This window comes from Eleutherodactylus coqui, chromosome 1, assembly GCF_035609145.1.
Source record: "Eleutherodactylus coqui strain aEleCoq1 chromosome 1, aEleCoq1.hap1, whole genome shotgun sequence".
In the NCBI taxonomy this organism is placed as follows: Eukaryota; Metazoa; Chordata; class Amphibia; order Anura; family Eleutherodactylidae; genus Eleutherodactylus; species Eleutherodactylus coqui.
Genome location: NC_089837.1, coordinates 471788587 through 471932765, shown reverse-complemented (window position 1 = coordinate 471932765; position 144179 = coordinate 471788587). Strand labels below are relative to the sequence as shown.

At 45.2% G+C, this 144179-nt stretch overlaps 1 protein-coding gene across 4 annotated transcripts; it reads left to right on the top strand.

Moving 5' to 3' along the window:
* The first annotated feature begins 62895 nt into the window (after positions 1–62895).
* On the top strand, positions 62896–142194 carry DTX3 (deltex E3 ubiquitin ligase 3). 4 transcript variants are annotated; one of them, XM_066584419.1, is made up of 6 exons: positions 91614–91677; positions 91758–91821; positions 92389–92468; positions 118896–119650; positions 136759–136976; positions 138004–142194. In XM_066584419.1, the coding sequence occupies exons 4-6, from the start codon at positions 118916–118918 to the stop codon at positions 138077–138079; spliced, it is 1029 nt and encodes a 342-aa protein (XP_066440516.1). In that variant the 5' UTR covers positions 91614–91677; positions 91758–91821; positions 92389–92468; positions 118896–118915; the 3' UTR covers positions 138080–142194. The 4 variants fall into 4 exon arrangements, with proteins under 4 accessions (XP_066440514.1, XP_066440515.1, XP_066440513.1 ...); XM_066584417.1 differs by lacking the exons at positions 91614–91677; positions 92389–92468 and adding an exon at positions 62896–62949; XM_066584418.1 differs by lacking the exons at positions 91614–91677; positions 92389–92468 and adding an exon at positions 91521–91539.
* Positions 142195–144179: the final 1985 nt, after the last annotated feature.

Genomic DNA, 144179 nt, shown 5'->3' with positions numbered 1-144179 from the left:
CTATTCTTCGTCAAAAAAATAAGTTGTACAATGTTCATGTCTGCCTCAAAATCATACAATTTAAACATACAACGCATCCTGAAGGGAAAAAAAAACACAAGCGTGGTGTGTAAAATTGTTATGGAAACTTTCACACAATCTGAAGGGGTTTTTTTTTTGTGGCTTTTTTTTTTTTTAAACTCTCCCTACATGGCTTGTACTGTAAATGCCTCTGAATTTTCACTGGGATACTATTAACAAAAATTCTGCAGCATTTTAAGCTCCTGTGCAAGTGGCCTAACTCACATGCCTAGCAGACAACCGGGGGGGGGGGGGGGTGGGGGGTGGGGGGGTAGAGCTGTTCACTTGTCTTGGTGGCTCTACTGTCTCCCACCCGGAGGGTAACCAGGGACACGTCCAAGGTGCGAGGGCAGACTGTTTTAATAGGAAAACCTACTGGTGGTTTACCTTAGCCCTTTTGTCACGGGTGACGCCACTGTTCCTTCCTCCACAGTGAATTCTAGATGATGAAATGAAGAGTCCACACATGCAGAGTTGAAGTTTAAAGGCATAACCGGGAACGGTCGGTAAAGAACGACTTGTAACAACTGACATCGACCGGCAATACCCTTAGTGTAAAAGAACGTGGTGTGACAGGGAGGAAACACGGGATGATAGAGGGACTATCACAGGCCAAGTTAGCTGTGGATCTCTGCTCCCAGACCCCTTTCACAAACACTCGACAACTCTACCGGTACACACGGAGCAGAAACATACACTTCAACGCTGCATCATGGGAACTCGCAATTACTTGCAGCTTCTCTCTCTCTCTCGTTATCCCCCAGGTAGGGAAGAAGAAGGGGTCCATAACACTCACAAGCTAGCCTCTACCATATGCATCCCCCACAGACTGAAGGTGTCTGTGTGTAGGCCAGCTCCTCTCCAAAGACTCCCAGGAAAAAGCCAACTCATGCACCTTGCAACCACATATATATATATATATATATATATATATATATATATATATATATATATATATATATATATAACAAGGTCACATGACATACAAATAGATACTTTTCCAGACCTAGCCCAGACAGTAACCCATTCAGTGCTGCAAAGATGCAATACACATCATATTCACTCACATGGAACATATTGGAAATACACATAAACACAAGACTGCATAGATCATTCAGAAACTTCCAGAACATATGCACATCAACTTCTGCACACTACAGAGGCGCATTCCAAGTCCTGGAGGCTGCAGATCGGGTGTTAGAGGTTGACAGAAGTGTGCAGTTGGGAATTTTTGGGAAAGACTTTTTCAGCCATGGATGGCAACAAGGATGTAAATTCTGGTCACCATTTGCAAATTCTAGGGCGCATTGACAATCTTTTTGGTCACTAAGGGTCCATTCACAGGTGTATGTGAATTGCCGGCATGATTTTCAGGTGCTATTCGCATTGGAAAAAATAAAGAGTTATGATTTCTTCAAGGTGGAGAGGAGAAACCAAAAATTGGAGAAAATAAAAAAGCCACAACCTAAGGGGTTAAAATGGGAAAAATCTGTTTCATAGGGGCACATCATCACTGAAATTACCAGCCCTACCGCCTGAGCCGCACCCGTGAGAGTCTGGGGACAAGACACGCTGTGCTGATTTCTGCAAGGTGCAATTACCCTGAAACAAAAGCTTGTATTGAGTTAAGACATTTGTGACGGTCGCCTGTTTGACTCTCTACATCATTCGGCGCAAAATACTGCTGCACGTGAATGCCAGGCATGAGCGGTGTAAGAAAACATCTAATATGCCTAGTCTGAACGATATGGCACAATTTTCCTGGCCTCCTAAATGAATGCAGAAGTGTGCTGCCTCGTGAAGGGCCTGCGGGGGGCAGTGCATGACCGGATCCTTTCTGGTGTTCTTCACATTTCTGTCATTCACTGCCTCCTCAGGCCCTTCACTAGGCAAAACTACTCATGTCAGGACGTGGTAGGAGACTGCAATCGCTGCGGCAAGAAAATAATGAGGTATCCTAAAGGGAACTATTTTGGAAATGTATTCATTTGACATGTTAGGCTTGTGTTGGCCTAATCCCTCAAAAGCCCTTTTACGTTCGACAGCTCAGAAAATCTGTTAACGATATCTACTTTTATTTCTTATTGGAATTATACACTGACATGCCAAAAGTCATGGGATAGCGATGGGTAACTATATTAGGTAATAGTGTTAGGGCAGATGGCGGCGAGAAGTTATACTGCGAGTGAGGTTGAACGCTGGCCAGCATCCTCATGGCAAGGTGACGTGAATTATCGGAGTTTGAATGAAGCATGATAGTGGATGTCAGATCGATGGGACATTACATTTCCGAAGTTCCATTTAACAATCCTTGATCCAGTGTTGTGTGTCCTGGGAATACATCATTGACGGCATTACCAGTAGAGATGAGCGAGCGTACTCGATAAGGCAAACTACTCGAGCGACTAGTGCCTTATTCAAGTACCTGCCCGCTCGTCTCTAAAGATTTGGCTGCCAGCGCGGGTGACAGGTGAGTTGCGGCGGTGAGCAGGGGGAGAGAAGGAGAGAGAGAGATCTCCTCTCTGTTCCTCCCTGCTCTCCCCTGCCGCTCCCCGCCGGCATCTGAATCTTTAGTGACGAGCGGGCAGGTGCTCGAATAAGGCACTAGTCGCTCGAGTAGTTTGCCTTATCGAGTATGCTCACTCATCTCTAATTACCAGCCATAGTGGACAGCACAGTGGCTGCCCTTGAGTGCCTAATAAATGCAACCAGCAGCATGTAGTAGAATTGGCCGTGTGAACAAATAAGCGACTGACAGAAATTGCATACACCTTCAAATCAGTAGGCCCCATATGCATATCCTGCAGGTCCATGCTGTGTTCTTTAGTTTCCATAGGATCTAAGAGAAGAAGACCCACCAGCGTGCCTCTGTTAATGCCACAAGACACATCTCACCCTGGCAGCATTGTGGCATGGTCCGATGAGTTACAATACCAATTGTTTAGGGCTGATGGTAGGGTTTATGTGTCCTACAGACCCCATGAAGCCACTGACCCTAGTGTCGTCAAGGAACTGAGCAGGCTGGTGGTGGTTCCATACGTGTGTAAGGTGTGTTCTCATGGTATGGATTGTATCCACTGGTCCACCTAAACATGTCATTAACTGGTGCCTACTATGCTTCACTGCTTAATGACCATTTGCAGTCCTTCATGTACCCTCACAATGATGGTATATTCCAGCAGGATAATGCACTGTGCCATCGGGCCCAAGTTGTCCAGAATTGGTTTGAGGAGCATTCTGGAGAGTTCTTACGAAAGGTATGGCCTGCTTGTTTGCTAGACGTGAGCCTAATCAAGCATTTATGGGATGTGCTGGAGAGGTCCTTTCACATCTGAAATTCTGCACCTACAAATAACATGGAGCTGTAAGTGGCTATCCAGATAGCATGGCTCAACTTCCATCCATGGATGGATTATGTGGTCTTTGGGGGAATCCTACACAATATTAGTTCCTGTCCCATGACTCGGCGTGTCAATGTGTGGTTGTACTTAAAGGGGTTGTCTCGCGGCAGCATGTGGGGTTATACACTTCTGTATGGCCATATTAATGCACTTTGTAATATACATCATGCATTAATTATGAGCCATACAGAAGTTATTCACTTACCTGCTCCGTTGCTAGCGTCCCCGTCGCCATGGCTCCGTCTAAATTCGCTGTCTTCTGGCGTTTTTAGACGCGCTTGCGCAGTCCGGTCTTCTCCCTGGTGAATGGGGCCGCTCGTGCCGGAGAGCTGGTCCCGCGTTGTCATCGTAGCTCCGCCCTGTCACGTGTGCCGATTCCAGCCAATCAGGAGGCTGGAATCGGCAATGGACCACACAGAGCCCACGGTGCACCATGGGAGAAGACCCGCAGTGCATCATGGGTGAAGATCCCGGCGGCCATCTTGGTGAAGGAAGAAGAAGGAAGACGTCGCAGAGCGGGGATTCGGGTAAGTAATGAAATTTTTTTTTTTTTTAACACATCCTTTGGGGTTGTCCTGCGCCGAACGAGGGGCCTATGGAAAAAAAAAACCTGTTTCGGCGCGAGACAACCCCTTTAATTTGTGGAAGTCATTAAGGGGTTTACCACCCATTCTCTTAAAGGCTTTGAACTTTCTAATAGAATGCTGGGATTGGCAAAGGGACTTGTCTACATGCTCTATCCATCATCGGATTCTTACAGTATTGTAAGTATAAACCTGAGGGCTAATTCACACGTCCGTATATTGGTCGGGTTTTCACGCCCGGCCGATATACGGTGTCTCGCTACACAAATCTTGCGCAATTTTCTCGGCTATGTGAAAATGACCATAGGGCTCTTTCACACGAGCGTATGCGTTTTTACACTCGCTTGTGCGCGCCGTTATTTCGCATGAATAGACAATTTTCCGTGATCAAGTCCTGAGTTTAATTAGCAGTTTCTTGTCCATTCACACAGCTGGGTGTGATGTATTAGCGAAAAAATACGCCACAGCTCGGAAATCCATCGCTCGGCATAAATCCTTGGAATTACTTTTTATACCTAAATTGAGGCATCTGTAAGCTTTTCGCAGCGTTGGACCCTGCTAAACTGCCCCCCCTGCCTATTTTTCCAGCTCCTGTAGGAGTCTATGGGAGCCGTCAGCGTACATTGGTCGAAAGATAGGACCAGAACTATCTTTTCCAGCCACACATAAAAGCGCCTGCCGGAATCTGCATACTATGTTCTATTTTTCCACGCTGGGCGATTGTTCGCAGCGCAAAATTTGCGCATGTGAACAAATGCATTGGAAACCAATGCCTCAGATGGTTGCGTTTTTCGGTCGGGCGTGAAAACGCACTTACATAGCTGCGTAAAAACGCTCTATGACATTCTAATGTTGAAAATGCATCACACAAAAATCACAAAGCACAACCTGTTTGTGCAGACTGTTTCCAATTGTTTTCAATGGGAAACCTCGCATTGCACGCAATTTCCTGTCCCATTGAAAACAATGGGCGATGTGTTCCAAGGAACGTGCAAAGATAGCGCGTGCTGTGATTTTTCCCGTATGATTCCATTAGAAAGAGTGGGGTCCATACTCATGCAAGATTTGTGCATCTCGTAACAGGCAAATCTCCCGCAATTTTCTCTACCGTGTGAAAGCGGCCTTATCAGTGAACGTAAATTGCTTTTTTCTACATCGTCCATGTTCATAGTGCAGCGCTGCTCTTGGATTACGTTACAAAATTCTGCTAATTGGTACCTTTAAGTCTCTTGCTGTGCAAATCCTTGGTCTATACTTTTTACCACTTTTTTAACTAGAAAACTGATGGAAGCGGTCTATTTAACTTTTACATTCTCCAGTAGGGCCTGTGTCCCTTACTGAATCTGGACATGAGGGATACAGGCTGCCAACTGGGGAAGGGATGAGGGAAGAGACTTGTTATTTGGGTACTGGTGTATCTTGTCTCCACCAGAAGTATGGGTGGAGACATAGTGGGTGTATCTGCCCTGTTAACACCCGAAGCTCCTGATTGGCTATGGTGGGGGTTTCCCTTAGGGTTATAGTTACAGGAGTAGCGGGACTGGCAGAGGTGGCCGAGAAGCACTGCTGCATCCATGGATCAGAGCGGGGCCATGGAGGATGAGAGTGCTGTTGTCGGCGGCAGCAGTGCCAGCTGGGGAAGGGAGCGCGGAGTCAGAACGCTGTTGTCAAGAAAGGGACTGACAGCCACTGGGGGACAGCTAGACAGAGAGCAGGGCTGCCCTCTGGGGTGTGGGGATGGCGGTAAGAGTGCCAACGGGGGACATTGCAAGGAACTCAGCAGTGACAGTCACAGTGGGGGATGGGAGTGGCCCAAGGCTTGCGGGGAGCTTACATGGCAGAAGGCTGACAGTGCCGCTAACAAGCACGCCGCTTGCAGCTGAGAAAGGAGGGCATCGGGGAGCTTATATGCCAGAAGGACGACAGTGGAGAAAGGAGTCCAGCCAGTCAGCAGCTATACCTCCCACAGCACAATCCCAGGTCTGCACCCATTGTTCTTGTAGAGACAAGATGCACCAGTGCCTGTTATTTGTATAGCGCCAAATTATTCTGCAGTGCTTTCAGGTAATTTTTCAAAATCTCATTCACAACCTGCGGAAATAACCTGCAGAAAACACATGCGGAAATTAGCTTACAGCGCGGAATTCACTTCTGCAGCATGTCAATTTTATCGCTATTCACCTCTTCTCAATGAGGGGGTGAATTCCGCACAGGAATTCGCAATAAAACTCACTTCAAAAGTTGCACCAAATGGTACGAGTGTGGAGGCAGGCTTTCTGCGGCTATACCGCAGTGGAATGCCCTCTGCGGACGTTGCACTGGAAATCAGCCCCACGTGGACGCAGACTTAAGGCTTCACATGTTGCAAAAAAATGCTGTTACAGTAGCCAATTCTACTGAAAATCAGCAGCATTTTACAGTACAGAAAATGTGGACGAGATCTCAAGACGTCATCCAGCCGCTGCAGGGAAAAGCTGCAGCATAAATTGACAGGCAGTGTGGATTTATGTTGGAAACATTTAGTGCAGATTTCACTTCTTCAAAATCCACATGTAAGAACATCAAGATCCTCCCTAAAATCTACTAAGGATATTCTGCATTGTGTGGAAGTATGTCTTAATAAAAAATAATTAGAGAGAAACTGAAAGGGAAATAATAAACTGAACCCAGTGATTTGTCACTTTAATAACTTCTAGTGTAAATAATAGTTTTCATCGGGGGTTAATTTATGGAGAAAAGCTAAATAATACAATAATCAGGGCCTCATTCTATTTCCTTATAGAGAGGTTTCAGGGAGGGGGATTTACCTACAACAGTCTAATTTGCTGACTTTATATTAAAGGAGATGTCTCGAGGCAGCAGTGAAATATTTTTTTTGCCCAGTCCCCCTTCTTCAGCATACATTACTAAGTACCAATGTAAATGGCTTTTAAAGCCGGTTCCTACTTACAGTTCTGGCGTTTCATGAACTTATAAAAAGTTTCCCAAAGATGGCCGCCGCTTCTTCTCCCTGCGCTTGCTTCAGCCCGACGTGCTCGCTCCCGAGACGCCGGTCACGCTTCGTATTAGCAGGGAGCTGTCCAGTGCTGATCCTTTCCCCCTGCACAAGTAACCCAGGCTTCGTAATAGCAGGGAGCTGTCCAGTGCTGAATTCTCAGCAGAAGGTACTGTAATGCCTCCCTGCAATTCACTTGCCACTGTTTTAGATGAAATAGTTTTTTCACCTAAATATTTATGTGTGTGTATATATGCGTGTACACATTTTATATATATATATATATATATCTATATATATAGATAGATATATATAGTATACATGTGTATGAGTATACGCATACGCGTATTCGTGAGTGTATATACACACACACATATATATATATATATATATATATATATACACACACACATACCCACACGTGTTTTTTTATATGCGTGTGTATATATGTATATGTGTATGTATATATATATATATATATATATAATGTGTGTGTGTATATATGCGTGTACACATCTTTTATATATATATCTCTATATATCTATATATAGATATATAGAGAGACATATATATAGTATACGTGTGTACGAGTATACGCATACGCGTATTCGTGAGTGTATATATACACACACATTATATATATATATATATACACATATATATATATATGTGTGTGTCTGTCTGTGTATATATATATATATATATATATATGTGTGTGTGTCTGTCTGTGTATATATATATATGTGTGTGTGTGTGTCTGTCTGTGTATATATATATATATATGTGTGTGTGTGTCTGTCTGTATATATATATATATGTGTGTGTGTGTGTCTGTCTGTGTATATATATATATATATATATATATGTGTGTGTGTGTGTGTCTGTCTGTGTATATATATATATATATATGTGTGTGTGTGTGTGTCTGTCTGTGTATATATATATATATATATATATGTGTGTGTGTGTGTGTCTGTCTGTGTGTATATATATATATATATATATATATATATATATGTGTGTGTGTGTGTCTGTCTGTGTGTATATATATATGTCTGTCTGTCTGTCTGTGTATATATATATATATATATATATATATATGTCTGTCTGTCTGTGTGTATATATATATATATATCTCTGTCTGTCTGTCTATATATATGTCTGTCTGTGTGTGTGTCCCGGCGGCGGGAGGCTCGGGCAGCACGGCGGCGGGCTCGGGCAGCACGACGGCGGCGGGCTCGGGGGCAGGCGGTGACCTTCGGGGGCAGGCGGTGACCTTCGGGGGCAGGCGGTGAGCTCCGGGGGCGGCAGGCTGGGGCAGCACGGCGGCGGGCTCGGGCAGCACGGCGGCGGGCTCGGGGGCAGGCGGTGACCTTCGGGGGCAGGCGGTGAGCTCCGGGGGCAGGCGGTGGGGCAGGCGGTGGGCTCCGGGGGCAGGCGGTGGGCTCCGGGGACAGGCGACTTACATGGGCGGCTTCTCGGCTGGGCTTCTCGTCTCCGCTCGGCTGGGCTGCTGAACTTTCTGCACCTTTCTGCTCCAGCGCGCTCCCGAGAGGTTACAGCTCGTCTGCGCATGCGCAGAAGAGCTGTAGCGTCTAACACACTGAAGCGGCTCGCGCTGAGCAGAAGACCGGACTGCGCAAGCGCGTCTAAAAAAGCAAGCTGCCAGCGAATTTAGACGGAACCATGGAGACGAGGACGCTAGCAACGGAGCAGGTAAGTGGAATAACTTCTGTATGGCTCATATTTAATGCACGATGTACATTACAAAGTGCATTAATATGGCCATACGGAAGTGTATAACCCCACTTGGTTTCGCGAGACCACCCCTTTAAGTCAAACCCTTTTTTTGAAGCTGCATGTTTAAAGGGATTGTCTCATTAGTGCGCTGCGTGTCCTTGTGCCGTTATCAATAACAGTTAATCATCCGTGTGTTCTCAGATCAGGTGATTGCCAGGCGGGCTTCAGTATTGCAAAAACCTGCATTTCTTGGACATTTTCCTAGCAGTGCCTCTATGCAAGACTGAGCAAACCGTGAAACTAGGAGAGCAGTCTGCAAAAGAGAAAAAAGCATGACATTAAAAAGGGCATTCGGGTGCGCCAAAACTAGCATAAACCCTGCAGAAATACGATAGCGTCTTATAGTATAAGCAATGCCGATAAAATTTCGAGGAATCTCAAACCCCAATCCCCCCCCTCCTCCATGCTGTAGAAAAAAATCACAATGTTAATTGTTGATCTTCCTTGTGGCTCTTAAATCCGCAGAAACTCAATTTATTCTACAGACTTCACCCTTTGCAATGTAAGGAATGAAATCTACACTAAATCGGCACCATTTGGAAAGGACGTCACTTTGTGCTGCAGAATCGGTGTTGGGTTAGCCACGTGTGCATTAGGCTGCATTCACACGAACGTATATCGGCTCGGTTTTCACGCCGAGCCGATATACGTCGTCCTCATCTGCAGGGGGGGGGGGGGATAGAAGAGCCAGGAGCAGGAACTGAGCTCCCGCCCCCTCTCCGCCCCTCTGCACTATTTGCAATAAAAGGAGGCGGGATGGGGGCAGGGCTAAGGTCCAAGAATTAGCCCCGCCCTGTTCTGCCTATCCCCATTGCAAATAGTGCAGGGGGCGGAGAGGAGGCAGAGAGGGGGCGGGAGCTCAGTTCCTACTCCTGGCTGTTCCATCCTCCCCCCCTGCAGATGAGGACGACGTATATTGGCTCGGCGTGAAAACCGAGCCGATATATGTTCGCGTGAATCCAGCCTCAAGGTGCGTTTAGACGGAATAGACGGAACGATTATCATTCAAACTAGTGAAAGCTACCGACTAAACAACGAATGAAAAGTGACTGATTCTCATTCAGTGTTCATTTTATACAGGCATAAAAGTCATTGTTGGCTCATTCGCTTATCGTTTTGGCGATCATTCAGTCCCTCTTATTCGCAAAACAAGGGACTGAACGATTCTCGCTTGAACGAGCCAACGATGCATTTGCCTGTCTAAGGGGGCTGCACGAGAGCGAACGAGTCAGCTATGATGTCACTCATTCCTTCAAACGAGAATCGGCTCATCTAAAAGGACTATTTCAGAGCTTATTTTGAAAAAAAAACAAAAACTTTGTAGCGTGTTTCATATTTCTCTAGTGACCTACAGCTAGCATCTGACTAGGGTGATTTTTAATTTTTTTTTGCAAAATCCGCAAAAAAAACTGTTTAACACCACCCTTGGGCTATAAATGCTGCAGTATCTCCAGTACAAGCCATGGAGAGATGTTACAAATCTACTTTCCATAATGAATCCATAGTATTTTTCAAAAACACTGCAGATTCTATAGAGACCACAGAGCTAAAAGGAAGTGAAGAGAAGGCATGGGCTGTGCTGTGGAGACCTGGGAAAATGAACGGAGACAGCTGTATCAGACTCTGTCTCACCCATGTGTGTGGCCGGCTGGTGCACGAGGCGGTGGTAAAGGCCGCGCCTACGCAGGGTTGAATTACCAAGCTTCAAGACTTCGTCTACGAAAGAAGTGCTGTTAGGCTAATTTCACACGGGCGAGTATGATATTGGCCCGTTAAACTTAGCCTGCTATTGCGCTTGCCAACGTGCGATGTCACCGCGGATGCAAGGCACTTCGATGTTAAAACTGCCTTGCATCACTGCAGGAAACTAGCGAGTGTTTCCTATTGTCTTCAATGGGTAAACATGGCATCACACAAAAAGTTGTGTTGAAGGATTATCTTTGTGATTGTTGAAATAGGAGGCCCTGAGGGCGTGTTGGGACCCTCCATAGATTCAGGCGATAGGAGGCTTTCAGCGGCTTGCCTTTTGTCTGAGGCCCTGGTGGATGCAGCTGGTGTCAGAAGAGCGCATCTTCGTTCCGTGGATTCCGGCACTCGAACTCGCAGCTCTGCTGCTGAGTGGTTAGTCTGATAGTGAGCACGGTTACAGCTCTGCAATAAGGCTGGCTTGTCGCAAAACATGACTTCAGTCCCTGATGCTTCTAACGGTTTATTGCGAAACTCTAGAAATAAATGGGCATCAGAATTCTTGGAGTTCCGGCACTCTAAAGCAAATAATGTCAGCAGAAGAACTAAATGTTCTCATACAATGATGGGGTGCGCTAAAACCCGATCGGCCGCAGGGACCTGCAGCCGAAAACGAAAGTATAATTGCCGCATTTTGCCTAGCACATGTGTGAGAGTGGCCTTACGTAGCTCCAGATTGAACCTGGTTGTAGCATCGGTCCTTAGAATAACAATACATCAATCCACCTTAGCTGGGACACCTGCCGTAACCGAAGTGCTTCAATCAGGATGCAGGGCGACCGTCCTGATAAGTACGCCGCAAACTATTTATTAACTAAAAAACAGGGCCACAGTATATTGTATATGTAATCGGATCAGAGGCGGTCACACTTGAACTGACTGTAGCAAACTTTATTTTGTTTTTAATACTTTGTTTTATACAGTTTTATGTTTTTACAAAACCGAGAACAGCCAGAACATTGAATCCTACTAGACAAGTTGAATCGAAATGGCCCCAAAGAGATTTTACATTTAGTAAAGGAAAAACAGAGCATGACCATTTTTGAAACTATCGTGCAGAGATCCAAACAAGCATCACAATTGTGGAGGCGCCAAAGTAAAACCAGAACAAAGAAAAAAGTACCTAATTTTTTGCAACAAAGCAAATATTTCAGAAGTCTGCAATTTCAGAAGTGACCACCGATAAATATAACTTATCCCCTTACGTAAAGAAGGAGTCAAAGAGGAAGGAAGAAGGGGAAAAGGGGGAGGAGAGGAAAGGGTGCTATAGAAATCTATTGATTGGTAGATGGAATTGCATCCTTATCATATTTGCTTTGCTATTAAAATGACCTTTAATGCAATAATCAGATAATCAAACACTTGGGGTCACAAAGATAATGATGTAGGGTTAACTAAAGCTTATTGTAGGTCACTAAACATTTACTAAAAATAAGGAAGCGTCTCACTAACAAAGGACATAAAACGTGAGATGGCAATAGAAATTGGGGAAATGAAGCTGCTAGTAAGATAAGTCTTGTGAGTGTGATATCATAGACGCCATTGTGCAAAAATAGAAACTTCTAACGCAAAGGGTATTTTCATGGATTATATATGTCTTTTAGCAGTCACTGTCACAATCTAGTGTTTTATTGTGATTTTTCAAGAAAGCACTAATTATGATAAATTATATGATTGGCTATTTGCAAATAAGTGTAAGGCATTAGACCAGTGCTCACGGGCAGGACGGATTCCATGAGTGTAATTCCCCCAAGGAATCTAGCCCTGCCCACGGCCAGTGAACCCTACATATCTGTATTTCCCCAGCAGTGGCATCCTCGCGAATCTCTTCACTTCCGGGTTCGCTGTACTGTGCACGGTCCTCGCGGCTCGCCGGTTTTCTTTTTTCAAACTCCTGCTTTCCCGCGGATCTGTGGCACATCTGCATTGTCAGCTGTGGGTCTGCCACAGATCGGACTGTTTCTATTGACCTCAATGGAAGCCGTCCGTGCAGGAGCTGCACATAAAAAGGAGCATGTTGCCATTTGTTTTCTGGACCAGAAGTTCCGCAAATCAAATCTGCATGATTTAATTAATTTGCGGATGCCCATGCATCCCTATGGGCGGCTTGATTTGCAGATCTCCTGCGCGGGTGCTAAGTGTGGATTCCGCAAATCAAATTTGCCCGAGAACATTGGGCCTAAGGGTTTCTGTCAGGACCATTATAAATAAACAGTGCCTCAATCAAATGATTGAGAGAAAGCATCTTAAAACTGCATGCAATTGTCTGCGTTGTGCTTTTCCCTCCCCAAGCGGTCGGCCTATATCATCTCTACACAGACAGATCAATTGATTTGGAAACCCACAGGCAATGTGAAGACCCACATTCGGGATCTTACAAAAATTCCTGTGTTAACCAGAGGTAACTAGTGGCCTTGGAAGGTAACGCTCCTGTCAAAGGTGGGAAAATAAGAAAGCACCAACCAGAAGCTGTAAATTTCTGCAAGCATGGAAAGCTAATCCATGGGGCCCAAGCCATAGACCCAAAATCTGATCTGCCAGGCAATGAGGCGGTTAGCTCTGTCATCCACTCAATGTCATTAACCAAATATATATCCAGTTGGTCAGGTAGGGTGGTGAGGTAGATTTCCTTTAGTATTGACTTACGTTAGAACTGTAGTGGAAGGTCAAAAGATGCAAGAGGAACATGACTGGAGTACTAGAGATATGTGGATCGAGAATTTTTGGAAATGGTTGTATGAACAGCATTCAAAAAACCTCTTATGCGTGCGAAATCGCAAAATATATGTAAAGAGTGCTCTCCCCCTTACCACAATGCCAACACATTAGGCAAGCAGAAGGATATATTTTATGTAGCTTAGATGGTAAATAGTACCAATGCTTGAGCAATTTATAGCCTGCTTCCTGGTATTCTCTGGCAATTGAGGTTTTGTGTGTAAACTCGAATATCCTATGCAACTGGCCCAGACAAAGCGAAATGTTAAACTTGCCTTCTTAATTGATCAAGAATTTGAGGTCTGAAATCTGTAGGGTAGTGAGATCAAGAGAGAATAAAATTCCAGCAAGGAGTGGCAGGTCATACCCGACCCCAGATGACTCCTTTTTGAGAGCTTATTGGTCTACAAAATCTTACAAGAGCTTAGAAAGTGGGATGTTTGCATGGATCGCCATCGGCCCAATGGGACAAGGTCCGAGACAGACATCAAATCCGCTCTTGAGAGCCAGCAGGATCTTGACAGAAAATGGGAGGCATGGCACCATCCTGCAGAGCGCCAAATTGGAAAAGGGCGTAAAGAGAGACCTGTGAAAAATTGTAGGCTGTCCAATATTGGAAAAAGTGGAAGAGGTTAGCACAGATAGCAGGTGTAGAACCGATACTTGGGTGAGACTTCAAAACCGGAGCAATAGTGGACGTTACCCAGGAAAATTGATGCAGGGCTGCTGGCTCAATGGAGCATTTTATAGAGACCCATTGTTTAACCCCTTAACTCTCCATGACATACAGTTACGTCATGGTGGTTCGGCCTTTGCATAGAGCGGGAGTCGGGAAAATCCATACAATGTGGATGTCGGGTATCTTTGACAGCCAACACTTGCCCACAACAGTCGCAATCAGTGCCCAAGCCCTTTCCCCCTTACCCGATGAGATCGGAGAGTGCCATTCGCTTGTCATGGTAGCCCGGGGGTCCTTCTGAAGGCCCCCAGGGGATGCCTGAGGCTTCATAGGCAGTGGCTTGATAGGCTGCCTGTCAGATCACAGGAGCGATCAAACAATTGCTAGTTCAAGTCTGCTATGGAGACTAAACAAAAGTGCAAAAATAAGTTAAGAAAAACAAACTTAATTAATTAATTTTTTTAAATAAAAGGTAAAACTTTTTCCATATTTATAATAAGAACATCTAAATGAAAAAAAAACAAACACAAATTTGGGATTGCTGCGACAGTAAAAGTCTGATCTATCAAGGTAATGCATTATTTATCTCGCACGCTATACGTCGTCAGAAGAAAAAAAATACAACATCTGAATTACACTTTTTTGCTGGTCACCCAAAGAAAAAAAAAAGTGATTAAAAAGTCGTATGCACTCAAAATTGGTAGCAATAAAAATATGGGACATTCCGCAAAAAACGAGGTCTCACACAACTATTTTGACAGAAAAATAAAGTTATGGCTGTCAGAAGATATTTTATTTTTTGGAAAGTAGTACAGCAAAAATGCTCGAGTCTCCCATTGTAGTCAATGGGGTTCGTTACTCGAGTAGAGCTCTCGAATTTTACGAAAAGCTCGACTCGAATAACGCGGACCCGAGCATTTGGGTGCTCGCTCATCTCTAATACTGACCCATAGAATAAAGTTATCATGTCAGTTAAGCTTGCACTGTGTACGCTGTAGAAACAAGACTCCCATCCCAGTAATTGCACGCGAAAAAAGATAGGACCTGCTCTATTTTTCTGAGTGCTACGACGAAAACTGCCATAGAAGTCTTATGACAGGTTAAAAAAAGTCAGGGGAATGGTGTGGCACTGCGTAAAATGCAGGGAGAAGACGACAGCTAGCCCTTATTAGGCTTTAAATCGCCATTGAATTCCACAGAAGGGGAGTATCACGTGTGCGTATGAACTGGCATGGCAAGCGCTAAAATTACAGTACTATGCACAGACACATGCATAACAGCCTGATTATTGCCATCCCCAAACCTTTTTCATGCAAAGCAAATTTGCGCATACGTTCGTCTGTTGAAACTTTCACTGTTTCCTGCTTTGTTATGATTGGGCGTGGTACATATATAGTTCTCCCACCCCTCCTCCATATACTAATGTGTGTGATGTCGTCCTACAAGTATTGGTTGTACTAAAAGTATTGGATTTATCTAATTTGGAAGTCTTTTCTTATATCTGCTCGTCTTTTTATATTTTAATTAAAGATTATTAAAAGTTAACTTTTAGATTCTCACAGTGATAGAGAGTATGTGGCTTAGCATAGTCTTACTAAAATATGCAAGGCCTTCCCTGAAAGATACATTGTCTGGATGGGAGTATAGTTGTTCTAACACCTCTATATACTGCTCAGCATTGATAGTGCCTTTCAAGATGTAGAAGCTGCCCATGCCATAGGCACTAATACAACCCCATACCATCAGAGATGCAGGATTTCGAGCTGTGCGCTGATAACAATCTGGATGGTCCTTCTCCTCTTGAGTCTGCAGGACACGGCGTCCATGGTTTCCAAAAAGAATTTCAAATTTTGTTTCATCTGACCACAGAACAGGTTTCCATTTTGCCTCATTTTAAATAAGCTTTGGCCCAGAGAAGATGCCGGCATTTCTGGATTGTGCTGATCTATGTACAGGTGCTCCCCGACTTGCGAACAGGTTCCGTTCCGGGAGCCCGTTCGCAAGTCTGTTTTGTTCGCAAGTCGAACAAATGGTAGTATGGAGGGGATCGCGGGTGGATCCCGCTCCATACAACGTCGGGTGCCGGCTGTTCTTACAGCGGGCACCCGGCGGCAGCAGTTCCGACGAGCCGCGCCGCTTGTCAGAACTGTTAACACTTTAAATACCGCTCTGACAGCGGTATTTAAAGTGTTAACAGTTCTGACGAGCGGCGCAGCTCGTCAGAACTGCTGCCGCCGGGTGCCCGCTGTAAGAAACAGCCTGCACCCGACGTTCAGGGGGCCCGTACAGCGTCCCACGATGAGATCGTGGGACGCTGTGTGGTTGCTAGGCAGCCGGGGACTCCTGAAAGGCCCCAGGGCTGCCTATGCAGAGTGACCATCAAGCGCACGGCTTGCTAGGCGCTCTGCATAGACAGCCCTGGGGCCTTTCAGAAGGCCCCCGGCTGCCCAGCAACCGCGATGTGACCGGACAGGCTTCTATCAGGCTTGATAGAAGCTTGTCCGGTCCCTGCACAGCATGATGTAATGCCATAGCATTACATCATACTGTGCTGTACAGATAGTTCGTATCTAGCGAAATTCGTAACTCGAATGTTCGCAAGTCGGGGACTATCTGTATATATATATGGCTTCTTCTTCACCTGATACAGATTTACGTTGCATTTGTGGATTGCTCGCCAAACTGTGTATCCAAACCATGATTTCTAAAAGTATATCTGGGTCCATGCATAATCCTTATTACAGAATCATCCCTGTTTTTAATGCAGTGCAGCCTGAGGACCCATAGATCTCAAAAATCTAGTATTGACCATCAGCCTTCTCCCTTGTGGACATGAATTTCTCTTGATTCTCTGAATCTTTTGATATTATGTACTGTAGATGCTGGGATATTCAGAATCATCAATTTTATGTCAAGGAACATTTTTATGAAATTGTTCCACAATTTTCAGATGCTGTTCTTCACAGATTGGTGAACTTCTAACCATCTTTGCTTCTGAGTGACTTTCTCTCGACAATGCTCTTTTTATACAGTCATGTGACTTTAAAAAAAAAGGGGTCAGGAGGGGTGTTGTCTCACGCCGAAACATTTTTTTTTTTTAATTCAATAGGCCCCCCGTTCGGCGCGAGACAAACCCAAAGGATGGGTTAAAAAAAAAAAAGTTTATTACTTACCCAAATCCCCGCGCTGCGGCGACTTCTTTCTTCCTTTACCAAGATGGCCGCCGGGATCTTCACCCACGATGCACCGCGGGTCTTCTCCCATGGTGCACCGTGGGCTCTGTGCGGTCCATTGCCGATTCCAGCCTCCTGATTGGCTGGAATCGGCACACGTGATGGGGCGGAGCTACGAGGACCAGCTCTCCGGCACGAGCGGCCCCATTCACCAGGGAGAAGACCGGACTGTGCAAGCGCGTCTAAAAACGCCAGAAGACAGCGAATTTAGACGGATCCATGGCGACGGGGACGCTAGCAACGGACCAGGTAAGTGAATAACTTCTGTATGGCTCATAATTAATGCACGATGTATATTACAAAGTGCATTAATATGGCCATACAGAAGTGCTGAACCCCACTTGATTTCACGAGACAACCCCTTTAAGGAGAGCAGCCAAAAAGTATGTGGAAGCACCTAGGGGCAAGTGGGTGGGGAAGGGGAAGGGGGGTGGAATCATCTCTTCCCAAAGAGAGCACCCAGAAGGGGTGTGAAAACAAACATGAGAGGTGCGTGAGGAGACTTTTATGGCCATGCACGTTTCTATGGGTAATTTATGCAAATAAGGAAGATGGAGCAATACCTCTGCCATATAAGTCTTCTCATTCACCTCTCAGGTGGCCATATAAGTTTCTCCAATCACCTCTCAGGTGCCTTTTCACACGCCTTCTGGGTGCTCTACTTGGGGAGAGACGATGACCCCCTCCTGACCCACTCGCCCCTAGGTGTTTCCACACACTGTTTGGGTGCTCTCCTTAAGGACACACCACACCCCTCCTGACCCACATCGCAGGCCTTTGGCTAGTTAAGCCAAAAACCTATTGCACACTGATGAGGGACAAACACCCTAAAATAGCTGTCTGTGTATGGTTTGCTGGCCCAGTTTCCTATTCACAATCATTGTTATAAAGACCTGTGTAAAGGTTCTGACATTGATTTAAAGGAATGCTGCCAATAGGTGGCGCTGCAGAGGTATTGTTCCATCTTCCTTATTTGCTTTAAAAAAATGACCCTTCTGCTGTATTTCATTACTGCCACTTACTTTTCCACTTAGGTTGTTTTGTGTTCATCTTTTTTCTCCAGTTCATTCCAAACAAGCTCAATTGGATTTAATTCTGGAGACTGTGCAGGCCATTCCATTCTTTTTGTCTTCTCAAGTAGTTCTGACATAACCTAGAAGAATGTTTTGGATCATTGTCTTGCAGTAATATGCACCCCTGACCAACTAGGCGTACACCTGATGGTATTGCATGGCTTATCAAAATGCTGTGGTAGCCCTTTTTATCCAATGCGCCAGTCACACTATGCAAGTTGCTAACTCTGAATCCAGCAAAAGAGCACCAGACCATCATACTCCTTCTTCCATGTTTGACAGTTAGTGTTGGACACCCAGGAACCATCCTTTCACCTACTTGATGGTGTACAAAAACCCTGTGTGATATACCAGAGATGTTGAATTTTGATTTATCAGTCCATAAGACCACCTTCCACTCTCTTTTTTCTTGCCATTCAGATAGCAATGTGCTCTGTCCTGAAGAGTAAAACTGTCCAAGTCCTGCCCTAGAGGGTTCTGTAATGTAGTCTGTTCCAACATTGGTTTTATAGAATAAGAAGGTTTGAAAGTAATCTACAAAAGTTGGGACACCTATAGGAATAGTTTGCATCCAATTTCAAACCATAATTTGCTTTCTGTGTTGCACCTTGATGTGTTCCCTGAAAAAAACATTTGGTTAAAATCATGAATTAAGACTATTGTTGATTTTCAAGTTAAATTTCATAATATTTTAATGTTTTTACCTGACTTTAGAACCTTTGAACCATTTCACATTATTTGTTGGACTTGAACTCTGGTAATGTCAAAAATAACTGGAAAAATTGAGGTGCTCTAAAACTTTAGGCTGGTAGTATAAACTGCGAGTTCATGGTCAATGGTGGATATATCATCTTAAGATGCCTGCATGGAACATGCAGCATTTGCCCTTGCTTACTGGCATGTCTTACTGGTGCAGTTTCTAATAAATGTGGCTCATTATATCCCCATCTTATCATAAACAATGATCTCATTCTCTTAAATGCTCACATCATTACATTTTTCACTTACACTTACAGCTTACCATAATAAAAATGAGCCGTTCAAGCAATAAAGCTTATTTATTGACAATATATGAAGAACAATCCCTTCAATAAACATTCTCTCCTGTGCACTTTTATAGGCCATATTTATTATAGCAAACAGGAACGCTTATTAATTGGGAAAAGAAACAACAATAGCAACCAGGACTAATGGATTCCTGGTACTTTGTTCCATTAACTGTATTCTGCAGGGAAAGTTGCTGATCTGTTTTTAGAGGTGCAAATCCCTATCTGGAGTTGTTATTGTATATAAAAAAAAGCCCCAGCTACTCCTTCACCGCCCCCCCAAAAACGTCAGCAGTAAAGCCCTTATCAATTTGTCAGATTGCTAATATTTCTCCACAGAAGGTTCTTGAAGAGGTTTAAAATCCCCGCCTACTGAAAGGGCTGTGTCTGATTGGCTGAACGTTCAGCCAATCACAGGCAGCACTCAGCCATTCATAATTTAATGAGCTTCAGAGCAGTGCAGGGGGATGAAGCGGCTAGACGCGCCTGAGCCCAAACACCAGCAGAGAGGTAAGTATATATATTTTTTCTTTTTTTTTTTTTTACACATGCTATAGGGATGACTTTCAGGGAAGGGCTTATATTTAAAGACCTTCCCCGAAAATCACTGTGGGGGGAGGCTGCAGCCTATTGAAAGCAATTGGCATGAAGCTTCGTTCACGCGTTTTTCTGCACATCCATGCAGTACTGCGTTTTGCGTAGCACTGATGCGTGCAAAACAGCCCCTCCAGAAAGCAAATGCTTTGATTGGCTAACTTAGTCTGGCGTTAGCCAATCACAGCCATTCAATGACGTCATGAATGGCTGGATTGGCTAATGCCAACTAAGTTAGCCAAACACAGCCTTAGCTTTCTGGAGGCGGGGCATTCAAGCCCCACTTGCAGAAAGCAATGCTCTGCCTGCGTGCACGGGGAAGCGAGAGGTGAGTATTCTTTTTTTTTTTTCCGGACACTGTATACCCAGTGTATAAGACGACCCCCGACTGCAGAGCAGATTTTTCGGGGTTAAAAGGTCGTCCTATACGCTGGAAGATACACTACATACCAGTGCTCTGCTGATTATACCGAGAGAGTTCCCAAAATTAAACCATAGAAACATTTTTTTTTTCATTTACTACTAGAGATGAGCGAACGTGTTCGTCCGAGCTTGATATTCGTGCGAATATTAGGGTGTTCGGGATGTTCGTTATTCGTAACGAACACCATGCAGTATTCGGGTTACTTTCACTTCCTTCCCTGAGACGTTAGCGCGCTTTTCTGGCCAATTGAAAGACAGGGAAGGCATTACAACTTCCCCCTGTGACGTTCAAGCCCTATACCACCCCCCTGCTGTGAGTGGCTGCGAAGATCAGATGTCACCCGAACATAAAAGTCGGCCCCTCCCGCGGCTCGCCTCAGATGCCTTGTGAGTTAGATGAGGGACAGTGCTGCTGGTACCGGAGCTGCTGTAGGGAGAGAAATAGCAGTTAGTGTAGGCTTCAAGAACCCCAAAGGTCCTTATTAGGGCCAGTAATACCTGTGTGTTGGCTGCTGTTAGCAGTGCCTTTTTTTTTTTTTTTCTCAAAATCGCCTCTGCAGAGCGTTGCACCCGGCATTAGGGACAGAAGTGTTGGATAGGCAGGGAGAGTGTTAGGAGTGAGTGTAGCCTTCAAGAACCTCAACGGTCCTTTCTAGGGCCATATTTAACCATGTGCAGTACTGTCCAGGCTGCTGTTAGCTGTGCTGCATATTTTTTTTTTCTCAAAATCGCCTCTGCAGAGCATTGCACCCTCCATTGATACTACAGGGAAAGAATTGTGTAGGCAGGGCCACAACACAGTTATTATTCATTGAATATACGCAGTGGGTCCTTTTGGTGTAAAAAAAGGGAACCGAAATCTATTTGTCCTGCCTCTGTCCGTCCTAAGGGCTGTGGACACGTGTGAGGTGCGTGTACAACGTTAAAAAATCAGACGCACCCAGCTACGGTTTACTGCTGGCTTCGCCATTTGCTTTCCTTAATTGGGAAAAAAATACCTGCTCTGCCAGAGTTAATAACTCTGCTACCCTCAAGTTCTGTGACACATTAGCAGGGACACAGCACAGTTATTAAACTTAGATTATTCATTGAATATACGCAGTGGGTCCTTTTGGTGTAAAAAAAGGGAACCGAAATCTATTTGTCCTGCCTCTGTCCGTCCTAAGGGCTGTGGACACGTGTGAGCTGCGTGTACAACGTTAAAAAATCAGACGCACCCAGCTACGGTTTACTACTGGCTTCGCCATTTGCTTTCCTTAATTGGGAAAAAAATACCTGCTCTGCCAGAGTTAATAACTCTGCTACCCTCAAGTTCTGTGACACATTAGCAGGGACACAGCACAGTTATTAAACTTAGATTATTCATAGAATATACGCAGTGGGTCCTTTTGGTGTAAAAAAAGGGAAAAAATTATATTTGGCCTGCAGTCTTGCGCCAATTTATTTCCTGCCTGTGAAATCAAATCACTGGTAATACAGCATGCTGAGGGGTAGGGGTAGGCCTAGAGGACGTGGACGCGGCCGAGGACGCGGAGGGCCAAGTCAGGGTGTGGGCACAGGCCGAGCTCCTGATCCAGGTGTGTCGCAGTCGACTGCTGCGCGATTAGGAGAGAGGCACGTTTCTGGCGTCCCCACATTCATCGCCCAATTAATGTGTCCACGCGGGAGACGGTTATTAGAAAATGAGCAGGTCCTGTCCTGGATGGCAGAAAGTGCTTCGAGCAACCTATCGTCCACCCGCAGTTCTGCGCCGTCCACTACTGCAAATCCGAATCCTCTGTCTGCTGCTCCTCCTTCCTCCCAGCCTCCTCACTCCACTACAATGACACCTGCTCAGGAGCGGGAACACTCCCAGGAACTGTTCTCGGGCCCCTGCTTAGATTGGGCAGGAGTGGTTCCTCTCCCACCAGAGGAGTTTATCGTCACTGATGCCCAACCATTCGAAAGTTCCCGGGGTCCGGGGGAAGAGGCTGGGGACTTCCGCCAACTGTCTCAAGAACTTTCTGTGTGTGAGGAGGACGATGACGATGAGACACAGTTGTCTTGCAGTGAGGTAGTAGTAAGGGCAGTAAGTCCGAGGGAGCAGCGCACAGAGGATTCGGAGGAAGAGCAGCAGGACGATGAGGTGACTGACCCCACCTGGTGTGCAACGCCTACACAGGACAGGTCTTCAGAGGGGGAGGCACGGGCAGCAGCAGGGCAGGTTGCAAGAGGCAGTGCGGTGGCCATGGGTAGAGGCAGGGCCAGACCGAATAATCCACCAACTGTTTCCCAAAGCGCACCCTCGCGCCATGCCACCCTGCAGAGGCCGAGGTGCTCTAAGGTCTGGCAGTTTTTCACAGAGACGCCTGACGACCGACGAACAGTGGTGTGCAACCTTTGTCGCGCAAAGCTCAGCCGGGGAGCCAACACCAACAGGCTCACCACCACCACCATGCGCAGACATATGATGGCCAAGCACCCCACAAGGTGGGACGAAGGCCGTTCACCGCCTCCGGTTTGCACCCCTGCCTCTCCCCCTGTGCCCCAACCTGCCACTGAGATGCAACCCCCCTCTCAGGACACAGGCACTACCGTCTCCTGGCCTGCACCCACACCCTCACCTCCGCTGTCCTCGGCCCCATCCACCAGTGTAGTTCAGCGCACCGTCCAGCCATCGCTTGCGCAACTGTTGGAGCGCAAGCGCAAGTACGCCGCCACGCACCCGCACGCTCAAACGCTAACCGTCCGCATAGCAAAATTCATCAGCCTTGAGATGCTGCCGTATAGGATTGTGGAAACGGAGTCCTTCAAAAGTATCATGGAGGCGGCGGCCCCGCGCTACTCAGTTCCCAGTCGCCACTACTTTTCCCGATGTGCCGTCCCAGCCCTGCACGACCACGTCTCCCGCAACATTGTACGCGCCCTCACCAACGCGGTTGCTGCCACGGTCCACTTAACAACGGACACGTGGACAAGCACAGGCGGGCAGGGCCACTACATCTCCCTGACGGCACATTGGGTGAATTTAGTGGAGGCTGGGACAGAGTCAGAGCCTGGGACCGCTCACGTCCTACCCACCCCCAGAATTGCGGGCCCCAGCTCGGTGGTGGTATCTGCGGAGGTGTATGCTTCCTCCACTAAAGCACCCTCCTCCTCCTCCGCAACCTCTGTCTCGCAATCAAGATGTGTTAGCAGCAGCATGTCGCCAGCAGTCGGTGTCGCGCGGTGTGGCAGCACAGCGGTGGGCAAGCGTCAGCAGGCCGTGCTGAAACTACTCAGCTTAGGAGATAAGAGGCACATGGCCCACGAACTGCTGCAGGGTCTGACACAGCAGACCGACCGCTGGCTTGCGCCGCTGAGCCTCCAACCGGGCATGGTCGTGTGTGACAACGGCCGTAACCTGGTGGCGGCTCTGCAGCTCGGCAGCCTCACGCACGTGCCATGCCTGGCCCACGTCTTTAATTTGGTGGTTCAGCGCTTTCTGAAAAGCTACCCACGCTTGTCAGACCTGCTCGTAAAGGCGCGCCGGCTCTGCGCACATTTCCGCAAGTCCCACACGGACGCTGCCACCCTGCGCACCCTGCAACATCGCTTTAAGCTGCCAGTGCACCGACTGCTGTGCGACGTGCCCACATGGTGGAACTCTACGCTCCACATGTTGGCCAGGCTCTATGAACAGCGTAGAGCTATAGTTGAATTCCAACTCCAACATGGGCGGCACAGTGGGAGTCAGCCTCCTCAATTCCTTTCAGAAGAGTGGGCCTGGTTGGCAGACATCTGCCATGTCCTTGGTAATTTTGAGGAGTCTACCCAGGTGGTGAGCGGCGATGCTGCAATCATTAGCGTCACCATTCCTCTGCTATGCATCTTGAGAAATTCCCTGCAAAGCATAAAGGCAGCTGCTTTGCGCTCGGAAACGGGGGCGGTGGAAGACAGTATGTCGCTGGATAGTCAGAGCACCCTCCTGTCTATTTCTCAGCGCGTAGAGGAGGAGGAGGAGCATGAGGAGGATGAGGAGGAGGGGGAAGAGACAGCTTGGCCCGCTGCTGACGGTACACCGGCTGATTGCCTGTCATCCTTTCAGCGTGTATGGCCGGAGGAGGAGGAGGAGGAGGAGGAGGAGGAGGATCCTGAAAGTGATCTTCCTAGTGAAGACAGCCATGTGTTGCGTACAGGTTCCCTGGCACACATGGCTGACTTCATGTTAGGATGCCTTTCTCGTGACCCTCGCGTTGCACGCATTCTGGCCACAACGGATTACTGGGTGTACACACTGCTCGACCCACGCTATAAGGAGAACCTGCCCACTCTCATTCCCGAAGAGGAAAGGGGTTCGAGAGTGTTGCTATACCACAGGACCCTTGCGGACAAGCTGATGGTAAAATTCCCAGCCGACAGTGCTAGTGGCAGAAGGCGCAGTACCGAGGGCAAGGTAGCAGGGGAGGTGTGGGGATCGAGCAGCATGTACATCCCAGGCAGTGCAACAGTCTTTAAGGGCCTGGACAGCTTTATGGCTCCCCACCAAGACTGTGTCACCGCTCCCCAGTCAAGGCTGAGTCGGCGGGAGCACTGTAAAAGGATGGTGAGGGAGTACGTAGCCGATCGCACGACCGTCCTCCGTGACGCCTCTGCCACCTACAACTACTGGGTGTCGAAGCTGGACACGTGGCCTGAACTAGCGCTGTATGCCCTGGAGGTGCTTGCTTGTCCTGCGGCTAGCGTCTTGTCGGAGAGGGTGTTTAGTGCGGCTGGGGGAATCATCACAGATAAGCGTACCCGCCTGTCAACCGACAGTGCCGACAAGCTAACACTCATCAAGATGAACAAAGCCTGGATTTCCCCAGACTTCTGTTCTCCACCAGCGGACAGCAGCGATACGTAAGCAATACGTAGGCTGCACCCGCGGATGGAAGCTACGTTCTCTCTCACCATCCAAAACGGGGACATTTCTGCTTCATCAATCTGTGTCTAATATTCCTCCTCCTCCTCCTGCTCCTCCTCCTGAAACCTCACGTAATCACGCTGAACGGGCAATTTTTCTTAGGGCCACAAGGCTCACTCATCTAATTTTTTGAAACAATTTTCAAGAGTGGGCCCCCCCACCATCCCCCCGCCACGGCCCACTTAATCCTGGCCACATTCCGAAAACCAACAAAATAAAACCGCGCTACTAGGTCCGCAGTCACCACCACATTACCACCAACGCGGTTACTGATAAGGTGCATATAACCACGGACACGTGGAGAGGACACGTAGTGCCTCAAAAACATCCCCCTCCTCCTCCAACAGGGAAAACATTCTTGGCAAATGCCTTTGCATTGGTTCGTCTGGTGGCAGTCCAAGAATTTCACCTTTACCGACACTACAAGAGAGCCCCCCCACCATCCCCCCGCCACGGCCCACTTAATCCTGGCCACATTCCGAAAACCAACAAAATAAAACCGCGCTACTAGGTCCACAGTCACTACCACATTACCACGAACGCGGTTACTGATAAGGTGCATATAACCACGGACACGTGGAGAGGACACGTAGTGCCTCAAAAACATCCCCCGCCACGGCCAACTTAATCCTGGCCACATTCCGAAAACCAACAAAATACAACCACGCTACTAGGTCCGCAGTCACCACCACATTACCACCAATGCGGTTACTGTTAAGGTACATATTACCAGTCTGACTGGGGCATGCAGACACCTTGACAGAATGAATAGTGTGTGGCACATAGGTTCCCCATTGCTATGCCCACGTGTGCAGCTCCTGATGGCGGTGGCACAGGATTATATTTCTCATTGCTTCTGTACAGCATTGTGGGCTATCGCCCCGCCCCTTTTAAAGAGGGTCGCTGCCTAGCCGTGCCAACCCTCTGCAGTGTGTGCCTGCGGTTCCTCCTCATGGCAGACGCACTTCTAAATAGACATGAGGGTGGTGTGGCATTAGGGCAGCTGAAGGCTGCACAGGGACACTTTGGTGTGCGCTGTGGGGGGGAGGGGGGGCGGTTGGTCAGCATGTAACCCAGGAGAAGTGGCAGCGGAGTGTCATCCAGGCAGTGATTGTGCTTTGTTGTAGCTAGTGTGGTGCTTAGCAAAGGTATGCCATGCTAATGAGGGCTTTTCAGAAGTAAAAGTTTTTGGGAGGGGGGGGGGGGGGGGGCACTCTTGCCGCTATTGTGGCTTAATAGTGGGACCTGGGAACTTGAGATGCAGCCCAACATGTAGCCCCTCGCCTGCCCTATCCGTTGCTGTGTCGTTCCCATCACTTTGTTGAATTGCCCAGATTTTCACACATGAAAACCTTAGCGAGCATCGGCGAAATACAAAAATGCTCTGGTCGCCCATTGACTTCAATGGGGTTCGTTATTCGAAACGAACCCTCGAACATCGCGGGAAGTTCGTTTCGAATAACGAACACCCGAGCATTTTGGTGTTCGCTCATCTCTATTTACTACCTATCTTAAATGCATAATTAGAACTAAAAGGATGTTGGAAATGTTAACAGACTGCCTTTTGGTCCTGTTAAAAAAAAAAGCGCAATGGAAGATGGAATCTATTAAAACATTTATGTATTTTTTCTTTTTACTAACATGGATTGGGAAAAAAGAGTCCATTTAACTTCAGTTAAACTTCAGTTTCTCTGTTTTAGGGTGCGTTCACACGAGCGTAGGCGTATTTACGTTCGCACGTTCGCAGCGTATAATCGCCGGAAAGAACGTTTTTCAGCGATCATGACCAGAGCTAGAAAGCATATTATCGTTTGTTCCTACTTTGCAAACTATCTTTTCGGCCATCGAATATGCGTTGGCGCGTATTTCGGTCGCGTATGTTCCGTTTTTTTTTTCGGGTTGCCGTTTTTACGCACCGTAAAATCGCCCGTGCGAACGAATACATTCAAAACCATCGCCTCAGATGGTCACGTATATACGATTGGGCGCAAAAATGCGCCGTTTATGCGCTCGTTTGAACGCACCCTTAAAAACAGAACAGCGAAATTAAAAGCCCTAATGAAGCCCAAAAGCAGGTGGGAATGGGGACTCAGATGTATAGCGCTAGTTGCACTGATATCACTCCAGAACAAATACGGCACCAGATGGTAATTTCATTAGAGGGGTTGTCTCTCCCATCACAGACAAGCAGCTGTTTTTGTTGGGGTAGGTGGAGGCTAGCCAGGCATTCCCTGTAGGGGTAACGTAGTGTTATAGGATGCCCTTTAAATGAAAAGTTGTCCTTTCAATACAAGGATAGCTCAAAGTCCAACAGAACAGGAGGCTCTCTGAAAGAATTACTTTGTTTTGGCTTACAGAAGGGGGTCCCGAGTGAGAGACCTCACTCTATGATGTTTTAATCCCCTAATAGAGCAATAAAACACTGGGGTTCTTTCTTTGAGACATCCCATTTAAAAAGTCAGGGTAATATTCATAGTAACACAGTTTGGGAGACAGTTTGCAGTTTGTGCAGGAAATTGATGCTTATAAGTAAAGATCCTTTTACACAGGCCGATTATTGGGCCTGAACGTTCCTCCAAACTCTTGTTAGCCCAACCATCGGTCCGTGTAAAGGGACCAATGATCAGCCATCAAAAGAGTAAATGCTGGTTAGCGAGCGAATCATTCAGTTTCAGTGAGCATGAAATGCTCACTAATCGGAGGTACATATCCTCATGTGAACAGGGAGATGTAGCGCAGTATTTTATGCTGAAAAAAGAATTACCCCCAATGTTGATCCAGAGGAAGGCAAAAAAAACCAAAAACCTGAATGAGGTATAAGCCAAGTTTTTTTCAAGACGTTACAAAGTTACTACAAAGAACATATTTGTAGAAATTTGCACAAAAATATTGGCTTCTATGCATTCTTATTTTTTTTTTAAACATGTAATTAATTATGCATCTATTTCAGTAAATCAGTATATAGAGTTTGGTGTGAAGAAAGCCAAAATCGCCATTTTTTTAAAACTTATCAGAACATCCCCTATGTTGATATACTAATTTTTTCATAAGAGATTGTTGCATTAACCAACCTCGCCCAACCCAGAACAGATGGCCACTTCATAGCCATCCACTTAATAGCAATTGTCTTCCTTGCCAGGAATAAGACTTCTCTGAGGAAAATTCGGGTATAGTGCGGCCATATTTCTGCATCCAATAGACCAAACAACGCTATCTTGGGATCCAAGTTGAGCAGGAAGGGCAAAAGTGAGCACAGGAAGGTGAAAATATCCAACCAGAATTTTACGATGTGGGAACATTCCAATATTAATTGCCAGAATCCTGCATTTAGCTCCTGGCATCTGTGACAGAATGATGTGGGGATCCTACCCATTTTATGTAGTCTAACCCGGGTTAAATAAGACTGCTAGATGATATTTAACTGTATCAGCTTGTTGTTGATATCTGGGGGGATACAGTTGGATAGGAATCCATCATGTCAAGCCAGTCAACTGACGAGAGAGTACGAATGTGAGATTTCCATCTGTCATATACAGCCTGGGTTATGGCTATTTTGGGCCTATAATAAATGTGTGTTCAATATGGAGATTAATCCCTTAGGTCCCTAAGATTTTAATATTCCTATGGTAGGATACTTAGAGATTTTTGCTAAGGCGAGAGGGAATTGCGTGTATAGAGCATGGCATAATTGAAAATACCTGAACAGCTGGCGCTGAGAGGTTTGTATGTTTTCGTGTAGTTATGTGAATGATACCAGGATATTATTCTTATATACATCCCCTAATGTGTTTATTCCTAACATGGTCCAGTACTTAGAATCCAGTATGGATTGTAAGGATGTTAGACCAGCATTATGCCATAGTTGAAGATCTGACACCACGTCAGTAAAATGTTGAATGCTCTTAGTGATGCGCCAAGTACACGGACAATTTATGTAATGGTAGTAGGGCAGAGGACTCTTCCTCCATAAACCAGGGTTTGATATTTCTCAGCTGGCCCGCTAGATAGTAAAGTTTAAAATCTGATAAAGCCATTCCAGCTTGGTCTTTGGGTCTCTGTAGAGTGGACAACTTCAATTTAGAGTGAGAAGAATTCAAGGATTAAAAAAAGCTCAGCGGAACCTTAACTGGCGTATGTTGTAGTATGTATAGGCATTTAGGCTGTATGGCCATTTTGATCAAATTGATGCGGCCCGCCACTGAGAGAGGTAGTCCACAATTTGAGTTTTGTTTTGACTAATTACTGCAGTGGGTAAATGGTCTCAGAAATTGCCTGTTCATGATCGTACACCTTAGTTATTTGGATTTGGAGACCACTGGCAAGCCACACCTGGAAGCAAAAGAGTTACTAAGTGGGTCTTGGGCAGTATACAGGATTGCAGATTTGACCAATTAATGTATCGTCTTGAGAATTGAAAGAATGCATTTATTATGTTAATAGCTTGGGGAAGAGAGTTTTCTAGGTCTTGAAGAAAGAGGACCCATCTTCGTAGAGTCCCACCACATTTTCTTGTCCCTCCCACCAAATACCCATAATCTCCAAGAAGCACCATAGTCATATGGCCAGTTCTTTAATTGCTATGGAAAATAGGGCCGGGGATAAAGGGAAGCCCTGTCTAGTGCCATGTGACAAGGGAAATTTAGATGACGGTATGCCATTTACTGTTACGTTGGCTGTTGGAGATTTATAAATAATCTGGATCCATTTAAAAAATTGTGACCCAAATCCAAAACAACGAAGGCAGGCTTCTAAGTAGCTGCACTCCAAAAAGTCAAAGGCCTTCCTGGTATCCAGAGATGCCAGTGCCCAGGGCATATTATGTAGTCTACTCAGTTGGATGGTTGCTTGGACTCTACAAATATTTATAGTGGTAGATTCCCAGGCATAAGGCCTATCTGGTCAGCATTAATAGAAAGTATGGCTTGATTTAGTCTAGTAGCTAAGATTTTGGTTAGAATTTTGTAATCGACGTTAAGTAACAATATTGGACAATAGGAGTCGCACTCTGTGGGTTCCTTTCCAGATTTTAACAGAACTATAATAGTGTCGTCATAGAACGAGCATGGGTAGGAGCCTTCCAGATGAGCCTGACGTAATGTCTCCTGTAGGACCTTGTTTTAACTATCTCTGGTATACTCCAATAGGAAGACCGTCAGGTCCAGGAGACTTGTTTAATAGCATGTCCGCAATAGCTTTTTGGATCCCTTCTAGATTAATAGGGATATCCAGTAAAGCAACTTCCTCAGAGAGGGTTGGAAACATAAGGTCTTCCAAATAAGCTAGGGTGTCTGATAAGGATTTATCTCTCAAGGAACTATATAAATTGGCTGTTGCACGGGAGCTAGTATCGCTGGCTAGCTCACAGAGCGCCATATGTCTATCCAACCCACCCTTTCAATCATCTGTCGAACTGGGGGTATCCTGACGCCAGTGGTACGTGAGTGTGTCTGAAATCTATCTCTCAAGCAGCCCTTGGTTTGATTGAAGTCTCCCACACACAGAACGGGCACTTTGGGGTATTGATGTGCAAATGTAATGGCTGCCTGCAAGACATGTGTGTTATTGTGGGGGTATAAATGCATAAGATGACATATGGTTTGGTATCTATTTCTGCATATACAAATACTAATCTACTCTCAGAGTCTCTTCTCGTTTTGATAGGGTTCCAACGTATGGAGCAGTGAATCATAAGCGGGACTTCCCTGGAAAATAAAGTATGAAAGGCGTGGAAAGACCACTGAATCCATGTTTTTTTAGAAGGTCTATTCTGTCCAATATCAAATGTGTTTCCTGTATACTAATTATGTGGCGATAAAATTATCTAATATGGGAGACCACCGCCATTCTCTTAGCTAGGTCTCGCACATTCCAGGTAAAACATGCTAAAGACATGAGTACCTACCTATTGACACTATTCGCAGGAGATTTATATGGCAGCATAAGTTAGCAGTGCAAGTATTCAAGAAATACATATGGCAACATGTGAAAACGCCCGCAGTGTCTGTACCCTCTCCACTATCAGGCCACCTGCGCTATCACCGGTGCCCAGTGCCTCTTTAGGGGTTTATCAGCCTGACCCTCAGGTATCCAAAGGAGCAGGGTGTCGCAATCAGGCCTTAGCCTGTAGTCTCTGCGCTGCTGTTACTCCATCTCATGCAGGCAGAATGCAGAACTGCAAGACCAGGGAAGTCAGCCGAGTGGATACCTCATGGACGCCAGTTACAGCAGGAGCTCACCGTGCATCCAGGCCACCTCTATCTGCCACCACAGAAGCATCCAGGAGCCTCGTCAACAACCCGGACCAGAAGTTTCGCGTGCCGCTCAGGCGTGCCCAAGCCTCACCAGGCCACAACTCAGAGCACAAGATGGAAACGCTGCCATGGATCAGACCGCAGTTCTTCAGAGCAGTCCTGGTATGTTCCTACACCATTCCAGCGCCTCTCAGACCAGCAGTGTTCAGGATCGCTTCAGGATAATCAGTATTCCCTAGCAGCTCAGCTCAAATGCCCCCCAATTTGCCTCATTTTAGGCAAAAAAAAAGTTCCTTCCTGACTCCAATGTGGCAATTGGAATAACCCCCGAATCAACGACCCTTCTGAATTAATCAGTGATTATAACATAATAATAATCTTTATTTGTATAGCGCCATCATATTCCGCAGTGCTTATATAGACGGGGGATACAGAAAGACAAAAGTACAAAAATTACAGAACCACGGTTACATAGTAATCAATTGATGGAAACAATAGGGGTGCGGGTCCTGCTCCAACGAGCTTACATACTACAAGTAATGGGGTGATACAGAAGGTAAAGGGGCTGGAGATGTGCACGGTATGGCGAGGTGGAGAGTGAGCGATGTTATACACATAGACAATGGTCAGACATTTAGCCGTGTGACGGCAGAAACAGTATGACTGCAGGAGTGGTTTATGATGGCTAGCAGGGATTGAAGTCAGTAGGTCAGGGAGCATGTTATCAGGCGGAGTACAGAGGGGTTTGTTTAGGGAATTCGGTATGCCTCCCTGAAGAGGTGCGTTTTTAGAGCACGCCTGAAGTTCTGCGAGTCCTGGATTGCTCGGGTAGCCTTTGGTAGTGCGTTCCAGAGGACCGGTGCTGCTCTGGAGAAGTCTTGGAGGCGGGAATGAGAAGTTCGAATTAAAGGGGCGCTCAGTCTGGTTTCGTTAGCAGAGCGGAGAGCCCGGGCTGGTTGATGGATTGAGATGAGGGAGGCGATGTAGGGGGGCGCTGCACTGTGGAGGGCTTTGTGGATGAAGGTGGCGAGTTTAAATTGAATTCTGGATTTAACGGGCAGCCAGTGCAGTGACTGGCACAGGGCAGAGGCATCCGAGTAGCGGCTGGACAGGAAGATGAGCCTGGCTGCCGCATTCAGGATGGATTGGAGAGGGTAGAGTCTGGTGAAGGGGAGGCCGATCAGCAACGAGTTGCAATAATCGAGCCGGGAGTGGATGAGGGCAACAGTAAGCGTTTTTAGCGTGTTCACAGTGAGAAAAGAGCGGATTCTTGCGATGTTCTTGAGGTGCAGCTGACATGTTTGGGCCAGAGATTGGATGTAGGGGGTAAAAGAGAGATCAGAGTCAAATATGACCCCAAGGCAGCGGGCATGTTGTCTAGGAGTTATGGTGGCGCCACACACTGAGATGGAGATGTCAGGAGGAGGTCGGTTAGTGGAGGGTGGAAATACCAGCAGGTCAGTTTTAGAGAGGTTTAGTTTTAGGTAGAGAGAGGACATAGTGTTAGAGACAGCGGACAGACAGTTAGTGATATTTTGGAGTAAAGGTGCAGAGATGTCACGGGAAGAGATGTATAGCTGGGTGTCATCAGCCTACAGGTGGTATTGGAGGCCAAATCTCCTGATGGTTTGTCCAATAGGGGCTGTGTAGATAGAGAAAAGAAGGGGGCCGAGGACAGAGCCCTGGGGGACCCCAACAGCAAGGGGAAGAGGAGGGGAGGTAGAGCCAGCAAAGGAGACACTGAAAGAGCGGTCAGATAGGTAGGAAGAGAACCAGGAGAGGGCAGTGTCCTTTAGGCCAATGGAGCGTAGCAAACTGAGGAGGAGTTTGTGGTCAACAGTGTCAAATGCTGCGGAGAGGTCGAGGAGGATCAGTAGGGAGTAATCGCCCCTCGATTTGGCTGTCAGTAGGTCATTGGATACCCTTGTAAGGGCAGTTTCTGTCGAGTGTTGAGGTCGAAAGCCAGACTGTAGGGGGTCTAGGAGAGAGTGCTCTGATAGGTAGCTTACAAGGCGGGAGTAAACCAGCCGTTCTAGTAGTTTGGAGATGAAGGGGAGGTTTGAGATGGGTCGGTAGTTGGCAGCATCAGTCGCGTCCAGAGTCGGCTTCTTTAGCAGTGGGGATATGATGGCGTGTTTGAAAGAAGAGGGAAAGATGCCAGAGGTCAGAGAGAGGTTGAATATAGTGGTGAGATGGGAGATGACCACTGGGGAGAAGGAACGGAGAAGGTGTGAGGGGAGGGGGTCGCTAGCGCAGGTGGTGGGGCGAGCAGAGAAGAGCAATTTGGAGACTTCTTCCTCTGTCGCTGGTCTGAGTACAGACAGTGAGCAGGAGCTAGATGCAGTGCTGACAAGACTAGGGTCAGGGCTAATCTGGGGTTGGGAAGTTATTTCCTGACGGATGTCATCAATTTTCTTTTTGAAGTAAGCAGCCAGCTCTTCGGCACCGGGGACTGTGGTTTAGGGCTGAGAAGGGAGTGAAAAGTATCAAAGAGCCTTTTAGGGTTGTGGGATAGTGAGGAGACTAGAGAGGTGAAATAGACTTGTTTGGCGTGGTGGAGGGCAAGGTTGTAGGTTCTAAGCATGAATTTGTAGTGGAGGAAGTCTGCGGATGTTTGCGATTTCCTCCACAGCCGTTCAGCACTTCTAGAGCACCGCCGGATGAAGCGCGCTTGAGGCGTGTGCCAGGGTTGCTGAGGTCTACATCGGATGGCTCGGGTCCTGGGGGGCGCCGCTTCATCCAGGGCATGTTTGAGAGCGGTGTTGTAGTGAGCGGCAGCTAGGTTGGGGCAGGTGAGGAGAGAGATGGGGGACAGAGAGGACTGTAGGGATTCAGCAAAGTTCTGGGTGTGAATGGCCTTAAGGTTCCTGTAGGTACTGTAGGTAGGTGGGTCTGGAGAGATGTTAGGGAGCGTGACAGAGAAAGAGAGGAGGTTATGATCCGAGAGCGGGAGAGGGGAGTTAGTGAAGTTGGAAGCAGAGCAGAGCCGGAGGAAGACCAGATCAAGAGTATTGCCATCCCTGTGAGTGGGAGAGGCTGTGAGTTGAGAGAGACCAAGGGAGGAGGTGAGTGAAAGAAGCTGAGAGGCAGATGGGGAGTTGGGGTCATTAGTGGGGATGTTAAAATCACCTAAGATGAGGGTTGGAATTTCACAGGATAGGAAGTGGGGGAGCCAGGCAGCAAAGTGGTCCAAAAACAGGTGCGCAGCACCTGGGGGGCGGTAGATAACTGCTACTCGCATGGACAGCGGGCGGAAAAGCCGTAGCATATGTACTTCAAAGGATGGAAAAGTGAGTGAGGATACAGGGGGGATGACCTGGTAGGTGCATTTCGGGGAGAGAAGAGCACCTACTCCTCCGCCAGGCCTGTCATCTGGTCTCGGGGTATGGGAGAACTGCAGGCCATTGTAAGACAGTGCTGCAGGGGAGGCCGTGTCAGACTGCTGTATCCACGTTTCTGTGAGAGCTAGCAGATTTAAAGATTTAGCAGTAAAAAAGTCGTGGATGGTGGGGAGTTTATTACATGCTGACTGGCAGTTCCAGAGCGCACATTTAAAGGAGTCAGGGGAGGGTATGCATGGGCTAGCAGTTGGGCTTGGGGATTTTATTAGTGAGCCCGGTAGGGGGTAATAGCTAGGAGCAGTGGAGGGTGGGCCAGGATTGGGAGAGATATCCCCAGCAGCTAGTAACAGCAGAATAGTGAGGGTTAGCAGATGGTTAGGAGATTTGTGAGGAGGACTGTTATGTTTGTTAGTGGCATTAGGGGGTTTGAGGCTAAGCAAGAAGGTAAAGAGTGCATGCGAGCTGTGCATAGGTGAGGACAGGAGAGAGGAGCTGATGTGAATAGAGTGCCCCAGAGGTTGGCACATATAACATATAATATTGTATCGTTCAAGAAAAGCATCCAGGCCCCTCTTAAACTCTTTTATCGAGTTCACCATCACCACGTCCTCAGGCAGAGAGTTCCACAGTCTCACTGCTCTTACAGTAAAGAACCCCCTTTTATGTTGGTCTAGTAAAACCTTCTTTCTTTTAGACGTAGAGGACGCCCCTTGTTACAGTCACAGTCCTGGGTATAAACAGATGATGGGAGAGATCCTTGTATTGTCCCCCGATATATTTATACACAGTTCTTAGGTCTCCCCTCAGCCGTCTTTTTTTTCTAAACTCAATAATCCCAATTTTGATGACCTCTCTGGGTATTATAGTTCACCCATTCTATTTATTGCTTCAATTGCCCGCCATTATATACCCGCTTAAGCTCTGATATGTCCTTCTTGAGTACCAGTACCCAAAACTGTATACACTATTCCATGTGTGGTCTGACCAGTGACTTGTAAAGAGGAAGAATAATCTTCTTCTCATGTGCTCTTAGACCACATTTAACCCCTTACTGATGCAGCCATTTTTCCCATTTTTGTTTTTAGCTCCACCATTTTAAAAAATTGTAACTCCCTAATTTATTCCTCGACGTAGCTGTATGAGGAAGTCCAAGGGGCGCGGGCAGACTATATTAAATAGGAAACCCACAAGTGGATTACCTTGTTTCGTCTATGTTACTAGTGACGCCACCGTTCCTTCCTTCGCGGTGATCTCTCTGTAGAATAAATAAGAGTCCACACACTGGGTAGAATTCAGTAGGCCAAACCAGGAACGGTCGGTAAAGTCGTTTACTGAGTAACTTGCAATAACAGTTCACAACAGTCCTCTTTACATCCACCAGCATGTTAGTGAGGGTTTAGAACACGTGAAGGGACATGGAGGAAACATGGGAGAAACAGGGTAACTTACACAGGCCTAATTACCTGTGGTTCCCTGGTCCCGGAGACCAACTCTTAGGAAACTCTACTAAAACTCTACTGATCCACTCTCACGGAACTTGAGACACTCTTCACCTCATACTGCACGTCTGGAAAATACTCCACATAATAAGAAAAGTAGAAGAAGGGGTTTGTGACAACCACGCAGATGGCAGAAAAGACTAGAAGACTAGACCTCACTCGAACATCTTGCACCCACATATATAAAATGAGGTCACATGACATACAAATAGATACTTTTCCAGACATAAACCAGACAGTAACTCATTCAGTGCTGCAAAGGTGCAATACACATCATATTCATATACATAGAAGACAGTGGAAAAACACAGAAACACAAGACTACATAGATCATTCAGAAACTTCCCAAACACATGTACACATTAAATTCTGTACACTACATAGGCTTTGTGCCGTTTTTTGGCCAAGATAACTACAAATCGTAATTAAAAATGCATCCATTGCATAAAATGGCTGCAAAATACTGTGCTATTTCTGATAAGGGGCAGTCTTGCTTGCTACTTTTGGTGCCTGGTGACTTCACCATTATTATTGGATAGCTTTTCAGCCTATGTGCCGTATCATTGATCTGCTTGCCTTTAATTGCAAAACATACAAAAAAAGCGAAAATGTTGAAGGATGTACTGTATCAATAAATTTAAAAAAAACAGCGCTCCAGCGATATTGATAAATGGATTCAAAGAACTTACTTCACAGGGGTGCCTTGTCACGTGTCATGCCGTCATGCCGTTGCTATATACCGCGCTCTCGTGAATGGGAACCAGAGGCGTAACTATAGAGGATGCAGGGGATGCGGTTGCACCCGGGCCCAGGAGTCTTAGGGGGACATGAGGCCTCTCTTCTCCATATAGGGAACCCAGTACTGTAAGTAAAGCATTATAGTTGGGGGCGCTGTTACAGGTTTTGCATCTGATGGGAACTACTGTATTGCAAAACTATGCACTCACCCATAAGATGTTTATTTCCAGAATGCTCCGTTCTCCAGATATTGCAGATATTGATTCCTCTGCACTCTGGGTGTTTACTGCTCATTGACAGGGAAACAGAACACCTCTCCTATGCAAAGCAAAGGAGGCCGGTACCAGCACACTACTTTCATCTAAATCTGATGGCTGGGATCTCAGAAGCACATACGCACTAGCTTTCCTCCCGGCCACCAGCTACCGTCGTGTTCTGCTATTTCTTTCCATAGAAAAGGTGGTCTTAGTTCCTGGTAATGAGCAGTAAACTGCCAGAGGGCCAAGGAATCAATATCTGCAGTATCTGGAGAATGGAGCATTTTGGAAATAATGGGTGACTGCAATGTTTTACGATTTCAAACACCCTGAAATAGGATTCCTGAGATGGAAATGCCCCTTTTAAGTTCAAAAAACCCCATAAAGCTATTACATCAAAATGAGTAGATTTTATGTATACTACTTAACTGCAAATGCATGTGCAGGAGAGAGATTACACAATATGTAGGAATGCAGTGCTGAATATTTACAGGTTCTAATATTATCCAGGATCTGCTCTCTCCCATGGGCGCCATGTACTGTTATCGGGGCAATGAAAGAGATTCATATGCAGATGAGCAAAGTAAATAATATTAATAATTAAAGTTGATCATGTATAAACAGAATTTCAGAAAACATTCTGTATAACATACACAAGCTGTACATATATAATTATATACAGGAGATACGCATTTTATACCAGCATGCTCCATATCACTATATACAGGAGATGTATAACGTATACCAGCTGTACATCTATAATTCTGTAACAGTATATACCCAGGTTACATCAGCATGGTCTATATCTCTATACCCATCTACTGTATATAATTAAGTTTGGTTTTTTTTCAAACTCCTGCTTTCCTGTGGAATCCATGGCCCGTCCACGGATCAGACTGTTTTCATTGACTTCAATGGGAACTGCACTGAAATGGAGCATGTTGCAATTTAATTTCCGCATCGAAAGTGTTATGATCGGGTGGGCAGACTAAGCACGGGACCCACACGATCGTACCAAAAAGGGACTGGATGCGTTCACAGGTTTCTGGCAAACTAACCCTGTGCTACACGGGAGGTTGACATGGCCCTACCTAAGCGGGGACATTGCCCCAATAAGGGCAGCCCAGTGGTCTTCGGATCTGGGCCCTAGCTGATCCTAGGAGCCACGCACCAGAACAGGACGCATTCACATGCCACATGACAGGGACTGAACAACAGGACACAGAGCCAGAATACACAGCATACAGCAGCCAAAATGCAACCACTACTAACAGATAGGAAGCTGAATATAAATACCAGGTATTAGTTGACATTTTGTACAAAACATGAAAGCTAGCGGGCCACTTCACAGCTCCTGGCTATACCGCTAGTCCCTACACTAACCAGGAGTCCAGCAGCACCAGACATAGTTCACATAGCAAGCTGCAACAGAACAGGACACAGATCACAGGTCACACAGCAAGCTTGCACAAAACTGACAGAATATAAATGAACAAATTTACATGAACCAGCAAGACACAGATCACACAGCAAACTTCAACTGACAAGGATTCATGACTGCTCACCCTGAACACCAGACAGACACTGACCAGGAGCTGAGTTTATATGTGAGCACAGACCCAGGAGATTGACCAGCAGGAAGTACCACACCCAGGCAGCTCAATCATTAACCCTGAGAGTGCTGTGCTGCTGGAAGCAAAGTAGTACAACATGTCTCAGCAGCACACGTAACAGAAAGATCCGCAAATCAAATCTGCATGCTTTATTTCAGTGCGAATACCCATGCTTCTCTATGGGCGGCTTTGAATTGTGGATCGCAATTCAAATCCACCCGTGGACATTGGGCCTTGATTAAGTGTAATCAAATAAGTTCCTCTTTATTCTGCATTGCAAGAGAGTTTTATAATAATTCCGCAAACAAGGGAATGTCCTATATGAACAGCAAGTGATTTTGAGATAGAAGAACTTATCAATTTCTAAGCAGAGTCTTATTTCATAGAACCCCTAAATTTCTGTCTGATAGAGCTTGTGATGTGTGTCAGCCTTAGGTCTATTTATGTACAAAGCGTTCCCTGTTAAGGAAAAGAGGAAGTTACATTTTATAACCACAGAGCAAATTGTGTCTTTTATTTGCAAACACTTAGCAAAACTTCTTTAATGTATTTATAATTAATAGATCAAAGAGTTCATCAGCAACCTATGATGTGCATTAGAGTGTACATATACATACATATACCTACACAAAGCATAGAAAGATGGATGTAAGGGTGCATTCAAACGACCGTATATCGGCTGGGTTTTTACGCCCAGCCGATATACAGCGTCTTTCTTTGCAGGGGGAGGAGGCTGGAAGAGCCGGGAGCAGTACTCTCCGCCCCTATGCACTATTTGCAACGAGAAAAGGTGGAATGGGGGCGGGGCTAAGTTTCAGGAATTAGCCCCGCCCCATCCCACCTCTCCTCATTGAAAATAGTGCAGAGGGGCGGAGAGGGGGTGGAGAGGTGGCAGAAAGGGGGCGGGAGCTCAGAGCACTGCTCCCGGCTCTTCCAGCCTCCTCCCCCTGCAGAGAGAGACGCCGTATATCGGCTGGGCGTGAAAACCCAGCTGATATACAGTCGTGTGAATGCACCCTTAGAAAGAAAATGGAATTACTATAGATTCAATCATGTTATATTCTTTCACATCGCTATATATAGGTTACATAGCTTATACCAGTAGTGCATATATAATTCTATACAGGAGATACTCAGGTTATACCAGCATGCTCCATATCACTATGTACAGGGGGATATACATAACCTGGATATCTCCTGTATAGAATTATATATGTACAGGTGGTATAACTTATACCAGCCATACATGCATGATTACATGCGGTACATACCTGCTTGCACCGCTCACTCCACTCTCCTTCTCACTATCAGGCACGGCCGGCCAGCCGGACCAATCACGCGTCCGGTAGTGCGCTGATAGGCTGCAGTTGTGACCAATCACAACTGCAGTCTCTCGGTGAAAGGAAGTACTGCATACTGGGGAAGTCAGCAGCCTGTTATTGGCTGCTGGCTCCCTGAGTAATGGCCCTTCCATTCGGGAGTGCCATCCACAGCCTGCCCGTGGGCCACTGCGGTAAAACAGCATATGGCTTTCTAAGGCCCCTTTACACACTTTTTTAAAACACCAACAAATAATCAGTTCTCGAAAAATCACCGCAGGATATCTGAACTGAAGGATATGTCCAATTAGTCGTTCCTCCCCGTTGGGTAATGTGTGTCATTATTGCTTAGCATACGGATCTCACCAGAGCCGTGAACTAGGCAGCAATTGTCGTTTTAAATTTCGCTCCAAGCAGCACTTACATTTACCGATAGCGTCAGCAATGACTACCTCTTTCAGTGGCAGGAAGAATAAAGATAGAGGACAGCTTAGGGCCGCTTCCACACGAGCTACAAAATCATGCGATTTTGTAGCGATGCGACAGTGCTACAAAACGCATATATGAGAAGCTCATGGTTTCCAATGGGTTCTTTCACATGAGCGATGTTTTGCAGCCTGCGACATTGCTAGAATACAAAATCGCGGCATGCTCTATACAGCTGTGATTTGCTATGTTTTGTAGCCCATGTTTCCCAATGGAGCCTTGCTTTCGGTTGCATCGCAAGAAAACACGGTTTTCGTGCGGTGTGATGCAACTTTGACAATAGGAAATCCTACTGTCAAAGCCCTAAACTAAGCCCAAGGTGCAGAAAAAAAATACACATACATCACCTAAGTGCTGTCAGCCCGGCTGCATCTTCTTCCTAGTCCCCAGCACTGGTCTTCAGCTTCTCTTCTAGACGGGGATTGAAAAATCCCAGCCTCCAGGAAGCGCTGGCTGTGATTGGCTGAGGGTCAAAGGAGAGAGAGAGAGAGAAAGAGAGAGAGAGAGACCGACCAAAAAGCTCAGGGCCCGGCGGCCCACATACAAAAATGCTCGAGTCTCCCATTGTAGTCAATGGGGTTCGTTACTTGAGTAGAGCTCTCGAATTTTACGAAAAGCTTGACTCGAATAACGCAGACCCGAGCATTTGGGTGCTCGCTCATCTCTAACCTAGACACTTCAAACTGGATTTTCAGTGGTAAAACAAAAAACATTTGCTAATATATTACAAGATTGATGATACACACATAGGCTATTAGCTGAGCTGAAGTTGTGTCATTGTTCATTTAAACTCATTAAAAAAGATCCGGTGAAGAGTTATTACATTTACTTACATAGGATGTGCACTTCCATCTAATGAGCTGAGCGCTGGAGGACATGTGCTCAGTCATTGTCCTCATAGCCAGGTCTCTCCATAGTGATCCTTTGTTCACGGCAGAGCAGCAAATAGATATAACTTTCTGAGCATCTGAGAAGGAGCAGAGCCTCTGATCTAACATGGCGGTGTACCTCAGAAGACTCCTCTTGTTTATATTGGAAGGTGAGAAGGGATATTTATCAGCTACTAGAGGGGGAAGGAAAAGGATTCTGCTCAGAGTCCACCCCATCAGTACAGATTTGCAGCAGCACCAAGGGCGACACCATGCTACGCTCCAGGTGTAGTAAAGCCTGCCTACAGCTCTGGGGAAGTCAATAGTATCAATGCCTTTGTCATCCAGGAGCGGCCTACACAATATGGCCACATGAGGCCGGCATTGTCTTGCACCAAGAGGAACAAAGGCGTGATGCTTCAGCATAAGGTCTGACAATGGCTATGAGAATTTCATCCTGGTACCTAACGGCTGTCAGGATACCACTGGTTATCATGTCAATGTTTGTACTACACTCAACAATATCCCATCCCAGACCATCACCAACCCAATGACAAACAGGTCATGCCGGATGATATTGCAGGCAGCATAATGTTCATTATGGTATCTCTCATCCTATCTGTCATGCATACTCGGTGTGAACTTGCTCACCAAGCTGCAGTAGCAGACCTTCCAATTTTGGTGTTCTCTGGCGAATGCTAATCGAGCTGCATGGGGTTAGGCTGTGAACATAGGTCTCACTACAGAATGTTGGACCTTCGTGAAGTCTGTTTCTAAAAGTTTGGTTAGGAACATGCAGACCAACAGCCTGCTGGTGGTCATTCTGCACGTTTCTTCTAGTGTTCTTTCTCACACAAAGGAGCAGATATTATTCTGATGGTGGGTTGATACCCTTCTATAGTCTTTGCCAGCTCTCCTAGTGCAATGTCCCATGTTCTATTGCAACACAGCGGACTTGGATCCACTGTGCCTCTGAACCAATTTGATTTAGTAATAGATCTGAGGGCTGTACCTGGAGGTTCCTGGTTTTCACCCTTTAGCCCCACCAATCGGAATATGGTATTAACTTTGCGAAACTCCAGACTGCTACCCCAGGAATAGTCTTGGTTAAGAGGCAGTTGATGCAACTTGGTGAGGAATACCGTAGACTGAGATGTAGTTGAAGTCATAGTAGTTTTACCATTCTTTGCTCCTGCGGTGTGTCAAATGACTTTCATGTTCCAGGGAGGTTCCAGATACAGGTCACAAGGACTGGAAGATACTACTAGCCTTGTATATGGGATGTAACTGATGGTGTTCCATTTGGGGCTTGCAGCTGGGAATCACTCCTGCAGCTAATGTATTGCTTATTCCGAATAACATTTTTAAGGGGTTTAGAGTTTCAAAACTATGTAAAAAATTGTGCTCCACCCTATAGACTAATGCACAGAATAAAGCCATGGTAGCACATCATTAATACTAAAGTCACATTTCCAGGTCATGATCTTGACATAGTTATCTTACTGTGGTATCTAATGGCTCTAATTACTATGTCACATGTCGAAGGGACATAATGTGATCATGGACAACACATCACTGTGACTGTTTTTTTTACATTTATGTCATTTAGAAATACAAAAATCACCATATTTGACACTGGTTCAATAGATAAAAAACTTCCCCCGCTCTCCAAGGGTTAAATTATCATAAACCCTAAGGTCCGTAGGTTAAATAAACCAGTATTTTTAGGTAGTGCTACGAGTTTCGCGTCAATACTACGTCTTTTTCAAGCAAAAATTACAATTACAATCTTAAAACCACACCTATATATATCCAACATATCATATAGAATAGACTTACACATGTGGTGCTTGCCGCGAACGTCGTTATGCCTCCGGCTGGCGCATCATCCCATGGGAGGAGTTTTGGGTCATATGATCAGAGGTCTCACTATGTGGAACACAACATTCGCTCCACCTACTTTTTCTTCATTCATAAATTGTTTGGAGGGCTGCGTGCGCTCCATTTGAGAAGTGATAACGTTATACTGTCCGCCGTACTAGGTCCGCATGGCTCCACACAGTTTATATTTGTATTTCATTCATAAAGAGTGAGATCATGTAAACATTAACATAATGAAACGATTCAGAATTACTTCTTCTGTCAAATGATAGAGGAAATTGTATAAAATGTAAATGTATACGCATTTATACTTAACGCATATTTATCAATAAGCATAGTTTAATTTATCCTTTTCTTAAAAACATTTTTTGATCACTGGATCGCAGGATTCTAGCTCAGCACTTCACATAGAAGTAAACCGCTGAGCGAGAAGCCCGCAATCCAGGGATTATCTGCCTGTCTAAACACTCTGCACGAGTGCTAACGACCTTAGTGGTGACATCAGCGCCCGTGCGGTCGTTTAGACAACTCTCCCCCTAGTTTTTGTATTTGTATTCTTGTGGTCTTATCAGTAAAAAATAATGTATTAATTTGTAAAGGCCCTTTTACACGCAACAGTTATCGCTCAAAATTTGTTCAAACAGCTGAAAATGAGTGATAATCGTTACATGTAAACACGAGCAGCCATGCACTATTTAGTCACTTATCCTTAGTTAATTAGTGCTGGTTTTTAGCTGGCACAAAAACCATGGTTTGATCACTCAAAATGCGTTCCATTTGAATGGAGTTTTGATTGGCTGTTGAGCTGCTGCATGATGGGTTTTGTTTGCCTTGCATACATAATCAGTACACTGTTTACTCAAGTGTGTTATGTACTCAGTCAGGAGAAGACCATGGACTCCTGAGGGGCAGATAACGATTGCATAAACACACGCCCAGCTTTGCAAACAACTCATGGAGGAAATGCAGATGATTAAAAGCCATTATCTGTATGTGTAATTTTAATAAAAAATGTCCAGTTTGTTCAGTAGTGCGTTTTTTTAAGCGAAAATCGTTACATGTAAAAGGGCCTTAAGTGTTAGACTTTTGTTTACAGCAATGAGGTGTACAGGGTGTTGATCCACTGTGACTGGACAGTATACTTTACTTTGCCCTGTTTTGCCCTATAAATAAAGCTAAGAATGGGTTAGGCTCCTCAGAAAGAGCACAGCAGTGACTTCACACAGTTGATGTCTCTTGTTCTTTCTCTTATAATCATCCTTAATTAATTTGGACACATGAGAGAACTCAGTTCCCAGTAGCCTTTTCTGATTCTAAATTTGAAGGTGATTTCCAACAGTTACTTGGTGGAGAACTCGAGCAGACTAAGAAATGTCAAATATGGATGGAGGCTTAGCACAAGTAAATTAATAGCTGCAGTAAGTAACAATTTTCTTTTTTGCAACTATTTACTGCTGTTTTTTTTTCTCTCATCAGACAATTCGTGGATTCATCATCTGCTTAAATGATTTCTCCTGTATGAATTGAATGTCTTGTTTATGTTGATCTTAGTTAATCTATATGTTCTATTAAGGTGGAAATAGTAAGAGATTCTTTTGGACTTGTGTGTGTTTATAACATCGCTTCATTTGTTAGACTCACAGACAAAAAGAACAAAAAATGTATGATGTACAATTTCAAGCTGCTTCCCTTCCTAAGCTACCAAACAGAGAAAAATGTACAAGCTGAAATATAGTGGCTGATCTCAGTAATAGAGATGAGCGAACGTACTCGTCCGAGCTTGATACTCGTTCGAGTATTAGCGTGTTCGAGATGCTCGTTACTCGAGACGAGTACCACGCGATGTTCGAGTTACTTTCACTTTCATCTCTGAGACGTTAGCGTGCTTTTCTAGCCAATAGAAAGACAGGGAAGGCATTACAACTTCCCCCTGCGACGTTCAAGCCCTATACCACCCCCCTGCAGTGAGTGGCTGGCGAGATCAGGTGTCACCCGAGTATATAAATCGGCCCCTCCCGCGGCTCGCCACAGATGCGTTCTGACAGAGATCAGGGAAAGTGCTGTCTTGCTGGAGTTGCTATAGGGAGAGTGTTAGGAGTATTTTAGGCTTCAAGAACCCCAACGGGAAAAACAATCTACTTGGGTTGCCTGTGACTGTCCTCAGTGTACTGGGTCTGTGCTGGGGGTAGTTGTCCTAATTCATACGCAGCCAGCTAAGTGTTACAGCAGGCTTGCGCAAAATTATTTCCTGGCTCTGTGTTGGCTGTTACATCACCGCTGTATTCCAGTCCACAGTGCAACAGTCTGCAGTTATTTTACATACTCCAGGGCCAGTAGTGGTGACGCAGAGAGAGAAGACATATACAGTGTATATAGGCAGTGGGCCTTTCCAAAAACATTTGGGAAAAAAAATCTATTTGGGCTGCCTGTGACTGTCCTCAGTGTACTGGGTCTGTGCTGGGGGTAGTTGTCCTAATTCATACGCAGCCAGCTAAGTGTTACAGCAGGCTTGCGCAAAATTCTTTCCTGGCTCTGCTGTGCGTTCCGTAAGCGAAGTCAGCCTCCAACCACAGGCCAATAAGTGCCACATTTAATTACAGCGTTCTGTTTCTGCACTACTGGTAATACAGCATGCTGAGGGGTAGGGGTAGGCCTAGAGGATGTGGACGCGGGCGAGGACGCGGAGGCCCAAGTCAGGGTGTGGGCACAGGCCGAGCCAGTGCGGTGGCCAGGGGTAGAGGCAGGGCCAGACCGAATAATCCACCAACTGTTTCCCAAAGCGCCCCCTCGCGCCATGCCACCCTGCAGAGGTCAAGGTGCTCTACGGTGTGGCAGTTTTTCACAGAGATGCCTGATGACCGACGAACAGTGGTGTGCAACCTTTGTCGCGCCAAGATCAGCTGGGGAGCCACCACCACCAGCATGCGCAGGCATATGATGGCCAAGCACCCCACAAGGTGGGACGAAGGCCGTTCACCGCCTCCGGTTTGCACCACTGCCTCTCCCCCTGTGCCCCAACCTGCCACTGAGATCCAACCCCCCTCTGAGGACACAGGCACTACCGTCTCCTGGCCTGCACCCACACCCTCACCTCCGCTGTCCTCGGCCCCATCCAGCAATGTCTCTCAGCGCAGCGTCCAGACGTCGCTAGCGCCACTGTTTGAGCGCAAGCGCAAGGACGCCGCCACGCACCCGCACGCTCAAGCGTTAAATGTGCACATTGCCAAATTGATCAGCCTGGAGATGCTGCCGTATAGGCTTGTGGAAACAGAGGCTTTCAAAAGCATGATGGCGGCGGCGGCCCCGCGCTACTCGGTTCCCAGTTGCCACTACTTTTCCCGATGTGCCGTCCCAGCCCTGCACGACCACGTCTCCCGCAACATTGTACGCGCCCTCAGCAACGTGGTTACTGCCAAGGTCCACTTAACAACGGACACGTGGACAAGCACAGGCAGGCAGGGCCACTATATCTCCCTGACGGCACATTGGGTGAATTTAGTGGAGGCTGGGACAGAGTCAGAGCCTGGGACCGCTCACGTCCTACCCACCCCCAGAATTGCGGGCCCCAGCTCGGTGGTGGTATCTGCGGCGGTGTATGCTTCCTCCACTAAACCACCCTCCTCCTCCTCCTCCTCCAACGCAACCTCTGTCTCGCAATCAAGATGTGTCAGCAGCAGCAGCACGTTGCCAGCAGTCGCTGTCGCGCGGCGTGGCAGCACAGCGGTGGGCAAGCGTCAGCAGGCCGTGCTGAAACTACTCAGCTTAGGAGAGAAGAGGCACACAGCCCACGAACTGCTGCAGGGTCTGACAGAGCAGACCGACCGCTGGCTTTCGCCGCTGAGCCTCCAACCGGGCATGGTCATGTGTGACAACGGCCGAAACCTGGTGGCGGCTCTGCAGCTCGGCAGCCTCACGCACGTGCCATGCCTGACCCATGTCTTTAATTTGGTGGTTCAGCGCTTTCTGAAAAGCTACCCATACTTGTCATACCTGCTTGGAAAGGTGCGCCGGGTCAGTGCACATTTCCGCAACTCCAAGACGGACGCTGCCACCCTGCGGACCCTGCAACATCGGTTTAATCTGCCAGTGCACCGACTGCTGTGCGACGTGCCCACACGGTAGAACTCTACGCTCCACATATTGGCCAGGCTCTATGAGCAGCGTAGAGCTATAGTGGAATACCAACTCCAACATGGGCGGCGTAGTGGGAGTCAGCCTCCTCAATTCTTTACAGAAGAGTGGGCCTGGTTGGCAGACATCTGCCAGGTCCTTGGAAACTTTGAGGAGTCTACCCAGATGGTGAGCGGGGATGCTGCAATCATTAGCGTCACCATTCCTCTGCTATGCCTCTTGAGAAGTTCCCTGCAAAGCATAAAGGCAGACGCTTTGCACTCGGAAACGGAGGCGGGGGAAGACAGTATGTCACTGGATAGTCAGAGCACCCTCATGTCTATATCTCAGCACGTTGAGGAGGAGGAGGGGGAGGAGCATGAGAAGGAGGGGGAAGAGACAGCTTGGCCCACTGCTGAGGGTACCCATGCTGCTTGCCTGTCATCCTTTCAGCGTGTATGGCCGGAGGAGGAGGATCCTGAAAGTGATCTTCCCAGTGAGGACAGCCATGTGTTGCGTACAGGTACCCTGGCACACATGGCTGACTTCATGTTAGGATGCCTTTCTCGTGACCCTCGCGTTACACGCATTCTGGCCACTACGGATTACTGGGTGTACACACTGCTCGACCCACGGTATAAGGAGAACCTTTCCACTCTCATTCCCGAAGAGGAAAGGGGTTCGAGAATGATGCTATACCACAGGGCGTTGGTGGACAAACTGATGGTAAACTTCCCATCCGACAGCGCTAGTGGCAGAAGGCGCAGTTCCGAGGGCCAGGTAGCAGGGGAGGTGCAGAGATCAGGCAGCATGTACAGCGCAGGCAGGGGAACATTCTCCAAGGCCTTTGCCAGCTTTATGGCTCCCCAGCAAGACTGTGTCACCGCTCCCCAGTCAAGGCTGAGTTGGCGGGAGCACTGTAAAAGGATGGTGAGGGAGTACGTAGCCGATTGCCCGACCGTCCTCGGTGACGCCTCTGCCCCCTACAACTACTGGGTGTCGAAGCTGGACACGTGGCCTGAAGTCGCGCTGTATGCCATGGAGGTGCTTGCTTGTCCTGCGGCTAGCGTCTTGTCAGAGAGGGTGTTTAGTGCGGCTGGGGGAATCATCACGGATAAGCGTACCCGCCTGTCAACCGACAGTGCCGACAGGCTTACACTCATCAAGATGAACAAAGCCTGGATTTCCCCAGACTTCTCTTCTCCACCAGCGGACAGCAGCGATACCTAAGCAATACGTAGGCTGCACCCGCGGATGGAAGCATCGTTCTCTATCACCATCAAAAACGTGGACCTTTTAGCTTCATCAATCTGTGTATAATATTCATCCTCCTCCTCCTGCTCCTCCTCCTGAAACCTCACGTAATCACGCCGAACGGGCAATTTTTCTTAGGCCCACAAGGCTCAGTCATATAATGTTTCTAAACAATTTTTATACATTTCAATGCTCATTAATGCGTTGAAACTTGCACCTGAACCAATTTTTATTTTAACTGGGCTGCCTCCAGGCCTAGTTACCAATTAAGCCACATTAACCAAAGCGATTAATGGGTTTCACCTGCCCTCTTGGTTGGGCATGGGCAATTTTTCTGAGGTACATTAGTACTGTTGGTACACCAATTTTTTGGGGCCCTCGCCTACAGTGTAATCCAATTAATTTTTTGCCCACCTGCATTACAGCTGACGTTACATCAGCTGTGCTGGGCACTGCAATGGGATATATTTATGTACCGCCAGTGGCTTCCTGGCACCCACCCATGCTGTCGGTCCACAGGGACTTCACAATAGGGAGTTGTACCTGCCTGTGTCTATGAATTAAAAAGCCCGGTTAGGTTGGGGCATGCAGTGTGGGCCGAAGCCCACCTGCATTTAATCTGACGTTAGCTCTGCTGTCCAGGGCACTGCAATGGGATACATTTATGTACAGCCGGTGGGTTCCAGGGAGCCACCCATGCTGTGGGTGCACAGGGAATTCCCATTGCGGAGTTGGGGATTCCCAGTTGTACCTGCCTGTGACTATTTATAAAAAAACGCGGTCTGACTGGGGCATGCAGACACCTTGACAGAATGAATAGTGTGTGGCACATAGGTTCGCCATTGCTATGCCCACGTGTGCAGCTCCTGATGGCGGTGGCACAGGATTATATTTCTCATTGCTTCTGTACAGCATTGTGGGCTATCGCCCCACCCCTTTTAAAGAGGGTCGCTGCCTAGCCGTGCCAACCCTCTGCAGTGTGTGCCTGCGGTTCCTCCTCATGGCAGACGCACTTATAAATAGACATGAGTGTGGCGTGGCATGAGGGCAGCTGAAGGCTGCGCAGGGACAATTTGGTGTGCGCTGTGGACACTGGGTCGTGCAGGGGGGGGGGGTTGGGCAGCATGCAACCCAGGAGAAGTGGCAGCGGAGTGTCATGCAGGCAGTGATTGTGCTTTGTTGGAGGTAGTGTGGTGCTTAGCTAAGGTATGCATTGCTAATGAGGGCTTTTCAGAAGTAAAAATTGTTGGGAGGGGGGGGCCCACTCTTGCCGCTATTGTGGCTTAATAGTGGGACCTGGGAACTTGAGATGCAGCCAAACATGTAGCCCCTCGCCTGCCCTATCCGTTGCTGTGTCGTTCCCATCCCTTTCTTGAATTGCCCAGATTTTCACAAATGGAAACCTTAGCGAGCATCGGCGAAATACAAAAATGCTCGGGTCGCCCATTAACTTCAATGGGGTTCGTTTTTCGAAACAAACCCTCGAGCATCGCGAAATTTTCGTCCCGAGTAACGAGCACCCGAGCATTTTGGTGCTCGCTCATCTCTACTCAGTAACCTTGTGTGCCCTGACAGACAGACTGCTAGAATAGGGAGAAATCTCTTTTTTCCGGTGAAGTTGGGTCATAAGAATTAGAACTTACATTCGAGGTTGAAAAACAAGACTTGTTTATAATCATAGAGTAGTGCATGTCAATAACCTGTACAAATAAATGTAGCACGTTGTGAGAGTGATCTGTGCTGGATAGATGTACATTGTGTAGAAGGTTTCAGTCTCAAACTGATAGTTTTGTGTTTATTAAGTTTAATCGCTACCTAATTAGAAGGTTGCGGCAATCGGAGTCTGGGACTCTGGACTAATGGATTAAAGACTTCAGGGAAGTTTTACTTTTAGAATGACATTGCAGCAGTGATTCCAAATTGGCAGATTAAAATACTTTGGGGAAGTGTCCATTAAGAAATTGATAGTTTGGAGAATGAAATAGCAGCTGCAGCTCATCTGGGATGAGTAAATTGTCTGAGACAAAGGAGATGACCCAGTGGAGGTCATGCTCAATCAGGCAGCCCTTTCCGCAGGCGGGGATTTACTGAATTAAATTCATTAGAGTGACGGGACCCAAGCGGCTAGACACATCTGAGCCTTGCAGACAGGTAAGCATAGATTTATTTAAATTTTTTACTACGACAAGAAATGATTTTCAGGGAAGGGCTTATATTTAAAGCCTTTCCTTAGAAATCACTGCAGTAGTTGCTGGCAGACCATTGCTTTCAATGAGGCTGCTGGCAGTAGCTGTGACCCCATTGAAAGCAATGGTGCACTGGACCCTCACTGCGCGTAAGGGATTAACAGCAGGGGTCACTGTCCCAATGCACCCCCGCTGTTGCAGCGGGAGGCCAGCTATTGGTGACAGCCAGCTCCCACTGCCGGATAGCACGGGATCTCTTATGATCTCACGCTGTCCTCAGGGCGTAACTGTGCGTCCTGTTGTGCTAAGGATCTCCCTGCCAGGACGCACAGTTACGTCCTGTGGGGGAAATGGGTTAAACGGGTTCTGTCATTTAAAAAAAACTCTATGCTTACTATTCCTCCCCTGTCAGTCTACTTACCAGATCTTCACCTCACTGATCTTCTCCTGTCTCCTGCAGTCCGGGGGGATCACCTCACCTCCAGCTAGCTGATTGCTCTGCTTCCTGTGAGGTTACGTACATTGCTGGCAATCTTCTTCCTGCCAGCCAATGTACATTATGTCACAGCTCACAGGCCAGCAAGGGGAGTGCCGATCTACTTCAAAGACTGCTCATGCACGCTGTCTCGGCAATACATCAGAATTCCTCCCTAGCCAGTAAACACTACAGCACAGGAACGTGACCTTCACTGACCCAGCCAGAAGGAGTTTGAGAAATGCAGCCTTCATAACAAGCCGGCCAGCATGCGTTGAGGTGACCGGAGCATTGGAGAAGCTCAGCAAGGAGAAGATGTGGTATGGAGACTGACGGGGAAGAAATAGGTGAGTATAGAATTTTTTCTTTAATGACAAAACTCCTTTAAAGTGTATTGTATTTTCAATCTGGGTAACAAACAGTAGCCCTAAACCACAGCCCCCTGTGACGGATTTCAGTGCTGAAGAGCTGGCTGCTTACTTCAAAAAGAAAATTGATGACATCCATCAGGAAATGACTTCCCAATCCCAGACTAGCCCTGACCCTAGTCTTGTCAGCACCGCATCTAGCTCCTGCTCACTGTCTGTACTCAGACCAGCGACAGAGGAAGAAGTCTCCAAATTGCTCTTCTCTGCTCGCCCCACCACCTGCGCTAGCGACCCCCTCACACCTCCTCCGATCCCTCTCCCCAGTGGTCATCTCCCATCTCACCACTATATTCAACCTCTCTCTGACCTCTGGCATCTTTCCCTCTTCTTTCAAACACGCCATCATATCCCCACTGCTAAAGAAGCTGACTCTGGCCGCGACTGATGCTGCCAACTACGACCCATCTCTAATCTCCCCTTCATCTCCAAACTACTAGAACGCCTGGTTTACTCCTGCCTTGTAAGCTATCTATCAGAGCACTCTCTCCTAGACCCTCTACAGTCTGGCTTTCGACCTCAAAACTCGACAGAAACTGCCCTTACAAGGGTATCCAATGACCTACTGACAGCCAAATTGAGGGACGATTACTCCCTACTGATCCTCCTCGACCTTTCCGCAGCATGTGACACTGTTGACCACAAACTCCTCCTCAGTATGCTTTGCCCATTGGCCTAAAGGACACTGCTGTCTCCTGGTTCTCCTCCTACCTATCTGACCGCTCTTTCAGTGTCTCCTTTGCTGGCTCTACCTCCCCTCCTCTTCACCTTGCTGTTGAGGTCCCCCAGGGCTCGGTCCTCGGCCCCCTTCTTTTCTCTGTCTACACAGCCCCTATTGGACAAACCATCAGGAGATTTGGCCTCCAATACCACCTGTATGCTGACGACACCCAGCTATACACCTCTTCCCGTGACATCTCTGCACCTTTCCTCCAAAACATCACCGACTGTCTGTCCGCTGTCTCTAACACTATGTCCTCTCTCTATCTAAAACTAAACCTCTCTAAAACTGACTTACTGGTATTACCACCCTCCATTAACCGACCTCATCCTGACATCTCCATGTGGCGCCACCATAACTCCTAGACAGCATGTCCGCTGCCTTGGGGTCATATTCGACTCTGATCTATCATTTACCCCCTACATCCAATCTCTTGCCCGAACATGTTAGCTGCACCTCAAGAACATCGCAAGAATCCGCTCTTTTCTTACTGTGGACACGTTAAATGCTTACTGTTGCCCTCATCCACTCCCGGCTCGATTATTGCAACTCGTTGCTGATCGGCCTCCCCTGCACCAGACTCTACCCTCTCCAATCCATCCTGAATGCAGCAGCCAGGCTCATCTTCCTGTCCAGTCGCTACTTGGATGCCTCTGCCCTGTGCCGGTCACTGCACTGGCTGTCCCGTTAAATACAGAATTCAATTCAACTCGCTACCTTCATCCACAAAGCCCTCCACAGTGCAGCACCACCCTATATTGCCTCCCTCATCTCAATCCATCAGCCAGCCCAGGCTCTCCGCTCTGCTAACGAAACCAGACTGAGCACCCCTTTAACTTCTCATTCCCACCTCCAAGACTTCTCCAGAGCAGCACCGGTCCTCTGGAACGCACTACCAAAGGATACCCAAGCAATCCAGGACTCGCAGAACTTCAGGCGTGCTCTAAAAACGCACCTCTTCAGGGAGGCATACCGCATTCCCTAAACAAACCCCTCTGTACGCCACCTGATAACATGCTCCCTGACCTATTGACTGAAATCCCTGCTAGCCACCATTTACCGCTCCTGCAGTCATACCGTTTTTGCCGTCACACGGCTAAATGTCTGTCCATTGTCTGTGTATAGCATCCCTCACTCTCCACCTCGCCATACCGTGCACATCTCCAGCCCTTTACCTTCTGTATCACCCCAGGACCCTCACCCCTATTGTTTCCATCAACTGATTACTATGTAACCGTGTTTCTGTAATTTTTGTATTTTGTCTTTCTGTATCCCCCCTGTCTATGTAAGCGCTGCGGAATATGTTGGATGTTGGCGCTATACAAATAAAGTTTATTATTATTAAAAAGTTTATATTAAATACATGCCAAAAAGGCTATTTATATGTACTGCACATCACAGGTAACACCACTTGCTTGGATTGAATGTCTGACAACAAATAAAGATCTATGTCATACTTTCCAATGTATTCTAACTGTAATATATATTGCTATTTTAAGGGTGTCATGTTTCAATCCGTAGATAGGTGGATAATTGCTGTACATCTAGATGCAAGCACCTTTCTGGTATTAGCACCGTAGTCATTGCTGCATCTCTCACAGATGAAGTCACAGATATAATTCTGGAATATGATGTAATTCTACAGGTCCTTAATGGAGTTCATGAAATTCTTCATCAGACATGAACCAAGTACCTTTCTGCTACTAGGCTCACTATATATAAGGGTGCTCTGCTAACCCCATCTCATCTCACCGTTTTTTTGGCATTTCATGATAATGGAAATTGCCTTGCTATTTCATTCAAAATATGGTAGAATGGAGAATCAGCATATGTTTTCTTCCACCGCTATTCACCCAATGATTCATCAATGGTGTTTTTGGCAGACTTGAATTTTCTACATTTTGTACAGCGAAATCCTTCATAGCCTTCACCTCGGTCTGCATGACGCTTTGTTGCTGGATGAACAGTGTAGGTGCATCCATTGATTCCCAGCAAGTGTTGTTGCTACTGCTCAAGATGCTCATTAGAAAGGAGCAAGTTGAGAAAACTGTGTAGCTGATTTTTCCATAGCGATCAGAGCACAAAATTCGAACATACCAGGATCAACAGCCATGATTTGACCAGTCAAATGTGAAAACAGTCTTTATTGCCCCCAGCAACCAATCACAGTTGACCTCTTATTTTACAACAGTAACTTGCTACTGGGAACAAGGACAGTTTCCATAAGTCACAGCTGACTTCTCATTTTACCACCGACACACGTGGACACATGCTGTAGTAAGATTTTCTGTGTTTAACTCGCCTATATGTGAGGGGGGGGGGGGGGGGAGGGAAGTAAGCAGAAAGTGCCTTTAACTCCTGAAATCAGAAAATTAAGAAATGTTTAAATAAAATTCCATTCCTAATGTAGTTTAATTGTTGTTGCTTTTTTGTAGATGGCTTCAGACCTTAAAAAGTCAGCTCATGCAAAAAAAAGACTATGCACTGGCCATGCAAGGTGAAGCACTACTATGACAACCACTCCTACATAGGATTTCAGCTAGGAGATAGAGCTGAAGGCACTCACTGTGGCATGTAATATAGCTGATAGTAAGACTTAAGCTGCACACAAGGTCCAGGCACTCTTTGGGAATCGCCCTCAATTATGGGCCCATTGGTGTAGTAGAAGCTTTGTAGGGTCCATGGGCAAGCCAATCAGGAATTGCAGTAGATGTATAAGACTTTTTCTCAGCACTAACTCTACTCAAATGGGTTGCAATTGTCAAAGTCCATGCTCACTCCAAAGAGTCCACTCCAGAGGCAAGAGAAAACAGGAGGGCGGATGAAGCTGCTAAGGCTGCAACTCTGTTGTCTATAATCAAGGTGATGGTGGCTTCTTTAGCCCCCCATGGAGCAGAAGTAAACTGACCTGTCTCAGACAAGTGCCATACCCCATGATAATGCATCTAATCCATGGACTGACACATCAGTCAAAGGAGGTAATGTGTCACATTGTGTCTTCTGCTTGGATTAACCCAGGGTTCAGCAGTGTGGCAACAAGGTTTGTACAGACTAGCATTGTCTGTGCCTGTCATAGCTAAGGTAAAATGGTGAAGGTACCTGCCCAACACACTCTATGACCATCTTATGTGTTTCAAAGACTGTAAGGCCTCCTTCCCACGAACGGATTTACGCCGCGTAAATTCGCGGCGAAAATCCGCTGCGTGGCCCCCTGCTATTAGGTTCTATTGAACCTAATAGCACAATGCTCACGATGCGTAATTCCAGCGCGGAATTACGCACCGCGATTTCTCCCGTCCTCACCCGCAGCATGCTCTATTTTCTGCGGGTGAGGACGGGCTGTACGCACTGACGGCTTCCATTGCAGTCAATGGAAGCCGTCCGTTCACGCTATCTCCCGCTGTAACCAGTGGGAGATAGCGTGAAAAAACGCTTTCCCGCCCACCGCCGCGCGTCATATGACGCCAAATGACGCGGCCGGCCGCGTCACGTGACACGGCCGGCCGTGCACGTGACACGGCCGGTGACGCGGCGGTGGTGGGCGGTGACGGGCGGTGACGCGGCGGTGGTGGGCGGGGAAGCGATTTCACGCTATCTCCCGCAGGTAAGTATAGGGGCTCTGGGGGGCGCCGTGACGGGCTTCACTGCGTAATATTACGCGGCAGACCCCGTCACGCTCGTGGGAAGGAGGCCTAAGTGGGCCTCATCCAACTGCCCGAGGTGGGCCGATATGAGTTCAACTTTGTCTATTTGGATTTATTTGTAGGTTGTGACCACAGCTACAGAAGAAAATATGGCTAAGAAACTCTTGTCTAAGGTAGTATGTGAATATGGAGTCCCCTGAGGGACCAAATTTTGTTAATGGAGTTCTTGAGAGGATTCACAATTTCGTAATGATTGTAAAAGTGTCTCACAAAGTAGTGGCAAGGAAGACAGACTCAAGGGGAGCTTTAACCTTTAAGATTAGCAAGGCCAAAGAGGAGAAACTGAAACCACGGATAATGTCTATTCATTACTTTATACTCTATCAGGAACACACCCAATGCCACTTAGGACTTGGAGGTTTTGTTTGGTCAGGCCCCTGGTATAGAGTTGTACTACCCGCGTCAGACACAAGCTATATACAGAAGAATTGTACAAAGCACCTGCATTTGATTAGTCCACTGATAAAGGATATGAAAGATTTATGGTTTCTAAATTAGTGTTAGCGGGTCATCTGGCCAGCATGCTATCTCTGCTCCAAATTTCTCATATTCTCCACTGATGCAAATAGTCCCCTCCGAGGTTCATTACATTCCTGAGAGTATCAAGGATAGTTATAAACTTGTACTTCCAAATTATTCTGTGAAGTTGAGATTTGAAATTGCCTTTAAGTATCATAACTTTTTTAGGTTCTATGTTGTGTCTGTGACTAGAAAAATGCTCAGCCACAGGTAATTCTGTCTTTCTTTCTTTAATCATGTGGCATGAGATCTCCACTAACAGGACATTTGCAGCACTGGATCAGGTACATAACATTGGAAGTGGAACATGTCCTAGGGATCTTACAGTCCTGCTGTGTGTTGGGGATTTGGATCCTGAAACTTAATTCAAGGATGACATCTCGTCACCACATAAATAAAGACAGAATTACGGGCACAACATAGAACATATGAAAGTTATTATACTTAAAGGCAATTTTAAATCTCAACGTCACAGAAGAATCTGGGAGTACAAGTTTATAACTATCCTTGATACTCTCAAGGATGGAATGAACCTCTTTTTGCATCTGTGGAGAATATGAGAAACCTGGAGGCCTGGTGAACCCCTAACACCAATTTAGAAACTCGCACATTCCTTATCAGTGGACTAATTAAGTATTTACTCCTCTGCTCATCCTGTTCTGGTATTTTTTAAGTGCAAATTAATCACACCATGTCTGTGCCTTTATATATTTATGTTAAAATATCTTTGCATTTATGCTATATTTGTTTTCAAATTCTATCCAATGCTTATGCAAATGTGGGACAAGTGAGTAGAGGCCATTAATTATTTAGATGGATAGATTTTTACTGTGTTTGGATCAGTTCAAACTTTATTTCAAATAGTACTGCTGTTGTCAGCTGTTTATGCTGTATTTAATAACCTAATGGTTGGTATACCTTATTTGCTTACAATCTGTAGGAAATGATTGAGCCTCGTGTGGCGCAGAGTGTAAGCTCTCGCTCACGACCTGAAGGTTCAAGTCCAATCCCTGTATGGTTCAGGTAGCCGGCTCAAGGTTGACTCAGCCTTCCATCCTTCTGAGGTTGGTAAAATGAGTACCCAGCTTGGTGGGGGGTAATAAATTACCTGAAAGCACTGCGGAATAAGTTGGCGCTATACAAATACCAAGATTTATTTATTTAACTGAGTGAAATGAGCTACCAAAGTTGTACACCCTAGGTAACGCCCACGTGAAGATGCTCCTCCTGTCACAACTAATCTGCCCTATCCAATACTGGAGTACTTAAATTGTGAAACGGAGTGGAGAGAAGTCCTTCCTGGAGGATAGCTCTAGGGATGTGAAGTATCAAAGTCTCTCCTGTGGGACTAGCCCATTGAATATACCTAGTTTGGGAATAAATGTGTAATCAAAAGGGAGGAGGATGTGAAAGTATTAAGGTGATCTGTTACACTTGTCATTCATGGGTTAGTACAACTTTAAGTCTCAAACTCTCAGACCTGACTGAACTGTTCTTTGTAGTGGGGGAGTTTTAACATTCCCTAGAGGCCATATTTAGCCATAATATCCACATTCTCGTACTTTTATCTGTAAAACATAATGTATTCATTTGTGTTAGGATGTGTTACTTTTTACAGCAATAAGGTGTAACAGAGTGTTGGTCCACTGTGACTAGACACAAGACTGCACTATAAATAGAGCTATCAATGGGTTGGGCCCCTCAGAAAGAGCACAGTAGAGACTTCACACAGTTGATGTCTCTTGTTCTTTCTCTGATGATCATCGTTAATTAATGTGGACACATGAGAGAACTCAGATCCCAGTAGCTTTACTGCCAATTCTAAATTTAAAGCTGTACTCCAACAAAGGTCTGCAGTCTGGGGTCTTGCTTGGAGTTTGTACTTATTTTGGAGTCTTCTTCATTTTGGGTTCTATAATATGAGTCTGAATACATGTTGGGGTCCTTTTATATGAGATGACAGATGTCCCAAAGATTATCGCTCCTGTGCTTTCACAAAGGAGTGATAATTGCTTACTGAATGGAGGTGGAGAGCGCCGGAGATCTCTCCCAGCCGCCCTCCTTCACTTACAGTAAGAAAGCAGTCGTTTATACGAGATGTACGACTGCCTGTTGGCATGGGCCGATATCATTAGTATGTTATGCATTCAGAAAATGAATGACTAATGATAACTGAATTATTGTTTGTCGTTCAATTATTGACCGTGTTTACATTCAATGATTACCGTTCAGTTTTGTACAATCCAACGATTACCTAAACGATAAGAGTTCCGCGTAAGAGGACCCCTGGTCTCAGGTCTGCAACAATTTTGGGATGTGATGGAGTCATTCACTCCATTCGTGCATGTATTAAGTAAGCAGTGTTTGGGGCATGGCCTATGCAAATAGGGTAAATTCGGTATCTCCTTGGTGTTACTACTGTGAAGTACTGTAGGAAAGTATGGTCACTAATTCTGTGTGACGCTGAGCCCCACACTACAACCCTTTTTTATTTCTATTATTAACATGGCCAGCATTTTTGAGCAGAAGGGTGGCAACCCCGGACAGGACACACATCACAGCTATATGTTAGTAGCTTGTGGAATGTGCCATGACACCGGTAGAAGATGTCAGAGCACAGCCACATACGAGGACCCTGTGCAGATATGTGCCATTAAAAAAAAGGTTTTGTACCGTGTTAGCCAGTAAAAACCTCATAAAACTGTCACATTCCTTAGCTCAGTGAACTGATTAAGTATTTATCTCTTTTCTCAGGTTATTTAGTGTTATTTTAAGTCTTGAGTGCAAGACAGTCTCAAATTTCTGTGTGTGAACATTTATTTAGATCAAGAGGGGGTGTCATCACTGCATTTGTGTTATAATTGTGCCTCATCCAAAGCAGTCTCAATACCCCGATGAAGGGTTGATAAAAGAAGCACCCGAAAGCTTGGAATAACATCATGTATTTTTGTTAACCATTAAAAGCATTTTGTACATCCTTTTCAGCAGATTTTGATGCAGATTTTTATACCGCTATGCCGAAGGCTTTAAATCTTCAAAGCGATCTGCTGTAGTTCCGGATTTTCATAGGAATTTTGGTGCATATTTTGCTGCTGTGGAAAATTTTGCGCCAAGTCCGCTACATGTGAGCACACTCTGTGTTCACAAAGGTCGAGAATTTTCAAAGCATGTGCAGCAGAAATGTGAGGCCGAAACTTGGATCCGTACTGAATCTGCAATAATGATGAATAGGGGTTTTAATATCTGTGGCGCGTTCATTATTCCACGCAGACTTTTTTCTGGAGCGTATGACTTTCATAAATAAAATACCGCAGTCATTTGCATCAATCGCAAGATGGTTAGCAGATTCTGTCAGGCTTTAGGCGCAGAATTCATAGCGAAAACATGAATGAACATAGGAACGTGGCCTTAGGACTTATTCATACGGGCAAGTATTGTGTGTTGCGAGACGCACAAAACTCACACGAACATCAACTCATTCACATGAGCAATTCCCCCCCCCCCCCCCCCATAGCAGTGATCTTGTGAGGATAAAAATCGCAGCTTGTTCTATCTTTTGGTGTTTCCTTGGAATGCTTCGCCCATTGCTTTCATTGGGACATTAAATACATTGCATGGCTATCGCATACTGTGCGATGTGCATGTGAGTGCGATGCGAGGTTTCCCATTGAAATCAATGGGAAACACTTCTAATCCTCGGACTGGATCGCAATTTCACAGAAGTGATGTGAGGCATCAAGGTGAAAAATGTACGCTGGCAAGCGCGTTATTGGACTGGGTTTCAAGGCCTGATATAACGCCTGCTGTGTGAATGTAGACTTAGGAGGATATGATGGAGAACATGTGTATGCCAGGACTCTATGCAGGTATGGGCCATGACAATGGTAGGAGATGATGGAGCACAGGTCTATACCAGAACTTTGGTATGTGTCATGAGTATGGTAGGAGATGATGCAGCATACTCTATGCCATCACTATGGTAGATAATTGAGCACAACTGTATGCCCAGGACCCTGGTATGTCCCATGACACTGGTAGGAGATGATAGAGTACAGTTGTATGCGATGACCCATGTGCAGATATGTGCCATGACCATGGTAGGAGCTGATAGAGCACAGCCACAACCACACTCGGTTTTACCTTGGCTGGTATTTTTTTGTGACAAAAGTAGCAACTCTCTATGTGCCATGATACTGGTAGAAGGCGGTGGAGCTCAGCTGTATGCCAAAACCCTGGAAGGAGATGATAGAGCACAACTGCATGCCATGACTGTGGAATGTACCATGATAGTGGTTGGAGGTGATGGAGCACAGCTGTATGCCAGGACTGTGGTATGTGCCATGACACTGGTAGAAGATAATAGAGTACAGCTGTATGCCAGCAACCTGGTACGTGCCATGACAATCGTAGTAGATGATGAAGCAGAGCTGTATGCCAGGACCCTGGTAGGAGATAATAGAGTACAGCTGTATGCCAGGACTATGGTATGTGCCTTGGCTCTGGTAGGAGAGGATTGGGAACAGCTGTATGCCAGGATCCTGGTAGAAGATAATAGAGCACAGCTGTATGCCATGACTGTGGTATGTGCCATGACCCTGGTAGGAGATGATGGAGCATAGCTGTATGCCAGGACTTTGGTATGTCCCATGACCCTGGTAGAAGATGATGGTGCACAGCTGTATGCCAGGACGCCAGTAAGTGCCATGACTCTGATAGGAGGCGATGGAGTACAGCTGTATGCCAGGGCCTTAGCAGATGATAGAGTACAGCTGTATGCCAAGACCCCGGTATGTGCCATGACCCTAGTAGCAGGGGATGGAGTACAGCTGTATGCCAGGGCCTTAGTAGATGATGGAGTACAGCTGTATGCCAGGACTGTGGTATGTGCTATGACCCTGGTAGGAGATGATGGAGCGCAGCTGTATGCCAGGACTGTGGTATGTGCCATGACCCTGGTAGTGGATGATGGAGCGCAGCTGTATGCCAGGACTGCGGTATGTGCCATGACCCTAGTAGCAGGGGATGGAGTACAGCTGTATGCCAGGGCCTTAGTAGATGATGGAGTACAGCTGTATGCCAGGACTGTGGTATGTGCTATGACCCTGGTAGGAGATGATAGAGCGCAGCTGTATGCCAGGACTGTGGTATGTGCCATGACCCTGGTAGCAGGGGATGGAGTACAGCTGTATGCCAGGGCCTTAGTAGATGATGGAGCACAGCTGTATGCCAGGTCTGTGGTGTGTGCCATGAGCCTAGTAGTAGTAGGTGATGGAGCAGAGCTGTATGCCTGGACTGTGGTATGTGCCATGATCCTAGTAGATGGTGATGGAGCACAGCTGTATGCCAGGACCCTGGTACTAGATAATAGAGCACAGCTGTATGCCAGGACCCTTAGTAGGAGATAATAGAGTACAGCTGTATGCCAGGACTTTGGTATGAGCCATGACCCTAGTAGATGATGATGGAGCACAGCTGTATGCCAGGACCCTGGTACTAGACAATAGAGTACAGCTGTATGCCAGGACTGTGGTATGTGCCAGGACCCTGGTAGTAGATGATGGAGCACAACTGTATGCCAGGACTGTGGTATGTGCCATGACCCTAGTAGATGATGATGGAGCACAGCTGTATGCCAGGACCCTGGTACTAGATAATAGAGTACAGCTGTATGCCCGCACCCTAGTATGTGCCATGACACAGGTAGCACAGCCATGTGCCAGGTGTAATGTCCCTCCTCCCCGGCGCAGGGATCTCTTCCCTCTCTCCCCGCTGTTGCTATGGCTATGACCATTCCTGCAACGCAACACCCATGTGACCTGCTGGATGATGGCTGCTGTGATGGGAGGTATGTCGTCTCACCGCGATGCTCAGCCCCTGACACTGGGAGGAAGGATCTAGCGGGGCTGGCAGAGGGCATCATGCAGGCCGCGGGCAGCTCGGGCTCCGGGAGAGGCGGGTGTTACTAGCGGGGGCCGAGCTGGACGCGGTGGTCGTGCTTGGCCTGGACCCTCATCCTGGCAGCATCGGGGTGCGTACTGTATGATGTATATGGAGAGGGGGCTGCTGCCGGGCGAGGAGGGGTGGCAGAGGCTGGAGTGGCAGAGGCTGGGGTGCCTGGCAGCTGCCGCCGCTGAAGGACACTGTACGGATCAGTGAATTGTACACTGACCATTTGCAGGCGCCGCGGTCACTGCTGTCCGGCACAGCGCCGTGTCCTGTGGATCCTCACTGCCTACATACATGATCTTACAGCACATACATGTATCTGTGCAGCACATCTCTACTTATACCACGGGCACAGTGTATAGAAGATCTGCATATATGTTTATCCAAATAGCACATGAGTGCCTGCATGTTCATACATCCTATTGACATGACCATACAGTGCATTTTAAATGGTATGCTGAGTGTATATATATATATATATATATATGTGTGTGTGTGTATATATATATATATATATATATATATATATATAGACATTACATTAACAGGTTCATGCATTGCATTAGTGTGTTATATATACTGTAGCACATAGACCTATGCTCACATGTATATATATATATATATATATATATATATATATATATATATATATATATATATATATATCACATGTATAGATATGTTCACTCACCGTATACATGCCCAATTATACAGGGTGTAGTGAAAAAGCCGGATCCAGCGCTATATCTCAGTAATGGTGTCCTAGATTGAAATACCAATAGCATACTTCAGTAGAAAGTCAAGGATGAGCTACATGATGGTATGGTGCACGGGCCCCTGGGGTCCCTGGAACATGGATTTCAGTTTTGTGTTGTGGCCCTTGCAAGAGATAGGGAGCAAAACCGATTAGCAAAGTTGAAGAGTAACATTTCTGCCGCTCTCCGCGTCTCTGTAAGCCCCATACGTCTGCCGCTATGACTGATGTAAGGAAAGAGTACTCGAAGTGGCGTCCTCCTGCTACAATAGGAGCAGATCATGCAGGAAGTCGCCCACCATCTGTAGGACAATCAGGTACCGATCCGTGTAGAGACTCAACCCATATCCACCAAGTCGATCGCGCCAAATTCGAACCCACACGTTCACGCTAAAATTTGCGTTGTCATCTGATTGGGTCATAGAAACAAGAAAACTGACAGCAGGAAAAGCCCCCCCTGGTCCATCCTGGATTAATTCTTATCCCAGGCAGCTTGAATTTATTTATCACTGATTTCCCAACCACGTCTGCTGGAAGTTTCTTCCAAGCATCTACTACTCCTTCAGTAAAATAATATTTTCTGATGTCGCTTCCGATTTTGCCCCAACTAATCTCAGTTGGCTCTTACTAGTAATTTGCATTGCATCTGCACTGAATCAGCGCTTCGTTAACACGGTCCTGTAGCGTCATCGCTGGACCACATTGTGAAACAATCCATACATGTATCATAGCAGAAAGAGGCCGCTTGGAGTTCGCTTTCCTTACTTCAGTCATAGTGGCGGTCCCACGGGACTTAGAGGCGGAAAGCGAATTTCTACTTCGCACATGCTACTCCTCAACCTTGCAATTGGCTTTTACTCTGCATCTCTTTCAGGGGCCACAACATAGAATTAAAATCCATGTTCCGTAGCCCCCAGGGGCCCGTGCACCATACCATCCTGTAGCTCATCCATGACTTTCTATGCAATGTGTGCTATTGCTATTTCAATCTAGCACACCAGTACTGAGATATAGCGCTGGATTCGGCTTTTTGACTACACCCTGTATCGTTCATAACCTGGTTTGTTAGAGTTCTCAGAGACCACATACAATCTGCTACAAGCCCTCTGTGTAATTATCCTGCCTACAGGTATATAGGGAAGCTATAATAACCCTGTATATATATATTTACATTTGCTCTTCTCCGGCCATTTAAATGTATTCTTTGCAAAATTCTTAATGAATGCCATGTGTTTGGTTGGCGAGGCGTCTTTCTTTGTGTTCCTCGTCAGCAGGTTATTGCATCCATATTAATCATTGAACTTGATGACTGTAACACAATACTTCCAGGAGGATCCGTTTTTATTTAATTAGTATCACATACGATATACGTTCGTCCTTTGTTCACGGTGACTAGTAAGTTAAACCAGTCCATGGCTACATTCATAATGTTCGCTGAGGCCTGGGCACAGATTGGGCTGATGAGAACTTTCCCTTTATTTCTGGACAGACAACTCAATCTGGGGATGAAGGGGTTAAGATGAATAGATCTATTTGTTTACGCTGCTGCATTGTGTGTCGATTGCAGTAACACTGTGCGATCCATAGGCTGGAGAGGGAATGGTATGTGTAGGATGTGTAGGTGACGTCATGGGTGTTTGTGTTCTATAGTGGATCACATACAACTCTACTCTTTATGCCTTTTTAAGCAATTACATCGTAAATATTATCCTTCCGTACAAAATTGTCTAATGTTCAGTGTTATTAAAGTCAGATAATATTTGGGTGTAGATTAGAGTAATGCAGATTATCACCTGTTTTGGATTATTGAATGATCATAGGAAGAGCATAGGAAATGTACATGTATACAATGTAACCATCTCGCTTCTCTGTTAGCTGCTCATTCTTCTGCTCCGGGATTGTGAGATTACAGATTATTTTGCATTTAAGTGCTGGATTATCCAGATTGTCTGAAATGTTGGATGCTAGATTATAGGTTTTTTTGTAATTTTTTTTTTTTTTTTTTTATATCCTATACAAGAAATTGTCAGTTTTGCATATTTTACACAATATCACTGTGCAGCCGGTAATAAGGAAAGCAACAACAACAAAAAAAGAACAAACAAAGGGATTATGAATTCTTGTTCTTCATGTTATGGCCCTGTTTAGAAACAACAGGAACCTGGCGATTCTCATTTGCCCGAGCGAATGATCTGGTGACGTCAAGACCAACTCGTTCGCGCTCGTGCCGCCTGTCTAGGCTTTACGATTAGCGTTGAGAATCGTACGGTTCTCATTGACTTCTTATTCAGTGATTCACGTTCTTATGTGAAAGACTGAGCGATCCGTGTTTAAAGTGCGCGGCTGGCGCTGATTTTATGGCGCTGCAACTGAAGATGAAGGAGAACCGCACGATTCTCGTTCACTGTTCACTCCTTGGCTCGTGTTTGAACTTAGTGATTACTGTTTGAACAACTAGCTGAATGATAAGGGCTCATGTCCACGGGCAAAATAAGAATTAAAATCCGCAGCGGATTTTAACTCTTCCCCTGCCCGCAGATCCGCACCCCATAGGGATGCATTGACCACCCGCGGGGTAGATAAATACCCGCGGATGGTCAATAAAAGGGATTTAAAAAAAAATGGAGCATGAAAAAATCTGGACCATGCTCCATTTTCATGCGGGTCTCCCGCGGGGACGGCTCCCGCGGGCTTCTATTGAAGCCTATGGAAGCCGTCCGGATCCGCGGGAGACAAAAATCAGATTTTACTCACACGCTCCGTTTCTTCTCTTCGCCGCGGCGCCATCTTCTCTCAGTCACGGCCGGATCATTTTGCTTCGGGACGGCGCATGCGCGGGGCACGTCACCGACGTCATCCTGTGCATCCGCCGAGCCGAAGAAAAAAGATCCGGCCGCGACGCAGAGAAGATGACGCCGTGGCGAAGAGAAGAAACGGAGCGGATGGGAGGTGAGTTTATTCTCATTTATTCTTATTTTCAGCGCTCATTTCCGCGGGGCAGGAGGGACCCGCTGCAGATTCTCCATGTAGAATCCGTAGCGGGCCTGATTTTCCCCGTGGACATGAGGCCTAACTGTTCCGCTGAAACGCAACAATTAGCCAGAAGATATAAGATAACATGTTTTTGTGTCTACTGAAATGAAGTTTAAGGGTGCCTAGCGATATTTTTTCTTGCGATGCGAGAGCGATGATTATGAAACCAATGATTTTCAATAGTTCCATACTCATTTGCGATTTTTATTCTTAAGTCTCGCAGCTCAGAGAAGAAGAATGTGATATCGCTCAGTGTGTTCAATGGGGTCGGCGGCAGCCCCATTAAAAGCATAGGGAGTACATCGCGGACTTCTGCCACAGCTGTCACAGCTATGGTAGAGGATTCCTTCATCCCCGCAGGGATCGGGGACAGAAGTCCGTGATGCTATCCTATTGGTTTTAATGGGGCCAGCGCTGCTGCGGCCCCATTGAAAGCAGTGGATTGCAGGCAACCCCTGCAGCGATGATTTTCGGGGAGGGGCTTGAAATATAAACCCTTCCCTGAAAATCAGCCCTAGCTGTAAAAAAAAAAGTTTTAAAAAATTATACTCACCTAGAAGAGCCGTCCGGCTCTTCTCTCTCGCACGGCAGTCTTCTTCTGTGTTCTGGAGGCTGGGGATTGAATAATCCCCGCCCCCAGAAAGAGCTGGTCTTATTGGCTGAGTGCTCAGCGAATCATAGGCACCGCTCAGCCATTGAATGACAGCTGAGTGCTGCCTGTGATTGGTCACAGCGTTCAGCCAATCACAGGCAGCGCTCAGCCATTGAATGACAGCTGAGTGCTGCCTGTGATTGGTTACGGCGTTCAGCCAATCACAGGCAGCGCTTAGCTATTTAACAATGAATCTCAATTTTCACCAGCTCAGACCTACTTGGGGTTATAGATTCATTTGCTAGTCAGATTATAAATTTGTGTGATGCTGTTACATGAATCTACCACTTAAACTGCCTGCAGGGGGACACAGTAATTCCTGTCACAGTTATTGATGATGACATAGCTCCTGTCACGCAGTTGTAATAAAGCAGACTACAGCTCATCCTTCTGAGTTCTGTAGCTTATATAGGTGAACACTGATGGTAATGATGATTAAATTGTACCCCCCCCCCCTCACAGGCAGAATGGTATAACCATAGCTAATGCTGTATTAATGCATTATGGGATTGATGTGAAACTGAAAGTAAAAAATATCACTCTCAAGATGATGCTTGATAAGCATCAGACAGGGGGACTTCACTGCATGAAAGTGGTTGCAATACACAGAGGAAACCTCCAGAGTGTGACAGGCAATCAGGTGAAGGGAATAGGGATGGGATTTAGATTTATCTTCAGGATCAGTCATCATAATAATATCGGTAGGGGTCCGACTCCTGGCAACCTTGCCTATCAGCTGTTTGAAGAGTCCACAGGGCTCCAGTGAATGCTCTGGCGTTTTTCTCGGCCTGTGATATCATGTTCATTGATCAGATATCTTTTGTGCAGCTCAGTAACATTCAAATGCATAGGATTGTGCTGCGATACCAGGCACAGCCACTGCGAAATGAACAGTGCTGTACCTGGTATACAATGAAGAGTCCACAGCACGTGCTGCGAGGAGAGCCTGGCACTGCCCGCCTTTTACTCAGAGCTCCGTTGTAGCTCGGTTCTGAGTCAGACCTGTAAGGCCGGGCTCACACAAGCATAAGACTACTGCTTATAACGCCTGTGTTGTACACGCATGTCATATGCGGTACTTTGCCAACAATAAACAACATTGCCTTATCCATTTCCACTCACATTTGCGTGTAGGAATTGCATAATATGTGTGCGCAAAAAAGAATGCCGCATGTTCTATTTTGCGGTGTATTACCTGCGGCCCATTGTCCTTTATGGGTGCGTTATTAATGCTGCCCATATGCCATTGCGAAGCGACAGTGCTGGAAATATAAACCTAAAAACCCAGGAAGACTGTGCATTACAGCTTGCGTGAGATACGCTGTTATGCGCAGTACAATATCGCTGCCATATGCGGTGGAAAGCCGGGTCACCGCCGACTCCACATTATTCTACACATGCAGCCGTGTGAGCCGGACCTAAGTGTGATTGTTCGGAAATGCAGCAGTGTTTCAGAATAAAGCATATATGGGTCGAATGGGGATATCTGTCCCGGGTTCATATTGCCCGTGATTCAGGCAGCATGAAACTGGTGACGGGTTCCCTTTAAATAAGGAGTAATTCACATAGGAGTAGAATGGATGATGCTAAGAATCCAACTGGAAGCTAGATCATATATCTGTAGTTGACAGCATATGGAAATGGTAAATATTTTCTTAAATGTAGGATTCTGAGCAATGTTTTGACAAATATTGTTACAGTACAATGGAAAGAAAACATCTGCTCATAGTAACATAGTTTATTGGGGCCTTTTCACACTAACAATTCTGTTTTCAAGCCCAAAGACATGCATTGAAGTGGAAGCTCAAAGATAGAACATGCGAGTGCAATCCACACATATAAAGTCCATGCTGCGAGAAAAGATAGGAGCTGACCTATCTTTGGTGCAAGCTGCACAGGATTTTCCATAGACTCCTATGGGAGCTGGATAACATGCACCACGCACCTCCTGACTGTGTGAACGGGCAATTTCACTGCTAATTAATCAGAGAATGGTAGAGTTTGGAAGGGCGCTCCAGGGTGATCTGGTCCAACCCCCTGCTCAATGCAGGATCACTAAATCATCCCAGACAGACATTTGTCCAGCCTTTGTTTGAACACTTCCATTGAAGGAGAACTCACCACCTCCCGTGGTAACCTGTTCCAGTCATTGATCCCCCTCACTGTCTAATAACTAATCTGTGTCTCCTCCCTTTCAGTTTCATCCCATTGCTTCTAGTCTTTCCTTGTAGAGATGAGAATAGGGCTGATCCCTCTGCACTGTGACAGCCCTCAGATATTTGTAGACAGCTGTTAAGTCTCCTCTCAGCCTTCTTTTTCGTAAGCTAAACATTCCCAGATCCTTTAACGGTTCCTCATAGGACATGATTTGCAGACCCCTCACCATCTTGGTAACTCTTCTCTGAACTTGTTCCAGTTTGTCTATGTCTTTTTTAAAGTGGGGTGCCCAAAACTGGACACCGTATTCCAGATGAGGTCTGACTAAGGCCTCATGTCCACGGGGAAAATCGGGCCCGCTACGGATTCTACATGTAGAATCTGCAGCGGGTCCCTCCTGCCCCGCGGACATGAGCGCTGAAAATACGAATAAATAAGAATTTACCTATCCGTAGCGGGCGGCGAAGCTCTGCTCTTCCTCACGGCCGGATCTTCTTTTTCGGCCGGCGGATGAATTCCTGACGCCGGCGGCACGTCGCCGGCACGTCGTCGACGTGCCGCGCGCATGCGCCGGGCACATCCGCCAAGCCGAAGCAAGGGAGATGCGGCCGTGAGGAAGAGAAGAGCTTCCCGGCCCGCTGCGGGTGAGTAAATTCTTTAAATTCCTATTTTAGGTCTCCCGCGGATCCGGACGGCTTCCATAGGCTTCAATAGAAGCCCGCGGGAGCCGTCCCCGCGGGAGACCCGCACGAAAATGGAGCATGGTCCGGATTTTTTCATGCTCCATTTTTTTTAAAATCCCTTTTATTGACGATCCGCGGGTATTTATCTACCCGCGGGTGGTCAATGCATCCCTATGGGGTGCGGATCCGCGTGCAGGTAATCCGCTGCGGATCCTAAATCATATTTTCCCCGTGGACATGAGGCCTAAGGCTTCCTGTACACGGGCGGATTTGCATTGCAAAATCCGAAGTGGAATTCCGCCTCCGGATTCGGCAGCAAATCCAGCCCATAGCATGCTATGAGAAAACATGATTTCCTGCGCATGAGTGGAAATCGATTTTGTGCAGGCTACGCACAGCTGGCTTCCATTGAAGTCAATGGAAGGCGTCCGTCCTACGGCCATTCTGCAATCATCATTGCAGAATGACCGGAGGAGCTGCGTCATCTCAACTGCGCATGTGCCGGACTGCGCCACGGCTGGCACATTCGCAGTAGAGGAGGCCGCGTCATCGCCATAGCGACCGCGCAGCATCCTTTGTACGGCGCATGTGTCGGCCATTGCTCAGGCCAGCACATTCGCAGCAGAGAAGAAGACGCCGGACAGGTAATCTGGGTCACCGGCCGGGCACAGGGTCGAACTCTGCTGTGGGAATCACGCATGCGGCATCCAGCTCGCCCGTGTGCAGGCGGCTTAGGGAAGAGTAGAGAGGGATAATTACTTCACATGATCTAGACTCTATGCTTCTCTTAATGTATCCCAGAATTGTGTTTGCCTTTTTTGCTGCTGCATCACATTGTTGACTCATGTTCAGTCTATGATCTATTAGTATACCCAAGTCTTTTTCACATGTGCTGCTGCTTACCCCAAATCCTCCCATTCTGGATGCGCTTTTTTCATTTTTCTTGCCCAGATGTAGGACTTTGCATTTCTCCTTGTAAATACCATTCTGTTAGTCGCCGCCCTCTGTTCAAGCTTTTCTAGATCTAGTTCTCTCTCTCTCTCTTTTCCCTACTGTTAGCTATCCCTCCTAGCTTTGTGTTGTCGGCAAATTTGATCAGTTTCCCATCAATTCCCTTCTCCACATCATTTATAAAAATGTTGAACAACCCTGGGCCCAGGACAGAGTCTTGTGGTACCCCACTTGATACATTCTTCCATTTGGATGTGCAGCCATTTATTAATTTTTTTTGTATAAATTCTTTATTTATAAATTTTGGGGTGGGTACAGAAAGAAAAAAGGGAAATCCACTTATCTGGAGCGAAACCCGGGAAGCATGTGGGAAAGAAAAACAAGAAACAGTTTCTCTGTGAACATGAGAATAACAAATTAAAGGTGGACGATTCTGTTTAATTATCCAAAAGGCATACAATATTTACATTGTAATAGAAAGTATATCTATGCTGAATGTAGTCAGGTAGCAAAAATTCCCTCTTTTTTTTCCCTCTCCTCCCTCCCCCTTTTTCTTACAATCGAGAGAGTGGTTTGGCATTGGGAGGCTTATGTGTTGCTATTAAATAAAAGATTCTGTCTGTTTTTGTAGCATAGCCATTTACTCCAAGTCTCCAGATATCTATCCAGATTCTCATCTCGGAGGCATCTAGTTTTTTTTATAGTTACTCATGGTATTTAGCTCATTGTACCAATCCTGAATGACGGGGGGGTGGGGGGGGGGGGGAGGGGGGGGGGGATCTGTATCTTTCCAATGTCTGGGAATTAATACTTTGGCGGTGTTTATGAGAAATGGAAGCAAGTTTATCTTTCCCAGGTTGCCAATAGCTGGATTCAAATTTAATAGTAGTAGTTTTGGGGTGATAATAATTTTGGTTCCTAAAATAGAATTAATCCTAGTTTGCAAGTCATACCAATGTGCAGCCATTTATGACCACTCTTTGAGTACGATCACTCAGCCAGTTGTGAATCCACCTAACAGCTGCCTTGTCAATCCCATTTTTGGTCATTTTTTTCAATAAGTATGGTATGAGATACTTTGTCAAATGCTTTTCTAAAGTCAAGATATGCTATATCCACCGCATTTCCCTGATCAACCCAGTGGGTGATTCTGTCATAGAAGGAAATTAGATCCGTCTGGCATGACTTGTTACAAACCCATGCTGGCTCTGGTTAATTACTCTGTTTTTATCCAAGTACTTGCATACATGCTGTTTCATAATTTGTTCAAAGATCTTCCCCGGATAGAAGTCAGGCTCACAGGCTTGTAGTTTCCTGGATACACCTTCTTCCCTTTTTTGAAAATAGGGACAACGTTTGCCCTTTTCCAATCTTCTGGGACTTCTCCTGTTCTCCAGGAATTTTCAAAGATTATGGCGAGTGGTTCAGCAATTACCTCCGCTGCTTCCTTTAGTATCCTAGGATGTAATTCATCTGGACTTTGAGACTTGAATTCATTTAAGTTAGCTAAGTGTTCCCTCTCCATCTCTCTGTTTGTAGACAGTCTGCATTCTTTTATTCCCCCCAATAGCACAGGGAAGATCATTTGATGTTCCATCTGCTTTCTGAGAGAAAACAGATACAAAATAGGAATTTAAAAGTTCGGCCTTCTCAACATCATTCTTAACCAATTCACCATTTTCATCTTGTAAGCATCCAATAGCATCTTTGACTTTTCTTTTGCTTTTGATGTACCCCCTAAATCCTTTTTAATTGCTTTTGGCCTCTGTTGCAAGCCTCAACTCATTATTAGCTTTAGCTTTTCTGACACTTGCCCTATAGTTCCTGCAGACCGCATTATATTCTTCTTTAGATATTCTCCCCTCTTTTCATTTGATAAACATATTTTTCTTCCTTTTTAGCATGTGTATAGGTTCTGTGTTCATCCATCCTGGTCTATTTAAATGCTTCCCAGTCTTCCTTCTTTTAGGGATTGTTAACGATTGTGCTTTGAGAATCTCATTTTGCAATATTTCCCAACCTTCTTGGACATTTCTGTCCTTAAGAACATCCAACCATTGGATTCTTCCTATCCTCTTTCTGAGTTCATTAAAATCTGCCTTTCTGAAATCCAACCTTGAGGTCTGAGTCTTCTCAGGTCTTCCTCCCCCTTTTTTCCAATATTCAATGATAACATGATCACTGCCTCCTAAGGTCCCAGCCACCCTTACTTCTTCAACCATTCCCTCCCTGTTGGTAAGAATTAGGTCCAAGATAGCAGGTCCCCTTGTTTTCTCTTCTACCTTTAGAAGATAAAGTTGTCAGCAAGAGCGGATAAGAATTTGTTGGATCCATTACTTTTACCTGAGAAAGATTCCCAACAAATGTCTGGATAGTTAAAATCTCTCCTGATCACTATGTCATGCTTTTTGGAGAGCTTGGCCATCTGATGTAGAAAGCGTTCATCCATATCTTCTGCTTGTCCAGGTGGCCTATAGTAAATGCCTACAATAGTATCCTTTCGGTTGTTCCTTCCTTGTATTCTTACCCAAACAGTTTCTACAGAACTTCCATGTCCTGAAGCTTGAATCTCTGTAAAGAGGAATATTTTCCTAACATACAACGCAACACCTCCTCCCTTTTTTAGGTCTGTTTTTTATAAATAAGTTGTATCCTTCAAGCCTTGTATTCCAATCATGTGTATCATTCCACCAAGCTCCCGTGATGCCTATGACATCATATTTCTCTTCCTGTGATAGGAGCTCCAATTCTCCTTGTTTGTTTCCCATGCTCTGGGCATTTGTGTAGAAACATTTTAGTTTGTGATCGGTGTCTCTTTCTCCTCTAATTTCCTTCTGAATTTTTTTGTCTTTGTTCTTTCTTTCCACTTCTAATAGCGAGGTTCTCAAATGTATTAATTAGCTGTATATTTTTACGTGGCCTTTCACTTCCTTTCCCATATTATTCTAGTTTAAAGTTCTCCCTATGAGTGAAGCAAGGCCCCCACCAAATATATGCTTACCTGTCTTTGTAAGGTGCAAATCGTCTCTAGCAAGGAGTCCATCGTATAGGCAATTCACTCCATGGTCTAGAAATCCAAATCTTTGCTGATGGCACCATCGGCGTAGCTAGTTGTTCACCTCTAGAATCCTGTTCCATCTTCTTATTCCATGGCCATCCACTAGGAGGATGGAGGAGAAGACCACCTGTGCTCCTAGTTCCTTCACCTTTTTTTCGAAGTCTTCAAAGTCTCTGCATATAGTTCCAAGGTCCTTTTTTGCAGTGTCATTAGTCCTTACATGTATTAGTAGGAATGGGTGGTGTTCTGTAGGACTGAAGAGTTTTGAGAGCCTATCAGACACATCTTTAATTTGTACACATGGTAGACATCACACCTCTCATGAGGTGTCAGGTCTGCAGACAGCGGCCCCTGTTCTTCTCAATAGGGAATCCCCCACAATCACCACTCGCCTTTTCTTCTTCACAACAGCACTTCTTTTTCTCCATTCAAGAGGCCTCTGTGTGCTTACTAAACAGTTCTTTGTGGGTAGAGTCATTTCTTGCTGTATCTCTTTCTCCTCTGCTCTGTTCTTTGTGGGGTAGAGTCATTTCTTGCTGTACCTTTTTTTCCTCTGCTCTGTTCTTTGTGGGGTAGAGTCATTTCTTGCTGTATCTCTTTCTCCTCTGCTCTGTTCTTTGAGGGAAGAGTCATTTCTTGCTGTACCTCTTTCTCCTCTGCTCTGTTCTTTGTGGTTAGTCATTTCTTGCTGTACCTCTTTCTCCTCTACTCTGTTCTTTGTAGTTAGTCATTTCTTGCTGTATCTCTTTCTCCTCTGCTCTGTTCTTTGTGGTTAGTCATTTCTTGCTGTACCTCTTTCTCCTCTGCTCTGTTCTTTGTGGTTAGTCATTTCTTGCTGTACCTCTTTCTCCTCTGCTCTGTTCTTTGTGGTTAGTCATTTCTTGCTGTACCTCTTTCTCCTCTGTTCTGTTCTTTATAGGTAGAGTCATTTCTTGCTGTACCTCTTTCTCTGCGGCTCTGATCTTTGTAGGTAGAGTCATTTCTTGCTGTACCTCTTTCTCCTCTGCTCTGTACTTTGTGGGTAGAGTCATCTCTTGCTTTACCTCTTTCTCCTCTGCTCTGTTTTTTGTGGGTAGAGTCATTTCTTGCTGTACCTCTTCCTCCTCTGCTCTGTTCTTTGTGGGGTAGAGTCATTTCTTGCTGTACCTCTTTTTCATCTGCTCTGTTCTTTGTGGGGTAGAGTCATTTTTTGCTGTATCTCTTTCTCCTCTGCTCTGTTCTTTGTGGGTAGAGTCATTTCTTGCTGTACCTCTTTCTCCTCTGCTCTTTGTGGTTAGTCATTTCTTGCTGTAGCTCTTTCTACGCGGCTCTGTTCTTTGTGGGGTAGAGTCATTTTTTGCTGTACCTCTTTTTCTTCTACTTTGTTCTTTGTGGTTAGTCATTTCTTGCTGTACCTCTTTCTCTTCTGCTCTGTTCTTTGTGGGTAGAGTCATTTCTTGCTGTACCTCTTTCTCCTCTTCTCTGTTCTTTGTGAGTAGAGTCATTTCTTGCTGTACCTCTTTCTTGTCTGCTCTGTTCTTTGGGGGTAGACTCATTTCTTGCTGTACCTCTTTCTCCTCTGTTCTGTTCTTTATAGGTAGAGTCATTTCTTGCTGTACCTCTTTCTCCTCTGCTCTGTTCTTTGTGGGTAGAGTCATTTCTGGCTGTACACCTTTCTCCTTCTCCTCAGGAACCAGTACCAGGTCCCCCTGTGTGAGAACCAGGTACCAATTCCCAAGCAGTATGGGTGCTGGCTGACTCCTGATCCTCCTGCTTCTTTGGGTCATATGCTTCCATTCCTCGGCTTCTGCAGGTACACTGGACATTTCTTTTCCTTCAACATTTTGAAGTCTTTCTTCTGCTCTGTCAAGGAAATCCTCATCTTCCTTAATAAGTTTCAGTGTAGCTATTCTTTGCTGAAGATTTTGCACCTTTTCCTCCAGTAGAGACACAAGCTTGCCTTTCCGGCAGGTGAAGTTTGGCTTTTCCTCTGGTAGGTCTGTAAACATGTAGCATACACTGTAGCGCACCAAATGGCTCCTCTCCTTTTCCATGTTGTCATTGAATTTCTACTTCAAAACTTCTATAAGTCAAGAATTGTAGTGAAGATACATAACCTTTAAAATGCTACTAAGTGTACAACCTAACGGCGTGCAGTCTGGCAATGTCCTCCGAGCAGCTAATCCTGGTAATCATCCCGCTTACAGTGATTCTTTGTTTACTAAGATTTTTTGGAAAATTAAATCAGAAACGCGATTGGCTGGTATGTTTAACTCCTTCACTTGCCAGCTATCATACAGTAAGGCAATGACTGTCAACCTGCTTAAAGAGGACTAGTGCAAGAATAGCAGGCTGCTGGTCTGTTTGCATTTTAGTTGCCAACTCCCTCAGATTTTATGGGAGTCTCCCAAAATAGGAGATTTCTGGCATATCAGGCAACAATAAAAAACGGCTGGCAGCTGCCACTATGAGTAGCTTGCTTCATTTGTAATTGTGTATTGACTTCAGTGGGAGCTAGATAAATTTGTACTCCATGAGCTCCCCCTAGTGGTGGCTGCAGACAGTCGGAATTGAATTGCTCATATGTTTATGTGAAGGGAAGCACTATATTGGCACTATTTGCTAGCAATATTGTTTATTGGTAGCTGCTGCCAGTCTTGTGTATTAGGAGCACTTTGCTGCCACTGTCTACAAGGAAGCACTTTACTGGAAATGTTAATGAGGTTACGCTGATGTTAATGGAGGCACATTGTTCGCAATGGTAGCATTTGCATAGAGGAAAACATTTCAGCCTCCTTAAAAATATAGTAGGCAATTATAATTTGTAGGGTGACATTTTGGTTTGGTTTATTTTTTTTTGTAATTGAAAGCTTATTTAAAGACGTTTTCCAGGACTTAAAAATATAATTGGCTGGAAACAGAATAAAATAGGAGGATAAGATATTCACCTCCCTAAATGGTGCCCAGTCCAGTGCAAGAGGCCGCGGTCCCCACCTCTCCAATCCGGGAAGTTCACTTTAATACTACTTTTTATTGGCTGCCTGCAGACAGCTGGGTCGGATCCTGCTGCGAGAATTCTCGCAGCGGGACCCGCCCTAAGCCCCTGTAGGGACCAGTGCGGCGCTCACCTCTCCCGTGGCTCCGGCTCTTTGATGTGCCGGCTGCCAGCAAGAGCCATGGGAGCCGGGAGGGAGCAGAGCCGTGGGAGCGCCTCTGCGAGACCCGCACAGAAATAGAGCATGCCGCGATTTGTTTTCCTCGTGTATTTTTACGCAGACAAACCGCGGCTGTCTGCATAGGATTGCGTTTTGCAAAGCCATCCTATGTAGGCGTCCAGGGGCGGAAATTCTGCGCAAAATCCCGCCGCTGAATTTCTGCCCGTGTGCAGGGGGCCATTTTCTGTCTCATGTTGATGAAAACAATAAAAGCCTTTGTTTACCATGAATGTCGCACTCTTCAACACCAGAAAATTTTACATAGATCTCCACTCCAGACACATTCAATTTGTTGTTCTCTGGATCAATGTCACAGGATAATAGGTTAAATTAGATGGATTTGCCTTTTTCCGATCGAGCATAATAGTGTTATATGAATACAAGTTACACAGTTGGCACAACCCTTTGCTACATCACACATTTACGGTAACAGATGGATGATACAACATATTCTCCACCGCTGTACACATATCTCGCATCACTCTTCCCTATGGGGCTTACCGTCTCATATCTCAGGCGCATGCACCCTAGGATCAATTTTGTATCAAGCAAATGATCCTATCATCCATCATGTGTGGGAGGAAACCAGAGCAAACCTATACAAACCCATGTAGATATCACCCTTGGTTAGATTCAAACCCTGGATCCCAGAGCTGCAACGGGGTTAACCCTTAGCACACTCTTCTAATTGATATTAATATGAAATAGGTTGTGCAGTGAAATCACACCTCCCCTTTAGCCTTCTATTGTCAGAATTTGCGAAAATTGACTTTGTAGTATAGAGAATTGAATAGTACGACATTCTCCCTGTCTATTATATGGCCTGCCGCCTACAGCTGCTCCTTATAGACAGATTACTAGATTAGCCAATCGTTAGGGTGGAGATCACCGCGTGGCGACATGTGACTGTAAGGGTGCGTTCACACGAGCGCATAAACGGCGCGTTTTTGCGCCCAATCGTATAAACGTGACCATCTAAGGCATTGATTTCCAATGTATTTGTTCGCACGGGCGATTTTACGGCGCGTAAAATCGGCAACCCGAAAAAAAACCCGGAACATATGCGACCGAAATACGTGCCAACGCATATTCGATGGCCGAAAAGATAGTTTGCAAAGTAGGAACAAACGATAATACGCTTTCTAGCTCTGGTCATGATCGCCGAAAAACGTTCTTTCCGGCGATTAAACGCTGCGCACGTGCAAACGTAAATACGCCTACGCTCGTGTGACCGCGCCCTAAACCACGCTTGCATACAACTTAAGTGCAAATCGTTACGGTCTTCTAATTGATCGTTAATGGTTTTACGATGCAGCTATTAACAGTCCGTCTGAAGACGGTTGTGGTTTGTGATATAAGTGCTGCACAGTGGACGCAACTTGTGTCTCGACCCTTAGGCCTCATGTCCACGGGGGCCACAGGGTTTCCCCGTGCAGAATCCCGCAGCAGATTCCACCGGGCCTGCAGACATGAGGCTAAAAAATACATTATACTCACCTGTACTCGCTCTCTGTCGCGGTCGGATCTTCTTTCTTCTACACAGTGGATGCACACGGGACGCAGGCGGTGTGCCGCACGCATGCGCCATGCCCTTATTTTTTAAACTCCTGTTTTCCCGCGGTCCGCGCACAGGCGCAATGCCAGCTGCAGACGTGCTGCGGATCTGGCCGACTTCAATGGAAGCCGCCGGAGCCGTCTGTGTGGGAAAACGGTGCACGCTGCGGTTGTTTTCCCGTGCATGCGATCTGCACGTCAGGGGAAAATGACATCTGCAGGTATTTCATTACCTGCAGGTGCCCAATGATTCCCTATGGGTGTGGATCGTACGTGTGTAAATGGATTTATGCCATAGACATGAGACCTTAGTGCTACTGGATTGTTGTTTACTGACACTTAGGTCGGATTCACACTGATAGGACCAAAGCAACGAACTGTTAGAGGGGCAACCCATATACAGATATACAAGATGGGACGTAAGGTCAGATCAGCCCTTCTCCCAGGGCATACACACTTGGAGTGTTATGCCTAAAGGAGCGCAGCGGATCCAAGAACAGCATCCACATACAGAAAACCGATATCCCCTAAAGGAAGCGCCTCTCCAGGATTATTGGGTGCGCCAAAAATGGGACAGGAAGGTCTGCCATGCTCACTAAGTAGCGTGCAGAGTCAGGTATCTAGAACTCACTTCGTAGGAAAGGAATCGTTTATAGACAGAGCTCAGTAGAAGATTTAGAGCTCAATCAGAAATGAGATTATTAAAGAAAACTTCAGGTTCAGTTCAGAGATCGGCTGAGAATTCTGAGTTTGATAATAAATATGATAAATGATAGATTAGGTTCAATTTGGTTCGGTTCAAAGCTCGATTAAAAAGTCAGAGCTTGAAAAGTAAATGCGAAAAAAAGATTCAGGTTCGCTTCAACGCGTCTCATCGGGAGGACCCCGATTCATCAGGGACCCAATGGATGTAGAAGGAAATGATTCAACTCAAATTGATTACGACTGCGTAGAAAGCCACAGCCTGTAGAAAAAATGTATACAGCTAGGTTAATGGCTAAACTCACCAGCAATTGTACTAGGGCCATGGTGGCGAATCTATGGCACGCGTGCCAGAGAGGGCACGCTGACGGCAGTGTGTGCACCTGGGATCCTCCTCCCCTGACCTCTCCTTGTTGGTTCCACTCAAGGTGAGGAGAAGGGAGGATGGTCCAGGCGCACACACTGAAGTCCATAGCAGCACCGAGAAGAGAAGGAGTGGCGCTTAGACTACAAGGAGGAGGTAAGTATATGGATCAAGGGGTTTGGGCTACTGTGGGGGGGTCACTATTACTACTGGGGCTGCTATGGGGGTCACTGTTACTACTGAGGTCAATACAGGGGACACTATTAGTATTAGTGTCCCCATATCAGCCCCAGTAGTAATAGTATTACTATTGAGGTCACTGTGGGAGACACTATTATTATTGGGGCTGATATAGGGGACACTATTCCTATTGAGGCCACTGTGAATGTCACTATTACTACTGGAGCCACTGTGGGGGCTGCTATTACTACTAAGGCTGATATAGGGGACACTATTACTATTGAGGCCACTGTGGAGATCACTATTACTACTGAGGCCACTATGGGAATCACTATTACTACTGAGGCCACTGTGGGTGTCACGATTACTACTGAGGCCACTGTGGGAGTCACTTTTACTTCTGAGACCACTGTGGGAGACACTTTTACTACTGAGGCTAATATAGGGGACACTATTACTACTGAAGCCACTGTGGAGATCACTGTTACTACTGAAGCCACAGTGGGAGTCACTATTACTACTGACGCCACTGTGGGAGACACTTTTACTACTAAGGCTACTGTGAAGGGGTCACTATTACTACTGAAGCTACTGTGGGGGTCAGTATTATTACTGGGTCTGATGTAGGGGACACTATTACTACTGAGGCTACTGTGGGGGATATTATTACTACTGGGGCCACTGTGGTGGACACTTTTACTACTGAGGTTACTGTGGGGGTCAGTATTATTACTGGATCTGATGTAGAGGACACTATTACTACTGATGCCATTGTGGAGGATATTATAATGGTACTTTTGTATGTTGTCTCCACCACAAGTATGGGTGGAGTCCTAGTGATGAGCTGTATACGCCCACTGTATGCCCAGAAGTTAGTGATCAGCTGCCTGGAGCACGGTCCTAGTAGAGGGGGGGCTGTATGGAGAGTTAGGGTTAGTTTAAGTGTTAGGCTTACATTATTAGCTGTTTACAGCTAATAAAGTAGACCTAACACTGAAACAAACCCTATCCCTCACCCTCCATACAAGGCGATCCGTCCCCGGCAGCCTACCATTATATCGGGCGACAGCTCTTGCCCATGCCTGTGCGGCGGGGAGAGGATCGTGGAGCATACTCACAGCAGTTCCCGGCGCAGGGGAACCAGTACCGAAGATGAGAGTCCGGCATGAAGAACAGCAGGGACCCCAGTGACAGCGCTCCTGGCTGCAGCAGCAGCAGGGGGAATGGGAACCCACATTGGCAGTGCAGCGTGGAGAGGAGCCTGGAGCACATTGACAGTGGTCCCTGGCTGCAGTGGCCGACCTGGGGGACACTATTACTCCTGGAGCCACTGAAGGAGCCACTATTACTACTAGAGCCACTGGTATCTTTACACATGGTGAAAATGCTAAAGAATGTCCGCAGAGGAAATATCCGTGGCAAATTCTGCATCAAAAAATTGTCAAAATCTGTACCATTAATGTGGATTTTGACTGGACATCAGCCGCGTACCCGCATCTGATTTCATACTATGTGGTGCTCCCCCTCACCTCCTCCTAAGGCTTCCCACAGTCAGCACACTTTGGCTTCCGGTTCCCAGCGGCCTGGTCAGGTGATGCAGGTCAGGTGAGACCACTACAGGCCGCTGGGAACCAGAAGCCGGGGAGCGCTGATGGCGTGACGCCTTCAGTGGAGATGAGGGGAAGCGCCGCATAGTATGTAATCAGCTGCGGGTACCAATGGTACTCCAGCTAGGAAACAAGCACGGGGCGTTCCTCCCTGACTATTTTGACTATTTGCCCTGTCCTTTTTATTACTACGGGGATAAAATCATACATCGTGATAAGCTTAACAATATGTTAAAGAGTAGTTATATTCATACAGTCTTAGGCCTCCTTCGCGTGAATGAAAAAAAGCTGCAATCAAGTCCCGAGCTTAATTAGCGTTTTCTCATCCAATCACATGGCCGGGTGCGACGTATTAGCGAAAAAATACGCCGCAGCCCGAAAATCCCTCAGTCGGCATAAATCCTTGGAATTACTTCTATTGCCTAAATAGAGGCACTTGTAAGTGTTTCGCAGCATTGGACGCTGCTAAACTGCCTCCACCTACCTTTTTTGCAGCTCCCATAGGAGTCAATGGGAGCCGTCAGCGTATATCGGTCGAAAGATAGAGCAAGACCTATCTTTTCTGGCATTGTATAAATTTGGTAGCGTATGTCCTATTGTTACGTCATCTGAATGAATACATTGGAAACCAATGCTTCAGATAGTCGGCCGACGTATAAACACGGCTATATAGCCACATAAAACCACTCGTGAATAAGACCTTACAATACTAACAGCCCTTTAAAGGCAACTATAATCCTCATGTAGCAGGCTAGCTTTCAGGTTACAAACACAAATGATGTCTGACTTTGACCTTTCATTGATATGATGTTTAATTCTGGCACCTGAGGATGGCCAAATATGGACACTGTACAAAAATGAAAGTCTTGCAGATGGAAGTGCCAGCATCCACATCCCCCGGCAGCGCACTGCTTTTTATTACTTTACTCCTCATGAGAACCATTCCATTAAAGGGGCTGCACCAGAAATGCAATTTATCCACAGGTTTGGTGTTTAAGCTGCTGATTGGTGAGGGGCTCACTACTTAAATCTCCACTGATCCTGAAAACAGAGTCCCATGTCCTCCATTTTAGTCTATGGGTGACGACTACCACTGCTAGTGATCCATCCCAGCGGGTTTAGTGTATATGTCACGTCTCTTTCATCCGCGAACTGCAAAAGATACTCAAAGACAATCACCATACATACCTGCGCACATAACATATGGAATTGCTATAGAATATACAAGGTATTAGTTCATGAATTGGCCAAAATACTTAAGCCCACTAGCCTGCTTCAAGGGTTCTGGTTGTCTCACGGGTCCCGACACTTATGAGACAACTTGAAACCTGCCTGCATGTGGGGCGATCGTCCCAATAGGGACGGTTCCGCGCTGGAACCTACGGAACTAACTCGCTGAGGATGGAAAACAAAGCAGGACAAGACGCAGTTCACACCAACATAGTAGGGATAGCATGCAACACAGAACAAGACTGTTCATACCTCATGTCTGGCCATCTGCACAGACACACAAACCACATCATGCATGGAGCAAGCACCAGAGTGTTGGGAAACCAGTATCCTCTAGCCAGAAGGCTGGTATATATGTGCAGCAGACCAGGGGGATTGGCTGGCTGGAGAAACTCCACACGAAGCCAGTTTAATTATCTCACACATGTGAAGGTGTGCTCCTGGCAACCCGTAGAACAACAGGTCCCAGCAGCACAACCTAACAGTATACATATATGTCAGGAGCATACAATTTGAATGGAGACAAAAAATTGTAATGTGAACAGGACCTTAAACCCCAGTACATTGCAAACAGCTAGTATGTGAAGCCCCTCCCAAACTAAGGGCTCGTTCACATGGGCATATGCGTACAACGCTGCGGGTCTCCCGTAGTGCATGCATACAAAGTGTGGGTCTCCCGCAATATTGTACACATTACAGCCCAAGCACTCAGCCGAGACCGTGCATGGGCTGCGTATGGAACTGTGCATGCCCCTGAATGACACGGTCACAGACATGCGCAGTGTGATTTTAATTTTTTTTTTAATGGAAACGCTGGGGTGGATTCAGACGAACGTAGTTTTGTCCCTTTATGCGGCCGCGAACTGCCGGCGAGACAGAAGAAATCTCCCTCGTTTAGGCGCAGCGACGCTCCGTACTGCCGAGCGTAGTTGCGCCAATAGAACTGTGTTTAAGTGAATAGGAGGGACTGAAAGATTGCTGTTTAAGGCAATCACATGAAAGAGAGAAAGCCGCGACCAAGTATCGGCTAAATCTCGCGCTTTCTCGCCCGTTCACATGGCTGGATGCGGTGTAAAAGCCACAGTCCAGAATTCCTTCAGCTGGAGAGTTTAGCATTAGAGATGAGCGAGTATACTCGCTAAGGCACATTACTCGAGCGAGTAGTGCCTTAGCCGAGTATCTCCCCGCTCGTCTCTAAAGATTCGGGGGCCGGCGCAGGTGACCGGTGAGTTGCGGCGGGGAGCGGGGGGAAGAGAGGGAGAGAAAGATCTCCCCTCCGTTCCTCCCCGTTCTGCCCCACCGTTCCCCGCCCGCCGCCGGCCCCCGAATCTTTAGAGACGAGCGGGGAGATACCCGGCTAAGGCACTACTTGCTCGAGTAATGTGCCTTAGCGAGTATACTCACTCATCTCTATTTAGCATCCCTTACTCCGGCTGATCTCGGCAATGGAAGCTCCCATAGGCAAAGGGAGGGAGGTGAGAGGGAGTTTAGCAGCGCTCCCTTTGCCGGCAGTTCCCATAGGCTTCTTTAGGAGCTGCCCGTTGATCGCAGCCAAAAGACGGGGGAAGACCTATCTTTTTCGGCCACACATAACAGCTGCCGGCTGGAATCCGCAGAGTATGTGCTATCTTTCCCGGCTGCTATTTTCTGGCGCGTAAAATTGGCTGATTGCGGCAATAGAGCTCCTATGGGAGCTGCCGGCAAAAGGAGGAAGTTTAGCAGCGGTTAATTGCAACCAAAAGATAGGGCAAGACCTATTTTTTCCGGACGCACAACAAAGACCGATTTTACGCGCCGGAACATCGCGCATCTCAACGAATGCATTGGAATCCAATGCTTCAGATAGTCGCGATTTTCGTCCAATGTTTTTTTATCGCGGCAAAATAGCCACAATGAAACATTTAGAACTAATTCACAGTGCCGCAGGCACAACTACGCTCAGCAGTACGGAGCACAGCTGCACCTAAATGAGGGAGATTTCTTCTCTTCTCCCTCACCAGCAGTTCAAACTCCGCGCCAGAGTGCAGGAGTTTGAAAAAAGAGGCGGGTAGCTAGCGGCATGTGGTATTCACTAAGTGTGGGAAAGATAGGGCATGTCCTATCTGTTACCGGCCATACAAAAAGATGCCATAAAGATCAGTGGTTTTGTTTTGTCCCGTTATACAGCTGTAATTATAACCACCATATAGGGGGAGAAAAGTACGTTCATGTGAAATTAGCCTTAACCAAACGATAAGCGAATGAGCCAACGATGGTTTTTATGCCTGCCTAAAATGAACGATGAGTCAAAAACTAACGATTTTCATTCATCACTCAGTTGTTGGCTCGCATTTAGTCCAAACGAATATCGGTCACTTGAACGATAATTGTTCCATCTAACGGCTCCTTTACACTAGGTGCACGCCTGTGTTAAAACAAATCATCTGTGTTACGTCTGCAAAGAATTCACACTTTTGGCATCCGTGTTGCCTCCCTATGTGGTTTGAATGTCCGTTTTTTTTTTTTCACTTCCGTATGCCATCCATTTTTCACATACGCAAGAGAAAAAACTGAAAGAAGCCCAATTCTTTTTTTTCTGCTTCTCTTCAAATAACGGGATTTTTTTCTATCCCGTCATTTGTCCGTGCCCTATCTAAGGCTAAACCATACGTTTCTATACATCACGGTTGGTCAGTGAAAAATGCCTACAGGTTTAACCTTGGAGCAGCGGAGATGTAGATGTCTGTAATTCGCAGACGCATCTGTTCTGGGCTGTCGGCGGCAGGTTCGGAGATACTCGGAATACTTCTAAATGTTACACAGACAGGAAATGATTGAGAATAGAAACGTGGAAACCCGGCAAATTACTTCAAAGACAATGGGAAATGTCAGGGGAGGAGAAGCACTTCAAAAAAACTCAAATTGAGTGCGCTGCCAGCCAAATGGGACTGATGGGACATCAATGATGAAGTTGAGTTTTTTTAACGTCTCAAAAATGTCGTATCATCCGAGCGGGGAATTTCCAGCTTTCTTACAGCACAGATATTGGCGTCCCCGTAATGACATTTATCAGCTACAGTTTAACAATACGCAGTGATGGCAATGGGTTCGTTCATACAGGCATATTTTTCTTTTGGTCGCACAAAAAAAAACGCAGCATGCCATAAGGGACCTTTCACACGGGATGGAATTGCCTGCAGGACGCAACGCAAATGCGGATTTTGTCATCTTGCAGGATCTCTTCTGTTTTTTTTTTTGTTGCAGACTTTAACCCCTTAAAGGGGTTGTCCCGTGCCGAAACGGGTTTTTTTTTTTTTGAATAGCCCCCCCAATGCAGGGATAAGAAAAGCAAAAACGGGTAGTACTTACCCGAATCCCCGCGCTCCGGTGACTTCTTACTTACCTTGTGAAAATGGCCGCCGGGATCTTCACCCTCGGTGGACCGCAGGTCTTCTGTGCGGTCCATTGCCGATTCCAGCCTCCTGATTGGCTGGAATAGGCACACGTGACGGGACGGAGCTACGAGGAGCCGCTCTCTGGCACGAGCGGCCCCATTCAGAAGGGAGAAGACCGGACTGCGCAAGCGCGTCTAATCGGGCGATTAGACGCTGAAGATTAGACGGCACCATGGAGACGGGGACGCTAGCAACGGAACAGGTAAGTGAATAACTTCTGTACGGCTCATAATTAATGCACAATGTACATTACAAAGTGCATTAATATGGCCATACAGAAGTGCTGAACCCCACTTTGTTTCGCGGGACAACCCCTTTAAGGACCAGGTTATTTTGTACCTTAAAGGGGTTGTCCCGCGCCGAAACGGGTTTTTTTTTTTTTTAAACCCCCCCCCCCGTTCGGCGCGAGACAACCCCGATGCAGGGGTTAAAAAAACAACCCCCACAGCGCTTACCTGAATCCCGGCGGTCCGGCGTCTTCATACTCACCTGCTGAAGATGGCCGCCGGGATCCTCTGTCTCCATGGACCGCAGGGCTTCTGTGCGGTCCATTGCCGATTCCAGCCTCCTGATTGGCTGGAATCGGCACGTGACGGGGCGGAGCTACACGGAGCTACACGGAGCCCCATAGAGAAGAGGAGAAGACCCGGACTGCGCAAGCGCGGCTAATTTGGCCATCGGAGGGCGAAAATTAGTCGGCACCATGGAGACGAGGACGCCAGCAACGGAGCAGGTAAGTATAAAACTTTTTATAACTTCTGTATGGCTCATAATTAATGCACAATGTACATTACAAAGTGCATTATTATGGCCATGCAGAAGTGTATAGACCCACTTGCTGCCTCGGGACAACCCCTTTAAGGACCAGACACTTTTTAGGCATTTTACCCATGTGGCGGTTTTACTGGTCCATTTTTTTCCTTTAGCTACCAAAATAATTTTTGCTGTGTTTTTTTTTTCCGTGACATATAGGACTATTTTTTTATATCTTTTTCACTGAATTTTTTTCCCGTTTTTTAGTTTTATTGAGGGTAAGAAGCTAAAAAAAATAATTTTTTTAACATTTATAATTTTTTTAAATATTATTTTTATATTTACACTAAAATAAAGTATGGGAATGAGTTCCTCTATTTGTTTCAGACGTTTTGATATATAGTATGTATGGTTTTGGTTTACAGGGCGCATACGGCGACGGTTTTTGTTGGCGTCTGCTTTGTGTTATTCTCTTTCTTCTGTTTGTATTGTTGTTTTATTCAGTTGTTTTGTTTTACTTATTTATGTAATTGTGTTTTTTACTATCTGTGTCCCCCATGACGTCATATAAGAACTCTCAGGGACATTCACATATTTCTTTTTTCTTTATTTGACACTTTCCCACTATAGCTAGGACGTCCATAGGAACCCTAGTTATAGGGGAAAGCAACCCCTATGGTGACATTAGTCACCTGCAGAGCTGCCAGGGTCTAAGTCTGACCCTCCAGCTCTGCAGTAGCAGGGAATCCCGGGAGGTCACATGACCCCCCGAGGCTCCCGTAGTGAAAGTAAATGTTACTTTCAGTTTCCCCATACAGTGCTGAGCCTTCTGCTCCAGGTTATCAGCTGTCACTAACAGCTGATAACTAGAGATGAGCGAACGTACTCGTTTAGGGCGATTTCGCAATTGAGCACCGCTTTTTTCGAGAAACTGACTACTCGGGTGAAAAGATTCGGGTGGCGCCAGGGGTGAGCGGAGGGTTGCAGAGGGGAGTGGGGGGGGGGGGGAGAGCTCCTCCCTGTTCCCCACTGCTACCCACCGCTCCACCACGCCGCCCCCCTTTTCGCCCGAGTAGTCAGTTACTCCAAATCGCCCTAAACGAGTACGTTCGCTCAGCTCTACTGATAACCCGTTCCTGCCTCTGACTGATTGCAGAGCAGGAGACTTAAAGCACCGCCGTAATTTTACTATCGGCGGTGCTCTAAGCCCAGGACCGGCCGCGGTAAATTTACTGTGGCTGGTCCTAAACGGGTTAATCGCAGAGTTACATCTCCTGTATGTTATAAAGGAAGCTTTAGGCCGGCGGCACACGGGCGGATTTGCATTAGGAATCCAGAGCGGGCGTCCGCCTTCAGACTCCGAAGCAAATATTGCCCATAACATGCTATTGAAAATCGCTTTTTCCTCTACACAAGCGGAAATCGCAGCATGTTCTATTTTTGCACAAAGTCAATTGAAGCCGTCCAATCCACAACCCTTCCGCAATGACATTGCAGAAAAGTCATGGATTCTGGGAATCTGGGGGAAAAGCAGAGGCTTAAAAAAAAAAATCCGTTATGCGCATGTCCGATGGTGAGCTGTGCGGACCATCCGCAGTACAGAGAACATTTTCAGAAAGCAGGTACGCATGGATGCCGGCTGGGCACAAGGTCAGATTCCGCTGCGGAATTCTGCATGCAGAATACGACCCGCTTGTGTGCAGCCGGCCTTAATCTTAATCTTACAGTTTTGAAGTAAACACGTGCGGATTTTAACAGGTGTGGAATTCAAGCCCAGTATGGATAATATAAGTTGCACACGAGCATATTTGCGCACGCAATACACAGCGAGTAGAACTATTGATTTTCCTGCGCATTTCAGTCACGCAAAAAAAAAAAAAAAGCAGCATGCTCTATTTTCCTGTGCATTTGCGCACCAAAAGTTCCCATAGAAATCAGTGGGGATGTGCAAATGCACGCAATACACTTGGAGATGGGTGATGCAGTGCACAATTGCGCAGGAAAAGAACACATCTTGAACTCATTAGACTAGCCATTTCATTGGCGGAGAGCATTGGTACGTACTATTTCGCACACACAAAAAAACCAGCTAAATATATGCACGTGCGTACGCAAAAAAGCACCGTTTGTTTTGCAAATGCACGGTGCTTATTGTGCGCGCAAATACGCATTCGCTCATGTGAAGTCGGCCTAAGGATACTTTCAAGCTTTGTCTTTTCTCAGCTGTTTTTTTTCTTTTTGAGGAGTTTTTATGGTGCTGTTTTTGGTTGCATAAAGCTTTTTATTTGTCCCCGTGCCGTCCGACCTGCATGGTCACCGCACGCCGCATGTCCTACGATTCTTCTCTATGAAAACGGAATGGGACATGAGTTTTTTTACAGGGACCATCAGTCTATGCGGACATTTGGGCATGCGAGTAACCTCATAGGCTTTCATGAGACGGTGTGCCATCTATGGGGTGCACGGACAACAGACAGCCCTAAGGCACATAGGCGTATTCGCACGTGCAATACACAGTGAATAGAACCCATTCATTTCAATGGGTTTCTTGACATGCGTGTATGCAATTCAGTTGCGCAAAAAAACATGAGGCATGTTCTATTTTGCGTTGATTCTAACGGGTTCGTTCACTTGAGCGGATTTCTTCACGCAATGTGTGATCAGTGAAAAAATACGCTGTGTTTCCTATCTTGGTGGGTATTAGAAGCCCATTGAAATAATGAACCTGTGTGAATACGCACAAACTGCGCAGGAAATCTGTGTATTCGTTGCGTTTTTACACACAAAGTCAACGTGATTTTATGTCTTCTTTTTTTCGTATGTTAATAAGATGGGTAATTGGGCTTATTCTGACGAGCGTGGGTGCAACTACGCCCGGCGTTCCCTGAACAGGGGGAATCCCTTCCCTTCATTGTCGGCTCTTCAAACTCCGCACCAGAGCGCAGGAATTTAAAAATAACCACCAGTAGATCGGCGCCGTCCGATCTTTACGCACATAGTATTCGCTACATACTGTAAAGACGGGGCAGGTCCTATCTTTTCTCGCCCGTACGATTGACGGGCGAGAATCCCAATAGGGAAAACAAAACACTGAAATCCCATTGAAATCAGTGGTTTCGTTTTGTCCCGTTATGCGGCCGTAATTGTGACAACTGTAGAAGGGAGCAAAAAGTCTGACGATAGGCAGAAAGATGCAAGGCAACAGCGTATTACGGCCCGTGCATAAGCTGCGTATTCACATGCCAAATACGTGTACACCCATGTGAATGCACCCTAAGGCCGTCTTCACAAAGGGCCATAAAATCACATAAAATTTGTGCATTGTGAGACGCACAAATCTCGCACAAAATATGAACCCCATTCTTTTAATCCTTTCCAATCCACTGTCTGACGTCTAAAGACATGATTTCAGGCTGTACAGCTCCGATGTAGGAAGACGTCCGTCGGGGTTCTCTTACTGTATATTGCCAGCCTCTCTGCTGTCAGAGCCTATCCAATGTGTCACCTCATGCAGTACTGGCTTTAGCCAGCATATAGCGCTGTTGTATAACAGTAGTAGAAAAAGAGTAAGCCCCCTATGAAAACCAGGATACAAATTGGATTGGAAAGGGTTAAATGGGGCCATACATGGGCTCGCTGCACGTGATTCCAGGTCCTTGGCTGACATCGGAGCAATACGACTTCCCCAGAGTGATGCACGCAATTTGACATAAAAACGCTTGCATTCACGGGAAACTCACATGTTGCGATATTGCTCTCGCCCATGTGAATTTAGCCTGAGCAATGCTAAAAAAAATTGGGCCTCTTCATCATTTTCTTGTATACAGGAAAAAAACACGAACGTATATGCGCACAAAAAGTATACGCTCTCATAAAATCGAACCCATTGATTTCAATGCGTTCGTGTATTTACCGTTCACAATTCCATCACGCAAATAAAATACGCGGCGTGTTGCACACATCTGCAACTCATTAAGCTAATTGGCCATTTCAATGGCAGAGAGCAGCGTTTCATACAATTGCGCACGACTTGCAAAAAGTGCATTATAAAACACAGTTGCACACGCAAATATATACAAAAACACGGCACAAATGTCTGCGCAAATACGCATTTGCTCGTGTGAATCCAGCCTTACAATTAAATACCCGACACACATACAGATACAACATGGACCAATTAAAAAATGGGTTCGGCTGAAAATTGGAGCCGCTCGTTTGAACACATGGAAGAACATGCAGTGAATTGTGAGCTTTGCAGCACGGATGATGTCTGCGGGGAAGAGGCAGGAGAGACGTATGTGGGCAGGACAGAGTTCTCTGAGCACATGACAGGAAAAGCCAGTCAGTACAGTAAAGCCAGGCCTAGGTAACAAAGGAGGGAGGAGGTGACGCTGTTCTTACGCTGCTATGGCTAGATTGTCTGCTTCCCTCATCCATCAGTTTCACTTTAGCAGAAAGCAGGCCTGGTTGTGCTGCGAGCAGCGGCGCCTCCACCCCGGGGAAAGTGAGTGCCTGCTGAGGAACGGACACTGCTGCTCTCATTTCATTACAACTCTTATCTCTGCTTCTTTTTTTTTTTTCCAGATCACTTAAAAAAATAGGAGCTTTGGGGATTTCTCGCTGTGGAAACAGCCCATGGGGTCTCCAGGTAAGAACCCTCTTTTCATTAGGTGATACAATGTAGCGAAAGAATAACCAACATTCTATTCCAGAATGCAGTCGTTGCTTCCCTGCTTGCTCATTAGTAGCAATTACGGTCTTGGCTTCCTATTTCCCAGGGATATGCTATATATAAGGTGAAGCCGTTAGCATTGACATTTTTTTCTCGGCTCAGCAGGAGACACTTGTGGGAGAGTCAGACATATTTTATCAAGTGAGTGGGTGCTGTACAGTGCCGGCCGCATTTATAGCAACAGCAAAGGAAGCGCCGCTCATAGCGAGGAACCGTATGACACCCGTAGCATAACGAGAACGGAGTTTACCCCTGATCACCACTGGTAGACATGAATTCTGCAAGGCTTTTGTATGTGTCACAAGATGATATATTGGAAGCGATTGCATTAAAGCAAGTTGATTGCAAAGCTTGGAAGTTCCAACGTGTTAAATACTTGGATGAGCGATTACCTCCATGCTTCGTGTCAATGTTCTTATTGTGTACTGTTGCACAACAGCTGCATTTTCTGTTAGACGTTAAGTCTCTATTCTCAATTTGCAGATAGTGCCCTTCATTTTGGTCTCCCGAATCCGATTAATTCAGAAAGTTGGGCCTGATTTCTCAGTGGGAGGGGGTCAGAGGTATGTTCCTGTTATCACTGTCCAAGTGTGTCATTGTGGCTATTGTGTAAGCTATAGGTTGGAGCTGTATATGTTTATATATGTGGCACAATCTACAATATGTCCACTATCCTACCAAAAGTCATTGGAGACCTGAGCAAGAATCAAAAGTAGTATTTATATATGTTAATAATTAATGGGGTCTCTTTTGGCCCTAATTACATCAGATACTCTCTTTCTACTAAAATCTGGTACACTTTACCTGGTATTTCCCTCCATTCATCCTGCAAACGTCTCCATTGGTCAGTCTACGGTTGTGCAAGGAGCGTTGGTTTGAGGATATGGATGGTTCCTGATTGGACTGGCACAACGTGAACGCTATTGAACATCTCTAAGGGCAAACTCGAAATATGTCAGGAAATATGAAGAGCATCCATTTTCTTTGAGAGAACTCGTCAGACGTTTGCAGGATGAATATAGGGAAATACCAGCTGAAGTGTATTAGAGATTATTAATAGAAAGTACGCCATGGAGAGTATCCAATGTCTTTAGGGCCAAAGGAGGCCCAGTTCAGTAATACGGTAACATATGGAAATTAATACTACTTTTGATTCTTGCTCAGGTGTCTAACTACTTTTAGTACGATAGTTTATGTATGTGGTGATATTGATATATGCTAGAAGTTACTTACTTAGGGTCACTGGACATTAGAAGTAGAATCTACTAATTTTGGTGGGACTGGCAGATCGTCTATTTTATGCAGTGGCTCATGATGGCAAACATCAGGGGCAATAAGGATTGGGCTGATGTATTTCAATATGCCCGATTCTTTTGTTTTGGCAGCTGCTTTTTTTCCCTCTCTACATTTAGAACACGGCCGACCTGTGTTTGTTTATGGGGGCATTGGGTGAGATAACAGTCAGTCGAACAAGCTTTCAGACAACAGCCATCTAGAATATATGGGCAGTCGCAGTCCTTTAGTTCTGGAATAGTAATAAGCAATAATGACAAGACAAAGGTTGTTACTTACAACTGCAGAGCAATACGAGTCGTGTGGGTGCCACAAACAAATGCCAATTTATGGTTGGTAGATATATTGACACTGAGAAGCAGTAATGGTATTACAAGTTTTCATTCACTTTGTCAGAGGGGACACAGTTATACTAATTACAGAACAGGAACAGCTTGAGCTGAAGATATTGGATTTTTTTTTTTTTTACAAAGCTATAGAATGTGAGGTTTTCAGAGGGAATGATGCTTGTCTGAAGGAAGGATGTTGGGTGAAAGGGATGGGATTGGAGAGTTAAATGGCCATTATAGTAAGTTATATGTATTACCAATAGAGATGAGCGAACGTGCTCGGCCACGCCCCTTTTTCGCCCGAATACCGCGATTTTCGAGTACTTCCGTACTCGGGCGAAAAAATTCGGGGGGTGAGTGGGGGGGAGAGGGAGAGAGAGAGGGCTCCCCCCTGTTCCCCGCTGCTACCCCCCACTCACCCACGGTGCCCCCGAGTACTTTTCACTCGAGTACTGAAGTACTCGAAAATGAGTAATTACTCGAAACGAGTACGTTCGCTCATCTCTAATTACCAATATATAGAATATTTACAGTTTTTTATTTGAATTATATTTAATTGATTTTGTATTATGTTACATTCATATACAATATAGCCAAAGTAAGTGCACACCTGACCCTCACACCTCCATGGGTTTGCTGGACCTCCCATTCCAAAATCATGGGCTTCAAAGGGAACCTTTCAATACCATTTCACCCTTAAAACTGACTCATTGTTTTTAATCATTAGTTTTTAATACCCTCTCTTTTCCTAACTAGCTCATGTACTTCTGCAATTAGGTACCAAAATTGGGCCACTCTCACACATGTGCTTTTTACCGCGATTACCACGATGTTTTGAAAGCCGCAGTATATCGCTCCCATTGACTTAAATGGAACTGCGCACACATGTGCTCAAACGCGGCGTTATCTAACAGTGCCGTTTTTTAGCGCTGTCGACTCTATTTTGCCACATTTTCATGCTCTTTAACGCACCTTATTCCCCATCACAATGATGGGGTGCGTTAAAAACCATTTGTGCGTTGCAAGCTGCACAAATCTTACAGGCATATGAACCCCATTCTTTTGAATTTCTTCCCACATCGCATTGCACCGTGATACCATGCAGGGAAAAAATCATGGCATGTGCTATCTTTGGGCGTGGTATCGCCCATTGTTCTCAATGACAGCCACAGTGGAGGAACGCTACTTCCCTGAAGTGATGCGAGGCAGTTTTGATATAAAAACGCCTGGCATCCGCGGGGATATCCCATGTTGGTAAATGCGATATCAGGCTGTGATTTGCGACCCAATATCGCACTTGCCTGTGTGAAGCTAGCCTAAGGCTAACTTCACATGGGCGAGATTCTCGTGCAAGATTTGTGCGTTGCGAGACGCACAAATCTCGCTCGAATATGGGCCACATTCTTTTGAATGTGGTAAAACGGGGGGTTTGGTAAAAAAAAAGGGGGTTTGGTATGGTGTTAGCCAGTAGAGCAAAGTGTGATTGTTCACAGTGAGAGAAACTAAGTAATCTTGTAGATATGATACCTTTTAATGGCTAACAAAAATACATGATGTTACAGCAAGCTTTTGGGTCTTCTATCAACCCTTCATCAGGCTAAAATTAAATTGGTTTGGATGGGGCACATATATAATATACAAATGCAGAGATGACACCCCTCTTGATTAAAATACAAATGTTCACATGCAGAAATTTGAGACTGTTTTGCACTCAAAACTTAAAACAACAGACAAACTGAGCTAAGAGATAAATACTTAATTAGCCCACTGAGCTCAGGAATGTGACAGTTTTATGATGTATCTTATCTCTCCTTCTATATGTGCCCCATCCCAAACCAGTTTCATTTTAGTTTGATGAAGGGTCGATAGAAAACCCTAAAGCTTGTTATAACGTCATGTATTTGTGTTAGCCATTAAAAGCTATCATATCTATAAGATTACTTAGTTTCTCTCAATGAGAACAATCACATTTTGAATGGGGTCATACACATAAGCGATTATTTATTTTCCTTGCATTGCGATGCGCGAAAAAACCCAAGATGCAGCATGCCCTATCTTTGGAAGTGCCCATCCATCGCGCATTGTTTTCAACGGGGTCGGCGGCAGCATCGCACCACCTGCTAGGTGCATGTGGGTGTGATGTGAGGTCTCCCTATTGAAAACAATGGGAAACACTCTGTGATCCTTCGCTGACAGCGGTTTTGATATAATAATGCCTCGCATCCATGGGGGAAATTATATGTTGGCGAGCGCGATATTGATCCGTGATTCACAGCCTGATATCGCATTCAGCCGTGAAGTCAGCCCTATGCAACTGAGCAGAGAAGAGTCATCTGGCCAAGAAGAGTCCTGCTGATTTATGAACTGTCAAGCTAAGCGCAGCCCTTTTCTCTTGACAGACAGCTTGTCGTATTCCCCCGTTGCACAATAAACCCCGTCTGTCTAGAGAAAGGGACATGATTTGCTCTTCTTGGCCAGATGACTCTTCTCTGCTCATTTGCATAAGGCAAGCTATAACGTTGGAAACTAATTGCAGTGGTGCATGAGTTCATTAGGAAAAGTGAGAGCATTAGAAGCAAATGATTTTTCATTCCCGACCAGCCAGTGAAGCTAGTTTTAGGGGTCAGATGGTGGTGACTGGTTCCCTTTAATATAATGTATCTCCTTTTGCAGCTGTAACAGCCTTTATTCTGCTAAGAAGGGGGTTTTACAGGATTTAAAGCCCATTCAGTCAAAAGGCCATTTGTGCGGTCCGGCACTGATGTTTTTCATCCCATATGTGTTAGATGGGGTTGAGGTCAGGGATCTGTTCAGGTTATTCCAGTTCCTCCAAGCAAGTGTGTTTACTGATACAAGCTGCCTGGCACCACGCACAATGAAATGCAAAACTAGCCGCACACTAAAGCCATGTAATGACAAAGGAAAGCGAGAGACGTTGTGTGCAAAAAGGCTGGTGATGCAGAAAAAACATATATGACTGTGTGGGCACGTATATATTCATATATATTTTTCCCCATCACCAGCCTTTTTACACACTACTTTTTTCTTGTTCTTCTTTGTCACACCAAACCTGGCAGACCATGATCTTTATGGATGGACCTCACTTTGATCACTGGGACACTGTCATGTTGGAACAAAAAGTTGGAAGCATACCCGGAAATAAGGGGTCTAGCCCAAACTTTGAAAAACAACCCCATTCTGTTATCCCTCCTCTACCAAATGTTACAGTAGGCAGTATGCATTCTAGTAGGTAACGCTCTCTGGACATCCGCCAAACCCAGAATTATCCATCGGATTGCCAGATAGTAAAACGACAAAAGTTTGGTAGGGTGTTAGCCAATGTGATTGTTCTCATTAACAGAGCCCAAGTAATCTTGTAGATATGATACCTTTTGATGGCTAACAAAAAGACATCCAGATCTGTTTTGTTAAGCCTGAGGAAGAGCCCTAAGTAGGTTGGAAAGCTTGCTTTAACATTATGTATTTTTGTTAGCCATTAAAAGTTATCATATCTACAAGATTACTTGGATTCTATTACTGAGAACAATACTGCCGTATAGTGAAATGTTATTCTTGGTAATCATAAGCTTGTGTGTAGCTACCTAAGTTATGTTATGGGGGTCAAAGGTGAAGGGATGGGGAGTCTGGGGGGTGTTTTTCATACTTACTGAGCGCCTTGTTCCAGCTCTGTGTCCCCGGGAAGTCAGCGCATGCCAGCAACTTGACTCTTTGTGCTTGCGCATCTCCCATTCATCTCTAAACGTATGTCCCTTTCACCTTTGAGCCCCATAGCATAATTTATGAGGCTCAAAGGTGCTGACAGTGTCCCTTTAACCATGAAATCTCATTTCATATGGCTTCCAACCTACAGTTTTTGCACTGATGTCACGTTCGGGGGCAGTTTGGAATTCTGTAGTGAATGATGCAGCAGGGGATGGATGATTTTACACACCATGCACTTCAGCACTCAGTAGTCCTGCTCTGTGAGTTAGTGTGGTCTGCCTCTTCATGGCTGAGCTCCTTTTACTCTTGGGGCTGCCTTACATTGGACTACTATCGGCCGAAAAATCACTCAAACGAGCAATTCTCAGCAATAGTCGTCCCACTGAAACAAAGTAACTAGTGAGTGAGTTCTCGCTTGGTATAAGAGGCAGTCAACTTTGAACAACTGGCTGTTCACAGTGAATGGAAGGTGGGCAGCCAAAGGAAACCATCGGCACGCTGCACCTCTATTCATTGATCGACTGTTGCTCCTGTGTGACAGCACAGGAGGGATACGTCTTGGGACGACTGTCAAGCACTAATGCACATGACAGTCATTCCATGTAAAGCCACCCTTAGATACTTCACAATAACAGCTCTTAGGGTGCCTACCCACTAGAGATATTTTTTCTTGCGATGCGAGAGCGATGATTATGAAACCAATGATTTTCAATGGTTTCCTACTCATTTGCGATTTTAACTGTCCAGCCTCGGAGCGCACAGAAGAAATCTGCAATATTGCTCAGTGTTTTCAATGGGGCTGGGGGAAGCAGCGCCAGTCCCATTGAAAACATAGGGAGTATATCGCGGACTTCTGACACAGCTGTCACGCCTATGGCAGAGGATTCCTTCATCCGTGATGCTATCCCATTGCTTTAAATAGAGTCCGCGCTGCTGCAGCCCCATTAAAAGCAGTGGGTTGCAGGCAACCCCCCCCCCCCCCCCCCCCCCCAGTGATGATTGAAATCTAAGCCCTTCCCTGAAAATTATCCCTAGCTGTAAAAAAAAAGTAAATAAAAAAATTATACTCACCTAGAAGAGCCGTTCGGCTCTTCTCTCTGGCACTGCGATCTTCTTTTGTGTTCTGGAAGGAGGGGATTGAAAAATCCCCACCCCCGGAAAGCACTAGTCTCATTGGTTGAACGCTCAGCCAATCACAGGCAGCGCTCAGCCATTTATGAATTCCCCAAAAATCATCGCTGCGGGGGTTGCCTGCAACCCACTGCCTTCAATGGGGCCACAGCAGCACCAATCCCATTGAAGGCAATAGGATAGCATCACGGACTTCTACCACAGCTGTGGCAGTAGTCCGCAATGTACTCTCTATGTTTTAATGGGGCTGGCTCTGCTGCCACCCGCCCCATTAAAAACACTGAGCAATTTCGCATATTTTTTCATGGCGCTGTGAGGCTTGAGAGTAAAAATTGCAAGTGCGTATGAAAGCATCGATCCCCGACCCGATCAGCTCTGCCACCGTTCATGTTGAGCATTGACTGCTGCTATGTAAAAGGGACTTAATTGTCTAACTGATGATAGTACATAATGACAAGTTGTCTATAGGTGCCCATATACGTTCAATAGCTGTTGGCCGAACAGTCATTTGTCTGATAGCTATTCCTTCCAACTTCTCCATACACATACAAGCTCAGTAGATGGTCCATGTCTTCTGAATCTGGAGAGCAGAATCTGGACGCGGTTTATATCCAGAGATTGATAAAGAGTAGTGAGGTCCCTGTTTGCATCAGAAAGTCCGCCCAATCCCTCTAAAAAATATGGATTTAGTTGACTTCTCTCTAGTGTATATGGGGACTTATGAAGAAACCAGTTTGGTCCTAAAACATATAATCAGTAAAGACTTCCTTATTATTGAGCATCTACTGTGTCATGTTCAGCCTCCTAGGACCGTCCAAGGACTACGGGAACCGCGTTCGGGCTCTGAAGAGCAGCGGGAAGGACCTGGACCTAGCCTGCTAGTTAATGTATTTCATTTTTTTTAAAATGTAATCTAGCTAGGGCTTATTTTTGGTGTAGGGCCTATATTTCAAGCCTCCCCCAAAATCTTGAAAAATCAGGCTAGGGATAATTTTCAGTCTTTTTGGAGGAAACAGGGTATTATTGATGACTTTTACACAGAATGTTTTTATGCAAACAAGCGAAAATGACCGATATCGTTCTGTGTAAACGCAGCCAGCGTTCGAATGACGAATGATAAATCGTGCGCTTTTCGTTTATTTTATGCAGGCATAAAAATCATTGTTGGCTCGTTCACTAGTCTGACCTCGTCCAAATGAGAAATCAGAATGTCTAAACGGACCCTTACTTTGTAATTTCAAGCAGTAACGGATGTTTTTTTTTTCTCTTCATCCTTTGCGAACGTCCTACGAGGACGTAGTGATTTGGTGTCAGCATTTTTCCTAGATATTACAAAGTGTAACTTTTAAATATGCACCAGGGCTATTCTATTAAATGTTCTGTTCGGAGAAACTCGCAGACCTTGTAATTGCACTTCTGCTGATGCTTTTATAGCACCTTCACATGTTGAACATTCTACTTGACTTTAACTGTTGTCATGGAGACCCTGAACCTGCCTGACCCTTATCTGTCAGCTAAACAGTTTTCAATGTCGCATTCCTCTAGGGTTCTAAAGGAAATTAGTGTACGTATTAATTGAAAACAGTCTCGGGTGTATTCTCTACCAGGATAGTGGAACCTTAAAAAAGGAATATAGAAGAATAAACATTACAACCACCCCTGCTTATGTTTTATACCTCCCGTAACTTTTGTTCTTGACGCATCGGCTGTGGGACAATTACAGAATGTTAGAAGTAGAAATCCACCTCTACTAATAATCTAGGTGGACTCCAAGTAAATGAATATTCAGGGTCTGAGTGCAGAAGTAGAGGATCGATTCAGTTTTCATAAGAGTTGGCGCCACAATGGAAGTCTTGTCTGGAGAGGATTCAAGGAGGACCTAAAGGGAACTTCTCACCACCTATGAGCACCATAAATTAAGCTATGGTGCTCATAGAGCAGGTGCCGAGGAGTCTGGGAATGTACTTTTCATACTTACCCGGCTCCCTGTTTCTGCACTGTCAACTGTGGAAGTCAACACGTGGACAATGTGGCAGACTCATCTCTACAGGCTGTGTGTGTACACTGCCGTAGAGGACAATGTGGGTGAACACGTAGCTTGTAGAGTTGAGTCCACTGCACTGTCCAACTTCCATTTGTGATAGTGTGAGAACAGGAAGCCAGGAATGTCTAAAAAGTGCATCCCTGGTCTCCTCAGGACCTGCCCTCCAAGCCCTATAACTGAACTTTTTACATGGCATGACTGATGGGCGCATTAGGGCGGACGGGACATTGGACTTCCTGTGGAGAAATACCACCATATGCGGGCAGCAGCAAATGTTATTGCCTCAGTTTACTTGCTATTCCCCTTGGCACCTTTTGGGAGCCATGAGCTACCTGCTTCTGCTGCTCAAACTGTGGGAGACATCGTAGCAGATGGTGTCATGTTCATGATGGTCACCGTAGGAAGGACATGCGAATGTGCAGTGGTTCAGAGAGCTCTAGGAGCAGGACGGCCAGCTGAAGTAAACGGGAGTCACCAGCACCATTAATAATGTCATTTGCTGCCTAAAAGATAAACTATCAGTTCTCATGGCCCAACTCATGGGAGAAAAGAGTTGTTGGGACAGGAGCCCATCAGCAAAGTCTTCCATTCAGCCGTCCCATGAACCCCGATGGGCCCACCATTGGTTCTGGCTGCATCCCAGGCAGTCAAAGTTCTAGCAGTCATGCTGCCGCCAGCGTCCAGTGAGTCTTCATGTGGAAAAGGCTGGTATGATATTCAATCTCTAGGTGGTGTAGATTTATTTTCACTATTGAAAGCAGCAGTGGCTAGAACAGATTGTCAACTGGTCAATCCCCTAACCCATTGCAGAGCAAGATGTGGCGTCAGTTAGGTGCGTGTTAATGTGTAGAGACCCATTTTTCTGTGAGGTTTCACCACTGGATAAACACGTGTCTGCAAAGGTTAGGAAGAAGATTTGTCGACAGGTTTTGTCGAAATTTGGTCCCTGGTCTCTGTTAAGCATGGTACAGTTGACAAGGAACGTACAATTGAGTACAGTGAGCTGAAGCTGAAAGTGGGAAAATCATTTGGCTACTAGCTGCAAGTTAATTTGACGTTGGCTTATATTTTCTCTCCGGAGAAGGGACTGAACTTTTTATTTATGAGAATACCATTTTCAGAATCCAGAAGCTGTGTGGTTGTACAGTTTTTCGACATTATGATGAAGAGATTCATTGACCGTTAGCCTAGTCATCTGAAATTGGTTTGGCGACTAAGGCCACTGATGTTTGGATACAATTACTTATGGATCAAAACCAGAAACAGCGTTCCTTTCCAAGTAGAGATGTTGTCTTGGCAGGAGCTGGAGCCATGGCTTAGCGACCCACAGAAGCCTGTCGGCTCTACAACGTGAGCCAAAGTAGATTTCTATGAAACTGCAAGTCCCGGCATGAGTGTTCCATCTGTGGAGTAGCTCATGTAGCAATACATTGTTTCCGGAAGCCCAAGCAGCCTTCTTAGACCTCCTCAATAGATCCTACAGAGGACCCCCATGAGCAATCGTGTAATGAAACCGTGGCTGGTAAGGTACTTGAGGAGGCGGGAAGCAAAGCTTCTTGGTGATGTTTTTAAAGAGAGTTTTTTCATCTCTTTTGATCCTTTTTCAGTTTTTCTTCTGCCTGATATTTATTATCAGTCCAGGATAATTCGGATATTGCTAAGGAAAAGGTGTATGGCTTGCCCCTTTATGGAGCCACCATACTTAAATTTATGTGCATCACTTATGGGATTAGTCCTGAAAAAAATCTAAATGGTCCATCATTTTTTTAATCCAAAATGGGGTTTGGTGAATGATGGTATTTTCAAAATACAGCAGTTTCCTATACTTCCTTTGATGTTACAGTCCAGTTGGTGTGAAAGGCAGTTCTGGGCATTCTGTTGGCAAAATCGAGCATTGAGTCAGCCTGTTTTTCGTGGACATATGCCTTTCAATGGGCTACTCCATTTCGTGTTACTATTTTGAGTTGTTTTCGTCATTTTTAGAATGAGTCATTTGATTTGAATCTGGTCTTTCGTCTATTATATATTATTTGGCTAATTTTTTGTTTGTCGGGCCGCCTAATAATTCCAAGTGTTGGCAGTTGCTGTCATGTTTTAGATCCATTGCATGCAGATTCGGAGTACCAATTGCAAAAGACAAGACAAAAGGCCCAGTTGCTCGTCTTTCTTGGTATCGAGATTCATACTTTAAACATGTGTTCTGCCTCCTGGATGAGAAATTAATCTGTTATCTTCTTCCATTCAGTTGGTGCTGCATTCCAAGAAGGTGACTCTGAAGCAATTACAGTCCCTTTTGGATTTGCTAGTCGGGTTTTACCAATGTGTCTGGTTTTTGTTCGTTGTCAGTCTTTGGCGACAAAGGGGATTCAGCGACCTGATTATTGTATCAAGGTTAGGAAACAAATGTGGTTGGATTTGCAGGTTTGGCTGCCTTTTTTGTTCATTTCAATGGCAAGACAATCTGGGAGTGCTCTAATGTTTTCTGTTTGCAGAAGCATCCTGGGGCCTGGGTTTTGGTGCTGTAGTTGGCACAAATTGGTGCATTGCTCATTGGCCTGTTAATTGGCCGGTGTTGGGTCTTACAAAAACGTAACTTTTTTAGCATTATTTCCAATCAATGTTGCAATCGAGCTTTGGGGTTCAGCGATGTCCAGCAAACGTATCTGCTTTTGGACTGAAATCTGTCTGTGGACCAGGATATTAATAACCTTTCATCAGCGTCGTTATCTGGCCTGACCCTAAGACAATAATTAAGACATTAAGTTTTGCAATGTTTACAATTTAGTATTCGGTTTAGGGCAAAAGATGTACCCGCTGAAAAATAACAAAGTCGCTGATGCTTTGTCTTGTTGAGATCTTTTTGAATGAGACTTTTTGGGTCTCACTTAATAGCGAGGAAGTTCAGGAAATATTGTCTAGAACTTTTGTATCGAACTAGTAAGGCAGTCAGTGGTCCCAGAACATGGAAGAGTTGTAGAAAAGCTTGGCTTGAATGGTTATAAGTGGTGGGTGAATTTTTTCTATGTTGCGATTCTAGTAATTTTAAAGCAATGGCTCGATTCCAGCGGCCGGGTCGTCTGCTTCTATGGTGGCTAAGCGTTTGTTGGGAGTCTCTTTTATGGTTAAGCTTTGGGGTTATTCGGATTTTACAAAGCATATTGGGATACAGCAAACGCACAAGAGTTGGAAACTTGAGTTGGTTTCTAGCGATTGCCGCCACCCAGTCACGTTTGCGCTGTTAAACAGATCGTTGTCAGTGTCGTTAGAGGTTTGCACTAACAGTAATGAAGACGGTCTGTTCAGCATTGCTTTTGCCCTTTCGTTTTTTGCGGCATTAGGTATTGGCGTGTTAGTGTCGCCTAGTTCATCTCACCCCGATGGCTTAAAAGCGCCTGCTATCCTGCTTTTGGATCATTTGGTAAAAGTTTGTGTTTGGCGGTCCTAGGCAGACAGACAAGGCAGGGGTGCATGGCTGTCTTATCGGTGAATTACAGGGGTTATTTTTGCCCTGTACGTTTGCTTCAGTGTTTCCGTTTGCTTTGACCAGCGATTTCTCAGTTTTTGGTGTACTCCAAAGGATCTCCATTGACTTAGTACCAGTTTAGCTAACTTTTTTGGTCCTGCTTGGGGTTGGTTTCATCGGATTTTGCTGCAGATTCTATCAGAATCGGACCCGCCATGAAAGTGGTTGCGCTTGGGTTAAGAGTTCAAAAAATACAGGAGCTGGCTAGATGGAGGTCAAATAGCTTCTGGTGTTATGTACACCTCGATTTAATGATGTCATAATTTTTTTTTTCTGTTTTAGGTGCTATCACTATTCTGGTTCACATCCTGAGACATTCATATATTTATCAGGCTTGTCGGAGGGCTAAATATTGTCCTATGGGTTCTAATCTTCATGTAGCTGCTCTTGAGGTCCTGCCTGAGGACGTGGTGATGGCAAAATCCATAGAGGAGTTTAAGAGGGGACTAGACGTCTATCTAGAGCGCTATGATATTACAGGATATAGACATTAGGTGACCAGCGGGGTTGTTTATTTCAAATGTTGATACAGGGATTACCCTGGCTGCCATTATGGATTCAGGCACAATTTTTTTTTTCCTCCATAAGAGCCAATTGGTTTGCTGTTTTTTGTTTTTTTTTGCCTTCCTCCGGACCAACAAGCGGGAAGTTAAAACAGGCTGAACTAGATGGACATTGTCTTCATTCAGCCTAACATACTATGTTACTATGTTATTACAGAGAAATCAGGGTTTACAGTGGGTCCAACTGTTAGCCGAAGTTGTTGATGTCAGTCGAGCTTACAACTGACAGCTATAATTATTCATGTCGGAGGCGATGACTTTGCTCAGGTCAAGCTTTCTTTATTGCTATCATTCATTAAAACGGACCTAAAACATATCAAAAACTTTTACCGAGCTGTGCTATCATCTGGTCCAAAAATGGTAGCCAGAAAGCTACAGAGGGGTGCTCAAAATTTTGGAGCTATTGAGAGGACATGTAGAGTTTTGAACTTAGAATGTTGAACGTTTCATCTGGCCACTTGGCTGCTTTGGTATGGGATATTAGAAAGGGATAATGGTGACCTGCTCTTACCAGATGGGGTCTACTTGAAACCCATAAGGCTTGATATATTTTTGTCTGATCTTTAGGACGGTGTTAAGAGGGCTGTTGGTTTGTTGGGTGGGGGTTGTCGGAGAGTAATTTAAGATGTTACTCTCCTCGTAGGGGTTTGTGGCCCAGAAGGTGTAACCTTTATGCACCCTACTCTAACGGCACTGGGTTAGCATTTCAGGTATTTTATTCAAGGTTTATGGTGCTGACTCGCCCCCCTTCAGAGTACATTTATTTTGTCTTTACATGGTTAATCACTACAACTGTGGCCACTTCTATTGTATCCCTCAAATTGCCTCTTGTGTGCGATTTATCTATGGGTTGGTTTTACGGCAAGCGTATGTGCGCTACAGTGTGGGTCAGATCCCTGCAATTTCATGCCACTGTACCAAATAGGAAAGGACTGCAGGGGTGAATGTTGTTACATTGGAGTGGATTGGTTGTTATGGTGGAGGAGGTGGGGCGTCAGAAGCGGGTAATGGCTGCGGAGAGGTCCTTCTACACTCCTACCTTGGGACAGCGTGTGACACCCCCTCCTTCTCTTCACTATTTCGCTTCTCTCCTGTATGGTGGTAGTATTGGCGCTCTTGCATGTAGTTTAGCAGTTTTTTTGAGATTGTTGTTTTTCTTCGCTTTGCAGATGTCACAGCTGGCGGTTTTGGGCCTCGAAGGTGTTTGCTTTAATCTTAATGCAAGCTGCTCTCATGGCGGCGGATTAGCATTTCAGGTGTTTAATTCAAGGTTTATGTTGCTGACTCGCCCCCCTTCCGGACATGTTTGTTTTGTCCATCAACCTGTTTCTTATGTGCTATGGGTTGGTTTTATGGCGTATGTGTGCTACAGGTTGGGTGGAATCCATGCAGTCCTGCAGGAGTTTAAGAGGCGACTAAATGTCTCTTTGGAGCGCTACGACATTACTGGATGTAGATAGACATTTAATAACCAGCAGGGCTGCTGATCCGGATCTTGGATTGGAATCAGGTAGGAGCTTTCAAATGTTGATCCATGGATTATTCGGACTGCCATTATGGAGTCGGGAAGGAATTTTTTCCCCAAAAATAGGCTAAATTGGCTTTAGCCTCATTGGGTTTTTTTTTGCCTTCCTCTGGATCAACAAGGGGCGGTGGAAACAGGCTGGACATTGTCTTCTTTCAACCTTGCATACTATGTTACATGAGGCTGATTGTCGCTTGGTTTTTAGTTCTGCTAATTTCTCCCTCAGTGTCCTGCCGGCCTCCGTGTATACACAGGACAATTATCGACCATTCTCCCTGTTTCCAGTGATAATCGCCCCGTGTAATGGTACCTTTGGTGTATGGCGCTAATATATAGAAGAAATTGTGTCCACTGGTTTAATCTAGCATCATGCCTCTTGTTCATATTTTATTGTACTGTTTAGGCTTCTGCGGTACTTGTAATAGAATTCAGTTTGGAGGATACGTACAGTTCTGCAACCGTTTTGTATTACTCCAGTGTAAAATGAAGCAATTATGCAAATCTACTTAATTAAAAAAAAAATCTTGTGCCATTTTGTGTATACATCATCTACGCTGAGAATACGGTACTTCTTTAAAGGGGTATTACCGTCTCAGGAATCCTTATTCGATGTGTTCGAGAATCGCAAACAATGCACTTAGCCACTGATTCTATTTCCAAAATGTTTTGCAATTTCGAACATATTAAAATTGGATGCCCAAGACGGGAATACTGCTTTAACCCCTTAACGCTCCAGAACATACATTTACGTCATGGGGGCTCAGGGTTTGTATGGAGGGGGATCAGGGGTCAATGACCTGAGCCGTTAACCCTTTAAATGCTGTTGTCAATTTTGGCATTTAAATGCTGCCATTGATGTTCGGGAGTCCCGTACAGCCCTCCATGAGGAGATCATGGGGTGCCGTGCGGTTGCCATGGCAGCCGGGGGCCTTCTGAAAGCCCACAGGGCTGCCATTGCAGACTGCCTATCAAGCCATGACTGTGGCGTGGCTTGATAGATTGCCTGTCAGATCGAAGTATAATGTAATACTATGGTATTACATCATACTGCAGGAGAGATCGCAAGTTCTTCTCCTCCGTGGGGACTAAAAAAAATGTAAAAATCAGTTTAAAAGAGTTTTATTAATTATTAAAAAATAAATAAAAGGTGATAAAAGTTTAACACCCCCATTTTGCTATGTGTATATATATATATATATATATATATATATATATATATATATATATAAAACCCACATAAATAAAAGTAACGCATTATTTAACCCTCACGGTGAATGTCGTAAGAAAAATAACGCCAGAATAGCGCTTTTTTGGTCACCCTGTCTCTAAGAAAAAATGTAATAAAGAAGGACTCCAAAATGGTACCAACGACAGGACTTCCCTACAAAAAATACGCCCTCGCACAACTATGTTGATGGAAAGATAAAAAAATGATGGTGGCAGAAATGTTTAGTTTTTCCAAAGATATTTCGTTTTTTAAACGTAAAACAGCCAATAAAAGTATATACATTTGGTTAAAGTTATTGAGTACATTATATGGTACATTAAATAGTACCGTTGAAAAATACAACTCGTCCCGCAAAATACAAGCCCTCATACAGCGACGCTGGTGAACAAATAAAAGCGTTCAGATTTTTTTTAAAGTGTGGAGAAAAAAAAAAATGAAAAAACCCCAAAAAGGACCGCATTCCTTAAGGGGTTACATAATGATTGGACATAACACATACAGATCTCTCAGCCTAATATGCTGCTGTATATTACAAGTAAGGGTGCCCACCCACTGGCGTTTTTTTTCCCCGTGATTCGCGGTAAATTGCGATTTTGCGCGATCGCGATTTTAACATTACAAGTCCCATAGACCCCAGGAGAAAAAAAATGCTGCGAGTTTCGCAGGGAAAAAGAAAAACGCCAGTGGGTGGGCACCTTAAGGGTCCTTGCTCCTAGTAGCCAGATAAATGTTGAGCTCTTTGGCTACTAGGAATGTTGAAGAAGAAAACCGCAGACTTGTATTTAGGAGTCCAGGGTATTCTTTGGGACAGTTCTCACCCTGCCTCTTTTCTCCTCCCCGTGTCCTCGTCAGCGGTAACTGATGGGTTGCTGTGTATGCACGGGAACAAAGCAGCCTGTCAATTGGCACCCCGAGAGGTGCAGAGTGGGTGCACCTCTCACGAATATACCAGACTTGTAGCTATGATTCTGCCATAAACTTTCAGCATTCCTAATAGCCAAGTGGGTCAGGACTGCTATCTCGTCTCCTTAGGGAGAGCACCTAGAAGGTGAGTGAGGAGACTTATAAGGCCATTTATGCTCCTCTGGGTGATATGCAAATAAGGGAGATGGAGCAATACCTCTGCAGCACCATCTATTGGAAGGCAGTGTTTGTGCAAGTCAATGTTAGAGTCTTTATAGAAGCCGTGTGACAGTGACCGTCTCTGTATGGATTCTGGCTTGGCTCTCAATTCTCGGTCATTGTTACAAGGCTTGTATAAAGAGTCTAACATTAACTTGCAGGAATGCTGCCTTCCATTAGTGATGCTGCAGAGGTATTGTTCCCTCTCCCTTGTTAGCCAAGTAGCACAACATTTTTGGAAGTTTAGACCTATAGCTGTAAAATGCTGCCTTTACTTGCCTTGTCCACATTAAAGGGGTTTTCCGGAATTACGATATTGATGACCTATCTTCAGGATAGGTCATCAGTATTAGATTGGTGGGGGGCCCATCAATCAGTTGATTAAAGAGGGCACTATGGCCCCTACTCATGCCTGTGAGATCACGTTCATTGGTCACATGGACTAAGAGCAGCCAAGTGCCATTCAAGTGAATGGAATTGTGCAACTATGCCAGGCATAATTGCTATGAAGTGTATGGTACTGATCATAAGTGGTGGAATCCCTAAGATCTGGTATTGATTACTTATCCTGAGGATAGGTCATGGATATCTCAGTCCTGGAAAACCTCTTTAACAGATCCACTTTGGCACAAAGCATTTTTCTGCAAGCGGTTATCGTCCTCTGATCTGTTCTCTGCAGGATATCTTGGCATGTATGGCCAATGTGCCACAAGTTTATTGCACAAATAGGAATTCTTTGTGCTGATTCATATTTTCATAAATTACTTCTTTTTAGTCTATTTAATTATGTTGGCAGATTTTCCAAATATTTTCAAAGTTTTTATAGATGGAAAATAACCCAAGACGCTGGCAGGGAAACAAGATTACAGCGGGATGGATTTCTTTTCAACACCAGCAATTTATTTATCCATTTATTTTAGACTGTGAGAAACAGAAGATGAAGACTGAAATGTTTATCTGGAGAGCTAATTCAGTTTGGGATTTATTAAGTTAGGTCATATTAGAACGTTTTAAATGTCAGATAAACTTGGCTTTGCGCAATTTATGATAAAGCTGGAACTTGCATGTAACATGGGAAATATTCTCTTCCCAGAGCTGATTACAAGAAAGGAACCAAAAGTTATTATGTAACCAAACTAAACATCCTCAAGAGTCTAAAGTGAAACTTCGTTTTTGCTAATTCTGCAGAAGATTTGTGGATGTCATAGATGACACTGAGATATCACCAAAACAGACAGGATAAGAGATGAGCGAACGTGCTCGTTTAGAGCAATTACTCGATCGAGCATCGCTTTTTTCGAGTAACTGCCTAATCGGGCGAAAAGATTCGGGGGGCGCCGGAGGTGAGCGGTGGGGTTGTGGTGGGGGAGAGAAAGCTCCCCCATGCTATCCCCCGCACCACCCACTGCCCCCCCGGCACTCCCCGACTCTTTTCGCCCGAGTAGGCAGTTACTCGAAAAAAGCGATGCTCGATCGAGTAATTGTCTTAAACGAGCACGTTCGCTCATCTCTAGACAGGATATCCGAAAATTTTGTTTAGTGGTGTTTTGAGGTGGTTTCACACGGGTGAGAAAATTGCACGATTTTTGCCTGCTGCGATAGTCAGTAAAAAAGCAGAATATGAAACCAATAGAGATGAGCGAGTATACTCGCTAAAGGCAATTGCTCGAGCGAGCATTGCCTTTAGCGAGTACCTGCTGGCTTGAGACAGAAGGTTCGGGTGCCGGCGCGGGGGAGCGGTGAGCAGCGGCTGTCAGCAGGAGGGAGCGGGGGGGGGAGAGAGGGAGAGAGAGATCTCCCCTCCGTTCCGCCCCACTCTCCCCCGCAGCTCCCTGCCCGCCGCCGGCACCCGAACCTTCTGTCTCAAGCGGGCAGGTACTCGCTAAAGGCAATGCTCGCTCGAGCAATTGCCTTTAGCAAGTATACTCGCTCATCTCTAGAAACCAATGATTTACAATTTTTCACTGATGCGATCTTGAGGGGATAAAAAATCGTGGCGTGCTTTATCTTTCTGCGATGTGCAATTTTTTAACATTTTTTTTATATCTCCCATGTATTCCTATGGAGGATTCTTTTTATCGCATCGCCCCGCTACAAACGCGTGCTGAGATGCGATTGTAACATAACAAAGTCCCATTGATAAGAATTCGGCAGTGATGCGATGCGCGATTATTCTCCAAAAAAAGCATCGCCGCCACTCACAAATCGCAGTGAATAAACACGTTTTTGCCACAATTTTCTCGCGCCAAAATCGTGACTGCTGGTGTGGAATTAGCCTACGTGCCCCTTCATACTGGCGATCGCGATATCACCGCAGGAAAATTGTGATTCTTTTACCCCACGATTTTTAAGCATCAATGCTGCTTTTTCTCTCAAAAACATCACCGCCACTTGCAATTTTTCTCGTGCGTTTTTATCATGCCGTTTTTGCCTCGATTTTTAGCAGAGTTTTTGGTCTTTCTAATGTTAAAAATCTATCGCATAAAAATCGCAAGTTTGTTAAAAAAGAACGCAAAATGCAGAGAGATAGGGCATGCGCAACATCGCATGAGTAAAAACATCGCAAATGTAAAGGAAACCACTGAAAATCACTGGTTTCAGAATTCTGCATTTTCTCTCGCACGAAAATCGCGTGATTTTATCGCCAGTGTGAAGGCGTCCTAAGGGGTGTAAAAGTTAGCAACTTTCTGTCACTTTTATGGCTGAAGGAATATATTCTTTTTTTTTTAGCTACAGAGACTTTAGAACTAGAGATGAGCGAGCATACTCGCTAACGCACATTACTCGAGCGAGTAGTGCCTTATTAGAGTACCTGCCCGCTCGTCTCTAAAGATTCGGGTGACGGCGGGGAGAGCAGTGAGTTGCGGGAGTTAGCAAGGGGGATCGGGGGGAGAGAGTGAGAGAGAGATCTCTCCTCCGTTCCTCCTCCTCTCCCCCAACGCTCCCCGCCCCCCTGCCGGCACCCAAATCTTTAGAGACGAGCGGGCAGGTACTCGCATAAGGCACTACTCGCTCGAGTAGTTTGCCTTAGTGAGTATACTCGCTCATCTCTATTTAGAACAGAGACATGACTGCTGGGAGGGATTGCTTTTCTGTCAAATCGACAGATACCATTGACTTCGATGGGGCTCAGGGAGGTTTTGAGGGGATTTTGGTATTTTTTTGCCGGCAAGAATAGAGGTGCTGACTGAACTATTCTTGCCATCAACAATACTTAAAAGTTTGCTGCAAACTCAGAACTTTATAGAACAAGTGTGAAAACAGTCTTAACCCGGTCTTAATTAGTTCAAAATAATGAAACAATATTTCTATTGTGCATAATTTTCTATTTATCTTTTAAGAGGATTCGTCACATTCTTACAAACTGAATTTGGCCGCATACCTACAGCCGGCGCTTTGCTGATTCTTTGATTTTCTAATAGCCTTCCCTCTGTTTGCCCACAATTGGTGCTCTTAGTTTTGGTGATCTATACTAGTAAACTGTCAGGTTCCCGATGCTGAAGAAACCACCTCAGCCAATGATGCCGAGCGGTGGAGACCACCCACCTGACCGTAAACTAGTATTGGGCACCGAAGCTAATGGCATTAATTCAATTGCAGATAAGCAGGTGGGCTAGAAGAATAAAAGAAAAAGCAACAGCCCTGGAATCAAAGTAAAGGTGGCTGTAAAGGTATGCAGTTGTCAGAAGATGTGACGGGACGTGTTTGAGCCTTTAGGAATGCGGCCATAATTTGGACCTAAGGACGTGCCAATTTTGGGGGATTTTCATCTCCACTTTTCAGAGGCCATAATTTTATATTTTTGACGATATAGTCATTTGAGTGCTTGTTATTTGCGTGGCGAGCTGTCTTTTTATTGGTACCATTTCGGAGTACATACAACCCAATTTCAAAAAAAGTTGGGCCACTGTTTAAAATGTAAGTAAGCGTAAAGAAGAAAAGAATGCCCTCCCTCTGTCAACCTCCTACATGCTGTGATCAAGATTGATCATGGAATATAATGGGTTAACATTAGGAATCGTTCTCACCAATCCCTGCTGTTGGATGTACATATATGTCCTGGGGCAGGAAGGGGTTAAAGAAGTCCTCGCATTAAGACAACTCCTGTTTAATGCCCCATTTATATGGGACAAGCTGTCAGCTCATCCTGGTGGTGGCCGTTCCTGCGCTATTACACATTTATTTAGAAGATGAACTTTTATGGCTCTTTCTCAGTGCCAAACACCATTAGGGGTATTGGCGAAGCTCTGTTTCAATTCAAACTAATTAGGAGAGAACTGAACTTTTTGCCGAAATTCGGCAAACTGGCCAAACCAAACTTTTCAGAAGTTCACTGAACACTAATCAGTACATCCTCCTTATTGAAGTAGTGGGCAGCGGTATACAACATGAGACTATAATATAAATCTTATCATATTTCATAGTTTATTAATTAAGGAACTTCAGTGAAATTAGTTGATTCTCTATTCCTTATTCAGGGTTAAAAATTCTCCACTTGTCTTTGTGCCCCTGTGAGAGCGGGCAGCCCTGCCATGTTCTGCAGACACTTGTAGTGATTGATTGAAAGGCAGGCTGTTTATCATGTCAAACATGAGGCTGATGGTGAACTGTTGGGAGCTGGGGCTCGAGGATGGAACAACACAATTTCATTTATTTACATTAAACTAGCCAGTCTGTCCGTGTCTTATAAAATATGACAGCTTTGATCAGATAGATAGTAGATATGTTACGCTTCACTTCATACCTCAAAGGACTTCACTTCATGACAATTCTTTCCAAAACTTTCTATTTGTAATACCGTAGTACTTGGCACACAGTACCCGCTGTATAGGCGGCATGCTTCTATCCGGTTTAGAAAAGAGTTCTTGCTTATCTTCAAAAATATGATATCCTTGGTATGTACATTCATGTCAATTTATCCTTCTGTTCTATGGCATTAAACCTAAAGTAGAAAGTATTAAAATGACCCACCGGTTCGGGGGAAAATTTTATCCTGAGAAAGGAGGGAGAGGGGGGGTATACTACCTGTAGACATTCTTTTCTGCCACCCGTCCGATCCGCCGATTCTGGGCCCCATTTTCAGGCATCTAAGATGGCCATAACAATTTTCTTAGCACTTAGGGCACACTGTGCACTGCTCTCTGATTGGCCAGTACCGATCACGTGAGCAGCTCTGGCCAATGAGAGAACAGGTATAGCTCATTGGTAGTCTAACATTACCAATGTACTCTGGAGATTAGGTTGTCTAAAGATTGCTTCCTCTTGGACAGTTGAAAACGGGAATCAGAGGAACAGCAAAGAACAACAACTGCAGGTAATTTAACCCCCTCTGGTCCCAGGACATTTTTTCCTGAAACTGGAGGGTCAATTTAAATCTCCTCTAAACGTTAACAGAGATGTTTGTTTGAAACTTTTAAGTATTAAAGGGGTTTTCCAGGGAAAATACTACTATCCTCAGAATAGGTCATCAATAGTTGATCGGCTGGAGTACGCCGCTCGGGACCCCGACCAATCAGCTTATTACTCCAACTGATAGCGCCGCAAATACATCGGGATCAGAGCGAAAGCCGCTGCCCAACCCCTGTGTAGTGGCCGGTGCTTGTAAATGCAGGCTGGTGTCTCATTCAGATCAATGAGATTGGCGCCTGCAGTATCTGCTGTGTGGCATAATGACCCTAAATACTGTAGTATTGTATTTCCGAAATAGCACATCATAACTATAGTTACCACATCAAAAATAGTACCCCTCCAAGCAGCGCCCCTGAAAACAATTGTGCTAGAAAGATACCGAAAAAATACTAGTGCCAAAAAATAGTGCCCCATACTTTGCTCCAGACAGTAATAGTGATTTTTCTCAGTGCCCATAAGCAGTAATAGTGCCTCTTTTAGGCCCCACACAGTAATAATGTGTTACTTAGAGCACCTTTAGGAATGAAGGCTCTCAGCAGTTGCCCAGTTTTTTACCCCCACCCCAACACCAGCTTTGGAGACAACTAGAACTGAGGATGTAACAGTATAAGCAGTGAGTGCCTATACTGAACAGCGACCTATCATTCATCCATCATGCGCAATGTTTCTGCTGCTAATGAACCTTTCGTAATTCCCTGTGAAGATAAATACAATAAATGTGCTCAAAGCAAATTTACTTAATGAATGCGCATTAATCAATGGAGAAGCAAATATATTAATAATATACTAATGAGAATTATGTGGTATAATTAGCATGCGTAAACGTTCATTCACTGTGCCTGTAAAAATGGGCCATATTGGAGAAAAATGGCTGAAATATAACTCATTAGACACTTATTTAATCAAGACTAATTATAATATCTTCACATTCTTGGCACAAATCATAGATTTTATGCATTGTCTGGTTGCATGTGTGCAAGTGCACTTCATACAAACATGTCCATCATAGCCCGGCATAGAGATACCCAGCTACTGTGTATATGCATTTGGTAAAGAGACACCGGCTTAGGATTTATAACTAACATTACAAGCTTGTCTCTAAAAAAAAAAATGTAGGACTGTCTATCCTCAGGATAGACCATCAATAGCAGATCAGCAATGAGTCCATTGCAAGGGACTCTTGCTGATAAGCTGTTCTCCCGGCCAATGTCCTTGTGCACTGAGATGATTTTTACAAAAAGCAAACAGCTCCATTCTCTCTGCAGTGGACAGGCTTGGTACTATACGCAAAGTTCCCATTTCAATAGGAACTTGGCCTGCAATACCAAGTTTGGCCACTGCAGTGAGAACAGAGCTGTCTGCTTCCTGCAGAAATCAGCTCAGTGTACAAACACACCAGCCGGATAAACAGCTGATCAGTGGGCGTCCCCGAAGCTGGTCCGCCACAAATTTACTATCGATGACATATCCTGAGGATAGTCCATCAATAGTTTACAACTAGAAAAACCCTTTAATAGCAGTAGGAAAGTAGTTCCTACCAAAGGTGTAAAGGTAAAAAATTGTTTTTTTTGGTCTATGTGAGTTTTACTTTCATTACCCAAACTCTTGCTACTGGCAAGTTAATGAACAATCAACAGCCTGAAGAATTACTAGTCAGGGCGAGTGTCCTGTATCTCTTAATTTGGTGCTGTAAGGTTTGAGAGTAGGGAAATTGGGCTGAGAACAGACACCCATCATTACTACTGGTAAGATGAAAGCCGTGAATGCAGGTCAGATATTTCATACCGTTGTCTAATTGCTGCTAAGAAATGCCAAGTAGTGTAAAAGTATTAGCTTATTAGTAGATCATTAGCAGCGCTGAATTACGTCTTCATTATCCTCCTGGCATTAAACATTTTTCAAATGCTGTATTTTTGTTAATCAACATTTAGAATGTACTTCTGAATGTAACTTGTTAATGATTTTATATATTAAAGAGACTCTCTGAGGGCAGCACAAGGTAGTGCCAGTCACACTGATCATAGTGATATGCCTGCTGTCTAGATCTGGGCAGTAGTTTTGAAGAAACTTGCATTTTATCAGTGGCAGCAAATGCATAGTAGACTACTTAAAGTAGTCCTGGATATTCATGAGCTGTAGACTAGCTACACTCACCCCGCCTCCAGCCACTTATTGATAGCTATCTGCTTATTACTGTACATAGTGAGAGATGCCAGTCATTGGCTGGAGGACAGGGTGGGTGTGGCTAGTGTGCAGCTCATGAATATGCAGGACTAATTCTGTGTCTAGCTGCTACTAATAAAATGGAAGCTTCTCCTAAACTACTGCACAGATCTACATAGTAGACATATCACTGATTTCAGTGTAACAGGCACCACCTTATGCTGCTCTCAGTGAGGGCTGCAAAAAGATTGTGAATGATTCCCTTTGACATTATATATCTAGTATTCCACTGTTCTATCTATCTATGTATTTTTTTTCTCATATCCATCTATCTATCTCCTATCTATCTGTCTCTCGTATCTATCTATCTATCTATCTATCTATCTATCTATCTATCTATATCTTATCTATCTATATCTTATATCTATCTATATCTTATCTCATATCTATCTATTTATATCTTATCTATCTCATATCTATCTATGTATATCTTATCTATCTCATATCTATCTATATCTTATGTCATATCTATCTATCTATTTATATCTTATCTATCTATCTATCTATCTATATCTTATCTCATATCTATCTATCTACCTATCTACCTATCTCACATCTATCTATCTCATATCTATCTATCTATCTATCTATCTCATATCTATCTATCTATCTATCTATCTATCTCCTATCTATCTATATCTTATCTATCTATCTCATATCTATCTATATCTTATCTCATATCTATCTATATCTTATCTCATATCTAGCTATATCTTATCTCATATCTATCTATTTATATCTTATCTATCTCATATCTATCTATGTATATCTTATCTATCTCATATCTATCTATATCTTATGTCATATCTATCTATCTATTTATATCTTATCTATCTATCTATATCTTATCTCATATCTATCTATCTACCTATCTCATATCTATCTATCTACCTATCTCATATCTATCTAGCCATCTCTCATATCTATCTATCTATCTATCTAATATCTATCTATCTATCTCTCTATCTCTCTGTCTATCTATCTATCTATCTATCTAATATCTATCTATCTATCTCTCTATCTCTCTATCTGTCTATCTATCTATCTATATATCTAATATCTCTCTATCTCTCTATCTATCTATCTATCTAATATCAATTTTCAGGAATATTATTCAGTGGAATTAGGAATAATAGTCATAATATAAAGTTGTTAGCTACACTCATTGTAAAAAAAAATCCCTCCCCTAGAAGTTGTCGGAATAGAATGAAAATTTCTCTGTGTGATTGTAACCTTGATATAAATAAATGATTATAATATCAGAGCAAAGCGATAATTTATTGCAGAAGACCGAACACTTGAAGCTTCTGAAAACTGTCTTTTCCTATTCCCCATATAAGGCTGGGTACACTCAAGAGTTTGTCATTCTATATTTGTTCTCCGTCATGGGAGCAGGAAAGCGGAATGCTAGATCCATTCAATAACGGAAACCAGCACCCCCGGACACAGGGCTGTGGAGTTAGAGTCAGGGACCCATTTTGGGGGAGTCGGTAGAAATGTATTGACTCTGATTTATAAAAATATATATATTATAAATATGGTATAATTAATTAGAATGTGCTGCTTATTTCCTTTTATAGGAATTTAGGAAACTTTAGATATGTCTTATAAATATATCAAAAGCATTGATAACTAGGATAGCAATAGGAAATCGGTTATTGCCTTTGTTCTCCATTAGACTTTGTATCCTTATGCTGCGTCTTTAGTTGAGATGACTCTGTGCTGTACTATCTGCTCATGCTCAGTAGTGAGGCTCCTCCTCTGCAGACCAGACGAAGAAGGCGTTGGAAGACATTCTTAAATTTATTGCTGAGTCATATAAAACCTGAGTCATATATGAAGGAGTTGGAGTCTGGGGAAATTGAGGAGTTCGAGGTTTAGCTTACCGATTCTATAGCCCTGGCCGGACCGATCCCTTTGACTATGATGGAGTCCATTCAGCTTCGGTCTTGCCCTCTAGCATTTTCCAAGACGTTGTAGTGCAGCAAGCTGCGCAATTTTTTTTTCATTTGGGATTTTAATGGAAATCTGTGACAAGAGGCTCTATCCAGAATCTCTCCAAGGCAGATATGAAGACAGGCATCACCTAGTATTGGCCCAGATAGATAATAGACAAGGGGATTTAATGTTCTTTTTTTGTTTACACAGTGGATATCCCATTGTTTAGCTTGATTGGCAGGAATCTCAAAGGTCAGATGCCTTCCAATCGAACAATGATGGCTTATCCTGAGAATAGACCATAGGGCTGGGTTCACACGGGACGGATCTACCGCGGAAATTCCACGCGGAATTTCTGTGCGGTAAATCCGCCTGCGGCTCCTAATCCCAGGATTAGCCAGCCATGTGGACGGGGCGGCCAATCAGTTGGAACCGGCGCTGTGGCGCGTAATTGACAGCCACAGCAAGTCAATTATTTTTTTTTTCCATTGCGACCTCGCTCCTTTCTATGGGGAGAGAAAGCCGCAACAGAATGCCAGCAGCCGAACCGAATGCCGCGGGTTTTGAAGCTGCGGATATCTCGCGGCTTTTCAGTGCGGCCAAGCTGCAAGATTTCCATGGGATTTCTGTCTCGTGGGAACCCAGACTAAGTGTTCAAGATATGCAGAAGGAGAACCCCTACATCAGAAGAAGGCAACTGAAGGATGTTTTTTGGGTTCTGCATTATATTGAGACAAATCATGACAAATCGCGAGGATCTATCCATCTATATCGCCACTAGATCTTGTATTGTGAAATAGACTTGTTAGTAAAAACTATGCAAAAACTGTATTTTCCAGATGTGATCCTACAGATGTTCTTGCCAGTAAGCAGCAGGCGTCCTCTAGCATTACTTACCCTCAGTTTTGTGCTAACTTCTCGTTCTCTCTTCTCTTCAAGTTTCCTTTGTCTGGTCCAGAATGGCAGCCTGCGGCGTGAACACGAAGAACAAAGTCACAGTTCATAAGCCAGTTTGGGATTTCCTTAACAAAGAGACTCCATCCAAACTGAACCGACTGAGAGAGGACAGCGGAGTTCGCATCTTGATTGATGGTGAAACTTCTGACATTTACGTACTGCGGTTGTCTTTCGACAGCCACGTTCCTGCCAATACTATTTCACTCGTCAGAAAAGCTCTAAAATCGTTGTTAAAAGATACCGAGAAAGAGTTAAAAAAATCCTGCAAACAACATCAGATTTCAGGTTGCATGGCTTATACTGATAAAAACAGTGAACATGCCGGCGAGCTACATCTCCGTAATGTATATAGCAGAAGTCAGCAAAGTACAAGCGGACGGGGATTACCTGGAAGTTCCAGTGGGGGAGCTAGCGGGAGTCACGGGAACTCACGGGACCACCGGAGAGAAGAGGCAGAAGATGACCGAGAGAACCAATGTCCCATTTGCTTGGGTGAGATTCAAAATATAAAAACCCTGGAGAAATGCCAGCATTCATTCTGTGAGGATTGCATCACCCGGGCCCTACAAGTGAAGAAAGCGTGCCCGATGTGTGGGCGGTTCTACGGGCAGCTTGTGGGCAACCAACCTGAGAATGGTAGAATGTTAGTATCCAAGGACTCCAGTCTTTTGCTTCCTGGTTATGAAAAATATGGAACGATTATCATCCAGTATGTCTTCCCACCAGGCATCCAAGGGGTAAGAGATGTTTAACTTATTTCGTAACTATATTGTGGAAGGTCAAAAGTTTCGAAGAGTTTATTATCACTGCATGTTTTTGTTTTTTTTTTGGAGACGGGTGAATGTGGATTTTATACCCATTGGCTCTCCACTATCACTGTAGAGCCAGTATTGCAGGCTGTAGTCACGCAGGGAAACTAATTAGTTTGATCAGATTGATTAAAGCAGAATCCCTCTTCTGGCTGAGTGTTTTTCTAATGGCTTGTGCATGCTCTCTGCTTTCAGGAGTGATCTTACTTGTGTCTCCCCAGATACATCAAGTGCTTAGTTGGTGGATTGTTAGCAAACAAATGATACATAATGCAAGGCACAGAAAACAACTTAATCCTTGTCTTGCTATTATCCACTAAGTATTAATTGAAGCTACTTCAAAGTGATGCTGATGAATGCATTTATATACAGTCATATTTTGGTAACTATCTAAGAAGCCCGGGCCCATTGTAGTTGGGCTTTCAGGTTTTTTTTATTGGGCAAATTATTTCTTGCAGCATTGTAGCAACCAATTGAATAAAATTTCCAGAGGGGAAAGTAAAGTTCTCCTCTAATATCATGGAGGAGATTTGGTAATGAAAGTGTTACTACTCTGAAAACTCCCCAAAAAACTAAGTTTTCCATTTAGAAATGCGCAAGCTACGCAGTTTGGAAAGGAAAGATGTTGGCCAAGACCTAGGGCGAGTTCGTTGATAACTCAGTAATGCCCCATCTACACCGGATGACTGTCGGCTAAACGACTGCACGAGCTAATGTCATCGTTCAGGTTGTTTAAACAGGCAGATCAGCGCTGAAGTATCGCTGACTTTTCGCTCAGCTGAGCGGAAAGCGATTACACACCGTGAGAAATGAGCAAACCAGCGATGATTTTTATGGTGGTTGAAAGTGAGAGACAAACGAAAATTAATGCATTTAGACCTAATGATGATTTTTGTTCGTTTGAACTCATTTTATTCTAGAATTGTCTTATGTAAATTGTCCTTAAATACACTATCCGACCAAAAGTAATTGGACAGCTGACTAAGAATCAAAAGTAGTATTTGTTTACATTTGTTAACACTTAGTGGGGCCTTCTTTGGCACTAATGACATCGGATACTCTCTGTGGCATACTTTCTACTAACATCTGATACAGTTCTGATGGTATTTCCCTCCATTCATCCTGCAAACGTCTGTTGAGTTCTCTCAAAAGAGATACATTGAACCATCTAGAATGGTGCAAGAAGTGTCATCATTAGACAGTTGCGCAATGGAGTGACGAATTGTATTACTTCATACTTGGCATGTTCTCAGTCTGTTGGTTGTAGTGGCAAGAACCATGAACATGGAGTTGTACCCTGACATTGTAGACTGTAATGTGCTGCCGACAATGTGGCAATGCTATGGAAATGGTTAGCAATACTTCCAACAAGACAACAAGTCTTGGCACGAATCCAACATTGTTTTACATTGGTTTGAAGATATGGGTGTTCCATGATTAGACTGGCTGGACAGAGTCCCAACCTGAACCCTACTGAACAACTCTGGAACAAACTAAAATGTCGGGTCAGCTTTTATGAACAGCGTCCATCTTCTTTGATGTAACTCACCAGACATTTGCAGGATGAATGGAAGGAAATACCAGCTGAAATTTATCAGACATTAGTAGAAATTATGCCATGGAGACTATCCAATATCATTAGAGCCAAAGGAGGCCTCAATAGGTATTATCATATGTACATAAATGCTATTTTTTGCTCTTGCTCAGGTGGTATTACTTTTGGTAGGATAGTGTACTTACTATGTTATCAACGGTCGCACCCTAGGTCTCGGCCAACATCTTCCTTTCCCCGGAAGCTCAGTATAGAAATGAAAACCAGCTTATTACATAACAGTGTAGCTTGAATATTTTAATGGAAAACTTGTTTTTTACAGGAATTTCCTCTCCATATGGCGTTCTGCAGCTTCAAATTTCAGACAGCGACCACTTCAGATCATGCGCTCAATATTTAAAACATTTTTAGTATGTAAGTTGCTGAGAGGTGGCGTTGTAGCGGACCAGGTTTAATATGACAGACCTACATTAGTGTCAGATCCAAAGGACAGCATCCATTGGCAAGTTGTAGCAATTAAAGCTACAACTGCTTTCAGCTGTGAAAAACATGGTTTTGCGGATGAGAGCGTTATTGAAAACCCAAGGGGACTTATTGAACATCTGTAGGATGTTTTGCACAGCTACAGCGCCACCGATTGGCGACTTTTTTGCTAAAAATGTTTTTCGTAAATTTCGTCTCATTTGGAGCAACATAACGCCCTCCTGAAGCCTCTGAGTTCGGGAAGTTTAAATTTTGTGAACCCTGTACTTTCTTTAGTAGAGCAGTATAACCCCTGGGTGAAGCAAGTAATGTGGAGAGCCCATTATTTCTGTTTAGGTGATATAGATGGTCCTTTTACATGGCTAGGTAATCTGCCTATGTAACGACCACTGACTGACTATGAGCAGCGCTCATTCCGTTCGTGTACACGGGCAGATTATTTGCTCCGTGGGGATGACTAATCGTTAATATGATCGTTCATTCCTCATACGGCTGCCATTGATTAGCTGCATATCTCCCCATTTACATGTATCATTCGACCTTTTACTCATCCTGATTGTTGAGCGAATGAGTGTTCGTAGAAATATTTGGCCGCTATAATCAGCCTGTGTAGAAGGATGCCTGTATTAATAAATGTGCAGCTTATTTCATTAAAACATATTTCCATTCAGTAACTTAACCCTTTCCAATCCACTGTCTGACGTCTTCCTACATTCTGATTGAAGCTTGTACAGAGAAGACGTCCGACAGGGTATTCTTACCGTCTATTGCCAGCCACTCCGCTGTCGGAGCCTCTCTCGCGCACACACACTGGCTTTAGCCGGCAGATGGCATTGTTGTATAACAGCAAAAAGAGAAAGTCTTTTAGGAAACACTGAATCCAAAATTGGATTGGAAAGGGTTAATATTTAACTGAAAGCCAGGAAACTAGAACTCAGTCCTTCCACCTAAGGACTGTTTTGCCACTCCTGTTTGAGAAGGGGTAGTTATCAATTATTGTTTTTCTTCCTATTGTCTTAATGGGGGAACAAAAAAAGAAAAACTTTCTGACCACTAAGCAGGTCTTTAGCATGGAGACCCTGCTGAACAGCACCCGGAATCTCTCTTTCAAAGTTCTGCATTGGCTATCATAGTAACTTTTTCCTCTAGCTTAAAAAGAATAATGTGGTAAATTTTCAGTTTTTTTTTTGCAGTTTGTAAATCTGTTTGGAAGACGGCGGCTGACATATATTAACTGGCTTGTGATCTTCAGGTTTCTAAAAACAGGCCACATGTAGCTAAAGGTATCTTTTGGCCACCCGGTTCCATAAATTGCTTGACAGATTATCCTGTTGTGCATTGTATATTTTATTGTTCCTGCCCCTTTTTTTTCCAGTTCTTGGTTTTTTTTGCTCACAACACATCTGTGGTGCATTGTCAGCTTATAAAATGACATGCCTATAGACGTTAATGGCCAAACATATACTAAGACTGCATTCACACGACCGTATATCGGCTGGGTTTTCACGCCGAGCCGATATACGTCGTCCTCATCTGCAGGGGGAGGAGGCTGGAAGAGCTGGAAGCAGGAACTGAGCTCCCGCCCCCTCTCTGCCTCCTCTCCACCCCTCTGCACTATTTTCAATGAGGAGAGGCGGGACGGGGCGGAGCTAATTCACGGAAACTTAGCCCCACCCCTGTTCCGCCTTCTCATTGCAAATAGTGCAGAGGGGCGGAGAGGGGGTGGAGAGGAGGCAGATCTTCTATAGTCTTGCTCAAATCCTTCTGCCTCTATATGTAATCCCAGACAGACTGGATGATGATGAGATCAGGGCTCTGTAGGGGCCATTTCATCACTTCCAGGACTCCTTGTTCTTCTTTACATTGAAGATAGTTATTAATGCAATTGACCTTATGTTTGTGGTTGTTGTCCTGCTGCCGAATAAATTTGCAGTCAATCAGACGCCTCCCTGATGTTACTGCATGGTGGATAAGTATCTGCCTATATTTTTCAGCATTGAAGACACCATTAGTCCTGACCAAGTCACCAATTCCATTTCCTGAAATGCAGCTTAAAACTTGCAAGGAATCTCCCCCATGCTCATTGCTGCCTGCAGACACTCATTATTGTACGGCTCTCCACCATGCTTCACTGTTGCCTGCAGACACTCATTATTGTACTGCTCTCCACCATGCTTCACTGCTGCCTGCAGACACTCATTATTGTATGGCTCTCCCCCATGCTTCACTGCTGCTTGCAGACACTCATTATTGTACTGCTCTCCACCATGCTTCACTGCTGCCTGCGGACACTCATTATTGTACTGCTCTTCACCATGCTTCACTGCTGCCTGCAGACACTCATTATTATACCACTCTCCACCATGCTTCACTGCTGCCTGCAGACATTCATTATTGTACCGCTCTCCACCATGCTTCACTGCTGCCTGCAGACACTCATTATTGTACTGCTCTCCACCATGCTTCACTGCTGCCTGCAGACACTCATTATTGTACCGCTTTGACTCATCAGTCCAGGAGCACCTGGTAACATTTTTCTGCCCCCAGCTCTTATGTTTTCATGCACAGTTGATTCACTTTGTCTTGTTTCTGCATAGAAGGTTTGGCTTTTTGGCCACAATTCTTCCATAAAGATCACTTCTGGCTAGACATCTCCAAACAGTAGATTGGACCCAGTACTTGGGTCTCATTCGTTCTGCAAGTTCTGAGATGATGGCACTGCTTAACATCCTCCACTTTCAAAGTGAAGTAAGCATGATGTGTCTTTCATCTGCTGCACTACATTTCCTTGGCCAACCACTGCGTCCACGGTCCTCAACCATGCCCATTTCTCAGTATTTCTTCAAAAGAGCTTTGCCTGGGAAAGATCTTGCTGATGCAGTATAACTACCTTGTGTCTTGTTGCTGTGCACAGTGTTACCATGGTGTATGACCCATAACATGAAACTGTCTTCCATAACCTCACCTTTGTAGCAGTTTTTGGCTGTTCCTCACCAACTCTTAAGCCTCCTACACAGCTGTTTCAGTTAATGATTATGTTTCAACCTACATAGAAAATGCTGATTATTATCATAGGATAACCATACACCTGACTATAATCCTACAAAATCCATACCTATGTACAAGTGTACCTAGAAGAACTCATCAGTTTTGAAAACAAAGGGTGGTCCAATGAAATATTGATTCAATTTAGATGACTTTTTGTTCATTCACTTTACATTTTGTTAATTAAAAAAAGTGAACTATTAACACTTTTGTTTTTGAAAGCATTCTTACTTTGCAGCATTTTTCCACATCTGCCTAAAACTTTTACACAGTACTGTATTTAACTAGTATAAAGTGAAATTTCACAGTACCAAGTGAATGTTTGCAGCCAATGGTGGACATGTGCTACTGGATAGGCTAACACAAATATATATATATATATATATATATATATATATATGTGTGTGTGTGTGTATATGTGTGTATATATATATATATATATATATATACATATATATATATATATATATATACATATATATATATATATATATATATATATATATATATATATATATATATATCTATACATATATATGTATGTTCTTCGTAATAGAATAAGCTAAGCACCATGGATGTGCTCCCCAGGGTTGAAATGGTTAAGCCAACTACTTAGAGAGGAAGATGCACATACCTGTCTAAATACAAATGACTTCATCCTCATCCTCCTGCCAAGTTAATAAACAATTTGCTTTTAATAACCGCTAATCCATGGTTATAATGTGGCTTGAGTGCACACAACGTATTTATTCAGTCGCAGTAATACATTTTATATGCACCTCAGCAGTAATCCGTCCTGGGAAACCCATAATGTAGTATGTGGCTTTCTGCCACTAAACTGAGATTCAGTGGAAGGAAGTGACAAAAGACAAGAAAAGAATTACAGTTCTAGATAGATTACCGATTACTGTGTAATAGAATATGGGCCGAAAGCCACTGCTTTATGGTAATCTGGCCATAACACACTGATGCTCTATTACAAGCTCCTAGATGCTTCTGTGTGTTTCCTTCACAGTTTTTCTTCCTCCTAATTAGGACAAGTCGGCTCTTCCGACACATCTTCTTAGTAAATATTCATATTCCCTATAGAAAAATAAAGCTGGAGCATCTTTACTTAGAACTTTTTTTTTGCGTGCATTCCTCTGTTATTCCTCCTGGAAATGTAGAAATAAATTGACAACTGGGTGTTTCAGTTCCCTTTGTCAGTGGGTTGTGTGTCTACATTGTCTGATTTGACCAATCAGTGCTGACAGTGTTAGATTCTTTAGACCCTGTTAATTAGGGGAACAGAATCGCCCAGTTGCCAATATATTAATATATTTCCAGGAGGAGTAGCATAATAAAGAGTTCTAAGCTAAATATGCTCCAGCATTGTTTTTTCATTGGGAATAGATACTAATATTATCTAATATTATACTAATAGTATCTAATATTACTAGATACTAAGGGAATATACGAATAGATACTAAACAAGACTTTCTCATCAGTCTTCTCTACCTAGTCTTGCGATATTAAAGTGGTTATTATATGAACGCAACTCACTTGTTCTATGCAACAGCGATCCTGTGCTAAAACTGTAGCCGTCTTCCTAGTCTTTGTTTACAAGCGGCAGCATGTGACTGTTGTAGCCAATCAGTGGCCACCGTGGTCACGGATTGTACTCCTGCCATAACTGTAGGTGCTGTCCTTCTAGAAGATGGCACCATGTCTGGATTTTTTTTTGGCGTCCCCCCCCTCCCATCATAAGACAAAAACAGTATACAATAGCGCTGATAGACTGTCTGTATTCTGCTTGTGCAGAAAGCAGCAAAAAATCTGCATACCCACACCAAAATAGCTCAGTGAATAAATGTAGGTCCAGAACCAAGCTCATAACGTGAATACATCAACAGAATCCAGCTCATAACATAAATACAGCAACTGAATCCAACTCATAACATAAATACAGCACCAGAACCAAGCTGAGTACATAGATACAGTGCCAGAACCAAGCTCAGTATGTTAATGCAGCACTAGAACCATGTTCAGTACATCGATACCGCACCAGAACAATGCTCAGTACATAGATACAGCAGCAGAACCAACTTCATAACATAACTACAAGCAAGCCAGAAATTCAGAAGCCAAAGTAATCGACTGTATTGCGGGGGCGCCGATGGACTGACAATGGCACCTTTCAACATCAGAGCCAGGAGTAGGATGATTCGTGCAACTCCACAAGACGCTGCCACATAGGAAAAGAAGATTATCTGGCCAGGCCTAAGAGGGGCAATTTCCTGCAACCTTCATCAGCCTGGTCACCCACTCACATGCTGACGGCTGGCACTACCGAATGGATCACATGTAACTAAGGCCTACCGTGATCATCAGAATTCAGCATCTGACTGCTGCTGCCACTGATTGGCTGAAGTGGTGATTTGCTGCCCGCTTGTAAAACTAGAAGTTCCGCCACAACTTTAGCTTGAACCGATTAGCAGATTAGTGGGGTTTCTTTTCATGGTTTATACATTTGCAGGATTTAAGAAAAAAAAAATGTAACTGTGCGGATTTTGTTGCAGATTCACAGCAGAATTCACTCCTTCAACTGAAAGGCTGGAATCTTCTGCGGATCTGCACCGAAATCTGCAAGATGTGAACATACCCTTAAAGACTGTTTGCACTTCAGTTCTAGCAGAGAGAATTTCTGGACTGTTATGCCAAATCAGAGGAATCTGTACAGTCGTCTCCGGCCTTGGAATGTCTCATGCGATGTTGTAGTTCTGTTTAGTAAATAACTTTTCACATTTTAGTACTTTTTAGATTTTTAGATACCCTGTTTCCCTGAAAATAAGACATACCCTGAAAATAAGATTTTCCAGAATTTTTGAGGATGCAAAATGATTTTTCAGGCTTTTTGAGGATGCTTCAAATATAAGCCCTACTCCCAAATTAAGCCCTGCTAACAGTTAATTTAAAAAGTCAATTTAAATAGTGTCCAGGCAGCTATACATGTAAAAAAGTTAAACCTTTTTGAGGTTAATATAACACTGTCTTATTTTCGGGGAAACACGTTATCAGTTAATTCCTCTGAGGCAATAGAAGTGCTCTATCTATCCCGACAATCATAGAGTGGGAATAAGCGTTCAATCATAGCATAAAAGTATCTGCATTAGAGATGAGCGAGTATACTCGCTAAGGCACATTACTCGAGCGAGTAGTGCCTTAGGGAGTATCTCCCCGCTCGTCTCTAAAGATTCGGGGGCCGGTGGGGGAGAGCGGGGAGGAACGGAGGGGAGATCTCCCTCTCTCCCCCGCGCTCACCGCCGCAACTCACCGGTCACCCGCGCCAGCGCCCGAATCTTTAGAGATGAGCAGGGAGATACTCGGCTAAGGCACTACTCGCTCGAGTAATGTGCCTTAGAGGGTATACTCGCTCATCTCTAGTCTACATCTATTGTGTTGTGGAACAGTTTTACTAGTAATGAAATAATGGCAGTTTGCTTTCTTTTACAGCAGGGTAAATCTTGGAGCCATTGTCTCATAAGATTATATTTGATGCGTATATAATAGAGATGAGCGAGCACCAAAATGCTCGGGTGCTCGTTATTCGGGACGAACTTTTCGCGATGCTCGAGGGTTCGTTTCGAGTAACGAACCCCATTGAAGTCAATGGGCGACCCGAGCATTTTTGTATTTCGCCGATGCTCGCTAAGGTTTCCTTGTGTGAAAATCTGGGCAATTCAAGAAAGTGATGGGAACGACACAGCAATGGATAGGGCAGGCGAGGGGCTACATGTTGGGCTGCATCTCAAGTTCACAGGTCCCACTATTAAGCCACAATAGCGGCAAGAGTGGGCCCCCCCCCCTCCCAAAAACTTTTACTTCTGAAAAGCCCTCATTAGCATGGCATACCTTAGCTAAGCACCACACTACCTCCAACAAAGCACAATCACCGCCTGCATGACACTCCACTGCCACTTCTCCTGGGTTACATGCTGCCCAACCGCCCCCCCTCCCCCCCACAGCGCACACCAAAGTGTCCCTGCGCAGCCTTCAGCTGCCCTAATGTCTCACCACCCTCATGTCTATTTAGAAGTGCGTCTGCCATGAGGAGGAACCGCAGGCACACACTGCAGAGGTTGGCACGGCTAGGCAGCGACCCTCTTTAAGAGTGGCGGGGCGATAGCCCACAATGCTGTACAGAAGCAATGAAAAATAGAATCCTGTGCCACCGCCATCAGGAGCTGCACACGTGGGCATAGCAATGGGGAACCTATGTGTCACACACTATTCATTCTGTCAAGGTGTCTCTGCATGCCCCAGTCAGACCGGGCTTTTTAATTCATAGACACAGGCAGGTACAACTCCCTATTGTGAAGTCCCTGTCGACCGACAGCATGGGTGGCTTCCTGAAACCCACCGGCGGTACATAAAAATATCCCATTGCAGTGCCCAACACAGCTGAGGTAGTAATGTCGTGCTTAATACAGGTGGGCTTCGGCCCACACTGCATGCCCCAGTCAGACTGGGGTTCTTTACAAGTGGAAACAGATGCATTTATAATTCCCTGTGGACCCACAGCAGGGGTGGGTGCCAGGAAGCCACCGGCGGTACATAGAAATATCCCATTGCATTGCCCAACACAGCTGAGGTAGTAATGTCGTGCTTAATGCAGGTGGGCTTCGGCCCACACTGTATGCCCCAGTCAGACTGGGGTTCTTTACAAGTGGACACATGTAGGTTAAACTCCGTGTGCACCTACAGCATGGGTGGCTCCCTGGAACCCACCGGCGGTACATAAAAATATCCCATTGCAGTGCCCAACACAGCTGAGGTAGTAATGTCGTGCTTAATGCAGGTGGGCTTCGGCCCACACTGCATGCCCCAGTCAGACTGGGGTTCTTTTCAAGTGTACAGATGTAGTAAAAACTCCGTGTGCACCTACAGCATGGGTGGGTGCCAGGAAGCCACCGGCGGTACATAGAAATATCCCATTGCATTGCCCAACATAGCTGAGGTAGTAATGTCGTGCTTAATGCAGGTGGGCTAAAAATTTATTTGATTACACTGTAGGCGAGGGCCCACAAAAATTGCTGTATCAACAGTACTAATGTACCTGAAAAAAATTGGCCATGGCCAACCAAGAGGGCAGGTGAAACCCATTAATCGCTTTGGTTAATGTGGCTTAAGTGGTAACTAGGCCTGGAGGCAGCCCAGTTTAACGAAAAATTGGTTCAAGTTAAAGTTCCAACGCTTTTCAGAGCATTGAAACATCTAAAAATTGTTTAGAAAAATTATAAGTGAGCCTTGTGGCCCTAAGAAAAATTGCCCGTTCAGCGTGATAACGTGAGGTTTCAGGAGGAGGAGCAGGAGGAGGAGGAGGAGGAATATTAGACACAGATTGATGAAGCAGAAATGTCCCCGTTTTGGATGGTGAGAGAGAACGATGCTTCCATCCGCGGGTGCAGCCTACGTATTGCTTACGTATCGCTGCTGTCCGCTGGTGGAGAAGAGAAGTCTGGGGAAATCCAGGCTTTGTTCATCTTGATGAGTGTTAGCCTGTCGGCACTGTCGGTTGACAGGCGGGTACGCTTATCTGTGATGATTCCCCCAGCCGCACTAAACACCCTCTCTGACAAGACGCTAGCCGCAGGACAAGCAAGCACCTCCAGGGCATACAGCGCTAGTTCAGGCCACGTGTCCAGCTTCGACACCCAGTAGTTGTAGGGGGCAGAGGCGTCACCGAGGATGGTCGTGCGATCGGCTACGTACTCCCTCACCATCCTTTTACAGTGCTCCCGCCGACTCAGCCTTGACTGGGGAGCGGTGACACAGTCTTGCTGGGGAGCCATAAAGCTGGCCAGGCCCTTAAAGACTGTTGCACTGTCTGGGCTGTACATGCTGCTCGATCTACGCACCTCCCCTGCTACATGGCCCTTGGAACTGCGCCTTCTGCCACTAGCGCTGTCGGCTGGGAATTTTACCATCAGCTTCTCCGCCAGGGTCCTGTGGTATAGCAACACTCTCGAACCCCTTTCCTCTTCGGGAATGAGACTGGGAAGGTTCTCCTTATAGCGTGGGTCGAGCAGTGTGTACACCCAGTAATCTGTAGTGGCCAGAATGCGTTGAATGCGAGGGTCACGAGAAAGGCATCCTAACATGAAGTCAGCCATGTGTGCCAGGGTACCTGTACGCAACACATGGCTGTCCGCACTAGGAAGATCACTTTCAGGATCCTCCTCCTCCTCCTCCTCAGGCCATACACGCTGAAATGATGACAGGCAACCAGCATGGGTACCGTCAGCAGTGGGCCAAGCTGTCTCTTCCCCCTCCTCCTCATCCTCCTCATCCTCCTCCTCCTCCTCCTGAACGCGCTGAGATATAGACAGAAGGGTGCTCTGACTATCCAGCGACATACTGTCTTCCCCCGGCTCTGTTTCCGAGCGCAAAGCGGCTGCCTTTATGGTTTGCAGGGAACTTCTCAAGATGCATAGCAGAGGAATGGTGACGCTAATGATTGCAGCATCGCCGCTCACCACCTGGGTAGACTGATCAAAGTTTCGAAGGACCTGGCAGATGTCTGCCAACCAGGCCCACTCTTCTGAAAAGAATTGAGGAGGCTGACTCCCACTGCGCCGCCCATGTTGGAGTTGGTATTCCACGATAGCTCTACGCTGCTCATAGAGCCTGGCCAACATGTGGAGCGTAGAGTTCCACCGTGTGGGCACGTCGCACAGCAGTCGGTGCACTGGCAGATTAAAGCGATGTTGCAGGGTGCGCAGGGTGGCAGCGTCCGTGTGGGACTTGCGGAAATGTGCGCAGAGCCGGCGCACCTTTACGAGCAGGTCTGACAAGCGTGGGTAGCTTTTCAGAAAGCGCTGAACCACCAAATTAAAGACGTGGGCCAGGCATGGCACGTGCGTGAGGCTGCCGAGCTGCAGAGCCGCCACCAGGCTACGGCCGTTGTCACACACGACCATGCCCGGTTGGAGGCTCAGCGGCGCAAGCCAACGGTCCGTCTGCTCTGTCAGACCCTGCAGCAGTTCGTGGGCCGTGTGCCTCCTATCTCCTAAGCTGAGTAGTTTCAGCACGGCCTGCTGACGCTTGCCCACCGCTGTGCTGCCACGCCGCGCGACACCGACTGCTGGCGACGTCCTGCTGCTGCTGACACATCTAGATTGCGAGACAGAGGTTGAGGAGGAGGAGGAGGAGGAGGGTGCTTTAGTGGAAGAAGCATACACCGCCGCAGATACCACCACCGAGCTGGGGCCCGCAATTCTGGGGGTGGGTAGGACGTGAGCGGTCCCAGGCTCTGACTCTGTCCCAGCCTCCACTAAATTCACCCAATGTGCCGTCAGGGAGATGTAGTGGCCCTGCCCGCCTGTGCTTGTCCACGTGTCCGTAGTTAAGTGGACCTTGCCACTAACCGCATTGGTGAGGGCGCGTACAATGTTGCGGGAGACGTGGTCGTGCAGGGCTGGGACGGCACATCGGGAAAAGTAGTGGCGACTGGGAACTGAGTAGCGCGGGGCCGCCGCCGCCATCATAGCTTTGAAGGACTCCGTTTCCACAACCCTATACGGCAGCATCTCAAGGCTGATAAATTTGGCTATGTGGACGGTTAACGATTGAGCGTGCGGGTGCGTGGTGGCGTACTTGCGCTTGCGCTCCAACACTTGCGCTAGCGACGGCTGGACGGTGCGCTGACAGACACTGGTGGATGGGGCCGAGGACAGCGGAGGTGAGGCTGTGGGTGCAGGCCATGAGACGGTTGTGCCTGTGTCCTGAGAGGGAGGTTGGATCTCAGTGGCAGGTTGGGGCACAGGGGGAGAGGCAGCGGTGCAAACCGGAGGTGGTGAACGGCCTTCGTCCCACCTTGTGGGGTGCTTGGCCATCATATGTCTGCGCATGCTGGTGGTGGTCAGGCTGTTGGTGGTGGCTCCCCGGCTGATCTTGGCGCGACAAAGGTTGCACACCACTGTTCGTCGGTCGTTGGGGTTCTTGAAGCCTACACTGACTCCTAACGCTCTCCCTACAGCAGCACCAGCAGCAGCACTTTCCCTCAGCTAAGTCACAAGGCATCTGTGGCGAGCCGCGGGAGGGGCCGACTTTTATACTCGGGTGACATCTGATCTTTCCAGCCACTCACAGCAGGGGGGTGGTATAGGGCTTGAACGTCACAGGGGGAAGTTGTAATGCCTTCCCTGTCTTTCTATTGGCCGGAAACTGAAAGTAACCGGAACACCGCGTGGTGCTTGTTACGAGTAACGAGCATCCCGAACACCCTAATATTCGCACGAATATCAAGCTCGGACGAGTACGTTCGCTCATCTCTAGTATATAACAAAGGTCTGAGATTGTTTGGTAAGAAATCCGGCCCCTAGAAGGAGTTGTGCTGCAAAACTCAACAAGCGATTAGAGTTGCGGTGGTTAGATGAATGGTCTTGTCACCTGGGGCCCTAAAAGTGGTTCCCCCCTTGGCCCATATAAAGGCTCTCGGAGGCTCCTTGTGTGTAGTGACGTCTTCTTCCGCTTGTCTAGAGCTTGTTGACCACTAGACATGGCTCTACTGTGCAGAGAACAGAGTTCACCCAATTAACAAGAGTCTGAGAAGGGGCGTATTATTGGATTGCGAGAAGCAGGATGGTCATATTGATTAATAGTTCCCCAGCGGGCCGTTCTGACCAGACTGTTAGGAGGTGTTGGGACCAGTGGATGTGTGAGGGCACATAAGATGACCGGGCTCAGAACGCCCTCGACAGACCACCAGTAGAGAGGATTGTTTGACAAGCACGAGCAGTTCCAACTGTCTCATTGTCCACCACCCAGAGACAGGTGACACCATCGTTACACCCCTGTGTCTGTCTGAACCATGTCTAAGTGCTTGGCTGAAGGACTTTTGGTCTTGTGCGAATTACGTGCATTGCCTTTGACACCCACCAACCGTCACCTCCATTTGTAGTTGTGTTACAGTTACTGTAAATATGGACCAATATGCTGCAGGATACCATACGGAACCTGTATGCCTCCATACCCACCTGTATCACATCTTGTATCCAAGCTAGAGGTGGTACAACAGTGTATTGGAGCCTCCATGCCTCCCGTATTGTATCTTACATCCAAGCTAGAGGCGGCACAACAGGGTACTAGAGCCTCCATGCCTGCCCGTATCACATCTTGTATCCAAGCTAGAGGTGGTACAACAGTGTATTAGAGCCTCCATGCCTCCCGTATTGTATCTTACATCCAAGCTAGAGGCGGCACAACAGGGTACTAAAGCCTCTCTGTCCGCCCGTATTTTAACTTGTATCCAAGTTAGAGGCAGGCCAACAAGGTACTAGATCCTTCATGACTACCTGGATCACATCTCGAAGCCAAGCCAGAGGTGGCCCAGCAAGGTACTAGAGCCTCCATGCCCGCCTGTATCACATCTTGTATCCAAGCTAGAGGAGGTACAACGGTACTAGAAGCTCCATGCCCACCTGTATCATATCTTGTATCCAAGCTAGAGGCACTACAACAGGGTACTAGAACGTGCATGCCCCCCTCCGTATCACATCTTGTATCCAAGCTAGAGACAGTACAACAGGGTACTACAGCCTCCATACCCGCCTGTATCAAATCTTGTATCCGAGCTACAGGCGATACATCAGGATACTAGAGCCTCCCTTGAAGTGTTTGGTTTTCCACAATATATTCCCCTTTTGCTCTGATATTGTAATCACTTATATCAATGTTACAATCACATATATAAAGTTTCATTAGATTCCGACAACTCCTTCTAGGTGATGGCTTTTTCTTTTCACATTGGGTGTACTTTCGATTTGTTTCTCATGAGGGGAACAAATTATCTGTAGTTAACTAAATAACGTAGACAGTTCACAGCAGCAGGAGGTGAGGATGTTGACCTTGTAGGAGGCAGTGACCACCAGACGACTTGAATCATGATATTAATCAGGTCAGAGCTCCATGTGACAGGGGCAGGGTTATGGTTTTAGGAGAAATAAAGGAAGTTGATAGTTAAACAAGTACAAGTAGTAAAAGGGAACTGGGAGCTCTATGAGAACAAGCGTTTGACGAAAAGGCTGGAGAGGTTCGGACATATTTAAACCCGACCAGACAATACTTGTTTGACCTAAAGGTGTATGTAAGCGGACAGTTGGGCTGCTTCCATACATACTGGATTGTCAGTGAGTCCAATGACTGATTTTAAAAGGGTTGTCCAGTTGCAAAGTCATATTTTAAAATTCGTGCCAATGGCTACTTACCTGTCCTCTACCTCAGGGATCCAGCGCTGCAGCCTCGCGATTCCACTGGCCTCTGTTGACAGCGGAAGTCAGGTGACCACCGCCTGCCAATCAGAAACTGCAGCATTACCATTCAGAGCTGTGGAGGAGAAGCCCTTTAATGTACATAGACAGGTTTAGTTCAGCTCTATGCACAAACTTTGTAGCCTGACAGTACATATGGAAATGTTGAACATTTGTCCATAGCAATACACTAAGGGGCAGATAAAGGCAGCCTTATTAAGAGTTACATGTAAAGTCGGGTGACAAATATACGAACAAGAAGGACATTCAGTAAAAAAGATATATATGAAGGTGTTGCGCAGAAATCATATGATTGTTAAAGGTATTTTTATGAAACTTGATGATAGAGGCGCAACACCTGACACCACCACTATGAAATGTACGGCGCTGTGCCTGCTGTATACAATGAATATGTTTGGTTCAGTAAAATCTCTGGAGATCCTGGTATTACTCTTGCAATAAAAAAGCTAAAAAGTGTTTGTATTACAGCTGTGTGAAAGTGGTCTTCATAGTATCTTTCCACATGGTGTCGGTGCTTTGGATTGAATACATCAAATTGTACGCTGCTCCGAAAAGTGAAGGGAGCGCTTTAAATCACACATCAGATCTTGATGATCTCCATCGTCTCCAGACTCTTTCACATGTTCTCAGTGTGAACCTGATCTAATCTGTGAAGAGAATGGGGCACCGGTGGCAAGCCTGCCAATTCTGGTGTCCTATGGGAATGCCAGTTTTGCTGCACAGTGCTGGACTGTGAACACAGGTCCCACCACAGGATATCGGACCCTCTTACCACCCTCATGGAGTCTGTTTCTGACAGTTTGGTCAAAAACATGCAGCTCAGTAGCCCGTTGGAGGTCATTTAGTAGGGTTCTGGTAGTGCTTCCCCTGTTCCTCCTCATAGAAAGAAGCAGTGATTGATGCCCTGTTCAGTTTTCCTTATGTAATGGCCAATATCCTGATATTTGCTCAATGCTCGTGAGACTGTGCTAGAAGACCTGTTACAACAGTACATATGGATGTGCCATCCTGGAGGAGGAGGAGGAGGACTACTTGTGCAGCCTGATGGAGCTGCAGGTACTACCAGTAGTGACAAGGACACTAGTAAAACCACTGGTGTAACTACAGGGGGATGTGGTTGCCCCCAGGCCCAGGAGCCTTAGGGGGCCCATAAGGCCTCTCTTCTCCATATAGGGAGCCCAGTACTATGAATAAATCATTATAGTCAGGGGACCTGTTACAGATTTTGCATTGGGGCCCAGGAGCTTCAAGTTACGCCTTTGAGTAAAACGTTACGCCTTTGAGTAAAACACAAAAATGGAGAAGAATCAGTCAGGGAGGAGAAGGATACAGTAATTGTCCATGGCCATCACCTGCAAAACCATTCCTTTTTGGGATTGTCTTGCTGTTGGGTCTCCAGTGGACCCCTTGTCACTTTCATTTGTAGGAAAGCAGATGAAATGGATTCACAGTTGGGTATGCCAACTAACGGGGCAGATTGATATCCCTGAAGTATAAGTGACTTGGGGTTATACTGCGATGCTAAAGTGTTCCCTGAAGGTTTTTGAGCAGTGTATTCGCAGTTGTATATAATGAAACCACTGGGTACAACATGTATTCTTCAGGCTGATTGTACTTTAGACTTCATTTCCTACTTTTTCCTGCAGTCCGAGCACCCAAATCCTGGAGTGAGGTATCCAGGAACAACTCGTGTGGCGTACCTCCCCGATTGTCCAGAAGGGAACAAAGTCCTGACACTCTTTAAGAAAGCATTTGACCAACGTTTGACCTTCACTATCGGGACATCCATGACTACGGGAAGACCTAATGTCATAACGTGGAATGACATTCACCACAAGACTAATTGTACGGGAGGACCACAGTTGTAAGTGTTAGCATTAACTAATTTTAATCCTTCTGATAAACATTTAAAGGGTTTTTTTAAGGACTAAGATATTCATTTTCTGCAACTTTGTCTGGGTGTAAGACCCCATTTATACTCCTAGATGATTGCTCAAAAATCGCTCAAACGACAGTTTGAGTGATAGTTTTGAGTGATCATCTTACATAGTCTATAGTAGCTAATTAGCTACTAAAGAGCTATGTAGGAAGGAGCGGGACACTGCCGCTATCGCTCGGCGAACAATACAGCTGTTCTGCATAAGCAAACAGCTGCATTGTTCTCCGCGCTTACAGCTCGCATCCGGCTGTGAATTATCAGTGGGACACGGGCTGTAAGAATCTTATCAGTGTTGCCGACTGTGATAACAGCCTGCACTGCTGATAAGAGTTCATCGCTCAATTCTAAAAAACTAGAATTCAGCGAGGAACGACAGGTACACATAAACTACATGATATCCGTGCATTTAGATGCAACGATTATCGCTCAAAAGATGACTTTGAGTGAATTTTGAGTGATAATCGTGTCTAAATGGGCTTTAACTCTTTCAATTTCTACCAGTATATACTAATACTAAGAGATAAGCTCTAATCTAACCACGGCAAGAGATTAAAGTTATGCGGTATTACATGGCAGTGAAACGGTTACAGCTCCAACTATCCATTCCCCAAAAATACTGCGCAAAATATTTAGGTGATGTATAAAATTGCAAAGAAAACATCCACATTTAGATGTGAAATTGCAGTAGGTGGCAACCTGATAGATACCTATCCGGCCTCAAGACTGCCAAACGTGATTAGTTCTGCATTCACTGATTTTGTGTGTGTAATTGTAATTAATGTTAATCACTTTGGATAATTTTTCATTTCATATTAAAATTAAATTCCAGGCAAAGTTTTTTATAATTGGTAGAATGGATCTACTCGGGTCATATAGCATACCAGTTCTATTACTGAGAACTCCGCTTAAAGGGGTTTTCCAACTTTTAAAAAAACTTTTGTTTTGTCTTCAGGTTTGGATACCCAGACCCCACTTACTTGCTGAGAGTTCAAGAGGAATTACGAGCCAAAGGCATCACTGCTGACTAGATGAGGAAGAAACTTGCCATCTGCGAGTGTTAGATGGGCATGAAAAGCGAAGACGAATTTTATGAATATATAGACCAAACTCCCCATCGTCATTGGAGGAAACCTCAGCTTTGTTTTCTGTTTTGCCCTCCTCCACTTTAGCTCTTTCACCGATTGGATTTTGAATCAGAGTGACGAGACGATAACTTACAAGAAGACTTGGCATAGAGAACATGATAAAAGTTCTCGAATGTCACGTGATTGACTTTGTTGGTTCATCACTCCGATGGATCTGAAGATAGTCAGAGAATTGATTGTGTCTATAAAACTTTATTACAGACAGAACGTTTGCCGAACCACTGATAAGTAACCTGCGGAGATGCGTCCTTCAGCTGGATGTCCAGTTAGTCATCACTTCTCTCCTCTAGTGTTTGGCCATAGTTCCGAGAAGAAGAAGACAAATGTTTGTGATCTTACAGTGCATTCCGGTTCCCGCAGTTCTGATATCCATTTCTGTGGAATTACATCATATCCTTAGCTTTGTAGTTTAAAAAAAGCCACTAGACAAGACCAGCGTAATTGTTTCAGCACATTCTGGATCCTCTAGTTCTGATATGTTAGTCACAGTGCTGCAATGCATTATGGATTGCCCATTGTACTAGATGCTGCAATGCTACTCCTACAGTCCTGATTTGACTTACCTTCTCATTCTTTTCCTTTTCTGTTGCTCCTTACAAGATATCTCCACACGGGGGGATTTCTTGATATCGTTTTCTAAACCGTAGAAAGGGAATTTCGAACACAGTTGATAGAATTCTAGCTGCTAGTTGCCATTTACAAATAGCATGACGGGAAGATTTAGCCACTCGATTAGACACAACATATTCACAAAAGTCAAGGATTTTGGTGTAATGTTTGACCCATGAATGTAAAAAAAATATATGTTGCTGAACCCGGTGAGACCGCTACGTCCGATAATACAGCATCATTAGCATTTTCATTTTCTTCTTGCTGCTGTTGAGTTTCCGTCCAGCGGCCAGAAATATGGCACAAATGTTTTTTAATACGAGAATGAACACAGTAATATCTTCTAGTAGCCTTAGAATATACATTGGCATCATCAGAGCCAAGTACCTACAAAATTGCAACCGGTCCTTATATTTTCCAGTTCTATTGATATAGGTAGAAATTAATAATTTAAAGGGTTGCCTAGTTGCAAGTGATTGATGGCCTATCCATAGAATAGGCCATCAATAATAGATGAGAGCTTGTTTGCTCCCTAGGACTCCCACTGATCAGCTGTTCTCTGGTCTGGTGTGCTTGGTGTGTAGGAAGCAGACAGCTTTGTTCCCATCTCCATGACCAGGCTTGGTTTTACAGGTATTGAAGTGAACAGCAACTTTGTCTGTAATACTAAATCTGACCACTGCAGTGGGACTGGAGCTGTCTGCTTCCTGAGCACATCAGCTCAATGTATAAGTGCGCTGGTTTGGCGAACAGTTGATCAGCAAGGTTCCAGGGCAGCAGACCCCTTCTGATCTACTATTAATGACTTATCGTAAGCACAGGCCATCAGTAGTTTACAAGTGGACACCCCTTTTTAAGAATTATGAAGTTATGTGAATGGTTCCAAAAGCCTATGGTAATTTGTCCACCTTTGATCTAAGATGACCTGGGCCGAAGATCCAGCACCATAGGGATCTATAATGCTGTCAGCTTAAGTAATTTTGCCCGTAGTCGAGACAGGATTTGCCGTAAGAACAAGCGCAGAAATGCAGCTGTATTACGCTCATGTGAAATTGGCTTTGTAGTTATGTAACAGGGTTTTACACACTGCTTCTGTCGGAACCACCATTGATGAAATTTTTAAAAAAAGGGAGATTCAGAGGGATCTATCTCCAGTATAACGTCAGATCGGTTACGATCTGTTTACATTGTATTATAGTTTTTCCTCCGGTCAGAATTCCCATCACGGATCCAGCTTAAAAAAAACGGAAGAAAAAGCGCTGCACACAGTGATTTTCCTTCCACCCAAAAGCTGTGCAGAAAGCTGACGAACCCCATTATAGTCAGTGGGGTCCATCCGGAGCTGTTCGGTTCTGTCCGCAGCCGGAACCGTTCGTTCGTGGGGATTCCCCTTCACAGTAATCTCCTTTCTTTGGCAAGTTACAAAGTTAGTAAAGTTACTTTACTTCATGCAAAAGGTGCATCATAGTTCAATAATCTCTAACCATTTGAAATTGACCCCCTGTATGTGTTCCATGCAGAATTGAACCTTTGGATGTTGATCCTTTGACATGGCCTGATGAACAAGTGTTTAGAGGACTTTTTTGACCCAATAATAGGCCCATGTAAAAGGAACTTAAAGGGGTTGTCCAGTTGTAAACTTTTCATGGCCTATCCTACTGATAGGCATAGGCATGGGTCAATCGTCATGGTACTCTGCTAATCAGCTGTTCACCAGGCCAGTGTACTTATGCCCTTAGCTACTTTTTGTAGGATGCAGAAAGCTCCGTTCCCATTGCACTGGCCAGGCTTGGTATTGCAGGCCATTCACGTCAATGGAAACTTTGCCTGTAATACCAAGCCTGGCCACTGCATTGGGAGTGGAACTGTCTGCTTCCTGCAAAAATCACACAACTGATCATCAGGGAATCCGAGTGGCAGACCCCCACCTGTCTACTAAGAATAGGCCAGCAGCAGTTTAGAACTGAACTACCCCATTGGCAGTTTAACTTTTATATTTGATTAGAGAGATCTTTTAGGCCAAGACATGAAGATGGTGAAGCTCTCGTTTTGAGCTTTAAATGAATCATTGTCTTCCCCCAGGACTATAATACTCAGCGTTCGCTATATGGGACCCATAGTGCATTTCTTTCATAACTTGCAACTCATTGTATGCAAAGGTTCTGCCATCAACAGCAATTACTGAGAACACCGGTAGTGGTATTGGCTTTGTAACACTGCCGGATTGTTCATTGGCAAGAGTCCAACTTCTGGGACCCGGCCGTCAGACGTCAGACCCCACCCATCATAAAGTGATGGCATATCCTAGCAATGAGATGGGAGTAACCCTTTAATGACACAATTTTAGACCAGGCAATATGTACCATGTAGTAGCCTATATGGGGAAGGCAATGGCAAACCACCCTGCCGAAACAGTCTGCCAAGAAAACTATGTCACCCTAGGAGTCAGTCATGCTTGCACCAGGGGACTTTACGAACTTTACAAACAGCCTATAGTAATACATTACACTGGGGACAGATATGACAAGCTGTTTCCCTCAACACAATCTGCATTTTATAGGTTCTTATTTCCAGGTTACTTTGTTTTTTCTACTTGTCTTGTTTATTCCTTCATTTATCACTCCTTGTCTGTGCCATTTTATAGGTAAATTAAAAGGAAGTTGGATTAATTACATCAAAGGACCCTATTAGCTCTGTAATCCCCGAATGGTAGTCCCTATGACCGAGCAGGAGTGTCCGCAGTGTTTATTAAGTGGTTTGTTCATATTCTTCGCAGTATGTATTTCCCGGTGATACGATGAAACAAGTTGAGCAACGTTGCAATGTATTGGTGTAACAACTAAGTGGAAGCACAAAAGTGTTGATTCTGTTACGTGATCTTGATGTCTTGGAATTTCCTTAGAGCTGGACATTTGTGACAGGTGTTACAGAATTGTTTTATTTTACATTTACAGCCGATAAAGGTGATAATAGAAAAAAAAAATGTCGTTTTCCAAGTGCCTGAGGTTCCCAGTAAAGAAGTGTGAAATCCAGACTGTGATACGATACTGTCTCTGACATGGTGTCTCAGATAATACATTTTGGATGGCGCGGCACACGCAGCAAACAGAACGAATTAGTGCCGTTTTTAATGGGGTGACCTCTATTATATGCCTGTTGGCTTCGAAACATTTAGGGACCCACTAATCTAGTAGCTTCTGTAAAGTAGGCACCGTGTAATACTGCATTTGCTCTGCAATGCAACTTTAATACCGTGTTTCCCCGAAAATAAGACAGTGTCTTATATTAGTTTTTGTTCAAAAAGGTTTAACTGTTTTACATGTATAGCTGCCTGGACACTATTTAAATTGACTTTTTTAATTAACTGTTAGCAGGGCTTAATTTTGGAGTAGGGCTTATATTTCAAGCATCCTCAAAAAGCCTGAAAAATCATTTTGCATCCTCAAAAATTCTGGAAAATCATGCTATGTCTTATTTTCCGGGTATGTCTTATTTTCAGGGGAACAGGGTATGTGTACTACATTAGGCCCGAGCTCACACGGACGTATTTTCGTTGTGTATTAAATGGCGTCGACGAAAAAGTAGATTGTTTTTCGTTGTTCCACTTACACTTGCATATATTGAACACATAGGTTATGCTCGTAAAAAAGAACCCAGCACGTTCTATTTTTCCGCATACACAATTATTTTGGGTACTTGCAACGTTTTTTATGCATGTTGCTAGAAGACGTGAGAGGGAAGTTAAAGAAGCCAGGAAGTTGTAGGCAGACAGTGCCAGGACCACCAGACCCATCCAAGTGGTTGTCTGCGGATATTGGAGGCCATGATAATAATACCATGATAGGGGCAAACTCATTGCTCTGATGCATCGGACGTGGCTGTGCAAAAGTGGAAAAAACGGACAAGCCAAGAGAGCCTCATCCTCTAGTGAAGACACGGTTCTCAGAGCGGTGCTAACAACTCTTACCAACACAACAGCACAAGAAAGTGACGCCTGTGCGATCATGTGAGCGCTAGAAGGGTGTTTCCACGGGGCTGAGCAACTTCTGACATCACTCCCTGCTTGCGTTCGTTTTTGCGCACGTAAAACACGTAGTACATATGCAAGCATACCCATGCATACGCAAGTAACATACTGCAAATTTTACCCCAAGTATTGCGATACGGTCGTGTGAGCCCGGCCGTATATTGATGCAGAGAAATACGCAGTTGCTTGCCTAGACTACCCGTGTTTTCCCCGAAAATAAGACAGTGTCTTATATTAATTTTTGTTCAAAAAGGTTTAACTTTTTTACACAAGTAGCTGCCTGAACACTATTTAAATTGACTTTTTTAATTAACTGTTAGCAGGGCTTAATTTTGGAGTAGGGCTTATATTTCAAGCATCCTCAAAAAGCCTGAAAAATCATTTTGCATCCTCAAAAATTCTGAAAAATCATGCTATGTCTTATTTTCAGGGTATGTCTTATTTTCAGGGAAACAGGATATTATTATACAACCTTTTGCAAAAATGGTCACTTTAACTAAATAGAGAGATACCAATAAAACATAATTAGCAAACTTTGGCTGCGGCAGAAACGTCTGATCAGCGGTACATGTAGGCAACGGCATCGCATAATGAAACTTGATGCAAATTTATTATTTGCGTTATCTTTAGTTTGCTCCCCATTTTCAAGATCTCTGCTTTTTCTCAGCGAATTAAAGCTGTCGTGACTTTCTGCTGTTCGTAAGTGAAAGTTTGCTACAATGTGCAAATGTAGCAGCGCCAGCGCCATTTGAGTTAGCACGCTATTGAGTTGATGAGGCATGGCTTAGCGCCTTTACGCTATTTGCGTAGGGCGGCCGAATGGCATCGGCCGTACTAGGCAAATGGCAGAGTGGCGCCTGGTGGTCTACAATACAAAGGTAGCGCCTATGATGGCGCTGCTACGTCTGTATTTTGTCTAGGCGATCCTCTGTGAAGAAACCATCAGGATAAGAGAGATCTGCGATGTGTTTGACTCACAGAGGATTGCACAGAATCTAGCAAACTTTCAGCTCTGAGAAGTATTAAGTCTTTACGGAGTTCCAACCTTGAGATGTGAACAAAAATCATTTCAGAAGCAGAAATTTTGAAATGTGAGGTAGATTGGAAAAAGTTTCAAACATTTTCGTTGTCCCAGGATTAAAGGGGTTATCCAGGGAAATACTACTGATGGCCTGTCCTCAGGAGAGGTCATCAATAGTTGATTGTCTTGGGTCCGCTGCTTGGGATCCCAGACGACCAGCTGATTGGCTCTTGCCAACAGCGCTGCAATACACAGGGGTACTGAGCTGCTCTCTGACCCCTGTGTAGTGGCCGGAACTTGTAACTGCAGGCGCAGCTCCCATTGAT

Coding starts and splice junctions, on each gene's coding strand:
- DTX3 (XM_066584417.1), top strand. Junction 119,651..136,758: donor TCCCACCAGGCATCCAAGGG/GTAAGAGATGTT, acceptor TTTTTCCTGCAG/TCCGAGCACCCAAATCCTGG. Junction 136,977..138,003: donor TGTACGGGAGGACCACAGTT/GTAAGTGTTAGC, acceptor TTTTGTCTTCAG/GTTTGGATACCCAGACCCCA.